The sequence below is a fragment of the Lepisma saccharinum genome, unplaced genomic scaffold, assembly GCF_977018435.1.
Source record: "Lepisma saccharinum unplaced genomic scaffold, izLepSacc3.1 HAP1_SCAFFOLD_142, whole genome shotgun sequence".
NCBI classification, from domain to species: Eukaryota; Metazoa; Arthropoda; class Insecta; order Zygentoma; family Lepismatidae; genus Lepisma; species Lepisma saccharinum.
In genome coordinates this window covers 585,575-729,753 of record NW_028142953.1, presented here as the reverse complement: position 1 = coordinate 729,753, position 144,179 = coordinate 585,575, and the positions used below count along the sequence as shown (strand labels likewise).

Sequence of the window (144,179 nt, the reverse complement as noted above, 5' to 3'; positions counted from 1 at the left end):
AAGTTACATGGAGTTAAGTTTGTAATGGTGGTTTCGAATATTGCAAAGTTAGTGGTTAAATTTGTTATATCTGATACCCGTACTTTCTGTTCAAAGAAGACAAACATTTTAGATACAAAGCAGTGAGGAATTAACCATCATTATGAGGTTTTGAATTTTTGTTTGTCACTGACTATATAAATACTTATTAGTAGTTTCTTATCGAATCGGCCTCCGTCGCAATAACCATTTACTTATGTTAATTGGCGATTTACTATTATTTTTAGACGCATGGTAAGATGGTGGTGAGGGGATTGACAACAGTCATTAAGAAGGAACGGACATAAAATTACAAATCTTAGCAATTTAAACTCATTAAACGCTCTCCTTCGTTACAGTATTGCACTACATCACTACTTAATATCGAAATTAAATAATCAATATTTTAGGTGTCAGTGAAAAACAAACAATACATAACTTAAATAAAATTACATTTTGCTTCCTGAATACATATATGTGATGTGTGAATTAATCATGATGTGTGTGTTAACACAACATATGAACAATAACTAAAATATAAAAGTTTTAACTTTAAATCCTGGAAATCTCCAACTTCTAAGGGGAAATATGTTCAGAAGGGACGTCCCTCAAGTGTGCATCGAATTCATTTTTTAAATATTCTAATATCAACGGTATCTGTTCAGCAAACAAAAAAAAGAAAAAAAGAGGAGAGGGAGGGATTTGAACCCGCTACCTTTCACGCTTGATGAAAAATAAGAATAGCAGCGCCTAACCAACTGCTCTACGTTAACTTAATGACGTTACATCCTTAAAAACATGTTGACGTTTATGAAGACTCCCATCTTCCTGTGTTTCAAGCTCATTTTCTCGACAAGTCGTGAAAAATATATGTTTTTGAGAACTGTTCGATATTATGCAAGATATTGTAAATAAAATGTCGCATAAACTCCTCACAAATTTGCTTCTTTCTGCACAAACGTGATGGCAATTTCCTCCAGGTGGAGAAAAGCTCTATTCAGTGTTTCAACCCCCCAAATTTCAAGTCGAGCAAGCAGAATCGTAAATATCCTTGAAGGTTCTTTTTCCAATTTATTATTTCTGTTTGATTGCGTATTATAATAGCGGTTTATAGTTTCTAAGTTCATGGAAAGTGTTAAATTGAAAACCTATCACTGCAGCGTTTTTCGTATAGTGGAAGGACTTACTCAAAGTTGGCTACTCTCACCTGGAGCTGAAGTGCAATGTTGCTAAGTTTACGATTTTGGGATTTAGAATTCTTTCGGGGCGGTCAAATAAGATGTTGCGAAGTGTACACTTCAGTTCGTCAAGGTTTCATACTGCTCTTTGCCTCACGCAACCCACTACCCAACCATAACCGTGACGAACATCAGTGACGAGCCTAAAATAAGAGGAGTGGAGTTGGTTGATTTCACTCACCCCGAAACTCGCGAGACTGCCTATGCCGAAGATGCCACTCAAATTATCGACATAGAAATAGGGGACAAGCTGTACATAGAAAACCCTGCATTGTCTGCGGCCAGAAATCCCATCCAAGCTATATACTTATTCTCGCATCATTCTAGGCAAGCTATTGTGAACGAGCTGTACAAACCTGCACGACGAAACTACAAACGCTTACCGTTGGTCATCAAAGGCATAGACGAATTGTGGCAGGCTGACCTTGTGGAAATGAGCAGTGGCAATTTGAAAAATTTACATAAAATCAACAAGGGATACAAGTATCTTCTCACCGTCATAGAAACATTTTCAAAATTTGCGTGGGCTTTACCCCTCAAAACAAAAACAGGAACCTGTGTAGTGGAAGCATTCAAATCTATTAGCAATGCAAATGCAGGCAACCTCGGTTTCTTCAAACATATAACGGGAAAGAATTCTACAACTCTGTCTTTCAGCAGTTCATTCAAAAACGAAATATTCAACATTACTCAACCTATAGTCACATGAAAGCCAGCATAGTGGAACGTTTCAACCGAACTCTCAAAACACGCATGTGGAAGTAATTCACGCTTCAGGGAAACTACAAGTGGATCAACATTCTACCGGAACTTGTAAGCGATAATAATCACAGCGTGCATCGCACGATACGCATGAAACCAGTTGACGTTAACAAATCTGACGAGCAGCGTTTAATTTCTACAGTTTATTGTCCAAAGTATAAATTTACGAGCAAGAAACCGAAATACAAATTAGGAGACCAGGTGAGGATCAGCAAATTCAAGCGTACGTTCGAGAAGGGCTTCACCAAGAATTGGAGCACGGAACTTTTCACTGTGGTTCGAGTCATGCCGGGGGCGAGGTACACGTATCTAATAAAGGATGCACGCTACGAAATTTTGAAAGGACGATTCTACGAAGAGGAACTTTCTAAAACAAGACACCGGAACACCTACCTCATCGAGAAAATCCTGCTCAGGAAAGGTAAAAAACTATTAGTTAAATGGCTGGGACTCGAGGACACAAGCTGGATCGACGCGGACGAAGTGATTGTGTGACAGGTGTGTTGGATGTGGTGAGACGACTGCCAGATACATCCGTGAAGCTCTCTAAGAAAGACGGCGAGCTTCTGCCTGACAATATTCGCTGCCTCGTCGTCGGACCCTCGGGATGCGGGAAAACAACGTTGGTTGTGGACAGTTTCCTGCTTGCACCCGACTGGGTGGACTGGAAGAACAGGCATCTGTATGTTTTCTCCAAAAGTTTGGAGCAATCAAAATACCGCCAGCTGACGAAACTGTACGACGGGCTGGGCCTTGCTACTTTTGCTTCTGAAGTTGTATCGCTGGACCGCTGCCGCGATAACTCGGTGGTGGTCTTCGACGATGAAATCCTGGAAAACCAAAACGAGATTAGCAATTTTTTTACTCAGGGCCGCCACAGGGGCACGGACTGCTTCTACCTTGCACAGACTTTCTCCAAGATCCCCAAGCAGCTCCTTCGGGACAATGCTAATTTTATTTGTTTCGTCAGGATGCCACCAACCTGAAGCACGTTCACGATGACTATGTGGTGACAACCTGAAGCTGCGCGACTTCCTGACGAAACGGTTTAAGGGTTGGAAATCCGAGAATCGTGGAATTTACGAAGAGAAAAAGCAACAGGACCAACCTATCATCGATGCCATCAGCGGACTCGGTAAGGAAGTAAAAAATGTCACCCAGCAAAACAAAGAGCTGATCAACGAGCTCGTGCCACTCACTGCTCGAAATTATACCATACCAACACCGACATTGGTATTCACACTACCCCGTACTAACTTGCGCCGCCACCGAAACGTCAGGCTCTAGGCAGCACCTCTTCGGAAAATGTAGTCGAGCTGGGACCGTTGGCGAGGGATTATCTAAGCACCGGGAAATTCGAGAAAGACAAGGTTTTCGGATTGTACCCGACCATGGAACTCAACCAGGGCGTGGTTTGGAAGATCGGAAAATCTAAAGTCACGTTCCAGGGTGACGACGTGAAAGTCAATTTGGGAGAGAAGGACAGCTGGAACAGGTATCCCGGCACGGTTGGACTGTGGAAACTCATCACCAAAAAGCAGCCAAGAGATTACACAAACGAGGATTACCAAAGTTACAAGGAAATTTTGATCATGACGGATGCCTTGTACCAAAACAACGACGCCACGCAGAATCGCGTCAAATCCAGCAGCGGTGAAAAATACAGGAATCTCATCAAGCCGATATGGAACCAGGTCAAAACAGGCAGCGGCGTCAAACTCTACAACACCCTGCCGAAGGAGTTTGTGTGGATGGACGACGTGAGAAAGGTCGTGGACCGTTTGCTGGTCATTGCAGGCGAAGAGAATGCCGGCAACCGTAATTTCCATAAGGAGAAGGTGGGCATCGTGGACGTGATTAGCTCCAAGCTTGCCACCTTCATCGTGAACGACAACAAAGGCATAGGGTACCTCATCAAGATCATCAACACCTTACCTCCGAAATTTTGGAACGTGGCCGAGGGTCGAGGTCTCATGAACGATATCATCAACAAGCTACCCTTCGAGATGCACCTGCCAGGTTACCAGTACTGCGGTCCGGGTACCAAACTTAATCAGCGACTGGAGAGAGGCGACAAGGGTGTGAATCCCCTGGATGCTGCATGCAAGGATCACGATATTGCTTACAATACTAATACCGATCTCGATGTACGTCATGGTGCTGACAGAAAGTTAGAGCACGCAGCTTTCGGGAGACTCGTCAGCAGAGAACGGGTCGCTGCATTAGGTACGACCATCGCCATGAACACAAAACAAAAATTGGGGTAGGGTCTATAAATAACAACCTACCCTAACTGCTCTGTAAAAATATTCAAGCTCACACAATATATAAATAACATATCGTCAAAATGAAGCTTAAGGGTGTAGTATACCAAATACCTTATTCGAATCTGAAAACTCTGGGTGCCCTCGATGGGTTACTCACCAAGAAACAGCGCGAGAAGAAACATTCTTGCTTGGTCAAAGGACACGGAATGAAATTGCTGCTCAGCATCCCTCAGTTGAAGAGGTTGCAACATTCGCGAAAGCAAGAAAAAAAGACCGGAGGTTTCATATTCACCATCCCGGCCATCCTGGCTGCTCTGGGTGCTGTGGGTAGCTTGGCCGGCGGAAGTACCGCTATCGCCAAAACCGTCAACGATGCAAAGAATAACAAGGCCGAGTTGGAAGAGCAAAAACGCCACAACCTGGCAATCGAAAAGAAGGGGAAAGGCGTGGGCAGGAAGCTCAAAGCTTTGAACAAATTAAAAAAAAGAAGAGCCGCTGTCCTCGATATTGATGCTCTGATCGAGCCGTTGGGAATCAAGCACTTCAGGGGGTGTTTTCATGTCCGATTCTCTACCCACTGTTGTGAAGAAAAAAGAGTGTGGTGTGGTTAACCTGGAGAGTTACGAAAATCCAGGTACACATTGGATTTGCTACTTGAAAACCAGCAACAACAAAGCATTTGTTTTCGATTCATTCGGCGGTGTGCCACCTGCTGGGTTGGCAATGTACCTCGGTGCTTCGAGTCTCTACTACAACGACGAACGCATGCAAGGTTTCGACGAAGTGAACTGCGGTCATCTCTGCATATCAATGCTTGTGTTTCTGTCTCAAATAAATAACCCTACAATCGAGGATTTTCAAAAAGCATTGTGGCACCTGAAGCATTATGGGAGTATTCCATCTCACCAGCGAGACTTCGGTCTTAAAACTCGTGTTGCACGACGACATTATCTATCCTAAATCAATTGCTCTTCGTGCATTCTACAGCATATACCTGATACCCAATGTGACGGTGCATAACAACACAATCAAAGTCGGCAACGATAAAATCAGCATCACCCCTGGTCAGTACAACCTGTCTACCTTGCAGGCTCACTTGCCGAGAGGTGTGCTACTTTCTCAAAATTCAGTCACTCACAGAGTTGAAATTGTGACTGCAACGGAAACCGTGGACCTGGGTACCACCGGAGAGCTCCTGGGATTCGAAAACAATGTCAAGCTCGAACCTGCCATCAAGCACATCGGTGCCAACATCCCTAAATTTCTAGCCATCGAGACTCTGAACGTCCACTGCAACGTAGCGGAAGGCATGATCACCAAATCTTCGGACAGCATCCCGGGTAGCCACAAGCAGACTGGGATCATTGCCACGTTCAAACCAAGTTCGGAGTTCATGGAGCCAATCATCTACACACCATCCTCACCGATATATTTTCCTGTATCTCGTAATCGCATAGACAACATTGAATTAGCAGTGACAAACGAGAAGGGTGAGGTGGTAAATTTTGCAGGAGCCACGACCACTGCTGTCGTGGAGATTAACATATAAATAACCATCATGGAACAAATCGAAAGTTGCGAATTACAGTCCTTCCCTCCCAACCGTCGCACGTTTGCCAACCTCAACGAACCGAACCGAGAGATTGAGTTTGATGTGGACGTCGGGGATGGGTTCATTCACCCTCACAGAGCTGATTTGTACGTCAAGTTTGATGTAGTGAAGAGAGACAACGGCGAAGCATTTCTTGCCAATGCAAATTTAAGACTTGTAGATAATTTTGTGCCGTACCTATTCTCGCAATTGGAAGTTAGAAAGCATGGAATCGTCATCGATAGGGTTGACTACCCCGGGATTACCTCTACAGCTCTGGGAACACTGAAACTCTCCAAGACCGATGCAGCATACTACCAGGCAGGGGGATTCGAAGCAGGTACAAAAATCAAAACTCAAAGTCACACAGTACTGTTTCCCATGCACCTGCTTCCTGGCTTCTTCTCCGACTACACGGAGATCATGTGGAAGGGTGGTTTGCGCGTCACTTTTCGCAGAGCTGCTAACGACAACGACGCACTGATGCGCTACAGCACTTTGGGTCCGGACGGGATTACCTCGCTTCCCAACACACTACCCGACGCTGCCAAGTGTCTTGTAAGGTCCATGGAGCTGCGCGTGCCAGTGGTAGAATACGAATCAAACTATGCTCTCAAGTACAAAGCCGACATCCTGAAGAATCCTCAAGTGTCCATTCAGTTTTACGGCTACCAGTATGTGCAAAAACCTGCTTCCGGCAATCATTTCGAATTTGACGTAAAAACGCAATTCAACAACATTCGGTACGACATGCCCGAATTTGCAGTCGTACTCTTCCAGACAGGAAGGGACAATAACCAAGAAAAAGATTCAATCCAGTTCGACAACTGTAAGATTAAGAACATCTACCTCAAAAATGGTAGGAACGAAGTTTTCCCACGTGAGAACTACAACCTAAACATCGCAGAAGAGGACTACCTGAAACTGTACGAGGCATACACTGCTTACAAACGAGTGACTTCGGGTAACGTGGATGTGTACTAAAATCCAAACGAGTTTATAGCCCGCAGAAGCATGTTCGTCATCAACACATCTAAAAGAAAGCAGGTAGTTGTTAACGATCGCACCAACATGAAGATTGTGTGCGAGTTCCACGATGCTCTGCCTGCGGACACACTGTGCAGCGTCATCCTTATTGCAGAGAAAACTTTTGTGTATGATGTCAGGAACGAGCGAGTGACAGATAAGTTTTAAATATGCATAGAAAATAACAAGAAATAATAATAAAAAAAGCCATGCTTGAGCGCGCAAAGGAACTTCCCCTTTGGCCCTGCACATGCCCCAAAATGTTCGTCCCGTAGGACACGGCGGTAGTTAGTTCCGTTAAAAAAATATACATACTATATATTTGCAGACATTGTTATTTTTTTGTATTCTTTTGTGTAGGTCAACAAAAAAATATCGTTGATTGAATATATAGTATGTATTACAAAAAAGCCTGTGAAATTAATATTTTGAAAAAAATATCCCACCTCCACCCCTTCGTTTTGCATTCGAGGGCAAAAAAAACACTAGAAAATCAAAATTCTCTTTTTTTTATTTTGGGCACACAGAGCAAGTTTTATATGTTTTCAGGCGATAGTGACTTCACGGCAAGCCATGAATCCCACATTCGAGAACGCATCTCTTGTCGTCTCGTGCATCCAGAGCAATTTTCCTGACGGTGTTGGTTGTAAGTATATGTTTAACACTCTGGATGCGATACTCTTTACGCAGAATCGGCTTTTTGGTTTCGAGGCACTCGACGTAGTCTTCAAACTTGAGTTTTCTCTGAACCACCTGCTTGCCTATGCCTTTAGCTTTTTTGGTCACAGAACTCAGCTTGAAATGCATATGCTTTGGCACGAAGACCAGCAAACTCTAATATAATAACCCCATCTTTTTCATCCTTTAGTTTGCCTGGTACTATTTTGTTTCGAGCCAGGATTTCATATCGATTTGGTTGGGGATAGCTCGACGTGTCGAACAAGTTAACAAGGGCTGGAATCATGGCTATATCTTTATATGCGTTAGCAGTGTGGGCGTGATATACCAGACTGTCCGTATCTGTGTAGAGAAGGTTGATGTTGTTACCATAGTGCAAGCGTAGTATATCATAATATATCTCAAACTTTTGCAGCTTGCTTAACTCTAACACTGTGGCACCAACATAGACTGGTTTGTTGAGCTTTACCTCACCACGATTCATGTGTACCAAAGCAAGCTGTTCGTTGTAGAGTGTTCGAGATTTAAACAGTGGGTTTGCAACAAGTTTGCGACAACGGTCGACGGTAGTAAGCAACCTTATGTCTTCACGATTTCGCGTGTTTTCCATTGTTTTGCCAAATATTATATTATTCATGTCCTTAAAAACTTTGCGATCAAGTTCCGAGGTAGCAGCAGTACTATGTTTGGTATTGAGATCGATGTATGGCTTCAACCAATTTGAATGGTTGAAAGTGAGGACTCGGTGAATTGCTGTAATCGTGACCCCTCGTTGCATCAACCACCGAAGATTTCGGTAGTGCAACCCGTAACGCTTTTTGGGTTCGAAATCCATGATGAGTTTTTTCTGCTTCAACGCAGGTGGACAATTGAATTCCCATGCTGGTGGGAGGTCTCAGAACACATCCTGTAGCTTCTCGGAAAACTCGAGGCCCACCTAGACAAAGAAGCCTGGTTCCGAGTCGTCGAAACCTTCTACGTCGAATTTTGAAGGATCAGCCCAGTCAAATCTACCAAATGGAAGTTTTTGCACCATGGAGTGCCCGTAAAGATTATTAGCATCTGTGTACATGATGTAGCTGGATGGTTGAGAAGGGTCGTACCCGGTCGACATGTGTTGGTTGTTGGCGCGAGCGTACCGTTGTGACACCTGGACCATGCCACCCCGAACAAGCTTTTCCACAAAAAGCATCATGTCCACATTGGAAATAAGCTCGAGCTTGACTTTTGTTAGAAGGAGCATGGCCTACCATGCCAGCCCGGGGAGACCGTAGAAGTATGCTGGGTCCAGCTTGTAGATTTGCATTGCATTTGCGCGAAACGCTTGAAAGACGTCTGCGAGGAGTGTTACATCCAGTTTTAAGTAGGCATCGTGGTATTCTCCAAAATTTCGACAACCCAGCTTGAGCCACATGGACTGAGCATGCTGATATTCTTCATCGCTGATGCCCGAACCTCACAGCCGGCTGTGAAACTTTGCCTTGGGAGGCAACAACTCCTCCTCGAACTTGGAAGGGTTGCTGACATACTCGTAGGGGTAGACCCCCTTACACCTGAAGGGACTAGAATCAAAGTTCGGGAAATTGGCTGAGGTAATAATTAGTTGATTGTTGTTGAGCATCCCAGCAAGAGCATCGAGGCCTGCCTGGAGAAACCTCAGAGAATCGAGAAACCGAAGTTCTATGCCTTGCATCCATTTAGAGATGGCAATTTAGTGCTCCTCATTTTGTGGAATAATATTAATGCGCGCATCGTCGTATCCGAGATGCCTGATAAGGTGGTGAAAATCGTACCCGGAGTCGTTATGGAAGAATACGGGGACGAAGCGCGGGTCCTTAGCCTTCAGGTTGCACCCGTTACACCAAGAATCAATATATCTTCCGGTGAAGTGATCGTGGTGTCGAACTTTCTTTTTTTTCCTAATATCAATAAATTTTTCGTTACAAACTGGACAGTATGTAGCCTCTTCGTGTTTACGCTTTTCTTCGGGAGTTAAGTCTCGCATAGCTATAGGATCTAACAATACTTCTCGTATCTCGTTCACTTCTACAATCATCCTCTCCAGAAAATGTTTGGCTGCATCGGGGTCGCGATATACATATGGCTCAGGGGCAAGTATTTGATTTCGTCGCACCACAACATAGGCAAAACTAGAGACCTTGTGAATTTGACAAGGCGTGGTAGAAGAAACTTGTGGGTTGGGTTTACAGGTAAACAGCAGTTCAAGGAAGGCCTCTAAATCTGCAATGATAATAGCAGGGTGCTCTCCCATAGCACTATGTGCCCGAAAGTGCTCCACAGTACCAGGCTAGGGTAAGACTGCAACCCCAGGCCTGTTGTCGTTACAATAGCGCATGTGGTGTGCAAGCTTCTCGGCAGCAATGTCGGAGCCTTGAATGTGTTGGTAATCTTGTGGTTTTTGATTATCGAACGTGGACAAGCACCTGCGACAGACTTCTATGCAACCATTATGCTTGCTTTTTTGATCTGAGACTAACCGTGAGAGAGAGCGAATAAGCGTGCAATGATGATGGCAAGTCTGTTCTTGATAAGTAACAAATTGATTTCTTGTACAGCTTCACCTTCCATGTTGCTCACTCGAATAGGGTATACAATATCTGTGTTCTTAGTAAGGCCGTAAACATTGATAGCTAGTTGCAGGTCTAGTAAGTTGTGTACACGGGTCTCGAATTTTTTTATGTCCGACAACTGAACTGGGTATGTAATCCCAGCCATCGCATTTTCTAATTTTGATTCGTAGGGCATGTAGTGGGTAACACGATGCGGATGATCTTTCCAGTGGATACGATGCAGCGCTGCCAGCACCGACCAAAGAAAACATTTTGAATCGCTATTCTGGATGTTTAGAACAGCCTTCTTGACTGCAATTATTGCCAGCAGTGGAACATAACTAGACCCAGACAGTGGAACAAACTTGTTAAGACTCAATTTAAGTTTATGCGGAGTACCACACAACGAACCACCCGAGCCTTCAGCCTGATGTTTTTCCTGTTTGGCAAGCAGCTCCTCCAAGAATTTGTCGTAGATGCTCTCGAGGCTGGCAACATCTGCCAAGTGCAATATTTTTGCCTTGGTATTATGGTGAAAGCTGTATTCCTCATCAGATGGTTTTTTGTATTGGCATCCCAGCGATGCATAAAATTTAGTAGAGTCTGGAGCCAGTTCATCACTTAAGATAGAAATTATCTTGGGTCGCACACTCTCTAGGAAGCTACGTACATCGCATAAGCTATATGAGGTAAAATCAAAATCCTCTAATATATGATCGAAAGCAAACCGGCTTGCTTTTGTTGCCGACTTGACGCGTTTGGCAGATGGTAATATGCTAAAAAAATCTGCTTCAGCCTTCCTTTTGACCGAGGTCGATGGTTGCAGCACAGGGTCTCCAGTACCCTTGCAATTAGGCATATTATTTTTGACATATGCAATTGTAAAGTGTTTGTTACACTTAGGACACAATTCGGTTTCTGTTAAATGTTTGCCAGGTACACATGTACGACTATGTCGTGCATAATGATCACTGGAAATATTTCTTTTTACATGTAATACAAATCTTCGTAGGACGCATATTTTGGTGGGGGGGTGTTTATTTATATATGTAGATATGCTGATGTATGATTTTTTAGATGCCGAATCCACACGTACTGTTGTACAATTAGGTACAAAATGTTGTACAATTTGGCATAAAGTGCAGTACAATTAGGTACAGAGTATTGTACAATTAGGTAGTGAGTGTTGTACAAATAGATACCCCAAAAAAGCACTACAAGAAAAGTAACTACTCTTCAATCAGTCTCACAAAAACTCAACTACACTGCACTGTGTATACAATTTTTAAAAATCAAACAGAAAATATCAGCATGTAAGGCAAATCTACGAGGAACACTGCGACAGGACGTCCGCACTCTTCAAGCTGCTCTCGCAGACTGTGACTGACTGCTCTGGCCCTCCATATATAACCTCGGTTTATTTATGACGTATTTTTCCTCCAATCAGAAGAGACCACGTTGAGTATGACGTATTTTTCCACCAATCAGAAGAGACCACGTTAGATATGAATCATCATATTACGTCATAATTTGTTGCGCAATCAGAAGATATAAGTCATCACATTACGTAATAACTTGCGCAATCAGAAGATATGAGTCATCACATTACGTATTTTTTTAACTAATCAGAAAACACAATATCAAAAGCATTTGCCTCTAGCGCACGCTAATTACTGCTTATATATTTAAAACTTGCAACCCCTCAGATTAATGTGTAATAACCGATATATACAAGTACATAGATTCTGTTATTATTTTGAGGGGTCCTATATTGGACACACGATGGGGTCCGACATAGGGTCATCAGCTATATATAAAAAACGTCGCCCGTGGCGCTGTTAGGTTGCAGGTGTGGATATTATCAGAACAGGTGGGGGTCCTACATAGGGTTGGGGTCCGACTTAGCTCACTTTTCTCTATAATACTTATTTTCATGAACACAATGTCAAGAGCATCTACCTCTAGCGCAGGTCGCTTGTTGCTGATATAATACAACTTACAGGCTAATAAGAGCTTATGCGAAAGCACCCCTGCTTGTCGAGCTGTAGAAGTCACAATTTTCCCAACCTATTTTTTTTTTATTTGTAAAAATCTGAAATAAAATATATTAAGGAAAATTTTTGCAAAATATCCCTGCCATTTGTCTCAACTTACTAGGACCCCAATATCATAGGCTTGATCCTAGAAGTCACATGCACTGCCATGTAATTCGTAATCGCATATGCTAGTCAGCCTGATATTATCATAGGAGAATCACATTTCGCCCTATGATCCTACCCAAACTGACATTGCACAAGCTAGAAGAAACAAGGGGCGGGATATTTTATGTTAATTACGGCAGCCTGTGTGCAGTTATAAGTTAATTATCAAAAGAGCGCTCTAATATAAGACAATACCACTTACAATATTCCCTAACACACAATCAACATACCAGGTAAGATCCTATTTGTCCTTTTATACCCACCAAAACACCTAGTTTTTTTGTTTCCTCATAGATGGTGCTGACGGCGCAACCCAGCTCGTGATAGTTCCTTTGTTTACTAACAGATGGCGCCCACTGTCCTCCTCCGAAAATTTTCAATAAAAAAACCTAAAATGTCAAATATCTCGAAAACGGTAAGAGATAGAGTGCTAGATACCCCTTGTCGATTTAGGTAATGTAGATTACGTATACCAAGTTTGGTGGTCCTATGTCAAGGGGTGGGCCAACTGCCAAAAATTTCTAGACTTCGCAACTTTCGAACGGATAGACGTGGGGTTTCTTGCGTTAACATCGTCTCGGTGTCCTCTGTCTTCCTCTACCAAAATTGGTAGATCGTATTCACGATTTCGATCAAATTATCTCTGGCCATGTTTGCATTAAGATGCTCAGAATTTTAAATAACATACCAAACATCAAATTAAAAGATTTTCAAAAAGCTGTATTATATATTACATATGGGAATTTTTCATCTCTCCAGCGAGACTTCGGTTTTTAAACTACATCTTCACGATGATATTATCTATCCAAAATCCATAGCTCTAAGAGCATTCTACAGTATTTATCTGATTCCGAATGTAACTACCTACAACAATACTATATTAGTAGGTAATAAAAATAATTTTTCCTCCTGTACAGTATAACTTATATACTTTACAATTTGAACGTCCAAACACTGTCTTGCTTTCTCAAAATTCTGTAACACACAGAGTAGAGATTGTAACTACCAATGAAACAGTGGACTTATCTACCAGAACTTTTAGGATTCGAGAACAATAGCAAATTAGAACCAGGTATTAGGCACATAGGTAAATTTATACAAAAATTCTTAGCTATTGAGACATTGCATATTCACTGTAACATTGCTAAATGTTTGATTATCAAAGCAGAAGAAAATTCGATTGGCAGTCACAAGGAGACAGCTATCATTGCTAAATTTAAACCGAATTCGAAATTTATGGAACCTATCTTCTATTCCCCAATTCCACCAGTCTATTTCCCTGTTTCTATTGATAAAGTTAATTACATAGAAATAGCAATTACAAATGAGAAAAATGAAATAATCGATTTTGCTGGTGCTAATAATACTGCGATAATAGAAATTAATATTTAAAAAATATTAATAAATACCAAGATGGAAAATATTGAGAGTCATGAATTACAGTCCTTCCCTCCAAACAGGAGGACATTTGCAAATTTGAATCAGCCCAACAAAAAGATACAGTATGACATTACGGTGGTGGACGGATTCATTCATCCACATAGATCTGACCTGTATATAAAATTTGATATTGTAAAACAAAGTAATGGTGATGAATATCCCCTCTCCGGGGCTAATATAAAACGTATAGATAAATTTGTTCCATTCTCATTTTCTGAAATTGAAGTCAGAAAGCATGGTACAGTCATTGACAGGATTGATTGCCTTGGAATTACATCCACTACTGTGGGCACATTAAAACTGTCCAAATCAGAGAGTGCATATTATAAAATTGGTGGATTCGAAGCTGGAACAAAATTCAAGCAAGTCACACAGTACTGTTCCCCATGAGATTGCTATTTGGATTTTTCTCTGATTATAAAGAAATTGCGTGGAAAGGGGTTTGAGTGTCATATTTCGCAGAGCACCCAATGATCATAATGCCATCATGAGATACAAAACATTGAATGCAGATGGAACAGCTAATGAGGCTAGTTTACCCGAAGCTGCGAAATGTGTGATCCAGTCTATGGAGTTCCAAATGCCTATAGTTGAATATGAGTCCAACAATTCTCTCAAATACAAAGCCAACATTTTAAAAAATCCTCAAATTCCGATACATATTTTATACTTATAAATGCATTAAGAAGCCTGTGGAGGGTAATTTTTTTTTAATTTGACGTTACTAATCAGTTCCAATCTCTACAATACGATATGCCAGAGATCGTAGCTGTGTTGTTTCAGACAGGGAGAGATGACAATTAGGAAAAAGATAGCAGCCAGTTTGATAATTGTAAAATTAAAAATGTGCATCTGAAGAATTGAAGAAATGAGGTGTTCGCTAATGAAAATTATAATTTATGCATTGCAGAACAAGATTATTTGAACTTATGTGAAGCATTTAGTGCTTTTAAACGAGTTACTGAAAGTAACATAGACATGTATTATAATCCAGATGATTTCATAATTCACAGACCAATGTTTTTAATAAATGCGTCAAAAAGAAAATTGGTAGTTATAAATGATCGAACTAATATAAAATTGATATGTGAATTTCATGAAACTCTACCAGAAAATACTACATGTAGTGCTATATTAATAGTAGAAAAGACATATATATATGATGTAAAGAATGAGACAGTAATAGAACAATTTTAAATAGAATAGAATAGAATATAGAATTTTATTATTTTATTATATACTTCAGAGCCTTAGGCTCGATAAAAATATATGAATAATTATATATAACATTAAAAAATTAAATATAAATATTTTTATAAAGTTTTTAATTTACATGTATTACAATGTTTTGTGTCAACATTTCCATAGTGTCCGTATTCTCTAGTATGGATGTAACAATCTAATATTTCTAATTTATTGTCATGGCCATGGCTATTTTATTTTTTATTGTAGTAAAAACATTATGATTTTTGTAGGTAAAATAATATGAAGACATTAATTTTTTTTCATTTGTATTTTCAAATAAACAATTTTTAAAATCATCCATTGTTAGTTCCTCTATATTTGGTCGTCTTATACCCTTATCTTTTTTTAATTTCTTCTTCTTTTTCATCTATTTTGATACAATACATTTTTGCTCTGACTCCGGCAAATTCTGATATTATAGATCCCGCTACTTCATCTTTCATTCTCCCAGGGATCATCTTGTTATCAACACTGTATAATAAATTATATAATGGACAATCTTTTGGATAGTTACTAAAATCAAAATGTTCCTTCATATCTAGTAAACTTTGTACAAATCCTCTGTTTCTATTTCATATATAAAACTATCAGTATCCATGTATGCTACTTTTATGTTTTCGTATCTAGCTTGCATCACATCATAATGAAATTTATACATTTCTAATTTAGATAATTCAAGAATTGTAACACCCACAGCTATTGGCACATCACTCACTACATCTGTGTTACTTCTTTAAATAAGAGTCATATTTTCAATAATTTCTATAAAACGTTTGTATGTAGGATCAGCAATAAGTTTCAAAAGTTTTTTCCAGTTGGTCACCAAACTACACCTCAATCGATTTTTTTGCTCTAAAAAATTTCCATTCATTATTAATTTATAAAGATCTTTCAAAACTTTAGAATTAGTTTGTATTCGATTGTTTATATTTTTCACAATATATTGAGCTAACCATTTCGTTTGATCAAATTTTAAACCCCTATGGATTTTTGTAAATACTATACCTTGCTTTTCGTTATATTGTAACATTCGATAATGAAGTACATAATTATTTTTGTTTTCGAATGTTAACATTAATTTTGTTTCTTCTGTACCTGGAACCTTTTGAGATAGTGGTGCCAAAGCTAATCCGTGGTGTTTCTCATGACACCATGGTGGGTATAGCATATCAACTTCCAATAGACAACCTTTTGGATGATCTTCAGGCCACTTGAAGAAATCCCTGTCTTTAAGATCTTCCTGGGTCATCCATTCGTAATTACCAATTGGGAGTGATTGAGTCATAACATATCCATATAAATTGTTCATATCAATATAGTCAATATATTTAGATTTTTTATTAGCATCATAATCAGATAAATATTTATTGTTTGCTTTTATATATATCAAAGGACACTGTACTATAACACCACGTATAACAGATTCAACAAATGTAAACTGCTCACTATCTTCGAGAAGACCAATTTCAACTCCAGTATATAAAAGCATAGCTTGCCAAGATAAACCAAGTGTTGTACACATAAAAACAGGATCCAAATTATATTTTTCAAACCATTTTTTCCGAAAAGTATCGAACACATCAGCCAACAAGAGAACATCTAATTTCAAATAATAATCATGATAATCTCCCATTGTTTCGCAACCTAGTATGTCCCAAATTGTGTGTGCAAGTTGATAATCCTTCTCGCTGCATTCTTTATCTTCAAGATGGTTATAAAATGCTTCTCTCGGTTTTAACTATGTCTCTTCAATTTTTCAAAATCATCCATGTATTGATAAGGGTAGACTCCTTTTCTCATTATCAAATTTATATCATATTGCCCAAATTCTTTTTTGGTATAAATAAATTTGTCTTTGATTAATTGTTTGACCAGAGTAGCTAAACGACTGGAAAGAAACGGATATGAATCCAAAAATTTAAGAACAACTGTTCTTCTATTTTCTAATCTGATAGTTTTCTCTACAATAATAAATTTTTCGTTACACTGTGATATAATATTAATATAATCTGCATCATAATCTAATTCTTTAATAAATAAATGTGTATCAATTTTTTTTGAATTGTGAATAATTACTGGAACAAAAAATGTTTTTTGTATTTTCAAGTTACATGAATTACAAATCGTATGGATATATTCTCCATTAAAATGGTTGTGGTGTAGAATTTTTTCATTATCTAAATCAAAATTACTTTTAAAGTACACACATTGTATGTCATTATTATATTCCTGTTGTTGTTCTGGTGTAAGATCCTTCATTGGTTTTTCTGTATGTAAGAATGGAGCAAGAATTTTACCCACTCTCGAAGTGTTTCAATATTTTTTTTCTGCATCTTGACCTCGATATATAAACGGTTCTCTTAAGTTATCTGGTATATGGATCCCATAAGTATTTATTCATTTTAGTCCAAAACTACAAGCTTCGTGCTTAGCTATGTGTCTTGCATGTGATGTACTTGAATCTTGATTAAAGTTGTTTGCTATTAGCTTTTGTATTGTCTCCAAATTCAGCTGAGATTATAAATGGATGTTTTAGCAGTGCCTTAAACATTTAAAATTTTATACTATTCTTTGGAAATTTGTAATTTACATAAGGATGAGTATTACAGTTTCAAATAAGTTGCTCTAATTGTTGTTCGCTTGATATTTTACCCTTTCCATAATATATTTTCAGACATCTATCACATATAGTAATTTTACCATGATGTGGTGTTACTTGACTTTTTGTCAATTTTTGGAGATTCTGTATGAGACAGTAGTGTCTTTTGTTATTTTTTAACATATAATAAATCTATAATGCGTATATCATGTCGTAATGAATGATTCTGCTTGAGTACATAAATATCATCATTTTTTTCATTATAACCATAAACATGAACAGCTATCGATTGATAATTGTGTTCTTTGTATTGTTTTTCAAATTGGTAGATAGCTAAGATGTCTACTTGATATTTTATTCCTTTCATAGCTTTTTAAAATTCTATTGCATATTTTTTATATTGAGAAATACGATATTTATGATCTTTAGCTGGATGAAAATGTACTATGATGCACCAAAGGAAACATTTATTGTCATCATTCAATACACCTTTTTTGTTTCTGATCTGTTCTGGTAATCTAAAATAACTAGATCCACTTCCCCCTCCAAGGGGGTGATATTTTGCTATTTTCAATTCAAGTTTATGGTCTGTATCACAAACTAGCCATCCTGAATTTCTTTTTTCAAAGTTTTCATGTTTTAACTTAAGTTCTTCACAAAAGCTATCATAAATATCATCTAATTGATGTTTGTTACTATAGTGTAGAATTTTTGTAAGAGTATAATGATAAAAAATGTCTTCTTGATTATTAGAAGATTTTCTATAGTTTGATGATAAAATAAAATTTATTTTGAGAGAACATATTGTAAGTTGACTATTTATTTTTCATAATTTGGGGTTTAAGTTTAGTTACAAAATGGGGAATATCTAATTCTTCTTTATATATATCAGTTGTATCATACATAATATGATCTAAAAAATGTTGATTATTCATTTTTTTTATAATTAAGTTTTTGGAATTAGTTTAAATTATACAGTTTTTCTTTTGGTTTCTCTAATTAATTTTAAAAAATTCTAAAGTTTGAGATTGATTTTATATATACAAAAAGCAATTTTTGAAGATGACATATTTTTAATTAAAATAATTAAAAATATATTTTATTTAAAAAAGAAAAATATAAAAATATACTATATACTGTAATAAATATTTGTTTTTTTTATGTTAGTATGCAAAACTATATATTTTTGGTAATTAACAAACCTCTTCTCTGTTTACTTCGATCAAAAATCTGTTTTAAAATTTTAACAACTGGAGAATATGAGAATATGCAAGTACGGTATCTTCGGTTCAGATATAAATGAAGCGATTGTATACTGGGGTATTTTGCAAAAAAAATTAAATTATTTTTTACAGTTAAAAAAGTAATGGATTTCGCTTTAGTTATTTGAAAAAGTGAAATTTAAAAAAATGGGTGTCATGGAAGGAAATTATCTTATAATTTTTATACATAAAATTGGAATTTAAGCTCTTGCGTAAAACAAATTTTTGTTTTTTATACTTGGAAAGCCAGCTAAAATCATGATTTTCAGTCAAATTACACTTAGAGAGCTCACCATGAAATTGTTAGATTTTGTGGCTCGTGCCCCCTCTATCACTACTAATTTTCTCGGGGAAAAATAAAAAACGCACAATCAAGTCAAAATTCAATCTGTGGGAAAAACGACTTGAACCACTTTCAAAATAAAATAATTGTAGCTATTACGATAAAATTTTCAGCTATGTTATTTATACAGAATTTCCGGAGACAACAAGTAACATCTGATCACATCAAAACTCAATCTGATCGATTAGTGTGTATACTTACTCTGTTACTATTTTTGGTTTTGGTATTTATATATAATTTTCTGGGGCTCAAATCAAAAACTATATACTTAATAAAACTATATACTAAAAAAAACAACTGGAAAAACCAACAGGTGTCTGTCAAGTAAACCGGAAGTAGACCGGAAGTAAGCCGGAAGTAAACCGAAAGTAGACCGGAAGTAGACCGGAATTAATGTGTATGGGTGTAAGTGTAGGTGTGGGTGGATGTGGGTGTTACGTACTTTAACTCAAAAGAAATTATGACACTCGTACCAAGTGTGAGGTGAAAAAACAAAGATTTGCAATAGTATAAAATTGACAAAAACATCATCAAAATAGGTTTACCATTGTGGTTAAATTAATAAAAACACTCGTACCAAGTGTTACTTTGAACCGTTAAAATTACCCTACTATCGTCAAAATAGGTTTACCACTGTGCTTATATTAATAAAATTAAAAAGGCCTCGTACCAAGTACTATTTTGAACACCTCCAATCCCTCTACTATTTGAAAAAGTGAAATTTTAAAAAAATGGGTGTCATAGGGGAAATTATCTAAATCTTAGAATTTTTGTACAATAAAATTAAAATTTAAGCTCTTGCGTAAAACAAATTTTCAGTTTTTTACACTTGGAAAATCAGCTAAAATCATGATTTTCAGTTAAATTACTCAAAGAGAGCTCACTATGAAATTGTTAGATTTTGGGGGAGTGTCCGCTCGACCCCCGTTTCTATAATGCATTTTTCGTGCATATGTTATTTGACGGTTAGAATGTGAACTCGGCCTGTTTTATTTAGATTGTTCTTGTCCAACCATGGCGGACTAGTTAGCACAGTGTGCTACGATGCATTCATTGTGTCGTGGGTTCGATTCCCGCAATGGGTATGGGTGGTCTGTGTTATTGCCCTTTTAAACTTTTCATCATATTACTGATCCTCATCGTCGCGATTAGCAAAACGTGATAGATAAATAACTCTAAATAAGGAAATAAAAATGCCCTATTACAAGCATACTTATTTGAGGACTTGTCCTACATTTTAGAATTATGTCTAGCCTAGAAAAGAAGTTTGAAATAAATCACAAATGTCTTGTATTTTGGGAATCACGTAACTTCAAATTAGATGGAGAAATAGAAAATCAAAAGAGGGAGTCTGAGCTAATGTGGTTCCTTGTGGAAGTATGCTTAACAAAGAGTGTGCACGGTTGATACTGGATGTTTTTTTTTTAAAAAATGTACCAATCCCAGCTCAGAAACAACTTCCCGAGAAAAGTCAGGATATATGTATATAAATGTTTACTTTGTAACGATTTATCGGTACCATGTGTCGGTAAGTTGTTCCAAGTAACAAGTTTCGTTCTAGAAATTACATAAACAGTCCTTCTTTGAGAAATGAGGAATACAATTCTGGTTTGTCGCAGTGTATAGAAGTCTTTTAGTTCCAATAACCAAGAACTTCTCTACTTCGTTTAATAATTTGTGAACATTTTCCGTTCCGAAAGCATGGATTGTCCTGACCCCGTATTGGTGAGAAACGTTCCGTCGTGCATACACAAGTTGAAATCACACACGACCGTGCTATTAATTAGCACTTGGGGAATTTTGAACTCAACAGTTCACTTGAACATTAATTTTTGAGCTGCAGATCTGCCTTATTCTCGTTATATGCTGATATGTCCTAGTAACCTGTTATATTTACTACAACATTTTGAGATACATGTACTACTTTTCGCTAAAGAGTGATCTGATGGCCCTATGTATGATGAAAACTGTTTTCACTTAATTTCTAATATCAATTATTCCAGCATGTCATCCAACTTCTTTCTGCTTGTTATTACCTCCAATGCTTACACGACTTTTTCTTCGTGATCGACATTTGTGTTCAGAAATGTTTACAACACCACAATCTCCTACGTGTACATAGCCAGCAACATCACTCTAGAGAAAGAACCATAATGTATACAAACTTGTTCACTACATATTTTACAAAAATATTACAATGTTCGCTTCATATAACTCTGGATTGGAACAATACCATCACGAAACGAAAAAAATACTTGTTGTACAAGAACACTGGAATGAGCGCAATCCTGCTGTGAGTCACTCTGACAGTGAAGGTCACTGACCGAAGGGGTTGGTGCTAGCTACAAGCACGGGCCTTATCTCAGCTGAAGGGAACACGGAAATCTTAGTCACGTTTTTTTTTTCTTCCCCAGACTAATGGCGAACAGTTACAGGAACGTAAGGAGTAGTATCGTATTCTAATGTAATAGGATTTCGTGACGTTTAAAAGATATAACAATATGTAAATATATTTTGTGACCCACAATGAACTTTTGTTAAGGTTTCATTGACATTTTAAAGCGGAACATTAGGGATCCTTCTTCCTTAGGATTTCTGAATAACCGAAGAGTGTGGTGAACGTGAAACTGCTTACAGTTCGCAACAACGATATACTTATATTATTGTAAATACAGATATAGATCGCAGAAGACGTATTTATCAGATATAAATGGTCTCTGACCAAAAAATCTATTACATCACAAGAAGTGAATTTTAAGAGAAATACACCAAGTATCCAACGTAACCAATATTCAGATTAATCCCAAGCTTCCGTTTTGGTAATTTTGCGTCGCACCATAATTTTGCGATTATCACGACGATGAAGGTGATGGGTAATAATCGAATGCAATGCTACATCTAAGCCTCAACAGATTTGTTTCGAACGTGGATCCTCTGGCTTTGTACAGATTTACGGTGATTTTTATTCTTATTTTGATTTGGCGTTTTAGGTCCACTTTATGCACAGTAAGACTACTCGGGACTGCACCTACAGTTTAAACTGGAATCCGAACCACTATGTGCCTCCAGCGCGTACCGAACCATGCACGCCTTGATTACAAGGCGACAACGCCACCGCGCCATTGGAAAGGCTGAGAGAGAGAGAGAGAGAGAGAGAGAGAGAGAGAGAGAGAGAGAGAGAGAGAGAGAGAGAGAGAGAAGAGAGTTACGGTGGCTACGCTAATAAAGAAATGAAAGTAGAAGATTAGAAAGTAGAGTTTGGAATGTCCTGTTGCAACAAAATCGCGACGTATAGTAAATTATGAAGCGAAGTGTAACTTTTTGCTTTGCACCAAAGCATGAAGGCGTGTAGCCGGTGTAGAATTAGGTCCCCACACTATCTTGATCATGGCCGAATGTGGGGATGATGTGATCAGCACCACGCCCCTGGCTGCCTTTACCCCCATACGTTTTCTCCAGTTATCCACTTTATACGACGCTGGGTGAACGCCGGAGACGCTTGAATAGGTGGGCAAAATCCCGATTCTTCTCGTCGGGATCAAACCCAGATCTCTTGCATGCTAATCAAACACCCTAACGACTCAGTACCGTGGCTCATATAGTAAAGCGTTTGTTATTAAGACAAGAATTATTTTAGCGTTTTGTTGAACGTTTTTAGGGGAATTATTTTCGGGCATATAAAGTGCAGTTGTTGTCTGGTTCCATGCGACAAGTCACGTGACTTTCCTACATTGCCTGTGCCTGTTGGCTTTTGCATGAAAGTCGAGTTGCTCTTGAGACAGACAGAATCACTCGATGCTCTAAAGGTGCAATGTATGTAGCCTACCCTCCTGCATTATTTACTGCCATTAAAGTCTTACGGGGAAAACATTTTTTCCACCACTGTACTCCCTGCGAGAAAGTAAATAATTTTGAATGGTTTAGAAGGTTTTACAGTTACGTTGTTTTTTCCTCTCGCGGAAAATGTTGCTGTGAAGGAGTGAGTCATTTTGTGTTCTACTGTTTTTGCTAGGTTAGGACTGTTAATTTTCATGCTCTTACAAGTGTTACTAGTTGTTGTGTGAGTGTTGTAGTTCCATCCGTGAACTTAATACGAGTAACTTTAAAGCTTAGCGTGTGGTGCCTTTTGCACATACATTTTATCAGCACTGAATTATATTTTGGCATAAACATGTTTTAAACTAGTCTATCTTCATGTCATGGTTATAGTTCTTGGATGTCGCCGATGATAATTAATGATATCAATATGGGATGTTTATTACCTTCGATGATTAACCACATCCGAAGAGAACGGAAACCTACGTGATATGCTGGAATTCGTCTCAGAAAATACAATGTATATTTGGCAACTTAATAACATACTGCTTTACTTAAAATAAAATAAAATCACGTTGAATACACTAGCAAATACAATTTAGGTGAATGACATTATTACGGGATGAATAAGGTACAGAAAATACTTACTTTTGTACGTCTGTACGTTCATTTTATAGTGTTTCTTCCGAGTAACAGCGGCCGGCTGACGCCACAGATTTGTCAAGTTGAAGACTCCGGCCTTCCTCGGAATAACGATGACCGTGGCTGAAGGCGGTACTGGGAAATCTTCAAAGCCTTCATTGAAATGACCTGGTAATTTGCGATCGATCCTCCTTCAATATGTTATGAACTTCTCCATCATCGTATCTGTTGTTGATGTGCGAAGCCCCGGCCAAGGAGGATATTTTTAAGGTAGTTTATGCCAAGTTTAAATTCATCTAACCAACGCTTAATCCCTGAATCTTTGCCTAGTATATCCAGTATGTATTCATGGATCTCATTAGTTGAAGTCTCTTCCTGTGGTTAAGTTGCTGAATTACACATCAGTTGTTATTTCTCCTCATTTTGATAAACAGGTTGGAGTTCCCTCTGTTCTATTACATTCAAAATCAAAGGAGAGCCAACTAATGGATGTGGTTTATACTATACTCGTACTAAGGGGAAAAGGTGATATGTGCCAAGCTTAATCTCTCTCATACTTCTCGTTCTGAGTGAGGCTCAAACTATTTCAGTCAGTCTTCGTACATAATGTCTACGGATTTCGTCTGTTATTTGTTAGCTCTATCTCCGAGTTCCATACAAATGAAAACACTGAAAAATTTAGAAACCCTTCGATTCTGATGTGTAAAGATAATAGTGAAATTTGTAATCATTGTCCCATAAAAGATTACAAGATATGTAACTGTTTTTATTTATATGATAACTTCTCATACTTACGGTTGAGTTGCACCATGGATAGAACATGCCCAACGTGAATATACCAAATGTTGTACCTATTGTGGATCCTACTATGGTGCCAGATATCTGAGGAAGAAAATATGTTTATATTAGTCATCTGCACGTATATTGTCTAATATGTTATGTGCAAATTGAATTCTAATATGATAGAAGTGCAAATGCATATAGCCTACTGTTTAACGAGGATTTGCCTGCAGTAACATGAATGGTTTATTCTTGATTACTGGTTTGCTTTATTTTACTTCGCTTTTGTGCTACCTTACGCTAATTTGCAAAGATGGGGATGAGTTATGATATGATGAAATTGATGAATGGACACTCACAAACACCCATGCCAGGCCGGGATTCGATCCCGGTACCCTTGGCATCGAAGCGCGATGTGCTAATCACTCTTATTTTTCATTTTAAATCAAACAATTACAGTAAATCTTTACAATTCTTTCAGATATGTTATTCAAGTATTAAATTTAAAAAGTTGGAATAATGTAATTTTCTATAATCTAAAGACATTTGTTCATATTCTTGTATTAGAGTTAGTCCAAAATCCAAGTCATCATAATTTTTCCCACAGGAAATAAAAACATTAGGTATTGTTGTATTAACCACTGAAATGATTTTTGTTTTGTACTTGCGAACAAATGAAACTCTGGTAAGATAATGTCTTTTGCTGATACCTGGTTTGGTGAAGTACGACAAATTCTACTGAGCATTGTTCTTAATTTTGACCAAGCTGTGGCTGCTTTCTTACATTCTGTTATCTTATGGGTAATCGAATCAGGTACTTTGCAATTATAACAATTTGGAGAATTACTAAAACCATACTTATGACATCTACCTGCCGTTACAATTACTTATTGAATCACTTTGTACCATATAGATAATGCCTTGTTTGTTAGATGTTTCGCCGTTACATTGTTCCATATTTGTTTCCAATTACATTTTGGACTTTCCCTTTCAATTCGAACGGCTATTATATTTGCGTTAAGTTGCTCTCTGTAAATCTGTTTGACAGAAGGACTGTCATAAGTATGTTGCACAGTTCTATAAAATGTATGAATAGCGATCTCGGTATAAAACATTAATTCTCTGGGAATAATTTTTATATCCATTGGTGCTGTTAATGGTAGATCTTTTAACAGTGTAGTTATTATTTCTTGCGTGGTGGAGTCAATTGGAGAATATATCGCTGAAAGACTGCTTTGAATAAATAAAGCTCTTGATTGTATGGCTACACTCTTTAAAGTTCATGCCTCCCCTCTTTTCCTGGAGATATAGCTCGCTCATAGCCACGCGGATCACCTAGTCATTCCAGAGGAATTTGCCAACCTGTTACTTCACCCTAGCTATTTGCTTCGCTGACAAGGTCAATGTCTTGGATAGGTACCAAAGCTTTGATAAAGCGTAGATGTTTACGTATCTCACTTGCGATTTCAAACAAAGAAACCTGAGTTGATTTGCACGTAAAGTATATATATCACTTTTTTGGTCACTAACCGGCTATTCTGTTCAATGGTGCCTCTGATATTTGTATAAAAATGTACACCTAGTATTTTCACTTTCTGTGCTACACGTACACTAGTGTTATTACTAAACAAATTGTTGACTCCCAAGGGTAACAAAAACGATTTGTTTAAATTTAGCTTTGCACTCGAGATATTTTCGAAATATTTTAAATACTTTTGTGCATTCTCCAAATCTCTTTCGCTATTTAACAATAAGGTAATGTCATCCATATAACTACTAACTTGTTTTTGATATGACAAAATGTCTTCATTTATTTCTTGTAATCTTTTAAGTAAGGGAACCAGTGTAAATACATATAACGCACTACTGAGTGGACTTCCTTGTAAAACACCTCGTTTCATTTTAAATGTTTTCGTAAGACACCCATTAAGTTTTAGTTTTAACTGAGTGTCTCCGTACAAAATTTGTATTCATTTTATAAAGGTATCTCCAAAACCAAAAGCCTTTAAAACACTGTACATATATTTATGACTAACTCTATCATAAGCCTGTGAGAAATCCACTGATAAAATTGCTTTGTTGGCTTGCTGGTTCTGTGTTGTAACAATTACATCACGTATAGTTTGTAATAAATGAATAATTGTTTTTTGAGGATTACATGCATATTGTGTGTCCCCTATTAGTTTATGCATGTAAGGAATTAAGCGGATGTTTATGCATCTGCTGATAATCTTAATATCGCTACTTAGAATTGTAATCGGGCGGTAGTCAGTAACCACTTTGGGTTTCGTTTTTTTTTTGGAACAAAAACCACTATTCCTGTTTAACTTGAGGACCCTAATTTCCCATTCTGTAAGACATCATTGACCCATTGCGTGGAAACATCCCCAAACAGATTCCAAAAGGTTTGATAAAAGTCTGAGGGCAGGCTATCGTCTGCCGTTGATTTATTTCTTGCCACTTTGAAAACTGCATTTCTTACTTCGGTGTTCGTAAATGGTTTACTAATTTCCGTTCGCTCTTCTTCAGTTAGTCTTCCTGTTACTTGGTTCGTAAAGTCCCATTCGGATTCTAAGGGATTATGAGCTTGACCCAATAATTTTAAATAATATTGTAAAAATTTACACTCAATTACTCTGGGATTAATTTTAATCTCTCATGTGGCATCTGTTATCTCTGTTATTAGGTGACTTTTGGTTTGTATATGCTATTGTAAATATGATATAAATTTGCCTCTTCATCATTATCCAAAGGTAACTTTTTGCTTTTAATTTTTACGATGATTCTCTTCTTCTGTGTAGAGAGAGTAATTTTGATTTAATCTCGTTAATCTAAGGCATATTTACATTACCTTGTAATGCTAGACTTTGTAAATCGTGTAACACGGCATAATAGAAATTATACATGCTGTTAAGGTGTCTACTTTTTTCTATACTATACATTTTACTAATATAAATATTTTTTTGGTTTTACAATGAATTCCCACCATTCTGTTAGGGTCTTATTGGATGATCTACGTCTAACTAGCTTTAGCCAAGTGTCTTTTATTAGCAGTTCATAATTTTTATCCGCCAATACTGAACAATTTAGCATCCAGTATCCTCTTCCCATACATGATTTGTTTTGTTCTAATTTTATTTTTAAAATTAAGGCACTATGATCACTGAAGCAAACGGGAAACACACTTACACTAGGTACATTTTCTTTATAACCCTTCGCTATATAAAATCGGTCAATGCGTGTAGAACTTTGAATTGTAAAATGTATAAATCGTGGTTGGTATCTATGTTTACAATTCCATGCATCTTGTAACTGTAAACCTTTTGTTAATTCATAGAGTGCCAAAAGAAAAATTATAACCAGGTTGTTGATCTTGCCTATCTATGACGAAAGTGAAGTCACCTGCCACTAACGCATTTAATGTATCCGATGTTAATTCTGAACTTAGGATTGTAGAACAGAATGTTCTCGTTCATGCTTATTGTGACTTCCTAGAGGCGTGTATACATTGCATAAAAACAAAGGACCTAATTCCGCACATATCAGTCTTCGTGATGGCTGGAGGGTAACATTATTTAAATCAATTCTTTGATGCACAGCTAATGCTGTTGCTGTGCCTTGATATGTGGCAGTAAAGTTATTATGTACATTGTACCTTGCCAGAGATGAAAAATTGTCAATGCCTACCTCTTGTCGGAAGGCTATATCAATATCCGACTGTCTCAAAAAATCATTTAACGCCATTAATTTATTCTGACTTTGTAATTTGTTAAAGTTAATCGTTGCTAATGTGAATATGTACTTATACATTATGGATGTAAGGATCCGATTTAACCAATGCATTAATAATTGTTAGTACTTTGCACTTTGCAATTTTTCTACTCTTGACGCTGGGCAGAATAACTCATATCTCTTCGTCACTACCTAAATCAAGAACTGTACGCATTACTGTATCACTTGGTTTGTCTGTCCCTGCCCCTATTAGTTCTAAACTTTTTTCTTCTTTTCCTAAAAAGGGGTCGGTTGAATAGGTTTTTCACTCTTGGATTTAAGCTGTACTTCTGCTGCTGTACTTACCAGGTCATCCTTTTTTTGTTTCTTCTGACGTAAGGTCATATGGTCTGTAGCATTTTTCCTCGCTTTCCTGGTGTTTTTTTTGGGGGGGGGGGGGTAGGTTCTGGAAATTCTGCTTCTGCGAACATCGAACTTGTAGGGATTTGGGGGGTCTTGATTCGGGAATTCGATTAGAGTGATTGGAACTATGGATTCATTCCCACTTACACTTTCACTTGCACTTCCGTGCACACTTTCCATGTTACCATCACTTGCATTTTGTTCTTGCTGATTTAACTATGGGGGTTTGGGAATCGTAGTACTTCCCTTTGATTCGTTGTCTTCAGTGACTACCATCTGCTCCTGTTGTTTCTTGTGGTCCTCTGGAATGGCCTGTCTATATGCCGGTACTGGTAAAATGGTTCTGGTATTCTGGTCTTTAACAGTTGATTTGTGTGAGGGTGTGAAGAACTGGGGAGTGTATTTTCCACGGCTGCATCATATCCTGTAGTACGTGTCGACCTTGCCACCATATGCTGGCACTGATGCTGTAAGTGGTTTTGTGCCCCACATCTAAAACAGAGCTTGGGTTGCCCTTCATACGTAGTCCAATAGCGTTCTTCATTTAACATAATATAAGAATGCACCGGTTTTTGTAGAATGATACGGGCTATCTTCCTGTCTGTTCTGACTGGATAGGGGAGGGAGGTGGAATACACTTCATCTCGTACTGTTTGTACAGTTCCGTATTTAGACATTTCAGTTATTATAGCACTTTCCAGTAATTCCATGGGAACTAGATGAATACGAACGATTCTAAGAGGTTTGTCTGCTCTGTGTACTGGAATTTCATATTCTCCCGTGTCATCTGAGAATACGAAAGTTCCCGTACTGCGTGCTATTACATCCTTGCAAAATTGCTCAGTACTTACTTTAACAAACACTTGGAGTTCTACGAAGTCTACTTCAATACTCCAAACATCCGCAACGCGCAATTTCATTACATCTCTCAGCCATTTGTGAATGGCAAGCGTGGTAACCCTTTGCTGCACTCTTGCAAAGTGTTTAACCTTTTGACCGGCATGTCTAAGAAATTACATACGTTCACTTAACTTCACTGCTACAGAGCTTCTCGCTCTGCTGTTAATATATTCACCTGTCTGTAGAAAGTAAATTCCGCGTATTGATTCTACTCTACTTGACGAATGTTCGGGGAGCGCTCGCTAGACACGTCTGCTCTCTACCTCGCCTCGTCGCGGAATGACCGCCACGGGGGCCAACGCAACACGAATGAGAAGATAGAATATAGATATCGCTAACTATATATTTTATAATTGTAAATATTGCCATGCTTTCTAAAGTACGCACAAAGCTAATTTGACTATATTTACAGATACTTAGCTGGACAAAAGAATTACTGTAGAATTATGGATTTCTAGAAATATTCTAATCAACATCAATAAAAATTCCCTTATCCACATAAAACTAACAATATATTATATGCGAACTCAACATCTTAACTTACCAATATCTCTAACAATCCAGTTAACCACATACTTTCATTTGACTATATTGTGAATGTATTACAATACATTTACAAACTTCTTCAAAGAATATCACGAAGTAGATAATATGTTGCTTAAACTTTACATTGAATAGAACAGCGTTCCGGTTCTTAAATATCTGGAACCCGTTCGTTCCGTGTTCAGTTTCGTGAGAATGACAACGTGCCCTTCCGGTTCGTTAAATTATTTTTAGAAACATCATTACATTTTCCTTTTCAGCTTGAACTAAACTGTTAATACTAGTTAATAGTGCTTATTACAGCATTCATATAACTTTTCCATATGCATGGTGACGTGTAATTGCCGCAAGGGGGTTTAGTAGAGTATGAAGGCGTCTATACTGCCCAAGTTGGAGACAAGTACGGAACGTTGGAACTCCAACCAGACACCATCTGCAGCATCTTCTTCTTTCTAGAATTTCACTTTTACAGTGTTTTCTACGTTCAGTCATCTTTTCCCCTATTAACGCAACCTAAAGTTTCAAGTCATTTAGACAAATAATCCAATCCTTGTTGACACGCAAAATAACAATAATAAAATATATTTCGCTTACCTAAGTTATATTTTTATTAAATATTACTAAGGCAAAGTATTGAAAACATGCACGTATAAATCAAAATGTTTTCCCATTTTGAACAAGCTGAATACCATTCACGATTTCCGTCTTTTTAAATTTTAAAAGTGGGAGAAAATTCCAGTAGACTCTTGTCCAATGTAAATTATATGATTTGATGTTTACGTATCTACATATTTTAATACTTACTATTATTAATTTAATACATCGTATCATTTCTGAAGGCGTTAATCCCGGCGATAGACGAGAAGACACCGTGTTATCGAAAATATAGCGTTCTATTGGGTAATGGCTTGAACAATTTTAAATCTATTACAGTTTCATTTTTGTAACAGTGCAAATATTAGTTCTTTTAAATAGTCGAAATAGGCAAAAATTAAAAGTAAATATAATGTAAATGTAAAGAAGATTTGCATTTTCCTAAAGTTGAATGTGTGTGAAATTCTTACTAGAAATTAGATAAATAATAATCACACACATATGTATATCAGTGACAGTAAAGGAATAACAATGAAATAATTTTCAACGTTGCTATATAGAAAACCGCATGAAGTTAAAGTTACTGATATTACTATGAATCGGTTGAAGAGTAGAGAAAATTTCGACATAATGCCATAAAAAATAAACAAACTTAATCAACACATATTAATCATTGGAAAAATACTGGAAATACAGAAATACACGTGTATAATGGGGTGAATTTGAAAACGTACCTACTTTCTTAAGTCGAGAGTTCCGAAAATTTTGTATTTTTTTAAAAAAATTGCTGACTACTTAAATGACATTTCAGACAGAAATTAACATATTTCAATGTTGGCTTCCTTTCAACCAGGATGTGTTTCCGTTAAACGACTTGGAACATTCAAAGGAACAGACACCGCACAAAAATTTCGAGTAAATAATTTAATCAAGAACCATTACTTACTTACAAGAACCATCCTGATAGAAAAAAAAATGTTGTCTAAATATTTCGATATCAATAAATTAACAAAATTATATTTTTATTACACACATAATTATTTATTCGCAAACTAAAGTAACTTGAATATAAAATTACCTGCACTAGTGCTCCAAGGTTTTCCACTACGAATATAAGACCAAAAGCTATAAGGCCAAATACAGCTGAAAACCATTTTGCAATATTCACTGTCTGCGCATCTGACAACTTCCATTTCAGACCGACGAAATCTTTCACCATGACGGTTGCTAAGGAATTAAGGCCGGTGGAAACTGTGCTACAAAGAAAATTGAATTGAATTGAAAAGTATTTTTATTTACTACAGAGCGAGATTCAGACTTGGGCTGCTCTACCACCTAACTCTGGTGATCAAAAGTCACAATACATATATTTATAATACTGAAATCAAATATATAACATAACATGAATGAATTTGACAAAAATGAAAAATAATAAAATTTTAAAAGAATGCAATGACATACATTAACACACTCACAGACACACACCCAAACACATACACACGTGTACATACACAATTTCCAAATCGATACTAAAATAGCATGCACGCTGGTTGAAATATTCGTTGTCAGATAAATGTTTGCAAAATACATGGTTTTATTTTACTTGATTCTTGTTGCTTAGCCGTACGAGGTAATGTTCAATTGTTGTGTTTGCAATAAAAATAATAGGATTTGTTCTTAGAAGTTTTTGGGCGTTGTAGCAAAAGAATCATAACCGGGAGGAGCATTCAATATCTTTGCAGATCAGAGGGAAATGGAGCCTTTGAAACTGACAGCAGAATGGCGCGGAATATCGATTTTTCGCCGGCCTCTAGTATTGTATGGATGCATGGAATTTCTAAATGTCAGTTTCTCGTGAAGATAGTTAGGTGTTTGCATTTTTAATAACTTATACGTATATTGTAGAACACTAATGCAGACAACGTTGTCTAGACACGTTAAGGATTTTTTACGTGTTGAGGAAGGGTAAAATGCGCTGATTTCTCCTGATCGAGAGAACGTAACGAATGCAAGAATTCTGTATTTTTTGTATTGTGTTCGATTTTTTACGTTGTAAATTCGTGCCGTACACGACATCACAGTAATCAAAAATAGGATATATTATAGTTCCGATGAGATGTAATCTCGTTTCTCTAGTGAAAAAGGCTCTTCTCCTGTAAAGTGATTTCATTATTTTTAGTGCTTTTGTGCACTGCGCTGAAATATGACCTGACCAGGAAAAATTTGGATCGAAAGTAAGGCCAAGATTTTTAACCGTTGATGCATAAATTAGGTTAAGTTTTTAATTTTGATGTTAATTGTGTCAAAATTTACTTTTTCAAGATAATAGTTAGAGCCTAAAATTGTGTATACGCATTTATTCGGGTTAATTGCGAGCCCATTTGCAGTGAGCCACTTGTTAAGGGTATGTAAATCATTGTTTAGATTATCTATCTTCTTTAACAAATCCTTTGGTGATGACGATATCATCAACTGCGTAACATCCGCGTATAATGTATATTACAATGAATGATGGTCTTTGATATTTATAAAAACTCTCTGTCTTCTTTCGTGTAGATATCATTGAAACCAGTTTATTACAGGCTTCAAAAAACTGTAGTATTTCATTTTTCGTAGGATAAGATTAAGATGGAAATCTCTAGAAAGGTATAATGATACTAGTATAGTTAGTTTTTTATCCTTAATCGAACGTAAAATATTGTCCATGACAATAATAATGCCATGGTTGTACTACAAGAAGCACGGAAACCTGATTGATAATCAGGTAAGATTTTATATTTTGTAATGTAATCCTTTAATTGCATAGATAATATCTTTTCTGTGACATTTGAAAATATTGATAGAACACTGATTGGTCTTAAATCACTTCGAGATGTTAACGTCTGCTTTTTGGGGAGCGGAATAACTTTAGCTTCTTTCCATGCATTTGGAAATTGGCCGGTTTTGAGAGAAAAATTTATAGTATGTGTGATTTCCGGAAGTATGAAGGGAATGGCCAGTTTAAGAATTTGCACGTAATGTTGGCCAATCCTGCAGTATTTGATAGAATAATGTACACTGCCATTTCAACCTCAGAATCTCAAACCTGGCGAAAGGATAATTCTTTGGCATCGCTTCGAAAGCAGTTCTCCAAGAAATACTTGCACTCCTTTGCAATAATGGCGTTGTCTCGAGGAACGCTGTCGTAGACATTTGCAAAATGTTGATTAATTTCAGAGGGACTATAATGATGCAATGTATTGATGGTGAAATGTACTTATTCTTTGTAATGATACGATAAGAAATAACATCACATGAAGTGGTAATTTGCTCAGAATATTATATTGAACACAACTGTAACTATCTGATTAAAATGTATTTGGCATGTTTGATTTTGCGCGCCTCGCTTGTAACTCTCTGTTTATTAAACTATGAGGGTACTACTGGAAGTTGTGAGGATTACAGAAATCACACCTTGTGCTTCAAGTTTCAAATTACGCTATTTTCAAAATGCACCAATGTGTTGATATTTGATGCGAAATTGTTCGAAGTGAAACAGCTTTATCCCATTGCATTCTTATGTCCGACAGTACTCGAAAATGCAGAATGCCATTTATTCTCCAATGTCGAACATTGTTTAATCGAATCCCAGTATCGGCATAGGTAAGCTTTACGAGGGCTGTTTTATGCATTGCATCCTCATCGTCACGATTAACCAAGACTTGCAGAGAAACGACGCTAAATAAAATTAATGAAATCAAGTCAAAATCAGATGTCAGCACTTCCATCTGTTGAGCTAAGATAAAAAATACTTGAATTTTTCGCAAATTCGGATAGATGGTGTGAATGTTCCATATATATCCTATACGTTCTTTTTACAGCATATCAGTTGCTCGAATTAGTATTATGGCAGCGTAGAAAACTGCAAGTTTGAATGACAGGGAAATAAGTTATTTCCTTGAAAATTGTTAGGATTCCAGCAGCGAAAATTAATTTAGGGTTGTAGGCATAGACGAAATATTATCTGCTAGACGTGATGTAAGTACTTAACCTAGTGATGAAGCAGGTTCAATTACTGAAAACGATACTGAGGATGAAGGTGATTTTGCCTGTATACTACCCAATGCAGTTGCATCAGTCTTTGTGAACATTTAATTCTTTCTAAAATAATTGATAATTTGCAGTAATATACGAAGCCAGCGTGAGTAAATAATCATATGTATTTTCATGTGGAAAAAGTCAATTTACCTTAAACTTGCGCTGAAAACTCCTGCTACGAAGAGTCCAGAAAATCCTGGAACATCTCCCATCGTATCGAGGATAAACAAGGGCAGCAGCTGGTCGCTTTTAATGATTCTCTGCAGATTAATAAAAGTGAAAATATAATATGATTGGTAATTATATGTTCATTATTTTTAAGGTGTCACTCAAACTTAACGATACTAATAATACTTGTACAGCATATGAATAAGAGTTGGTAGGTTGGAAGCAAAATAATAAAAAAATGGAAATTTAGCATTCTATTTTGTGTGGGTCTACATATTTACATACAGCTAAATTATTTCTGCTATACTCCCAACCAACAAGGTGCGAAAAGTGACCCCGGATCCTCACGATGACAAGAGATGCATCCTCGACTGTGCGATTCATCCATTGCCTTTGGGACACTATTGTTTGAAAGATGACACGAAATGTATCGAATGCCCATAATCAAACAAAAAATCATCCTTTACATCATACAAAAATAAATAAATAACCATGCCTATGAACTTGTTCTGTTTCAGAAAGCAAATCATCATGGAAACTACATCACCTAGCTTCAATAATCTATTGCCTTCAACGTTATCTAAACTCAACGGTCTGTTAATTATTCACCTGAACAGCATTTGGACGAAATACGATGAGGAAGTTGGCAAAAAATTTTACGTCTTCAACAACAAGTTAAATATTTACAAGATTCCGATCGGTGGGAAACTTCAGATAACCGTGAATCCGGAGAATGTGGGTGAAATGAAGGTTCCTCCAGCAATAGCATTTACCGAATCAAGCACGATAAGATGTACGATGCAACAACGTAGGACGTTTCTACCGACGATTGTCTGTACGTTGAGCTTCTGGGATAATACGACAAACTCATTCCTCTCTTCGTGGAATTGAGAATCACGTATCCGATAATAAATAAATAAATAACCATAATACCTAAGAATATTTTTGGACACCGAATAAAGTCGATCATGCCAGCGAGATTCTTATGCTGGATGTTAGGGTTAAAAAGTTAAGAAGCGATCTGGTAGCTTTGCAAAATACACTGAACACCAGTCTACTGTCGGATTTAGCAAGTCTTCAGCCTCAGTGCTTGGATCCCATTCTCAAACTACTAGATTCTGAACTGAAATCTTTGTTAAAAAATTATGTCGATGTACCGTCGGTTGGCAACGTGCAAGATATACAGCTGAGCGTTGGCTCGCTTCAGAACGAACTTGGTCAAATAGCAGCAGATTCAAACGAAATTGAAACTTGAACTTGAAGAGGGAACTTCCAATCTAGAAAAAAAATATCCGAACTTCAAAACTAGATAGGCGACTATAAAGATGATTTCGAAGTCGAACAGTTACATAACGCCATCTCTAACTTATCTGATGAATTTTCCACGATCGAAAGTGATTCTATCAAAGAGAAGCTTCAAACGGAAAAAAATCATAACACTCTCGAAGAAATTAAAAGTAAATTGCAGATTTTGGAAGCCACCATTACAAATTTACTTTCCTCCGACGAATTGCAATTTATCGGTTGGAGCGTAGCGAATATCAAGTTAGAGGCGTACCAAGATTTTTAACACATTCAAACTACAACCTTGGTGACAATGAAGTTCGACCAGAAAAGAATACGTGATTAAATGCACAGAGTCATAGGCGGTGGAATGGGTGACCCGCAGAAGTGACGCATGAGTGTAAGAGGAGGCGTGTGAGCAGGCAAGAATCGTGGTCCCAGCATGTTGCACCCAAGGTCACGTAAAGAACGAAAACGGGAAACTATACGCGTGACATTGAACTTCGACCAGGCACCAGACCCATACGGAAATTCCAGATAGTGGCGCATTCGACGGAAGCATGACGTCACGGACACGGTAAGGGAGACCGCCGTATATAAGCGCGTGCTGTGCACCGAGGAACCGCAGTGCATCATCACCATGGCCAGGGGCAAAGCTATTGACAACACCGTGAGGAGAAGAGTGGTGGAGTTGCAACGAGATGGATCAGTGAACGGGAAATAGGGCGCCAACTGAACTTACCCAAGTCAACCGTCCACTGCATCATCAAACACCACCAAAATACGGGTACTACAGAGCCAGGTAAGGCCCCCGGTCGAAAACGCCTGCTGAGCGTGCGTGACCTGCGGATATTTAGGGGCTATATCCAGACCAACAATCATGTTTGTGTGGCCGAATTACGACTGTGGACTCGAGAACGCTTTCACATTGAAGTGTCAACCAGAACCATTCGCCATTACCTACAGCGATGCGGTTACCGAGTGTACAAGGCGAAACGTAAACCCTTCCTTTCCATGTTGAACAAAGGCAATCGACTACGGTGGGCACGAATGTACCGGGGATGGACATTTCGGCAGTGGAACAGGGTTTTGTGGACGGACGAATCCATTTTCAATGTTGTGTACGGGAAAATACGGAAAACAGTCATTTGTGGGAAGGAGGAACAGAATGAAGCAAAATGTTATGCACGTCGGGTACAGAAACCTGCGTCAGTGATGGTATGGGGATGCATGACGGCATCTGGGGTTGGCCCACTACACGTCTGTGAGGGCATTGTGAATTCACACGCCTATACATGCTACTGGAGCGGCATCTTCCACAGTGCGAAGGCACCTGTTCCACAGGCGGCGTCTCATCTTTCAACACGACAATGCCAGGCCTCATACAGCGCGGTTGACAAGAGAATGCTTGACTCGCCATCACGTGCGAACTCTGCCATGGCCACCATCGAGTCCCTATCTCTCGCCCATTGAGAATGTGTGGCGTGTTCTTAAGCAACGTGTGCAAGAGAGGGGACCCACGACAGTGGCTGCTCTTATCGCCTGCCTGTAGGAGGAATGGCACCGCATCGATGTGGAATACCTTGAACGACTCGTCCGCAGCATGCCCCGACGCATTGCCACAGTTATTCGCCGACGGGGTGGCGTCACACCACGGTAAAAAGGTTCCCTCTAACAGTGGTCGAACTTCAATGTCACGTGTAGATGGACGAAAATATTTTATTTTGTGTGGACACCATTCATTGCTACGTTGCAGCGGAAATTTATGTTTTCCTTTGTTCCATGTTGCCTGCTAAATAAAATATGTTCAGCATATGCATGTGTTCTCCTTCTTTCACAACGCACTCCTATATTTGTGACTGGTCGAACTTCATTATCACTAAGGTTGTACGATTCCTACACTCCAGGCGTCTTTGGAGTTGATTAACGACTAAATTAAAAATATCCACGCTCTCATAAAGAGCTTGCAAAATCAGACGATCAGTATTCAAGACACGTTAACTACGATTCAGCAGAAGATTGATTACTTAGAAAATTTTAACGTTGAATCTAATATCAACCATTTTCATCATGTCTTTAACAACATACAGCATGATCTCGAAATTTGCAGACGAGTGTTCCGTCGAACGAAGATTTACAGAAGTTGAAAACGTTGTCCGAATCTAGTGACATGGAAAGTTTCAAAGCACTCGAAAAGAAGGTAAGTGGTCTTCCCTCATAGCAATAACTTAGCGCCGTTAAAAGCTATGTTGCACGCATATTGAAACAGATAGAAACGGAAGTGACAAATACGGAACAGATTCGGGATGAAATTTCTTTGCTTCGTGACATGGTGTCTACGTTACCAACATCGCAGATTGTGACCGATCTCCATACGTAGTTTACCGAGATTAGAAACATAATAAACGATCTTACTGCGAAAAGTTCCAAATATCATCTATTAGAAAATCTTCAACAAATTGTCGTCAGCTTCAGAGAACAGGTTTGTGGTCTGGAAACCAATGCTGCCTGTCAGGAATCGACGTTAGCCGGTTTCGGATCTAAGTTGCAAGAACTGAACGAAAACTACAAAGAGTTGAATGTTGAAATAAAAATCAAACCGCCATTTTCGTTTATAACGGATTATATCGTTGAGCAATTGTTAGCCAAAGAAAATAGACTGGGACACGTTCACAGTAATCTTGTAACTATCTATACTCAAATTGCCAAATTTATTTTTCTTGCCAGCTATCGAAATCAATAGCATACCGAACCAGCAAAAAACTTCCACGTTCGTTAAGGACAACAAGTTGTACATATAGAGCCCACATAAACCATATTACAGATTTTAATCGACGGTACCATAAAAATACACGAATTTTAATACTGGGTTCATCGAAAACAGATCGCCATTCCTACAATGACATTAATAAGCAAGCCATGAGTCCAGAAGGCAGGAACCCTTTAGCGTACTGGGATGAAACTCATTCTGTATATGAAATACGTAAGGATGAAGAACTTACGTTTTTTTTGTGTGTGGTCGCTGGAGATAAAACTTTTTATTCAAAATACCAGTGAAGTGCCACCTTCGAAACATCCAATTACGTTAGTCATTCTCTTCAAGCGAAATCTCTCACTCAATATCTAGTAAGGATATAACGAACGAGTTGCACAAATCTGTGTGTCGCAACTACAAACGTTTAGCGGTGGTGACAAAAGGCATAGATGATTTGTGGCAATAGGACCTTGTCGAAATGAGTAGCGGTAATTTGAAGAATTTACATACAATCTGCAAAGGCAGCAAGTACGTCCTCACCGTCATAGATACATTTTCAAAATGTGAGTGGGGCTTTACCTCTAAAAACCAAAACGGTAACATGTGTAGTCGAAGCATTCAAAACAATTTTCGATGAAAGTAGCAGACGACCTTGATTCCTTCAAACGGACAACGGCAAGGAATTTTACAACTCCGTATTCCAGCATTTCTTTTGAAAACACAACATTCATCATTATTCAACTTTAAGTCACATAAAAGCCAGCATAGTGGAATGCTTGAACCGAACTTTGAAAACACGCATGTGGAAACGGTTCACGTTTCAGGGTAATTACAAATGGGTCGACATTATACCGGAACTCGCAAACGATTACTATCACACAGTTCACAGCACGATACGAATGAAACCCGTCGACGTTACTAAATCTAAAGAGCGGCGTTAAATTTCTACTGCTTAGTCTCCAAAGCACCGTCCTATGACCAAGAAACCTAAGTACAAATTAGGAGATCAGGTGAGGATCAGCAAATTCAAACGTACGTTCAAGAAAGGATTCAGAAAGAAATTGGAGCACGGAACTTTTACCGTAGTTCGAGTTCTACCCGGAAACCGTCAGACGTATATAATAAAGGTTATTGGCGATGAAATTTTGAAAGGAAGGTTTTACGAAGAGGAGCTCTCTAAAACTAAATAAACCGACACGTATCTCATCGAGTAAGTATCGCGCAGAAAAAATAACTAACTGTTGGCAAAATGGCTGGGACTTCTGGAGAAGAGTTAGATCAATGCAAACGAAGTGATTCTATGAGTACGTGGAACGTGGTGAAGCGTTTGCCAGGTTTTAAATGTCAAACTAAAAAAAAAAGAATGGTGAGTTGCTACCCGATAACATTCGTTGTCTTATCGTTGGTCCTTCTGCTTGTGGAAAAACTACGTTACTGGTGAACAATTTTCTCCTTGCACCGAATTGATTAGATGGGAAGAACAGACACTTGTATGCGTTCTCCAAAAGTTTGGAACAACCGAAATACCAGCAACTCATTAATTTGTACGAGGGTCTAGACATAGCTATCTTCGAATCGGAAATCAAACCACTCGAACGCTGCCACGAAAATTCTGTAGTGGTCCTCGGCGATGTAATTTTAGAAAATCAAAATGAAATTCGCAACTTTTTCACCCAAGGTCGTCACAGGAGAATGGATTGCTTTTACCAAGCTCAAACTTTTTCAATAATTCTAAAACAGTTACTACGCGACAACGCTAATTTTATTTGTTTGTTTCTTAAAGATCACATCAATCTCAAACATTTCTACGATGACTACGTGGGTAGAGATTTAAACTACAATCAATTTTCTAAATTCTGCTCTTCTTGTTGCAACAGTGACGATTTCGGATAAGCTACGATCGACATGACTCGAAAACCCAGCGACTTAAAGTACAGAAACAAAATCAAAAACTTTGTGAATGTTGCAAAGTCACACGACGTTTAAAATAACCTCTCATAAAAAAAAATGACAAAACGAAAAATTGATGACAACTTGAAATTTCGCGCTTACGTTGCAAAACGATTCAAAAGTTGGAAATCCAAGAATCGTGAATTCTACGAAGGTTAACCCATCATAGACGCCATAAGCGGTCTCGGTAAGGAGATTAAAAATGTCACAGAAAAGAACAAGGATCTGATAACGGAACTCGTACCTCTTGCCGCTCGAAATTATGAAGATATTATAATATATACGTGCAAAGATTATATCCTCCAACGCGTCTCAATTTATAAGGTTAATACGAAGTTACAGAATTACTTTATATATAGTGTAATGCGAGAGGTACGGAGATCGTTGCCCCGCATATCCACCATGTAATGTGACAAGGGTGTTAACAAAGTACTTAAGGATGTAGCAGTATAACTATGTTCAACTGGTTTTATATGTTGTGGATATCCCTCTTTTACTCGGTGAAGAGATAGGAAAGGCGGACGAGCAAGGCACACTGCCCTAATCGGACAACGGCCCCTCTGGCGTCTAGGACTCTGGTGACGACCACGACAAGAGCGAGGCAGTCACCTCGGACAGCAGGTGTTTCCTATCAGCACCCGAAAGGTGGCGCTTATAGACAGCCCAACAACGATAACATCTGCATACACCCTATGTTTCCAAAATCCAGGGTGCTTATTCGATTCGGCACGTGCCGTGTTTCTGATGAGCTTGCAAGCTACGGTGCTACTACTTCCCTCTTTCGATCAGGAAGAGCGACCCTGTAGTTGCAAACTGGATTCTGTCTAGCCAGAGGAATTTTGTTATTGTCGCTGCCTTGATTGGGTCAGTGTGCTCGAGTTAGACTTGGTTCTAACTTTGAGCTCTTGATGTCCATTCGCCTTCCAATGACAATGGATATATATTTGTTTTATGTTTAGTTACTGACATTCTCAACTTGCTCCAAAAGGTTTTTTTTACCTCTGATGCCTTGCCGAAAAATAAAATCCTTAATATTGTTATTTGAAATATAAATTACCAAAAAAAAAAAAACAATTTTCATAGAATAGTTAACAATTTTGTTTAATTGAAAGCAAGATAGAATAAAATCTAATTATTATCTTTCTGAGATATCAGTAGGTTTTTATAAATATTTTGTAAATTTGAGTTAGAATAATGTGTAATACGTAGTTCATAACAATGCTAAGTTTTTCAAGCAATATTGAATAATTTTAATATAAAAAATTTTCTACAGACAACATATTGCACACTATATTATTTTTAATATTATTATTGTTAATATTTTTTCTTCTTTTACTTGTAGGCTTATATTCTGGTAACGCACTGATGGAATTTCTGTTTCCCAAAGTATTAGTTATATTAATTATTTAAAGATATTCTTCAGAATGTAAGGCAACTGAAAGTTTCGTAAATACACTATACTTATTTTTAAATTCAGAAATGCAAACCTATATCATTTACTAATAGAAGAAAACATTTGCTTCCTTACCTTCGTAGACAATGGATCGCAATCTTTGTATTTAGCGTATGTAAGCATTCCCGTGTAACATGTCATAGAAAACATAGCACATATGCCAATCATGTTGGCCCAGAGAGACCTGGAAAAAATGGTATAAAAATGTAGTACAAGGTCATTCATACATTATATTTAAGAAGAATATATTCATAACAAATACAGTTTTCTACTAGGACAGGTTAAGAATTACGACTGAGGTATTTGTTGTTCATTTAACACATAAACTGTGGTAAGGTAATATGTATGTGGCCCTGTTCCAGATATGAACCTTATATTATCAAATAGATAGGCCTAATTACCTTATTTGAAGAATTTTTAAATATTATATTGGTAGACGAATTGTTTAATTCTGTGTTTCTATATTTAATTGCCAGAGTACTAACAAATATAAGTTTGAAGTATATTATTCTTTCAATTAATATTAATGGCAATTCTTTTTAAAATTATAAAATGTATCACAGCTATATAACTTATTCCTATCACACCCTATAATGTAAAAGCTTACTTTCTTGCCTGATTAAGACTGCTAGCAGCCATGAACCTTTGCACGTATTGTTGGTTTGTGGCTAACTTTGCCATTTCTCTTATCATTGATCCCACAACTACACTCCAGAATGTGTGACGTATGGTTGGATCAGGATTCATACTGCAAATTAAATTAAAATCTTAGCATTCAATTAATTTGCAGGTAGTATGGAGGGACTATAATTAAAAATTAAATAAAACAGTAAATTTTGAATTGCAATATTATTATTTACTTTCGTTAGAATTAAAGTGAATCTCTTTGAAGTATGAAATTGAAAATCAATATGAAATATATTCAATTCATTCCATGCAAAGAAAGATGTAATAGTGTTATAACAGAAATACTTGAAAAATTCGATTCTCCCAGAACGATCATTGATTTCCCACACTTCAGAAGGACTACCAACTTCTATAGATCCTTTAATTATGATGGCAATTTCGGCAGCAAAGATAATGAAACCCTGCAGAAGGTCTGCCCAAATAACAGCTCTTAGTCCACCCTGAAATAAATATTTATGGTCGTTAGATTTGCAGTTGAAATTGGACAACATTTTCATTAGCAGCGACTCTATATTTATTTTGAATTCAAGGCATGCAATTTCAGGTTCGAAACAAGTTTAACAAACTATTGATAGTTTTTCTAAATTTTGGTCATGAGCTATTTGTGGATACTTGAAATCAGAAAACTGTATCACATGCAAATTATTGGAGTCAAAATTTAAAATGTTACACAGAATCAATTTACAATCAAAAAACTTGAAAAAAGGAAAAACGTAGAGATGTCGAAATGAATGATCAAATACCATAATTTTAAAAAAAAATTGACTGGAGGAATAACGCCTTGAGTTTATAAAAGGTTCCTGCCGAAACTCAAACATCAACATATATTGAAGAAACTGTTACAGGACTCAGTAATGATAGTTGAAACGTGGCATTGAAGGAAGAGAGGAATTAATTTAATTACGTATATCTTGATAATTAATTCACACATCAAATCCAAGATATATAATTGGTAGTAAGAGGATGTACATCATTGAAGAAGATCAATAAAGGTATATAGTTTCAAATTTAAACTTGTAGCTCAAAGCCATTCTCAAAAATTTGTAGACGATTATAACCAAATGTTTGTGCCAATTGGATAGGAAGCCACATTCAGATTTCAAATCGTTAACAAGAATTAAAGTTTTAATGAAACATTTTGAAATACATAATTTATGCCTTGCTACTTAGATGAAGAAATAAACATGACACAACCCTAGGAGCATCATCAACATAGACATGATAAATATGTTTATACTGAAGAAGAGGATACATGCACTAAAACAAGTCGCACGATCATAGATTAACATAATTAAAGTTTGTTTGATTGACAAGGAGTTCAGAAAGGATAAACATATCGCTGATATATTGAAAGAGAAATTGCGGAAGTGTGATTTATTATCCGGTATGTAAAATTCAGATGATCTTTTGACCGAATCTCACAATAATAATTTGAATTCTGCCCAAGAAATTTCAAATTAGTTGAATTGGAAATATTAATGAAGGCTTGGGTGTTCAATTTCATAAAATAACAGTTTTATTTATTATATCTGAGTTCGCTGCCACATAATTTTATCATGGACCAATTAATTCTGTTTTGTAATCTTGTTTATTTGAAACATGAAATGGATTGATTTATATAACATGCATTTTTTAATTTGTAATTTTCGTGTAAATTTTACAATTACGTACATGTGCTTCACCGGCATATAGTATGACTTTTTGTTACTTTGTATCAAGTAACGCACATATGCGTCATGTTTTATTGACATAGATAATTTCTATTTTCACACAGGTTTGATATTTCTCAAAATTATGACTTGCATTATTTTGCATTTTCCTTTTAATAAAACATATATTTGCATTACAATGTAATAGTATTATTATGATGCACATGTGTTATATGCATTCATACATATTCATTATATAACCCAGTATAATGAATTAAAATAGCTATATTGATGCACGGTTGGTTCAAAACTTTGTTACTTATTGATTTAACGTGACAGGAAAACGTATAAAAGCAATGTTACATTGATATGTTTGCTAGTAAAAGTCCAATGATACATTTGATGATATGATAGTTCTCATATATTAATTTCACTTGTGTAAAAGCAGAAGAAAGTTAAATTCAAAGTTCTGGTTTTCCTGGACATTGCAAATAACTAAAAGCAGTGTATTTTGTGCATTGGTACGGGAGATAATAATTGTAATATTTCAGACTAACAATGTTACCAAGGAAAAAGAAAGCAATTTCTTTGCTGGCAAACAATGCCCTGATACATGAATAAGGAATAAGACTAAAGGAACTATAACGTCATTCGATTCAACAATGCTAAGAAAGACGCTAATGTTCATTTCAAACAATCCTTCAGCAATGTGCCATAAAATACTTAAAAGCCTGCTGTGCAGTGCTGTTTATGGGCAAGCATTCAAAGAAGGAAATATGGGAAATATGTATGACCCATATGTGGGTCACAGTCACACAGCTACAACCCCATATGACCAAAAATGCGTCACCGTTAGTGAACGTGTGAGTTTGGATAGTGCCATGAAAGTTAACCACAATTCCAATATATCTTGGTTATTTGAGATATACAGAAGCGTCAGAAAGATTACAAAATTAATACAAAGCCAAAATGCCGTTATAGCATTGTAGAATTACTAAACCAAACATATTAACTAGTTTATCTGTTGTAAGTCAGAAGGTCAGTTTCACTATTAGAACATACTAATGCCGGCCCCTGTAGCGGAGTGGTTAGCACATCGCTCTACGACGCCATGGGTCCCGGGTTCGAATCCTGGCCTTGGCATGGATATTTGTGAGTGTCCATTCATCAATTTCATCATATCATCACTTATCCCCATCTTCGTAAATTAGCCAAAAGTGGCACAAAAGCCGAAGTAAAATAAAGCAAATCAAATAAAAAAAATAAAAAATTACTAAATTCAATTTTTTAAAAAATCTTTGTTATTTACATTGTTTGTTATTTACATTGACCTCAATCACTTAAGTTAAAATGAAAATTTGAAACTTTCCTTTTGATAGGAATATGCAGATGTAGATTCTGCTCGAAATAGTTCAAATATAGAAAATCAAATAGTGGACGTGTGTTTCTGTGTGAGGAATTACCTTAAGTTTAGCTTGTAGAAACGCTTATATGTTCTAGTATCTTGAGCTAAACCTGTACATTGAGCAGTTACAGAAACTTGTAAATAAGTAAAGTAAACACAATTCAGATTGTAAAAAACGAAATGCATGGAATGAGTTGTTATTCCATTATACTATATCAGGAAATCAATGTTCCATGTAGCAAAATGGCAATGAGAAGGCTAGTTCGAGAGATCAATAAATATATGTAAAACTTTAATTTGTATTTTGAAGAATGAATAATAATGAAGAATTATACTTCATAGGATATAATTGCGGACAATTTGACAACGTTGCAAACAAAGTAAAAACGTATATAATTGATGTATTAAAAAAATATTAACGTGTACATTATAGGTTATATTTTTCAATTATTGGGAATTCATGTATTTTCTGATTTATTCAGTGTAATTCTCAAAAGTGTGGTTTTACTGAGCTATTTCAATAATTTGTATATTTTTAGATATTAACGTGGTGGTGGAATTCGAACCAACAGTGTGAGTTAGTTTTTCAATCCTCTTCCAGAATTCATATTATAAGCATTTTTTTCTCTCTCGCGGATGCCTTTCGCATGGATTTTGGAGATTGATTGTGACTTATAATGGAAAAAAAATAAAGATCGATATTGTACTTTTTTAGCTAACAATTTTAATTTCAAATAATGTTAATTAGTCTTCACAGTAGATGAAAATATAATTGAATCATACTTCACTGCCATACTTATTATTCTCGCATTGTCTTTACATAAGTAATATTAAATACAATTACTAAATATCAGGTAAAGTGGTGATGTTAAAAGTAATATACCCACGAATTGTTATTAACGCTAATATCTATAGCAACGTGAGTTTCCAGAAATCGCAAAATCCACATGAAAGTATGAAAGAAAGAATGCCGAGGGTAGGTTTCAGTTGGAACATTATTGACACGTAGTGTAATTTTGCACTTCACAAAATAATTAAATGATTAACACATAGTCTGCAGAACATTTATTAGAGAAAGCGTCTGAACGTTTACTTACCAGTGCGGTATAAAATACGCATACTATGCAAAATATGCCAGCAGCGAAATAGTGGTTCCATCCAGTCACTGAAAAAAATATATTTTTTTTAATCTGCAAACGAAAATGCATTACAAAATAACTATTTTATTTTGTATAATAGCTTTAACAATTCTACATGGGCGTTTTATATATTCTAATACTACATTGTGGCTTACATATGTACGCGTAATCACTCTTTCTCTTAAATGTTAGTTTTTTGAGCATGGTGTATCTATTTCATGTGAAATTTTATTTCCGTTTAAATTTCAAGACAGCAATGATAGTAAAGAGTTAACTTGGGCGCAAGTATCTCTGACGGAACACCTGGAATTAGAGAGTGAAAACCTAACCCTCCCCCTTCATTTCCATCCCTGCATTTAAAGTTCCATATTTTTAACTTGTGCGGAAATGTTCGGCGCTTAACTGTCCCGAACCGCTGCAAATGATTATACTCTCCACAGCAATGGACTCTTAATATTATAACATACTAATTAAATATCGCCAAATTCATAGAAAGAAACGTAGCTACTATTTGATATAACAAAATATATTACTGTAATACCCCCAAGATGTATTCTTTTAAAGCTTACAAATAAAACGTATGCTTTCATATTTTCTTACATTTCATGAAGAACAATTACACAATTTTACAAGACAAAGGGAGGTCAGCATAAGTTACTTTTCTTAAATTTATCTTATGAGCTCTAAAGTTAATTCGGAGAAGTTAATTTTCTACTTCTCATATATCGCCACTACCCTTTTTAGGCTAATCGCAATAATCACAATGAACAATGATTACCTATAAGGAATTTGTAGATATACGATTTCAAACAAATTCTAATACACGATTCGGGTATTCAAATGTGACTATCATAACGCTTTGACATCAATATGTGATGTTAGAAAGGTCGATGATATCAATAGCCTGCTCCCATGTTTTGGATAAATCCGTTAGTTTGAATTTGCTTGGAAAATAATTTCTATTTAATGGTAATAACTAGAGCCCGGAAGTTCAGGCATTTATTTTCGTTAAAATGGGCAGGCAAAAAGGCATTTATAATGTGGAAAATAGGCACTAAAAATGAAAAAGGCAAAATAAACCAAAAAAGGCACACTTGGAAGTCGCTTACTTTCATATATAATTTCTGGCAACATGTTAAAATCTACATTGGGAAGAACATTTCAATTTTTTCCGTCTTGATAACACATAACTACAAGGTGTTTTTTTTTTTTTTTTTTTTTTAAGTTGATAGTCGGGGCCTCCCCGATGGCGCAGTGGTAGCGTCGTCGCCTTGCAATCAAGGGGTCCCGGGTTCGATACCCGGTGGTTCGGATCCCACTTTGAACTGTAGGTCCATTCCCTATTAGCCTTACTGTGCATAAAGTGGACTTAAAACACGAAATCAACAACTCAATTTATTGATAGTCGTCTGTCAGAGAGGATGTTTTTCATAATAGAAAATGATCTTTCTACTTCGACAGAAGTTATTGGAGCATACATAAAACAAGCTAATGTAGCTGGACTCATTCTGTTAACAGCATTTTCACCTTTTAGAATATCACAAATTGTTTTCAATTGTTTCAAGTCCTCATTTGCACTCACTACCCGTTTGCACTTTTCCGCAACAGCTGACCCCTTTTCTCCTAGCACTTCCATCATCTGCTGCATAGATTCCTCGAAGATTTTCATGGATGCTATAAGAGTCTCACCTCTTTTCTCTAGCTTTGAAATTGTCTCTGGCAATGTACCATGATGTGCAAAAATAAACGACAGTTCATTCTTCAGTTCTGAATAGCACAGGAGTTTTTTCACTTCACGAATTGAAGCCGCTTCATTTTCTGGAAGAGCATCGATCACCTCACTGAATTTTTCAAGGTTGTCAGCATAATATATAGCTGCTGATATCCAGGTTCCCCATCTCTTCAAGACTGGTTGCGGAGGTAAACTAAGCTCAGGCGCAACTTCCTGAAATTTTCGGGTTCGAGAGGGAGATTTCAGAAATATCTTCTTTGTGTTCGAAATCAACCTCTCCACTTCAGCAGTAAATCATGCACAAGGAAATGTTAACCGAGAGGCAATATCCGAACTCATCATGAAATACTTTTTTTTTTAAATTTCTCCTTCAGCAATGTTGAAACATGCGTAAGTTCAATATTAGTTAAATAAGGAGAAAATTATTCACATAATAAACGAAGAAAAATGAATGCCAACATATTTTTTTAAAAAATGGTCAAATTTCATTGAAAAAGGCAAAAAAAGGCATTATAATTAAAAAATAGGCAGTGGGGTCCCAAATAGGCAAAATAGGCAAAATGAAGGGGCTTCTAAAACATTCGAAACAACATAAAAAACGTATATCCGGAAAATTTTTATCAATATAAGCAGTAGATAAAAAGAGGCATTTTGCCAAACTTCCGGGCTCTAGTAATAACAATAGTGATAAATTTGGAATGCTTATTCTCATGTATGAACACGAACATGAATTTAATATCAATGTGTATGTGTATGGTTTATCAACAGAGAACTACTGTATGACTATTACACACTTAAAACTCTTCTGGTTAAAAAAGTGATTTGGAGTTGTTGAATGGCAAGTAATCATTTAAAACGTTTCATAAGAAAGTTGCTCTTTCAGCCCACCTTTCAGTTCATCATTAAATGTTAAATGAAAAAGCACCCAGCATTAAACGTTTGTGTTCATTTAGGAAAAATACATTCAGATGATACAGGAAGTGATAAAACAGGCAATTATTTTTGGCCTATTGTACAATACTGGATAAGATAATTTCCCGAAGGGTGTGAATCGTTTGAGAAGGCATTTGGGGAAATAATTTAATTAGTGCGATTTTCCTGTGCAAAAAGTTGTATTTCCTTTATTTTGGTGTTGGAATCATGGATTAGGAATAACACAAAAATTGTCATACTTCAGGTCTGGTAAAATGATGACTTCATTTTAATACTTTTTGAAATCAAACTTTCTATGCATGTGATACATTCATTTACATAACAAAAATATGAAAACAATGAAGTGACCTAAGTGAATATCCTTTAGCAAAAGTAGCTCGAAGTTTTCCAATTTCAAGTTATGCAATTGACGCGTTATAGTAATGTATTGACCAAAAATTGAAATTTCATGTGTTAGAGAAATGTAATGCATCCTGAGACTTGAACTCAATTTTAGACTTGCAATGTAAACTTAAATATTGATAGTGATTCACTTGAATATTGATAGTGATTCCAAATTCATATTATTAAAACTCATATTAGAGAATGAAAAATGCTATGTGTGTAAAAGGAAATTGAAAGTAGTTCAATACTTTGGGTTATAACCAAGGGCGTATTTAATATAGGGGGGTTCCAGGGGTCCAACCTCCTCCTTTAGGTTCAGTAAAATTACCAGATTACCTGTTCTATCAGCTTGTTCTTAAAAATCTCTTCGCACTTATTTTATTTTCCTACATTAGAGACGTTTAGGACGGGATACGGATGGGAAGGAAATTACGTAATTCCACACACCAAGTGGGACTGCAGACCAAATGTCTGTAATTTCCTGATAGTTTCGGAATTTCTGCGATAAGAAACTGCATTGAAACTGTCAAAGCAGTTATATTTTTTTCCCCTCGAGTCTTCTTAAAGACATTTGTTGTTTTTTTTTTTTAAAAAAAACAGTGCCAGAAAACCAGGGAAACACAGTAACATTATCAAGTTGTTTGATACAAGATGGACAGAAAAGTAGCTATAAATTCTAAGTTGCGTGACTTGTGGAATTGTATTCATTAGTTGAATCATTCCACCGAATAACTCTGTATGGCACATTTTGGAATAATCTGAGTTACCAGTGGAATCATGCTGTACCGAACATGACGGACATAAACTGAAAGACTCGTTTCTCCATTGCCCAAGAGTTGGCACGAGTATGCTGGCAAACTGGTCTCTGAGCGGAACCACGCTGTATGTGAAAGCAAGATGGCAGACCGCAGCTAAGTAACGTTATGTACTAGCGACGTGCATCGTATCAATAGAAGCAGAAAACGTAAACTAAACGTTTCTGAATGGAAGAACGTTAAAACGAAGACGTTGAGAGATGAAGGGAAAGCATACACAAGTAGAAAAGGCAAGGAAAGTAAGTGAAATAACGCTGTATGGCCAAATGCAACTATAATACGATTGCAGTAAACGGTAGGGTACATGAAACCTTTGCCTTCTGGCAGCACAGCTTGTACAGCATTCGGAGTTTTGTCATGTATTATGCAATACTGGGTAATATGAATGTCTTATATGTAGAGATCCGGGTTTGAAGTATGCAAAGACAAAAATAATGTTATGTCACATCAGCATGTAGCCATTCTTTACACGCAAGATACACCATCCTAGATTACGCCTTGTACAGTAATAAGATGTGTTTTATACAGCGTATATTGATATTGATACACGTGTAGCTTGAATTGTATCGTCTTCAAATATGCTTTTTAAAGAAACAATGTGCCGGAGTACTTGTTGAGGACAGTGTACATGAAGATGAATATGACTGCTGAACTTCTTGCAAAGAAGTGCCTTCCTCGTCTAACGGTTAGCGTATCTGACTACCACGCTAGGTGTTGAATCCCTGTGCTGCCATTTGCAGATGAGTAAAGTATGTGTTTTTATGTAACCGAACCAACTTTTTTTCTATTGGTTGAACCACTGGCATCAAAGTAACTTGCCAGAGTGAAGTGTGTGTTTTGGTGTAACCGATCCATTTCTATTTTTATTTTGCTTAAAGCACTGGCATCAGAGTAACTTGCCATGTGACATCCAGTTTTTTTTTTTTTTAATACAATTACATTTCGGTACTGTTACCGTACCTACTGGTGTTCAGTTACACCATAGTGCTTCTGCACATACAGCGTTATTATACTGGTGATAATTTTAGTGGTCTGTCATGCGGCTGCAGGCCACAAACTGGCCACTCATAAGGTTGGATCTTGCTTAAACATTGATACTGTGCTTGCATAACGTTTTATTTTTTCCCTTGTATTCTCGTAACATACTACAATTTTTTCCCGTTTTTCTAGCATTCACTGAAATGTGCCATACAGCATACAGGTGGAATGCTTTAATTGTAGAAACTTTAATTTCTCTGAACACGATCAACACATTGCAAAATTGCAACAAATTATTCCAAAAATATGAAATGGCTATCCCTCATTCATTGGGACAGTGTGTCAAAATGTTGGATGTCCTGGTTAATAGACTGGATTTTGAGAGCCTGATCATACCTAGGCGTGCTATACGTCCCGGATTTTCCAGGACAATCCCGGAATGTTATCATTTGTCTTGGTGACCCGAGGAGATTCTTCGAGATGCACAAATGTTCTGGATTGATTGATTTGCTTTATTTTACTTCGCTTTTTGTTCCACTTTTGGCTCATTTACGAAAATGAGGATGAGTGACGATATGATGAAATTGCGGAATGGACACTCGCAAACATCCATGCTCAGGCCAGGATTCGAACCCGGGACCCCTGGCGTTGTAGCTTGATTTGCTAGCTACTCCGCCACGCGGGCTAGCACAAATGTTCTGGAATCGGGTGGCAAAGAAGCAATGATTAAGAATATACTTTCCTGAACTTTATTTATATTTAAATGAGTAATATTAAAATGCTTATTTTACTAAACAATCTAACTGTACCATATCTGCAGAAAATAAATGCTCAGTTGATGGTTGCGTTGCAAGAAAAACTTTAAAGATGAACAAGTTTGAGGTCAAATGTGTGACTGAACACATCATTCCTATCTCAAGTTTTTTTAAAACTAAGATATTATCTTTTCTGTGAGTTGCTTCCCAATAATGTATTCCATGAGGATCTCCATGGGTGGCAGAAGGTAAAAAAATGTTCCGGTCTGGAAAAACAACTACATCTGAAAGAAAATAAGCGAAACGAAATTCGCGTCGCCAGTAGTGAAACAATTCGAAAACGTACATGATAAGTAAATATATACCTACCAATAGGAAGTGTAGGTGAGTGGAGACAGACGTAGCGGCCGAATTGCAGGGTGTTTTAATTGCGTCCTGCTCCCACAAGATCAACGTCCTGGTTTTTCTACATCAAATTCTATACAAAAATTTGTGTCGGGTTTTAAATTTGTGGACGTTTGGGTAGATAAACATTTCGGTAAGAGACATTCATTAGAGACAATTGTGCGTCCGCCTGGATCAGTTCTATGTTACCCCATTACTACTTCAGAAAGTAACTTCGATTTACCTCACACCTATATGCTTTTCGGACCATTGTCGGTGGTAATGGAACTTAACATAGATATTCCCCTAGTGTAACTGAATGCTTCCATTCTATCAGATGACGATTTGAAACGAGTATTCCACAAGCAATGGAGAATTTGGGACGCGCAACGCACGCGACATAGTGACATCATTCGTTGGTGGGACGAGTTTCTAAAACCGGCAGTCATACGATTCTGTTTATGATACGGTAAAGAGCGGTTCCGTGACTGGAGTAATAAATAACATTTTTTCGCGTCTTGCGGGAACTAATAGAAGAAGCATCGGCAGAGCAACAGTCCACACAGAAATTAAACATATACAAGCCATCGTTGTACGCATGACAGCTCACAAACGTGAGTAGAAGTAGACTTCCCCATTTTGACCCCGAAGAATCTGTCTCGATCAGTCACATTCTACAATACCGACAAAATTACCAACTGCAAATCATCACTAAACTAAAAGATGAGTCTGGTAATAAAATCATAACGCCCAAGGACATACAAAGTAAAATATATGATCACTAGGGGCGATCGTTTTGCGTAACCAATCTGATACCTCAAATTCCGAACAGTTTTGGAAGCAGTCTCCGAAGTACTCTCAGACGCTGATCGAACCAAGCTGGATGTGGATTTCACCTTAGAAAGTGTATAAAGCTGTGAAAGCGGGAAGCCGTCCTCCGTTCCTGGAGTAGATGGGCTTCCTACCAGTTTCTTTCAAACCTCTTGGGAGTTAAACCAGGCAACAGATGTGCGTTTAGCCACTTTAAAATAATATCTCCATTCATTTCATTGTGATAATCTCCCGTTGTGGACTTCGCTTTAAAAATAAGAAGAGCACCTGGGATAAAACCACTTGCCCCTGCAAGTACTATAATAAACCTTTGCCCAACACTTCTACTTGAGTAAACCCTACCCTCACCTTCCACCTGCCAACATTTACCAACAAGATATGCAGGGTGAATGTACGTTTAATCAAAATAAACAACTGGTATTTTCTCATTCATGTAATTTTTCCTCAAGTTTCGCAAAAAATTTTCCACGTTTAGCAACAATATCGTTTCTCTCTATCAACAAGTGTCTTCTGTTTTTGCATTTTGCAAAACGAAAGCCAATCTCTTTCAAAAACTTTCTAAGCGTCTCTCTTCCCCCTATAAAATCCACTTCACGTTTGGCAAACAACAGCACTTTCGTTAAAGTAGGCCGAGTCTTTTTTATTGTGTAAAATTCCAGGATCTTTCAGGCAATGAATAATATAAGCAGTTCTTACTTTCTTCCTACAGCTTTATATTTCAGCTCCCGGGATATTAATAAATATAATTTTCTTTAATATTTTATTATATCAATATTATAATTTGCTGACGTATCTCTGAAGATTTTGTATCGAGTCACTTTGAGATTTGAAATTTAAAAACAAGTTGGGGACTCGTATTCTCATCTCGCCCAGGACCTCGCGATATATTGCTACGCCACTGGGTATATGGGTTGTCATTGTTCTTCTATTTTATTTAAAAAACAATCAACTCATATTTTACCTCACAGAGTGTGCCTTAAAGGGTTAAGAGTTTCGCCAATATCTCTCTGTCCACCCTATTTCCTCCTGTTATAAGTAATTTAGCATTGGAGAAACTCACGATTGATTGATTTAGTTTATTTTACTTCGCGTTTTGTGCCTCTTGGCTAATTTGATGGATGAGTGATGAGATGATGAAATTGATGAATGGACATTTACAAACAACCAAGCCCGAGCGGGATTCGAACCCGGGACCCTTGGCGTTGCAGCGCGATGTGCTAACCACTCGGCCACAGGGTCCGGCGAGAAACTACACGAAAAACACATCCTAAGTTGCATCGACGAGTAATTAGATTTATCGTATTTTGCTTCTTATAAAGTGAACAATACACTAATTCTACGTAATAAATAAGATAATTACCTCTAAAAGAGATTCGAACCTGCGATCTTCAGACAACAGGACCAGGCCTTTACTACTTTACCACTCCAACAAACTAACTTCAAATTTTGTCTTAAGAATCGTCAGCAATCTTGCAAACTTTGTTAACTTAAACTAGTTTATTTTTACAAGCTGGAATGGACTTAAAGTCTGCAACTCAGAACTAGACTTCTGTGGCAACTTATTGTCTCCCGTCTATATTACTGTGACAAAATTCAGGTATTGTAAATGTGAAGGGGCATTGTTACAGGTTGCAAATAATTTGTCATACCATCGTTAGTTCCAGATTTGGCCACAGCCACCGAGCATTTAGTTTCTGGACATATAGTACATCGAACCGCTCCCTCTCGATAATACAAGATTTATCCCGTTACAAGAAGATGCTGCAAAGATATTTAACTTCACGATAGCGCTACCGTCTGCTAACAGCACTGAATTTCAGTTTCAAATCTCTTCCATTGCATAGTAAGTCATTTACTGTAAACAATCAGTGTTTGGGTGTCCGCACTGTTCAGTCCGCAGTTCTCAAATAAAGTTTCGACATTCTGAGATAGCATCTTAGTTCATTATGATACCGAAAAGAAATTGCAAAGATAATGATAGAAGATCTCTGGTTTTTTTCTTTAGATGTGTAAAGCATAGGTTAAGATATGCACATACACACCTTTGTGGGTCCAGCATTCCCCACCCCCGGCTCTCTGAGAAGCTTCCTGTCAGCAGTGTCCCGGATTTTTCCTTATGAAATATAGCACAACCCTCATCATACCAAAAGGTGAACTCCCCCCTTACGTGAACTATATATACGCTCATGGTTATAACTGTTTCCTTAAGTTGTTGCCTTCTACAATTATAACATTGATTCATTCTAATGAATAATCTACACCAGAAAACATTAAGCTACTTTCATAAATACTTATACAGTATTAGAGAGTAATACAACAACTAACAAATATACTTAAAAAAGCCAAAAATTACTGAATCAAAATAATTTATATTTATTCGATAATATTATTCGAATAATTTAGTCAGGAGATTTTAATGAATGCGGTATTTGGCAAGCATAAGAAATGAAAAAAGAGATTTTACCATATTCTTCATGAGAATCCTGAAGGTAAGAAATCTGTACAATGAAGGAAGGACATGTAGTTGATGTGGACGTGAAGGGATTTTCTGTTCATATTGGCTGGAAATGGGCATTGGAACATAATGATAAGGCTGCTGTGTCTGCCCAATAAACCAATGGACTTAGGAATTGATTTGATTTTTGTTACTTAGCGTCATTTCTTGCATTTTTGGATAAACGCGAAAATGAGCGTGAATGATATGTTGAAAAGGAACACTCTCAAAGAATACCCATGCCAAGGTCGAGATTCGAACGCGGAACCTCTGCCGTGGTACGCTCTGTGCTAACTATTCCATCACGGAGGTCGGCACTTGTCTTCGGATGCCAGTGATTGATTTATTGTTCGCTCGCTCACCTTGATTCAAAGCCAAGGCTGGTCCATACAAGGATGTTGCCATGTAAAGAATCTGAAATGATAATGAGATAATTTATATATGCATATACATACATACATATATATATATATATATATATATATATATATATATATATAAATAATATTAATCAAATTATTTAACGTTTTTTTTAAAAAATTACCCATATTGTTAAGATACATATTACACAGCCCTGGTTCTAATAGGCACCTCCTCTCGACATGCTTCCTTGCTTGGATTGTGTGATTGAAAATATCTTTAAACGCTAAACCATGAACAATGTAATGGAACACATCCATAGTTGTTCATATTTATATAACAGCATTCAGGGACTCACATTGTCATAAATTTGGACAGATCTAGATATATCAATTTGGTTTTTATTTGCACATATTTCAGTTCGTCCTTTTTTCCCCTTCCAAAACACGTACAACACTGCAGTGGTCTTGCTGATCACAATAGTTATCCACTCTGTATTAATGAACTTTGGCAACATTCTTCACCTTGGATCACAGTGTGCCTTCCTGGAACAGTCTGTTCGTTCAGCCGTTATTTGAAATACTTTACACTACTTTATTGTTGACTTGTAGGTAAAATATTAGAAGGTGTACTTGAAAATGAAACATTACAGAGACAGGATGTTCTCGTCGGTTTGGAATGCAGACATTACAAATTCCATTACTTGCCTCGTTCGTGGAAAGGTACCAGCCTGACAGACGGATATGAATCGACAAGCATTGGAATTTGTATAGCGAAGCAACCGAACCGATCTGAGAAGATCGGAAGGGAATTTCGGGTTCAGTATTGGATTTGGTTTTGGTGTGTGAACATCGAGGAAGTCAGCGCAGGTATGTACCTGGAGGACGGAGGCGTCACTCCGAACATAGAATGGTTTGAGCCTTGTTACTGAACCTCTCGCTAGTACCTTTTCTTACTTACACCCCGGTAATAAAATAATGAAATAAGGGAAGGAGCGAACATTATTGCTGAGTACCTACTCTACTAGAATATGGTATTCAGCATTTCCTTGCTATCACTACGCTTCTTATGAAAATTCTAGCACTTCTGGTGTTTGCACTATTCCATTTTATGTGATGATAACTGACAATAAATCTACTAATTCATACGTCAATATTGGAAGAAGTATCTTTCCATCTCAATGTACCATATCGGCATTAATGTCTGTGTCACGAAACACTTTAGGGCGTTTCCAAGAATGTTCTTTAACAACAGCGACAGATCTGCTAATATTTAAATAATTTAATTCTTGATTTAGTTCTTCAGCAGCAGGAGTTAAATTACAGACTGCATCCCCGTCACATTGCATTTATTTCAATGCTGCAATGCAACAATGTGGGACTAGTTGAATCTTGAGGAACTATTTTTTTTTCTTTGGACTATGTGGACCACTTGATCCAGGTTGGAAGTTCGAGATGACGTTTGGTTCGTCGTCACTTCTACCTGAAGACCATAGTTAAATTGTCTGAAAATTAATTACCTTGTGATATTCGTCTCGCTGCTATCTATCCTATACTTGCTCTTTTCAGGGTGTTTCTTTTTCATTTTTAATAAAACTACATTTCCCTCTCATGCACTCTGGTCGTACTCCCATTCTTCGATTTAAGACAAAAGCTCTTTGTTCGCCTCGCTGGTGATTCTTTCTAAAACTGAACAATGCTCGATGTCAAATGATCATCCAGTTTTCAATAAATGTTCTTTCGTTCTGCAATTGCAATTCAGTTGTTACTCACTTTTGGTATTTTTATTCGCAGAATAGAAAGTTTCTAACCTCTGTACTTTTCATGTAATGGATTTTAATACCGAATTTTATATCATTAAATATAAATACGTATTCATATCTCCCTTGCTCCTTTGAAAAGAGGTGTAAAAATATAATGTTTCCAATCGCTCCGAGCCTCCCCTTTCCATTGTTGGATTGTTTATTTGTTTTACAGTTTATTTGTTTCATGAATTTCACCAGATAAGGAGGTGTGCTGAGAAAAAATTGTAAGTTTTAAAATAAGTGGCATTAGCACACAATGCTAGATGGACATTATATATTTTCTAGTGCTTTAACTATACTTATTATAACACTTAGTTCCAAGAGAGGACTTTTCTTTAGAACGTCGAGAGTGCTCTCTCCAAACGCAGTGTTAGAAGAAAGTATAGTTAAATCAACACTAATGTAGAACCAGATTCAGAGAATTAATACAAGAGTTAATTAAGCTTATGAATTAGGCTACAACTTCCATTCGAAACAATTTCCTGTCATTTAATTTCTTCCAAATTTAGAAAAGATAAAATTTAAAATGTACTTAAAAACTTTCACTTTTTGAAGATTAATTTTTTTTAATTACGGCACAACTACTTACACTATTATAAATAAACAGGTCCTGTCTTCTTGCTTATCTAATGAGGATTAAGACAAAAAAAAGCAACAAAATCTGCATGCGACCATTGTTTAGGGAGATACAGGTCATGAACTAAGAGTCTACGAAATCGATGTTGGGGGAGCTGGGGTTGAAGCACCGCGGGGAGGGGCTAGGAGTTTTGAGATTTTGCACTGCTAGTAGTATTCTGGGAAGTGGACAAAATTCAAATTTCACAGAACTATTCCCGACATGAGACCATTATTAACTGGGCTTCGTGCAGTGATCAAAATACATTTATTGTGCAGATTGCAACTATTTTCTTTACCTTTGGCTGATATTAACGCTGCCTTCATGTGTATTTTCACTGAGAATATGTTGGATCGCTTCTTAAATTTCGTCTGATTGTGTCTTTTGGAAATTGCCATGGCATTCAAAGTTGATCCGTTCAATTGCAGAACTTCAATCATTCGCGTCGAGTAAACTTTACAGTAACATGCAGTACGTATTGGACATTTGTCTAGCGATTCAAACTACAATTATTCTAACACTGCGTTTCGAGAGAACAGCTCTCCTCTCGTCTTAAGGCGAACACATTGATTTTGTGTTTCTAATCTACTCCACGGTTAGAGCAGCGGATCTGTAGTAAAATCACAGATCTGTCGTGAGATCGATTCCCAACAATGTATTCAATTGAAGGCGACAGATAGGTGCTATCTAGAAACGTAGTGTTAGAGTAAGTATAGTTTAAAGCACTAGACAATGGATAATGTCCAAATAACACTACATGCAAATTTAGCATCATTGTCCCTAAAATGCAGAAAACTATTAAATTTTACAGCTCGATAACTTAACCTTCGATCGGCCCAATGTAAAAAGTAACCATAATAAAACCATTTTTTTATATTTTTCAAATCAATCTTTCATCGAATTACAACATTTTTAGCTCTATCTCTTAAAACTCAAAATGCAAAGTTTAGTATTATTTTCTTCCTTTTGTTAACAACAAATTTTGAGGGCAACTGCCTTTATGTTGTTTTCAATGTACGAACATTGGACCATTTCTTTCTGTTTAAATTCCTCGACAAGATCTAGGTTACTAAACCATTTGGTATTTCTTATGTTACGACCAAAGTAGTGTAAACTTATTGCTTCTAAGTAGTACTTTGTAGGTATGCATTTGTAGCCTCTTTTTTTTATCAATTGAATATCAGTTTTTGACATATTTTGATAATTTATTGTCGATGTTTTAGCGTTTAGCGATGTTTTAGTAAAATTTCCCTGTTTTCCCACTCGTACTTGGTAGGTATATCACGATCTTACGTGATATAACTTAACCTATTCATTTTATTACGAGCTAAACTACACGAGAGCCTCTACGTGCTTTGACCTACTTTAGAGTAGTGGTGAATAGACAATTCACCAATCTTAAGTGAGCCACAGTGTTATAACCGATGTGTCAATTACAAATCTCCATCGGTCTTTCCCACAAGATCTTATTTTCTGCTCTCTGAGAAGAAACCCAGCTGCTTCGAGAAACCAGCGTTCGTTCCCATGAAGCCTCCCATATATCACCGCCCCTACTTCAAGGTGAAGGAAACAGTGTGTCCGGCAATAAACTCCCATATCTGTCCCGTACAAATTCATCTAAACTCTGGCTCACGTCAAGATAATTTCAGCCCAGATGGAGCCTATCAAGATAATTTCGGCCGGGAAGGAGCTAATCACCTGGAACTTCAGGCATTTAAAATTTAAAAACCTTCTTCCCCGTTTTAAAACAAGGAACCTCTGTTCTTGTGAGACTTTGCAGGTGGCCAGGCTCGGATTCTAGACAATCGCCCTACACATGGTGTTCTCCACGAGACGCATAACTTCCACGATCGCCGCCAGCCCGTCTGGCTCACTGACGTCGAATTGACAAGAGTGAATAACAGAGAATTTTGAACTTCAACCCCGCCAGAACATTTCTCTTCGTATCTCCTCGCGTCGATGGGATTTCGACAGCAAAGGAAGGAATAACTTTACCGAAGTGTCGGAGTTGTGTGCGATAAAATTTGAGCTGAGAGCCATTAAAATTAATTAGAACAGATGCTTTTCATTCCTCGAGATCAGCTCTCAAACAAGGTGCTATTGTGTTTTCATGCGATGCGATTATCGCCTCTCAGTAAGCAATTCTCACCCTTATCACCCCCGTGTGTAGCGATTCTCACCCCTACATGCAGAAGTGACCACGTGTGGGCGGAGCTAAAAGTTCAACGACCAATAGAGTGAAGGACAATTCTTGGGAGAACGGAAAGAAAAGAGGAAGTAAGGACTTAGCAGAGGCAGAGGAAAGTCGCGGTAAAAAGTAGCAAGTAAAGAGTTGTAGTGAAAGGTTGCAGTGGAAAGTTAGAGTGGATATAGACAGTTCGATAGACACAGTTCGATATAGACCTTCGATTTAGCAGTTCGACTTCACATCTTAGAGAGACAGTTTTAGAACATTCATTCACAGTTAAAAGTTTCAGATAGAAACTTTGTTTTCAGCACCGTTGTAGGTCAGAGAGAAACTGTTTTCTCTCTCTAGACCATGATTAAATTCCTAGCTTTGGGTGCCCGAATGTAGTGTTTACGTATAAAATCGACCATCAGCGGTCTGCGTTGCTCACTCGTTTAGACCCGGTGCATTGTGGGTCAGTGACAATGTGTTTTTTTTATGGTGCCTCAGTAGGCGAGCGGAATTGTAAGTATGTATACAGTGGTGTATTAAATATTATGAGTAATTCCGTGTAGCATTTAAGTTGGTACATTCTAAATCACATTACATGAACGAACACCCACGCCTTAAATTAGCTGAAAACCAAGGTTCGAACCCCAAATGCCCCCCATTTATTTTAGTAATTTAATTTTTAATCCTTGTTATAAATGGCTTTTCCCGAACAGGGACTTGTCTACAAGCCATACTTAATGTACCATTTCTAAAATTGTTCTAAATTTTCTAAATTTGCCCTCAATTTTATAAATTTCATAAAGAAATCGGGACACTCCAATAGTTTATTTTTGCATGCCACGCGAGTGCACTAACCTCCGCTAAAACTAACAACAAACACTTGTTTGATTTTTTTTCTCTCTCCCTTTCTCTCTAGTAAATTTTGAATGCCAATAACCCGAAAAATGGCAATGACAATTGAGGAATCAAACAAATCCGTGCTAGAAGCAATAGGGCTATTAAGAGCAGAATTAAATGAAAGTAAAGCAAGTTTGAGCCAAAGAATAGACTCCTTAAGTAAGGAAGTGAAAGCAACCAGGGAGGAATTGAATTCTAAATTTAAAGCGCAGGTAAAGAAATGTGAAATAACTAGAGGGAAGGTAGACCAGTTAGAGAAAAAAGTAGAGAAGTCAGAGGGAGAAAATAGAGAGTTGATTGTTAGAGAGGTACAACAGGCAGAGGGTAGACTTAACAGGGAGGCTGTTAGCTACATGAACTCATTAAGGGATGCCAGGGAACATGAGTTCAATACCTATAAGATTAGTTTTGAAGCTAGGAGTAAAAACGAGCTCAAAGTGATTAGACGCAGAGTAACTGGGATTGAAGAGCTTAATAAGGAAGAGACTGATCACGTGAATGCTAGGTTAGGCGAGTTAGAAAAGGGAAATGCTAAGATTCTGAATAAATTACAGAGCAGATTAGATAGAATTGAGAACTTATCTAAAAATGTAAAGGGAAAGAAGGACCATAGTGGGGAAATTGTCAAATTAGAGAAGGCTATCGAAGAGCTAGAAAAAAAGTATGAGAGCAACCAGGGGGAGTTTAACAAGCCAGTTAAAGGTAAAAAAGGAAAAACAGGCGGTTAAGCCTAAGGTTCAGTCCCAAAGCACCCCTTATGCTTCCTCGGACTCGGATAGTGACTCCGGGTTAGAGCGTAAGCCAAGGAGAAGGACTACCGTCAGGTTTGGGGACCTAGATAAACTCCCCAAATTCAGTGCTGCAAGACCTGAGTACCTAGCTTCTCAGTTCTTGGCAGACATTGAAGAGTCGTTTTGCTTGCTGGGTGTGCAGGAGGAGGATATCTTATCCTACCTGCCGAAGTTACTAACTGGTGTAGCCAAAAACTGGTACCTCCAAGTAAAGGGGAATTTTGATACCTAATCGGGGTTCAAGGCATTGTTTCTGTCCACGTATCAATCAGATACGTGGAAGTCAACGTACCTAGCCAAGGTAATGAATAGTAGGTATACTGACCATAGCAAAGGCTCCATGCTTTCCTATTTTTGGCAACAGGTCAACTTACTAAATAACATACAAACGGGCATGACGGACCAGCAAAAGACGGTCATCATAGCCAACCAGCTCCCCAACAAGGTTAAGGAGGCACTCTTAATCCACCCCTACATTAGCCTAGAGATGGCAGCCGAGATTGTAGCCAGGTTAGACATAGTGTCCCAATCCAGTCAAAGGGAGGACCAAAGATGGTTCCAACCCCGGTACCCCCAAAATAGACAAGAAAACTTTCAGGCTAGGCAGGTCAGGGTACGAAGACCTAGGTTCGAACCCAGCCCCCACGAAGACCTGAAAATAACTTCCGTCGGGATAGCACTTGGGATAGCAACCCGCGACGCAACAACGCATACCGGGGCAGATCTAACACATACTCCGATAATCGTAACAGGGGAGGAAATAGTTTCAACTACCGTAACGGGAGAGGAAACTCCCCGGTACATAGAAACAACAACCAGGCTAACCAGGGTCGGGGTCCCACTTATGCACAAGTGGTGGCTGCGGATCGAACCCGAGCACCAGAACAAGGCCCCACCTTAAATCCTAACAGCCCTCCATTTAGAACTGGTAACCAGCCTACCAGATCTTTAAATGCTTAGGCTCCCCTCTTACAGAAGTTAGGCAAGGAGGAAGCTCCATTGATACCGATGACAGGGAAACACAAATAAAGCAACTGGTGAATGATGACAATAAATATGAAATCTGTAGGGTTGATTTGAATTTTTATGAAGATTTTGAAGATAATGAGGAATATTATAGTGCTAAAAACCTTTCATTGCCAGTAAATATCAGGAACAAAGTAAAATGTAGTTCATTTGTTAATGTAAGTTTCAAAAATAAAGAATATAAGGCACTTGTAGACTCGGGAGCAGAAATTTCTGTAATGGCTGAGAGTGTTTGGAGAGAAATAACAAGTGATATTTCAAGACCTACCTTGCTTAATACTGATAATATAATGCTGATAGATTACAGTGGGAAAAAGAGACAAAAGTCACTAGGGAAATTTATTACAGATGTGAATATTGGAGGTAAAGTAGTAACCGTACAATTTTTAATAGTCAGAGAACTACCAGCAAGAATTTTGATTGGGTTGGATTTACTTTTTGCACTAGAGGCTAAGCTAGACCTGAAGGAAAGAGAGTTGTTATTAAACACTGAACAAGGAAGTAAAGTAGTACCATTGTTACCCCTACCACTTGCTGAAGGCACTCAGGATTTAGATAATCCTTGTAACCGGGTACACCGGCAACCTAGGTATACAGTACCAGTTGGGAATACTCATTGTAATACACAGGCCACATCCCAAGAACTTTTTCAAAAAGCACAAGATGCAGAAATTCTAAATCATACAGAAAAGGATATACTTTTAGATACATTATTAGAATTTAATGATCTTTTTGATGATAAGCCTGGGTGTTGCAATAAGTATGTGCATAAAATAGAGGTAGATACCGCAGAACCTTTGGTAGCGAAGACTTATCCCATACCGTATAACTATAAATCTCAAGTCAGGGAACACTTACAGAAACTTTTAGAGTGGGATATAATAGAATTTAGTGAATCTTGTCACCTCAACCCCCTGGTGGTAATACCGAAATCTGATGGGTCGCTACGCATTTGCACTGACATGCGTAATGTCAACTTGCACCAGAAATTGATTCAAACAAAGCCTATTAGGATAGATGAGGCTTTGCAAGGTTTTCAAGGCAAGAAATACATAACCACCATAGACATGTTTTCAGGTTTTTACCAGATTTTGATTACCGAAGAGTCTAAACCACTTACAGCGTTCAGTTTCGATGGTAAACTATACCAGTATAAAAGGTTAGTTTTTGGTTCTTCGAACGGAGTGCAAGCTTTTACTGAAGCTATGAATAGAACACTGGGGGATACACTTTCAGATAGAGTAATGATCTATGTAGATGACTTATGTATTAGGACAGAGACTTTCGAAGAGCACATAGAGCTCTTAAAAGAAGTATTTTCGAAGATTAGGGCTGCTAACATGACCATCAAACTGAAGAAAAGTTTCTTTTGCAAAGAGAAAATAAACTATTTAGGCCATACAATTGATCAGAAAGGGATTCACATAAATCAGGACAGGATACAGTCAATAGTTGAACTTCCTAGACCTAGAACTAGGAAACAACTACAGAAAATTTTAGGTGCTTTTGGCTGGTTGAGAAAATTCATTCCCAGTTATTCAGAAATCTGTAAACCACTAACTGACTTGCTTAAGAAAGACAAAAAGTGGGAGTGGGGTAGAAAAGAAGAAAATAATTTCTTATCTATGAAAGATGCCATAGCCAGGGATGCTACATTACATCACCCTGACATGCAAAAGGAATTTTTCATACAGACAGATGCGAGTGGAATTGGCATAGGGGGATATTTATTTCAAATTGATAACGGGGAGCCTCGTGTCATCTATTATGTAAGTAGAACATTGAGACCATATGAGGAAAAGTACACCATCACTGAACTAGAGTGTTTGAGTATAATCTTTTGCATTTCTAAATTTAGACAATATGTAGCTGGTACTAAATTAACAGTCATTTGTGACCACCATGCTTTGCAGTGGCTAAACAGCTCAAAGAACTGGAATGCTAGGCTGACCAGGTGGTCTTTACAGTTGCAAGCCTACCAGTTTCAAGTACATTACTGCAAGGGCAAAGAAAATGGTCTAGCAGACCTGTTAAGCAGGACTTTTGAAAGTAAAGGAAACGAAGACTTACATATAAATGCCATAAGTGAACCGTTCCATAACGAGATACTTGACTTTTCCGTTGACTTCGTAGCTGCGGAGCAACGAAAAGACCCCATACTTCTTCCTATCATACAGTTTTTGGATGGTACACACACAGAAAATTCAACCAGGTCGAGAAATTGGTTTAAGTTTTACAAAATTTTGCCAAATAACTTATTAGTTATGAGGGATTATCATTTTTTGAATGAATGGAAGCTCTGCATACCAGAATCGTTTGTACCAGTAGTTCTTAGAGCTTACCATGACAATTTAGGACATTTTGGGGTAGATAAAATGATGAGAAGGATTTTAAAACTGTATAATTGGAGAAATATGAGGAAAGATGTCAGATCTTATGTTGCAGACTGCATTACATGTCAAAGTACTAAAGATAACACCCACCCACCTAGACAAACGCTATTAATGCACAGTATGAAAGGTAGAGATATTGTTTTGTTCATAGATATTCAGGGCCCATTACCAAGGGGTAAGAGAGGTGAAAGGTTCTTACTAACTATTCAAAATGCAAAAACTAGGTTTCTAACCGCATACACCTTACGTAACAGTACTACCGACAGCATACTACGGAAGCTAATTGATATCTATTTCTTACATTTCGGGATCCCAAATTTAATAGTAAGTGACAACGGAGTCCAGTTCAAGGCAAATAAATATTTACAGTCATTAGCCTCTCTAGGCATAAAGGTTGCTTACACCCCGGTATACAAACCGAGCAGTAACCTAGTAGAGAGGATACACAAGGATTTGAACCGGCTTATGCGAGTAGTCTGTGAAGGCGCGCATAATGCTTGGCCTGAGCATGTCACCAAAGTTGTTAACTTGTTGAATGGAAGTGTCAACCATTCCACTGGTTTTGCACCCATAGAGCTTCAGCTAAATTATCCCATCGACAACGCAGTAAAAACACACTTTGACTTGCCAGCTGGTGAAGAAATGAACTGGGAACATTGAAAAGGGAGACCAACTTCTTCGTTTTATATATCTCCCTAGGGTTAATTTCTTGCTATAGAGAACCTCAAAGATCAAAATTTCTATTCTCAAAGGAGACTAGAACCCAAAATTTATTTTTGCCACCATTTTGGAATACTTTCGGTATACCCCGGGTAACTTGGAAAGATTTTTTGGTGTGGAAGTTAAGGAGTTAGGAAGAGGAAGACTGGAGCACACCGGGTGTCACCTGTCCTCCCAACAGCTCATAAGGCGCTATGGCAGCGTGAGCTAAATATGATTTTAAATATGGATTTGACTTAATCATTGCGGAATTCGACAGTTTTCATGCGCGGAGCATATTTTATTTTACACTTTGCCTTCTTTAGTCTTTAAGGGATTTTTTTTATCAACATATTATCTTGCTGTCGGATTCAAGGGGGGGACTCTTTTATATATACATGCGAGTTGGGTTTGGACGTGTTCGGTTCCTGGATTCTATCAGCCACGTGACAGGTCGACATCTGGCTGCTAGAAGTTAGGGCCTAACTACGTAGTCCTCATAAAATTGCCCTTTGCGGCTGAAACATTGCAACAATTGCTTAAGAGTAAGTAAGACAACAATTACACTCGACCAAAAAAAAAAAAGCAAAAATTTCATACACATGCATACACTTGTAATATAGTTGTATTTTAATCTTTTGATTTTTATGATGTAACTAACAGAAGGTGGTGTTAGGTCTTCTGTTTGTAATAATCTCATGCATTTGCTCATATTAACTTTTTCATTATATCTAAACAATAATATTCTCCTAATATTTTTGATGTGTTTAAATTTTATGTTTTTATCATTTTGTAATCCTAATTTTTGTAAACTTGTGTAATCAGGTGCAACACTATAAATGCACACACGTGACTCAGTAAGTCACCTTATCATTTTATTAATGTCTAGTTAGTGATGAAACTTATAATCTTGTTTATTAAAGATAATTAGCACAGTCCTAGTGCCATGTAATCTTTTTATTTACTTAGAAGAAGTAGTTTTCTTTGTTTTCTTTTTTATTTGTTTGTCAATATTTACAGAAAATATTAATATCAATTGATTATTGTTTGATCTATTTCTATGTTTTATCTAAAGGTGTATTTTGATTTATTATAGTTAATATTTGATAGGCTAGACACACCAGACCAACCTAGGCATGGAACGGCCAGAGATGTATGATGAAGAAAATAAGTTGGGTCTGTATAGTAAAATAAGGATTATGTTTTTATAATAACTAGTTTCATGCACCATTTAGCTTTGACCAAGAGAAAATGGAGACTAGATCTCCATAATAATTATTCACTGTTTGCTTTTTATGTTGATAAGGAGAAAATATAAATTTTTGCATCTTAAGTGGCTCAAGTTGCATATTTCAACTTAATGTGAGGTATAAGACACAGAATAAATACACTTGCCAACAACACATAACAAGGATGCTATTGTTATAAGAGTTGTGTTAATTTTAATTTGCCCAAGGAGGCCTATGCTTTACATAGCATAATGACGGTGCCTATGATGCACACATAGAGCAGAAGGTTTGCCCATAGTGGCCATTATAGTTTTAAGTATGCACATGTAAGGGGCTGAATGCCCGTGCGGTAAATACTGTCTAACCTATGAAGTGTGTTAGTGGAATAGACTTGTGTTAGTAAAGCCTTGAGCCCAGTAATGAAATATGAAATAAGCTAAAAACAATGAGATAAATTGAAGAGAAGGGTGCAGGAAGAATATAAAATAAAGGGAATTTTCTTATTTTAATATGTGTATCGGTAATTTTTCAATATTTAATTTCAAAACTAGCCAACAAATTTTTATATAATATTTTATTAAATCCTGTATTGATTTTCATACTATCTTTGTAGAAGCTACAAATTTTTGTGTAATTTTCATTATTCATAAAAATGTAATCAAGAGACATAGTGGCCAAGTGCACAAAGACAAGGAACTTAAAGTGGTAAAGAGACTTGAAGTTGTGACATGTGAAGAAGGTGCATGAAGATAAATTAAGACTTTCAACTAAGCATATTCTAATGCCTTTAAAAACTTTCACAGAATAAGATACTACAGCCAATCCAGGCAGGAGAAGATGCACCAAGGAGACTCCGGACACATTTCTCCAGCCGATACGAGAGCTCCAGCCAGGCAGACCAGATGGCAGAAGAAGAGGCCAGGACAGGCTACTACTCCAAGATGACTATGCAATGAGGGCAGCCCACCGTTATTAACAACCGTATTCCTGAGCCACTCGACGCCCGAGTTAGCAGTCGGAAGAGACAAGACGATGCCATGAACACCAGATGAAGCAACGAGGACACGACTCACTTGCCCAGAGCCAATCCAGGCAGGAGGAGAAGCAGGAGAAGGGAACTACAGCCATGGGAGAAGGAGAGAGGCAGGCAGACTTGCCCATAAGAGGCAGATGTGACCCGAACACTTAAGTCTACGGGTGCTAGGGTTACATTCTGACCTAAGTTAACATCGGTAGGCAAGACACATCAGAAGTCCTACAGGAGGCAACGCAACAGCTAGCTGAGAAAATTTGCTTCCCTACAGTTCAGCAAATTTTATTCGGGAGCAGGGGGATGTATAACCGATGTGTCAATTACAAATCTCCATCGGTCTTTCCCACAAGATCTTATTTTCTGCTCTCTGAGAAGAAACCCAGCTGCCTCGAGAAACCAGCGTTCGTTCCCATGAAGCCTCCCATATATCACCGCCCCTACTTCAAGGTGAAGGAAACAGTGTGTCCGGCAATAAACTCCCATATCTGTCCCGTACAAATTCATCTAAACTCTGGCTCACGTCAAGATAATTTCAGCCCAGATGGAGCCTATCAAGATAATTTCGGCCGGGAAGGAGCTAATCACCTGGAACTTCAGGCATTTAAAATTTAAAAACCTTCTTCCCCGTTTTAAAACAAGGAACCTCTGTTCTTGTGAGACTTTGCAGGTGGCCAGGCTCAGATTCTAGACAATCGCCCTACACATGGTGTTCTCCACGAGACGCATAACTTCCACGATCGCCGCCAGCCCGTCTGGCTCACTGACGTCGAATTGACAAGAGTGAATAACAGAGAATTTTGAACTTCAACCCCGCCAGAACATTTCTCTTCGTATCTCCTCGCGTCGATGGGATTTCGACAGCAAAGGAAGGAATAACTTTACCGAAGTGTCGGAGTTGTGTGCGATAAAATTTGAGCTGAGACCCATTAAAATTAATTAGAACAGATGCTTTTCATTCCTCGAGATCAGCTCTCAAACAAGGTGCTATTGTGTTTTCATGCGATGCGATTATCGCCTCTCTGTAAGCAATTCTCACCCTTATCACCCCCGTGTGTAGCGATTCTCACCCCTACATGCAGTAGTGACCACGTGTGGGCGGAGCTAAAAGTTCAACGACCAATAGAGTGAAGGACAATTCTTGGGAGAACGGAAAGAAAAGAGGAAGTAAGGACTTAGCAGAGGCAGTGGAAAGTCGCGGTAAAAAGTAGCAAGTAAAGAGTTGTAGTGAAAGGTTGCAGTGGAAAGTTAGAGTGGATATAGACAGTTCGATAGACACAGTTCGATATAGACCTTCGATTTAGCAGTTCGACTTCACATCTTAGAGAGACAGTTTTAGAACATTCATTCACAGTTAAAAGTTTCAGATAGAAACTTTGTTTTCAGCACCGTTGTAGGTCAGAGAGAAACTGTTTTCTCTCTCTAGACCATGATTAAATTCCTAGCTTTGGGTGCCCGAATGTAGTGTTTACGTATAAAATCGACCATCAGCGGTCTGCGTTGCTCACTCGTTTAGACCCGGTGCATTGTGGGTCAGTGACAGTGTGTTTTTTTTTTATGGTGCCTCAGTAGGCGAGCGGAATTGTAAGTATGTATACAGTGGTGTATTAAATATTATGTCATAACTTATATCAGTGTCCAGTGTTCTGATCGTCTTTCTCCGTTGGCCGAACTTCGGACCGTTCACACGATGAGTAATTCCGTGTAGCATTTAAGTTGGTACATTCTAAATCACATTACATGAACGAACACCCACGCCTTAAATTAGCTGTAAACCCTGGCTCGAACCCCAAATGCCCCCTAATTTTTTTTTGTAAATAAATTTTTAATCCTAGTTATAGTGTTGCCAACCCACTATGATTGGCTGTACTATAAACTCAAGAAAGGAAGGGCCCCTATCATGCAGATTTGCCACACTTAAAACTTGCTCAACATGTCCATATGAGCTTTTTGCTTAAGTGTAGCACCCTGCCTAACCCAAGGATTTTGGAAAAATGCCCCTCGGGAATTTTTCAGAAAAGAAGAGCTCTTCTCATGCAGATTTGGCTACACTTAAAACTTGCTCAACATGTCTATATCAGCTTTTTGCTCAAGTGTGGAACCCTGTCTAATCCAAGGATTTTGTAAAAATGCTCTTTGGAAAGTATGAACCCCCCCTCAGATTGATTTGCCCAACACTTACAAAAGTTGCATCAGCTAGATTTTTGTCCATAAGCTTGTTAAAAATTGATATTGTTTTGGATTTATTTCAAATTAGGCCAAAAACCCACATACATAAACATATACACCCCCCCCTCTCCCCTCTCACACACACACACACATACACCCACATGCACACACACGTGCAATGCAATAGCTCTTGCATCATGCTGTGCAACAAATTATGATGCAAGAGCTATTGCATCATGCTGTGCAACAAATTATTATATAAAGAGGCTGTATCAGCTGCATTGCATCAGCCAGTATTGTGAGAGTGGTTGAGGAGTGCAGATGTGCTGTTATATTGCTTCTCATACTTACTGTTTTATTCTGGTATATTGAACAATATTTTGCCTGTTATTTGTCACATCCAGCTTGTTTTGTTGCAATCCATACATATTTAGGGTCAGGCTTATATCTCTCCCAGTCTGTTATACAAAAATCAATACATAACAAGGCTATTGCTAGACGCGCATGTCTGTGCAGGTATTTGCGGACGGCCAGTGTGAATCAATATTTATTCTTTTTTCGCACTTGTGGGCTATTGGCTTTACAACCTGTCATAAGATAGGCATAGAGTTTTGATTTAAAAACCCAAAAAATTATATAATAAAACCGAGGATAAAAATTAATAATAATATTAATATTATTAATATTAAGTATATACACTAAATATACAAATCACACAGCTGAACCTAACTGTTAAGTATAAAGTTTTGAATTGAAGCCCAGATAATCTTATATAATAAACAACAAGAAAAATGCCAAAACAAAAATATTGTGACCAATGCAATAAAAATATATTTAGCTCTAATTTGGCCAGACACCAAAAGATTTGTAACCCAGACAAATGCAGAACTCCCACAATAACATGCCCCAAATGCCATAAAAAATATAACATGCAATACTTCACATATACACATAAAGATACTTGCTCTGCACAGTCATCAACACAACCATCCACATCTGGTCTGAAAAGGAAGCATGAAGTACCTGTTAATGCTGGACCAGCAAAGCAGCCACGCTATGCACCCATCCATAGCAGTTTTGCTGGGCAACTTAGGGATTATTACTTTGTATCAGAGCCAAGATGTGGCATTGAGAATTTTTTGAACAGTGTAAATCCTGATCTGCAGGCAATTCTTAATGCACAAAATGGCTCTTATAAACTGTCCCTCAAATTGTATACACAATATAAGAAACCAAATGGCACAAAATTTAGACAGCCCCACATAACAGAAACTGTACCTGTATACTCAAATGCAAATTCGGACAGAATAATAAGCAGGTTGATAGAACAATTGAATATTAAACACTCTGAATTTGCTGGAAAAGAGTCTGGATGGAGCCTATGCGGTTCATCGCACAAGTTATATGTTAATATTTCTGAATTCAGCCCATTACAAGGATCTACATATCTGCCATTACCTGCCAATATCAAAAACAAAAGAGCCGTGGTTAATATAGAAAATACCGACCAGAAATGCTTTTTGTGGTGTATTTTAGCTGCTTTGTATCCAGTTTCAAGGAATCCTGAGAGAATAAGTTATTACAAGCAACATGAACATGATTTTGATGAGGCAATGGAGGGTTTAGAATATCCAATGTCTGTTCAGAATATTGATAAATTTAAAAAAAAGGCCAGGCATATCAATGGCAAACAATTATCTATTAATGTATTTATTTGTTCCACTGGTAATTGCTTGATAGCACCTCTCAGAATCAGTACATTTGATGATGATTCTGCTGTTCCGATTGATCTGCTCTTAATTGAAGGGGATGGCACATATCATTATACTCTGATAAAAAATCTTGAAGCTTTAGTGAGAACACAACTAGACAAAACTCATACAATATACAAGTTGTGCAGAAGATGTTTAACTGTATTTGATGGCAGGAAAATGGTGAAGGGGGTTCGGGAAGAGAGTGCAGAAATTGCCAAAAACAAGTTAATTGAGCATCTGAAATACTGTGGCAATCATAAACCTGTTCATATGGTGATGCCTAATCCAAGTGAAAAAGCAAAATTCAATACGTTTGAAGCCTTGTTGGAACACCCAGCATATATTGTCTGTGATTTTGAATCTAACGTCAAACCTCTTGCATTCTGCAATCCAGATCCTGACGAATCTGCAATTACACCATACCAGCTACATGAACCATCCAGTTTTTGTTATGTGGTTGTACAGGATGGTGTAGCTAGTGAGCCATTTTCATACTTGGGACCAGATGCCATCAAAATATTTGCACATAGAATAGAAAATGAGTGCCGTGACATAGCATCTAATATCTTATTAAAATCAAAGCCTATGTTGCCTTTAACAGAGAAACAGATTGAAGATTTCAACAATGCAGAAAAATGCCCGGTATGTGATTGTGAATTTTCAGATACAAATATCAAGGTGCATCACCATTCTCATACAGATGGTAAATTCTTAATGGCCCTGTGTAAAAGCTGTAATATTAAGATCAAGAGACCAAGATTTGTCCCCATATTTTGCCATGGAGCATCCAATTATGATTTCCATCATCTGATCAGGTACGAGGGGTTTGACAAGCAGAATTTAAATATTTTAGCTGAAAATGATGAGAAATATATTGCTATTAGCAAGATAATTAAAGTTAATGGTGTTCCTATTCAAATAAGATTTCTTGATTCTTACAGATTTTTATCTGCTAGCCTGGCTACACTGGCCACTCAATTATCTGATGATCAATTCAAAATCACACGTGCCTTGTTTCCAAATCAGGACCTGAAATTAATTAGGCGGAAGGGTGTATATCCATATGACTATGTTACAGATTTTTCTAAATTTGATGAGTGTGCTCTGCCACCACAACAAGAGTTTTACAGCAAAATCAGAGGATCTGGAATCACTGATGATGATTATCACCATGCCCAATTGATGTGGAACAATTTAAAATGCCAGACATTTGGTGATTATCACATGGCATATTTGAAACTTGATGTCACCCTCTTAGCTGATATAATACAGGCATTCAGAAAATCTTCTATGCAAAATTATGGACTGGTTCCAATATATTTTTTCAGTGCCCCGGGCCTAGCATGGGCCGCAATGTTTTTCAACACTAAAATGCCATTGGATCTGATCCAAGATCAAGATACGTATCTGTTTATTGAGCAATGTATAAGAGGGGGGATGGTGCAATGTTCCCAGAGATATGCCAGAGCAAATAACAAATATATGCCTGATTATGATCCAGCACGGCCATCAAATTATATAGTGTATGTAGATGCAAACAGCCTGTATGGTTATGCCATGATGCAAAAACTGCCATATGCAGGGCTTGAATGGGTTGAAGATTTCAATATTGAGGATCTTCAGGACTTTGATGACAGTGACTATGGCCTCTTCTTAGAGGTTGATCTGAAAATTCCTGATGATTTGCACAATAAATTGTCTGATCTGCCCCCAATTCCCGAGGTTCAGTGCTCACCTGGCTCTAAACAGAAGAAGCTCATGATGACTCTGGAGCCGAAACAAGGCTATGTCATATATTACAAAAACCTCCAGTTCCTGATGCATCATGGTGTTCAAGTGACCAAAGTTGGAAAAATTTTGAGGTTCAGGCACTCAGAATGGTTGAAACCATACATTGATACAAACACAGAGCTTCGAACATCTGCAAAGAGTCAATTTGATAAGGGCTTGTTTAAATTGATGGTTAATTCTGTATATGGCAAAACAATTGAAAATGTCAGAAAACATACCGATGTTAAAATAATTACTGACCCCAGCCTGAGCAAAAAATTGGTTGCAAAGCCTAATTTCAATTACAGAAGAATTTATGATGAGCACATGGCACTTTTCAACATGAAAAAAACAAAGATTAAGTTTGATAAGCCTATTTATGTAGGGGCTGTGATATTGGAATTGGCCAAATTACATATGTTAATATTGTATTATGATGTGTTGAAACCTTTTTATGGTGATCGTGTAAAACTGATGTACATGGACACGGATAGTTTTATTCTTGATATTAAAACAGAAGATGTTTATCAAGATATGTCACAGCCTGAATTGCTTCAATATTTTGATACCAGTGAACATACAAGAATTCAACCCCACAACAAAAAGGTGCCTGGCAAGTTAAAAGATGAGACACTTGGTGATGTTATTGTGGAATTTGCTGGGTTAAGTGCCAAGGTGTATAGTTTTAAAACATGTAGTGGTGTTGCTGCCAAAAAGGCCAAGGGCATTGGCAGAGTAACTGTAGACCAAGAGCTTGAATTTGAAGATTATGAAAATTGCATCAAATCCCAGAGTACAATCAAAACATCAGAATCCAGAATTCAGAGTGTGGATCACTTATTGACCAGCAATATTGTAAGAAAAGTGGCACTGGACCCACATGATGATAAGAGATGCATTTTATCATGTGGCATACATACTCTACCATGGGGTCATTGTGATTTGAAAAATGGGAATCAATGCCCAATCACAGAGCATGATTTGAAATAAATAAACATGCATATGAACTTATTTGGGTTCAAAAAACAAGGTATTATGGACCTGCCAACACCACAACCCTCTCCTGATATGCTGTCTAAACTGAGTGGCTTGTTAATTATTCATCTGAACAGCATACTTACAGATATTGATGATAAAACAGGCAAAACATTGTACATATTTAACAATAATTTAAATCATTACCAATTACCTGTATGTGGGCAATTGCAATTTATTACAACCCTTGAGGGTGATGTTAAAATTTCAGTAGGGAGAAATATTTACAGAATTAAGCACTCAAACATGATTTCTGGCACTGTATATACTGTTTCTGCTGGTGACTGCTTATATATTGAAGTCCCTGGAACTTATGACAAGCTTATACCTTTTTTTATAGAATTAAGAATCAGATACTCTATAATAAATAACCACTAAACAAAATGCCTAATGATATTTTTGGCCATACAAGACATGAAGATCACAGTGATGAGATTCTGATGCTTGATGTCAGAGTCAAGAAATTAAGAAGTGATTTACAAGCTTTACAAACCACACTGAATGCCAGTCTTCAACTAGAAATTACAAATTTACAATCACAATGCATGGACCCTCTTCTTAAAATTGATTCTGAACTCAAATTGCTGCTTCAGAAATATACTGATTTGGCCACATTAGATAATTTTCAAAGTTTGGAAGAAGCTGTAGCAGCTCTTCAAGCCAAATTTAAGACCCAGGCCACCAATTCTGAGCAATTGAAACAGCAATTGGAAGAGCAGATAAATAATGTCCAGACACAGCTCCAAACAATTGTCAAAAGCATAAAATCACAAGAAGATTTTGATCTAGTCATTTCCACTCTAAAGGAACAGATTCAGTCACTCCAAATACCTAATCTGGACCCCTTGAACAATGCCATAGCCGAGGTTAAAGAAAAAATTGAGACACTTGAAAATTTTATGAACAGTTTGCCATCTTCTGATGCTTTGAATGCAATAACTCGGAGTGTGGCAAATATTAAGCTGCAACTTGAAACATATGAAGATTTTGGAAAAATTCAAAGTTCCATAACTCATCTTGAAGGTACAATAGCAGCAGTGCAAAATGATTTGGCAAATGTACTAGAATCCCGATTGCCTGGGATTGTAGATACACTTGTCAGTGTCCAGCAACAAATCACAAAGCTTGAAAGCCTCAACACTGAATCTGAACTGTCTCATTTTCATCATTTGATCGATGATATTCAAACAAAACTTGAAATTTTACAACAATCAACACCCTCTCAGGCAGATATAGCCCTGCTCCAAAATGCTATGCAAAATGTGGCTGATGCTTCTGAATTAAACAATGTAAAATTGGCACTTGAATTTTTGCAAAATACAGTATCAAATCTGCCCACATCGCAGGAACTTAAAAATATTAAGAGGGCAGTGAATCGCATATTGAAATCAGAAGATATCAAGAATATCCAGGCAGAGATCAAACATCTCACACAGACAGTGGCCACTCTAGCAACCAATCAACATATTAATGAACTCCATGCCCTGTTTGAGGATATCAGAAGACAGGTCCATGATCTTACTGCTCAAAATTCAAAATTGGCAATTGTTGAAAATTTACAGCAAATTGTAGCTAATATCAAGCAACAGCTAGGGACCATGGAATCCAATCAAGCAAATGCTCTGTCTGTTTTTGCCACCCAGCTACAAGAAATTGTGCAACAATACAAGAAACTTGCTATTGACATAAGAATCAAGCCGGGGCACGAAGAGATTGTTAGGACCATCAATGAGCATCTTGAATCTGTAACAAGCAGATTGCTCACAGCAGAAAAGGAAATAACAGGCATAATCGAGAATCCGAAACATTCAGTAATTCTTGAATTGTACAGCATCCCCAACAAAGAATATGATTCACCATTTACACCAGGTGGCAAAATATATATGCTGTCCCCTGCACAATTTTATTACCAGTTTTTTGTTGGGGGCACATTGAGACAAATCAAGATCAAATATTGGCTACAACCACAGGCTCACCACTACCCCACCTTATCAATAACAAATGCTGAGAACAAAGTGAAAATCACCAGTGTAGAGTTAGAGGATTTTACAGATCCCAATACATTACAAACAGCCTATGCTGAAGATGATGGCTCTTTGGAATTTAAAATACAAATAGGGGACAAATTATATTTAGAAAATCCTGCAGTCTCAGCTGCTGAACACCCTATAGTTGCAATATTCTTGTTTACATATTATGTCTAGACAAATTATTGTTGATGAATTACACAGACAGGCCAGACATAATTATAAGAGACTCCCAGTAGTCACAAAGGGCATAGATGATTTATGGCAAAGCGACTTGATTGAAATAGCAAGTGGACAGTTGAAAAACTTAGACAAAATCAACAAGGGCTACAAGTATCTACTCACTGTGATAGACACATTTTCAAAATTTGCCTGGGCTCTGCCACTCAAATCCAAGACTGGAAAATGTGTTACAGAAGCTCTCAGGACAATTATCAATCAGAGTGGAAGATCCCCGCGCTATTTGCAAACAGATAATGGCAAAGAATTTTATAATTCAGTGTTTCAACAATTTATTAAAAGCCAGGCAATAAAACATTACTCGAGTTACAGTGACCTCAAAGCCTCAATTGTAGAGAGATTCAACAGAACCTTAAAAAATCTTATGTATAAACAATTTACACTTCAAGGTAATTATAAATGGATTAATATTCTTCCAGAACTTCTACATAAATATAACAACTCTGTCCATTCCACAATCAACATGAAACCCGCTGAAGTAACTTCATCTGATGAGCAAAAATTGATCAGAACTGTTTATTATCCTAGATACCAGCCAACAATAAGAAAGGCCAAATACAGGGTGGGGGATCAAGTAAGAATCAGCAAATATAAGCACTTATTCAAAAGAGGTTTTACAAGAAACTGGAGCACTGAATTATTTACAGTGGTTCAAGTTAAACCTGGGACCCTTAACACATATATAATAAAGGATCACAGAGGAGAAATTCTCAAAGGCCGGTTCTATGAACAAGAGCTCACCAAAACTAAACAGCCTGACACATATCTCATAGAAAAAATCATCCGCAGAAAAGGCAACAAGTTACTTGTCAAATGGCTAGGTCATCCGGAAAACAGCTGGATCGATGCAAACAAAATAATAATATGAGCACCTGGGATGTTATAAAGAGGCTGCCAGAACCTGAACAGCAGAATAAGAGAAATGGAAAATTGCTACCTGAAAATATTAGGTGTCTTATTGTTGGGCCATCTGCTTGTGGTAAAACTACACTAATGGATGATAATTTTTTATTGGCACCCAACTGGTTAGACTGGAAAAACAGGCACTTCTCTAAGAGCTTGGAACAATTAAAATATCAGCAGTTGATGAAGCTATATGATGGATTGGATATTGCCACTTTTGAACCAGATGTTAAGCCACTTCATGAATGTTTCGATAATTCTGTTGTTGTATTTGATGACATTATACTGGATAATCAAAACAAGGTTAGAAATTTCTTTACACAGGGCCGGCACAAAAACATTGATTGCTTCTACCTGGCACAGACTTTTTCAAAAATACCCAAGCAACTGATCCGAGACAACAGCAATTTTATATGTGTGTTTCATCAAGATCATACCAACCTCAAACACATACATGATGAATATGTAGGTGGGGACTTGAGCTACAATGATTTTTCCAAGATTTGCAGCAGGGGCTGGAATCAGGACAGTTATGGGTTTGTCACAATTGATATGACAAGAACACCTAATACTGGCAAATACAGAAATAATATCAACAATTTTCTAGACATTGAAACATATATAAATAAACATGAAAAGGCCAATAATTGGTGATCTTAAATTAAGAGATTATCTTGTAAAAAGATTTAAGGGATGGAAATCAGAGAACCGAGGAATTTATGAAAAACACAAACAAGCAGAACAGCCCATAATTGACGCTATTGGTGAATTAGGTAAGAATATCAAAACTGTTACAGAGCAAAATCAAAGTTTGATCACAGAGCTTGTACCTGTAGCTGCAAGGAACATATTAGATTATCCATTCACTCCACTTTCCAGTATTCATACACCTAGTCCTATTGCTCCTAGAAGAATTGAAGCTAGTCAGGATCCTATTGAATTGGGTCTTCTTGCTCAAAAATATTTAACCACACCTAAAGACAACAAAGATGAGGTGTTTGGCTTATATGCTGACACAGAGCGTGATGGTAGTATTATTCATAGAATTAGCAATTTCAGGGTAACATTTATGGGGGATGATCTGATTGTTTATTCAGAATCTCGTCTCGGAGAAAAAGGTGCTTTTGTTAAGTACCCCGGAACACCTGGATTGTGGGAACTGATGACTAGGAAGAGACCTGGCAGCTATACAGATCAAGATTATGATTATTACAAAGAAATATTAATAAAATCAGATGCTCTATACCAGAACAATGATCCCACACAAAAAAGAGTCAAGTCTAGCAGTGGGGCAAAATACAATAATTTAATCAAGCCCATATGGTCACAAATCAAGACTGGCAGTGGAATCAAACAATACAACACCCTGCCTAAAGAATTTGTGTGGGTTGATGATGTCAGGAAACTTGTAGATAGGTTATTGGTGATAGCTGGGGAGGAAAATGCTGGGAACTACAATTTTTACAATGAAAAGGTTGGAATTATGGACATGATAAGCACCAAATTGTCTAATTTTATAGTGAATGACACTAAGGGGATTGGATATCTCATAAAAATTATTAATACTCTACCCCCTAAATTTTGGAATATTTCTGAGGGTCGGGGCCTTGTTAATGACATTATAAACAAGCTGCCATTTGAACTACACATTCCAGGCTATCAGTATTGTGGTCCAGGCACAAAATTGGACCATAGATTAAACAGAGGTGATCCTGGTGTTAATCCTTTAGATGCTGCTTGTAGAGACCATGACATAGCATACAACACACATTCTGATCTTGACAAGAGACATGTTGCAGACAAGAAATTAGAAGAGGCTGCATTTGGTAGATTTGTAAGCAAAGATGCATCTTTGAGTGAAAGAATATCAGCATTGGGGACCACCATAGCTATGAGCACCAAACAAAAACTGGGGTGGGGATTGTGAATATATATATAATAAACCTACAATGAAGGCCAAGGGTGTTATGTATCAGGTACCTTATGCAGGTCTCAAATCTCTTAAAACTATTGACAGCCTTTTGACCAAAAAGCAGCGCAAGAAAAAAAATTCTTGTATTGCCAAGGGGCATGGTATGAAATTGTTGCTTAGTACCCCCAATTAAAAAAATTACAACAATCTAGAAAAAAATCACATGTGGGTGGATTTATATTTACCATCCCTGCCATCTTAGCTGCTCTCGGGGCTGTGGGGAGCTTGGCCGGCGGATCAGCCGCCATAGCAAAAACAGTAATAGATGCCAAGAAAAATAGGGCAGAATTAGATGAGCAGAGGCGCCATAACCTGGCCATTGAGAAACAAGGCAAAGGTGTTAAGAGAGCCATGAATAAGTTTAAAAAAAACAAGTGCCGCTTACAAACCAAGATATTGAAGCTTTAATCAAGCCACTGGGCATCAAACATTTTAGAGGTGTGTACATGTCTGATTCTTTACCAGAACAACCACTCTACAGAGAGTGTGGCATTGTTAATTTGGATGAGTACAAAAATCAGGGCACTCACTGGATCTGTTATCTTAAATATTTAAAAGATGAGGCATTTGTGTTTGATTCATTTGGAGGTGTTCCACCTGAAAATTTAGTAAAATATCTAAATTCATCTAATCTTTATTACAATAATGCCCGTGTTCAAAACTTCAAAGATGTTAATTGTGGACATTTGTGTTTATCAGTTCTTAGATATATGTCTCAAATAAATAAACCATCAATTGAAAATTTTCAAAAAGCCTTGTGGTATCTAAAACATCATGGGGGTATTCCATCTCACCAGCCAAAATTCAATATTGAAACTCAAATTGCATGATGACATAGTGTATCCCAAAACAATAGCCCTCAGAGCATTTTACGGCATGTACTTGATCCCTAATATTACACACCACAACAACACAATTGCAGTAGGGGATGAAAAAATTGTCATCACTCCAGGGCAATATAATCTATCCACTCTAAATGCTCAATTACCCAGAGGTATAGTATTAAGTCAAAATTCTGTCACTCACAGAGTAGAGATTGTATCTGCCACAGAAACAGTGGATCTGGGTACTATAGGAGAGCTGTTAGGATTTGAGAACAACACAAAACTTGAAGCAGGCATCAAACACACTGCTATGAATATACCTAAATTCTTAGCCATAGAGACTCTGAATATTCACTGTAATGTGGCTGAGGGTATGATCACCAAATCAAATGGCATAGGCACTCACAAACAAACTGGGATCATTGCAACATTCAAACCTAATTCTGAATTTATGGAGCCCATCATCTACAATCCATCCCCAACATTATATTTTCCTGTGTGCCATAATAGAATAGATTACATTGAATTGATGGTCACTAATGAAAAAGAAGAATTAGTTGATTTTGCTGGAGCCACAACAACTGCAATCATAGAGATTAATATTTAAATAAAAATACATACAATGGAAAATATTGAGAGTTATGAGCTACAGTCATTCCCCCCAAACAGGAGGACATTTGCAAATTTAAATCAACCCAACACAGAGATTGAGGTTGATCTTGATGTAGGGGATGGCTTCATACACCCTCACAGAGCAGATCTATACATCAAATTTGATGTTGTAAAGCTCGATGGTACAGATTACCCGGCAAATTCAAATATAAGATTGGTAGATAATTTTGTGCCGCATCTATTCTCTGAAATTGAGATCAGAAAACATGGCGTTGTTATAAACAGAGTGGATTATCCCGGCATTACCTCCACAGCTTTGGCCACACTAAAATTATCCAAAACCGAGCCTTCTTACTACAAAATAGGTGGATTTGAGGCTGGTGAGAAAATATTATCTAAAAATCACACAGTGCTGTTCCCCATGCGCCTATTGCCAGGATTCTTCTCGGATTACAAAGAAATTATGTGGAAGGGGGGTTTAAGAATTACATTTAGAAGAGCTGCAAATGATAATAATGCATTGATGAGGTACAGCACATTAAACTCTACAGGGGAAGCTCTGCCTAATACCCTACCAGATGCAGGCAAATGCATTATTCAGACTATGGAGTTAAGAATCCCTGTTGTTGAATATGAGGCCAGTTATGCTCTTAAACACAAAGCAGATATAATAAAAAATCCACAAATTTCTCTGCAATTTTATACATATCAATGCGTACAGAAGCCCGCCACTGGTACTTATTATGAGTTTGATGCTACAAATTCATTCTCCAGTATTCAATATGACATGCCTGATTTTGTAGTGGTACTGTTTCAGACTGGGAGACACAACAATCAGGAAAAAAATTCAAGTAAATTTGATAACTGCAACATCAAGAACATATATCTTAAAAATGGCAGAAATGAGGTCTTTCCTAGAGAAAATTACAATTTAGACATGTCCAAGGATGATTTCCTCAAATTATATGAGGCTTTTTCGGCATTCAAAAGGGTCACTACTGGCAATACTGACATGTATTACACACCAGATGAATTCAGAGCACAGAGACCCATGTTTGTAATTAACACTTCAAAAAGAAAACAAGTTGTGGTGAATGACAGGACAAATATTAAAATTATCTGTGAATTCCATGAGGCATTACCTGATGACACCATATGTAGTGTTATTCTCATAGAAAAATCATATGTTTATGATGTAAGAAATGAGAGAGTCACAGAGCAATTCTAGTAGGCCGATTCAAATATAGAGCCCTTTGAATAATAATACCAACATTTTGCCGTCAGTTACCTACCTATATCACCTCTGCTCGTGGCAGAAAAGCTTTTACCTACCCCCAAATTTAACAACACATCTGCCAAAAGCTTAAATACAGGAAATATGCAATGTTTTGCAAGTTCTGCGACAATTCAGTTTGTACGACAAATATCCAGAAGGAATTTCCTCAATATGATGGATGGTAAGTAATTTTCCATGACAGTATAGATAAGAGTTCTATGACAAATGACATATAATTTCCCTCGGAAAAGACACAGAACAGGTTATGTCAACAGATATGATGATGAATAATATGTTATTTCTCTATGAAGATTAGATCTGCTAACAAACAACTCTCCGGCATACAATAATTTATTGCTGGCCGAAACATGGGACTGATCAAAAGATTATAAAAACATGAAAGCATGTTTGTTTCGCTCCTTTCCCATTGTATTGGTCGGGGAGTTGTTTACGCACAACTCGGGAAGCAAAAATCAATACATAACAAGGTCATTGCTAGACTAGAGGGGCTCTGCATATAGATAAAAAAATTGAACCTGGTATCCAATTGAACTTAAACCTGAAGTAAATATGTATAGGTGGGTATGGATACCAGCTTATGGACAAAAATCTAGCTGATGCAACTTTTGTAAGTGTTGGGCAAATCAATCTGAAAGTTCATACTTTCCAAAGAGCATTTTTACAAAATCCTTGGATTAGACAGGGTTCCACACTTGAGCAAAAAGCTGATATAGACATGTTGAGCAAGTTTTAAGTGTGGCCAAAACTGCATGAGAAGAGCTCTTCTTTTCTGAAAAATTCCCGAGGGGCATTTTTCCAAAATCCTTGGGTTAGGCAGGGTGCTACACTTAAGCAAAAAGCTCATATGGACATGTTGAGCAAGTTTTAAGTGTGGCAAATCTGCATGATAGGGGCTCTTCTTTTCTTGAGTTTATAGTACAGCCAATCATACTACTCACGAAAATTTCACCATGGTGATATTTTACAGGCGAAGCTAACCTACCAATAGGAGTTGGCAACACTGACTAGTTGCTTCACAAACACCTCTTGTTTTTTTAAACATATGATATTTCACAGGCGAGGCTAACCTACAAGTTACAAGTTGACTGCGTAACCTTCTATAAGATGATAACTATGCAGTAAGATGAAGAAGACGCCAGCTGGCAATAGCGGTGTTAATGCTTCCTCCTCTCTAACCCCCACGCCCTTGCCGGGCCTCCCCTATGGCGCAGTGGTAGCCTTGTATTCAATAATACAATAATAATACTAATTGGTTTTTTTTTGTTTTTTTTTAGGATTCCTAGCCCCTATAACCAAGCCAGGGTGCGTGGTGCCCAACCAAAAAAGGTTCTAACGGCTGCGGTTAGATAACCACACCTCTGTAGAGTTTCACGTGTTTTTTTTCTCAAAGATCCTATGGGACACCTCTGTTTGTCAAAAATTCGAGATATTTGCAATTTAACGCTGTGGACTTTTTTGTGGAAAATTTTCGATTGATGAAAAAAATTGGTTCCATGACGACCTATGTTTATTTTGGTATGGGAGGACAGAGGACACCGAGACTCGACCAAAGCACTAAACCTGACCTTTCTACGACTATTCGTTCAAAAGTTACGAGTGATCAAAATTTTGGAGGGTGGGTGGATTAACTTCGTACCTCTTGACCACAGGACCACCAAAATTTGGTACACGTATTCTACACCTCCAAAATCGACAGGGGGGAGGTAATGATACCGGATGGGGGTGTTTTTCGATATATTTTTTCGATAACTCTTACTATTTTCGAGATACTTTCTATTTAAGATTTTTTTTACGCTGAACTTAGAAAATTTTTGATTGATGAAAAATTGGTTCTATGACGACCTATGTTTATTTTGGTATGAGTGGACAGAGGACACCGAAACTCGACCGACACACTAAACCCGACCTCTCTACGCGTAATCTACGTCACCAAAAAAAAATCGACAAGGGGGAGATTTTTCGAAAACTCTCTCACTGTTTCCAAGGTACTTAGGTTTTTGATAGACGACAACGACGGAGTCATCAATGAGTAAACATCTGTCAACTCGGTGAACACAAGTCAACTTTTTTCAGTACGTCAATATTTTTTTTCTTATTTCTTAGTGAATGGGTTAGGTGACTTGCAACGACGAAGGCCTTCTAGCAACACGTACTTAGCTTATACCGGCGTAATTCGCTAAAATATGTCTTTAACTATTGTCATTTAGGAACCGCCTCAGTCCTGTTGTTAATTTGGAAAAGGTAATTGATCCAAAAATAACAATGGGGGGGGCAATTAAAGGTTCCAAATGACAATAGTTAGAGTTTCTCCAATCTAGTAAAGTGTGGATTGGTCGAAATCTCCAAGGCGTATTTTGCATTTTTTTTCAAATATGAACACGTTAAAACTGAACTGTCTCGGATTTTTTGAGTTTTGTATTCGCCCTGAGAAAATTCTATATAAAATAACATACCTGAAAATTATATTCACAGTAGATTGATTTTTTTGAGTTTTGTAATCACCTCAAGAAATTCTATATAAAATAACATACCTGAAAATTGTATTCACAGTAGATTGAATTCTTGAGTTTTTGTATTCGCACACAAGAAATTCTATATAAATAACATACCTGAAATTCTATTTACAGTAGATTGAATTTTTGAGTTTTGTAATCACCCCAAGAAATTCTATATAAAATAACATACCTGAAACTTGTATCGCTATATACTAGATTTTTTGATTTCTGTGATTTTGGAGAAAGCAATGGCATCCACCACCAGTTCACAATCGTAAAAATGATAAAACTGAATGTGTTACTTGTGGGAAGCTAATCTCAAGGAACAATTTATCGGTACACAGGGCAAGATGTAGCGAAACAGGTTCGAGAATTAATCGTTCGTCACCTTCTAAGTCTTGTGCTCGATGCGGAAAGATGATTAGAATTACAAATTTAAGTAAACACCTGAAAATTTGCAAACCATCGACCGAACAAGGAACATTGAAAAGAAAAATCGATGATCCAGGAACCGAAGCTTCCACTTCCAAACAAGTTAAATTATCCGATGAACGAAAAGCAATTAGATCTGCATTCAACCGTCATATTCAGGATTTCTCTTTTACTTCGGAACCAGGCTGTAACATTCTCAGTTTCTTGCGTGAAACGAAAACATCCGTGATAAATATTCTAAAAAATAAATTGGAAAATAATTCCATAAAAGTATACGTTGATCTATTTTCCGAATACGAAAAAGTCGATGGTACAACAAGAGTTTTTTATCATCGAACAAAAAACCAGGCTCTTCATTTGGCGGACGTCGATAATTGGGACGAATTTTATTCTGATTTTTCAAATGAACTGGTTAAGAAACATGACGATTTCGAGGCTACAGGGTCGGGATGGTCTCTGTGTGGTAGTCCTCACACGTTAATCGTTTACGTAAACCAATTCTCGCCTCTTCGCGCTTCCAGCTACGTTCCTCTTCCAGTGGATATTAAAAATAAAAAAGCCGTGCTGAACATTCAAAATATAGATGATAAATGTTTTCTTCGGTGTGTGTTGGCGAAACTCACCCGATGATTCATTGGTCAAATCATCCAGAACAGGTTTATCATTACAAGCAGCATGAACCTGAACTGGAAAACGCAATGGCTGGCATCGAATACCCGGTGACCATTTCTCATATATCAAAATTCGAAACACGAGCACGAGATGCAGAAGGAAAACGCTTAATCAACAACGTGTATTCCTATACGTTGGATAAACATGTCGTGCATCCCGTCAGGATAAGCGATGTCGACGATGATGATGCTCGTGTAATAAATCTTCTTCTAATTTCAAACGACAGTGTTCACCATTACTGTCTCATTCGTTCACTATCACGCTTAGTCAGAAGTCAAACTACCAAGTATGCAAACAACATCGAAGTTTGCCCGAGATGTCTAACCACAATCAACGATATAAAACAAGTCGATTATCGAAAATACACCGGACGTCAGATTGCTATCGATAAACTTGTTCAACATAAAATATATTGCGGCAACAACAGACCGGTTCGAATGTTGATGCCCGAAAAGAACGAAGTGGAAGAATTTAGGATGCACAAGGCATTGTTGGAACATCCCGCAATCATCGTTGCTGATTTCGAGGCCTTCCTCAAACCACTCTCATACTGCGATCCGGATCTCGAAGTTTCTTCCAACACACCTTACCAGCTTCACGAACCAAACAGTTTCGGTTACGTTGTCGTGCGACAGGATAAAATAGATGAACCGTACGTATACCGAGGACCCGATGCAATCGAACGCTTCTTCGAAAAGGTGGTCGAGGAGGTTGGGAAAATTGGATGCATGCTGCGAACATCGAAACCGATGCTTCCGTTATCTGCTATCGAACTTCAAAATTACTATGACACTGTCAAGTGTCCTGTGTGTGATAACCACTTCACAGACGACAATCCTAAAGTGTTTCACCATTCGCATACGGACGGTCGCTTCATAAGCGGAATCTGTAATGCATGCAACCTCAAAATCCAAAAACCAAAATTCGTCCCCATATTCTTTCACAATGGTTCTAATTACGACTTTCATCCCTTAATTAGGAAACTCGGATACGACACTCAAAAAGTAGATATTCTTGCTCAAAACGAGGAACGATACATCTCTATAAGTAAGAAAGTTATGATTCCTGAGACTAAAAATACCATCGAGATGAGGTTTCTGGATTCATAGAGATTTCTCTCTGCCAGCATGGACGCTCTTGCCAGCAAACGTTTAGACGAACAATTCAAAATTACAAAAGCTAGTTTTCCCAACGTAGACATAGAACTCGTTAGACGTAAAGGGATTTATCCTTACGAATACGTTAGTGATAATTCTAAATTTAATGACGACGCTCTCCCACTTCCAAGAGAATTTTACAGCAGACTCACAGAGAAAGGAATCACGGACGTAGAATACCAACACGCGCAACTCATGTGGGAGAAATTAGAATGTAGGACACTCGGAGACTACCACGATGCCTACTTAAAATTAGACGTAACGATACTCGCGGATGTTTTTCAAGCGTTCAGGAAAACGGCAACGAATATTTATAAATTAGATCCAGCGTATTTCTACAGCCTACCGGGATTAGCGTGGTCGGCAATGTTATTACAGACAAAAGTCAAGCTGGAACTGATATCGGACGTGGACATGTTACTTTTCATCGAGAGGGGGATTCGGGGCGGGATGGTACAATGTGTACAGAGATATGCAAAAGCCAACAACGTGCACATGAAAGAAGATTATGATTCAAATCGAGCATCAAATTACATCTTCTACGCCGACGTTAATAATCTCTACGGACATGCCATGGTACAGAAACTTCCTTACGGGGGATTCGAATGGGCATCAATAGATATAGAAAATTTCGGTAATAGTGAGTATGGCTTCTTCGCAGAGGTGGATATCGAATTCCCCGACCATTTACACGATCTGTTCAGCGATTTACCACCGGCATCCGAGTTCAAATCTTCGCCTCATTCTAATCAATGCAAGCTTTTATTGACTCTAGAGGGGAAAAAGAGATACGTTGTTCATTACTCGAATCTCCGATTCTTGATCGGGAAGGGTGCTAAGGTAGCGAATATTAGAAGAGTCCTCAGGTTTAAACATTCCGAGTGGCTCAAACCGTACATTGAAACAAACACGCAACATAGGACAGTTGCCACTTCCGATTTAGACAATGATTTTTTTAAATTGATGAATAACGCGGTGTATGGCAAGACGATGGAAAACGTGCGGAATCATGTAAACGTGAAATTGGTTTCAGATAAAAATAAATGCATGAAGTGGGTGGCCGATCCTTGATTCAAGTCGAGAAAAATTTACAATGAGAATTTGGCACTTTTCAATCTAGATATAAAATTGATGAAATTCAGAAAACCAATTTACGTTGGCACAACGGTTCTCGACTTGTCGAAACTTTACATGTTCGAATTTCATTACGACGTGATGAAACCCTTCTTCAATGATAAGATATCACTTTTGTACACGGACACCGACAGCTTCATTTACAGCATACAAACACCTAACCTCTATGAAGACATAAAAAATCCTTCCATGCTTGAGTATTTCGATACTTCTGCATATCCTCAACCCAACAGATTTGGGATTCCTTCCCTCAACAAAAAAGTCCTAGGTAAACTGAAAGATGAATGTAAAGGTGATATTATTGTCGACTTCGCGGGTTTGCGTTCGAAAATGTATGCCATGAGAACAGAAAGTAGCGTCACGAAGAAAGCAAAAAGTGTGTGCAAGAATACGGTGGAGAACAAACTCACCTTCCACGATTACATCGATTGCCTTTACTCACAATCGACGATACTAAGTATAGAACAAAGAATCCAAAGTGTAGACCACGTGATTACAACAAACAATGTTAGGAAATTAGCATTAGATCCGCATGACGATAAAAGATGTATTTTGTCTTGTGGAATCCACGCGTTGCCTTGGGGGCACTATCGTTTAGAAATTAGTAAAAATTGTAGGCAATGCAATTGAAAAAAAAACTTAAATAACTAACTATAAATAAAATAAAAAAAACTTTAACTGTCTCAAATTATCACATACACAATAAATAACTAGCAAGGACAATGAATCTCTTTGGTTTCCGAAAGCAAACAATGGAGACTGTACACCGCACGGCAGATCATGAATTTCTACCTTCCATGTTATCTAAACTCAACGGCCTGTTGATCAATCAATTTTCGGAACGCTGCTCTTCTTGCTGGAACAGTGACGATTTCGGATTCGCGACGATCGACATGACGAGGAAACCCAACGACGGAAAATACAGAAACAAAATCAACGACTTTCTAAACGTTGCAACGTTGTGAGAAACACAACACACACCAAAGAAAACATTTATCATCTATATTTTGAATGTTCAGCACGGCTTTTTTATTTTTAATATCCACTGGAAGAGGAACGTAGCTGGAAGCGCGAAGAGGCGAGAATTGGTTTACGTAAACGATTAACGTGTGAGGACTACCACACAGAGACCATCCCGACCCTGTAGCCTCGAAATCGTCATGTTTCTTAACCAGTTTATTTGAAAAATCAGAATAAAATTCATCCAAATTATCGACGTCCGCCAAATGAAGAGCCTGGTTTTTTGTTCGATGATAAAAAACTCTTGTTGTACCATCGACTTTTTCGTATTCGGAAAATAGATCAACGTATACTTTTATGGAATTATTTTCCAATTTATTTTTTAGAATATTTATCACGAATGTTTTCGTTTCACGCAAGAAACTGAGAATGTTACAGCCTGGTTCCGAAGTAAAAGAGAAATCCTGAATATGACGGTTGAATGCAGATCTAATTGGTTTTCGTTCATCGGATAATTTAACTTGTTTGGAAGTGGAAGCTTCGGTTCCTGGATCATCGATTTTTCTTTTCAATGTTCCTTGTTCGGTCGATGGTTTGCAAATTTTCAGGTGTTTACTTAAATTTGTAATGCTAATCATCTTTCCGCATCGAGAACAAGACTTAGAAGGTGACGAACGATTAATTCTCGAACCTGTTTCGCTACATCTTGCCCTGTGTACCGATAAATTGTTCCTTGAGATTAGCTTCCCACAAGTAACACATTCAGTTTTATCATTTTTACGATTGTAAACTGGTGGTGGATGCCATTGCTTTCTCCAAAATCACAGAAATCAAAAAATCTAGTATATAGCGATACAAGTTTCAGGTATGTTATTTTATATAGAATTTCTTGGGGTGATTACAAAACTCAAAAATTCAATCTACTGTAAATAGAATTTCAGGTATGTTATTTATATAGAATTTCTTGTGTGCGAATACAAAAACTCAAGAATTCAATCTACTGTGAATACAATTTTCAGGTATGTTATTTTATATAGAATTTCTTGAGGTGATTACAAAACTCAAAAAAATCAATCTACTGTGAATATAATTTTCAGGTATGTTATTTTATATAGAATTTTCTCAGGGCGAATACAAAACTCAAAAAATCCGAGACAGTTCAGTTTTAACGTGTTCATATTTGAAAAAAAAAATGCAAAATACGCCTTGGAGATTTCGACCAACCCACACTTTACTAGATTGGAGAAACTCTAACTATTGTCATTTGGAACCTTTAATTCCCCCCCCCCATTGTTATTTTTGGATCAATTACCTTTTCCAAATTAACAACAGGACTGAGGCGGTTCCTAAATGACAATAGTTAAAGACATATTTTAGCGAATTACGCCGGTATAAGCTAAGTACGTGTTGCTAGAAGGCCTTCGTCGTTGCAAGTCACCTAACCCATTCACTAAGAAATAAAAAAAAAAATATTGACGTACTGAAAAAAGTTGACTTGTGTTCACCGAGTTCACAGATGTTTACTCATTGATGACTTCGTCGTTGTCGTCTATCAAAAACCTAAGTACCTTGGAAACAGTGAGAGAGTTATCGAAAAATCTCCCCCTTGTCGATTTTTTTTTGGTGACGTATATTACGCGTAGAGAGGTCGGGTTTAGTGTGTCGGTCGAGTTTCGGTATCCTCTGTCCACTCATACCAAAATAAACATAGGTCGTCATAGAACCAATTTTTCATCAATCAAAAATTTTCTAAGTTCAGCGTTAAAAAAATCTTAAATTGCAAATATCTCGAAAATAGTAAGAGTTATCGAAAAAATATATCGAAAAACACTCCCCACCTGTCGATTTTGGAGGTGTAGAATACGTGTACCAAGTTTTGGTGGTCCTGTGGTCAAGAGGTAAGAAGTTAACCCACCCACCCTCCAAAACTTTCTTACCACTATGTAGGTTTTTAAAAACTTTAATTGACTACAATGTATACAAAGACAATTTAGCAGCAGAATAAGCTCAACAATGGCCAACAATGGTAACAAAGTGTATACGCAACCACAATGACATACACGTTAAGCTGCATTATTGTGCAATAAAATTTGTTTGTTTCAACAACAAAAGCAAATAAGTCATTATTGCCACTCACTGATTGTGTCTTCTTTCTTTGCATGTGAAGGGGTAAGGAGGTAAGGAGGAGGTAAGATGTCATTAAGTACGGAGGACGCTGTCAAAGCAGTTGCATTGGTAGAGGATGGGCGCAGTTTGCGTTATGTTGCTCAAGTGTTGCGTACCACACCGTCCACAATTTCGCGTACTATCCAGAGATACAGATAGCTTGGTACATATTCTAGACGGCTCGGTTCTGGACGGCGGACGTCAACATCTGCAAGAGATGACCAGTTTTTGCGCCTTTCGGTTGTCCTTAATCGCCACATGATTGCAGTTGAAGTCAGAAATCAGCTTGAACAAGTGAGAGGTGTGAATGTCATCAAGTGGACTGTGAGAAGAAGGTTGCATGATGCGAAACTCTTATCCAGGAGACCTGCTACTGGCCCAGAACTGACAAGAAAACATCGAAAGGATCGCTTGCGTTTTGCAAGACACCATAGTGACTGGAATGACGAGCAGTGAGGAGCAGTTCTCTTCTCTGATGAGTCTCGATTTAGCCTTAGATCTCCAGATGGAAGAGAAAAGGTTTGGAGAAGGACAGGAGAAAGGTATTTACCGTGCACATTTTCGTCAAGGACAGCATTAAACGGTAGCTCTGTGATGGTTTGGGCAGGGATATGCTTGACTGCACGAACAGACCTGGTTCTTGTGGATGGTGGATCACTCACGGCACACCGCTACATTGAAGAAATCCTTGGAGATCATGTTATTCCCATTGCTCACTACATTGGTGAGAATTTCATGCTCATGCATGACAATGCACGTCCTCATGTAGCACAATGTGTCAATTGTTACCTGAATGATGTTGGAAGTGAAGTTATGCTTTGGCCAGCACGTAGACCAGATCTCAACCCTATCGAGCAGGTTTGGGACATTTTAGGGAGAACTGTTCGCCATCGTGCCCCAGAGACCCTGCAAGAGCTGCGAGAAATACTCAGACAGGAATGGGAGCGAATCAACCAGCAGGACATCGCTACCATCATAAGGAGCATGCCTCACAGGATGCATGCTGTAATTGATGCCAGAGGGAACAACACACGTTATTGAATATGATCGGAATAGTAAAAAAATATCTCGTGAAGTGCTACAGGGAGTCAGAAGGATATGCCTGAGATCAAAGTGGAAGAAAAATTTCACAAAATCATGGGAAATTTTCAGTGTACACAATGACTGTACAGTTTACTTTAGGTTACATTACGTTATTCATGGTGACTTGGTTAAAGAAATTACTCTTTCTGTGTTAGAAATATTGTAGCATGAAGAAAATACACAATTTTCTGCAAAACTTATAATTACAAGCATGTCATAAAGAGTTTGGATTAAATATATCACCTTGTCTGTAAAATTTTCAAGTGTTGCGTTTTTTTTGCACCTCAGTATATCTCGAATTTTTGACAAACAGAGGTGTCCCATAGGATCTTTGAGAAACAAAAACACGTGAAACTCTACAGAGGTGTGGTTATCTAACCGCAGCCGTTAGAACCTTTTTTGGTTGGGCACCACGCACCTTGGCGGGATTATAGGGGCCAGGAATCCTAAAAAAAAAAAAAACAATTATTATTATTGTTTTTTTTTTTTGCTTGAAAAAAACACGTCACAATACGGAAATAATGAGAGGCACGCGTTGAATACAAGGCTAACACTGCGCCATAGGAGAGGCCCGGCAAGGGGGTGGGGGTTAGAGAGGAGGAAGCATTAACACCGCTATTGCCAGCTGGCGTCTTCTTCATCTTACTGCATAGTTATCATCTTATAAAAGGTTACGCCGTCAACTTGTAACTTGTAGGTTAGCCTCGCCTGTGAAATATCATATGTTTAAAAAAACAAGAGGTGTTTGTGAAGCAACTAGTCAGTGTTGCCAACTCCTATTGGTAGGTTAGCTTCGCCTGTAAAATATCACCGTGGTGAAATTTTCGTGGGTTGGGTTGTCAACACTGTGGCTCACTTAAGGTTGGTGAATTGTCTATTCACCACTACTCTAAAGTAGGTCAAAGCACGTAGAGGCTCTCGTGTAGTTTAGCACGTAATAAAATGAATACGTTAAGTTATATCACGTAAGATCGTGATATACCTACCAAGTACGAGTGGGAAAAAAGGGAAATTTTACTAAAACATCGCTAAACGCTAAAACATCGACAATAAATTATCAAAATATGTCAAAAACTGATATTCAATTGATAAAAAAAAGAGGCTACAAATGCATACCTACAAAGTACTACTTAGAAACAATAAGTTTACACTACTGACCAATGCCAAATAAGGGCTCAGATAATCTTTTAGACACAGCAGGTGGCTTATTATTTTTTAAAGTACGTCTATTCAGGTTGCTTGCCAGGATTCATTTCTAAATTATGGAAATAAAACAGTACCCAGGCTAGGGTTACACATGTGTTCTTATGATTTGGTTGGTTGATTTGGTTGATTTGGTGTTTTAAGTCCACTTTATGGACAGTAAGGCTATTCGGGACTGGACCTACAGTTTAAAGTGGAATCCGAACCACTATGTGCCTCCACCGGGTATCGAACCCCGAACCCCTTGATTACAAGGCGACGACGCTACCAATGCACCATCGGGGAGGCCCACATGTGTTCTTATGAATACTGATATATGCTGACATAATTTATATGATAAATAAATAAATTAATTGAATTTATAGAATTGTTTTATAAACTAATTACACTTAAACGTTTGCAAAATCGGTTACAATGCGCCTGAGAGATCACGTTTGTCAGTACATTCACTCAAGAGGATTTGAAGCAAACTAACTGATACGTACGTATTCAAATATGATTACATTAGAGACTCAATTGTACAGCCACTTCAAAGTGAAATGCTGCGTCTAATCTGATAATGCTGTGCTACCGAATGCAGTCCTGGCTATTAAGAAAACATGTCCGAGGCTTCCCTTCCACCCACACCTACCACCTGCTTACCTCTTGAACACGATGCAAGAAGACCTTGAATCTTTACAATGAACACAACCAAAAGGAGGAGGGGGAGGGAATGTTGATTACCTGATATTCATTGAGAAGCATAGACTTCCCTTCGATAGCCGAATGCATTGCGTAGTCGATTTCCGATCTTGCCACCAAAGTTTCCGGGTTTGATTCACGGCCTGCGCATGGATGTGTTTTGTGAATGTCCCTTCGTCAATTTCATACATGTAATTATTATTATTATCCATCCTGATAGTCACGTTAAACAGAAATGGTAGAAAAGTGACTCTATATAACAAAAAATATAATGTTGGTTATATAGTTACTTTGGATATAATTTTTGGTTAGGCTTATATGATATTTGCTCGTAATTTGAGCATCGGCTTGCAAATCTTAGGAGATTCTCACTAATTACACGTTGATCTACAGACGGAAGTCATTTGCCTAATCAAATTAATACAAATGTATATTTTCTTACATTTCGATGAACACGTGCGTGTTCCTCTGTCCCCCTTCCCCACCCCCCTCGCACACACACAACACATCAGACTCAAGCATTCACACACCTGATGATTTCATATCACGGCGTGGGCATCGGTATCACTCTCAAGTAAAGCAAGCGTATTGACTTGCTCCTTATTGCAGTTCATCGAATGTAAGGATAAATAAATAAATAAAAACCTCCTTTTAATTTGTTCTCGATATCCAGGAGTGTTCGCCTTAAGGACGTGCACCTTACAGTAGTACGATAAGGAAGTGTATGTTGCTCAACTCAGGGTTGGCTCTCTTGAGACCTTAACCAGCATTTTTCCTTTAGCTGAAGCTCGGTTCCAGTGTGGGAGGATAAAGAAGTACTTCATGAGTCCAGTGTAAGAAAGGTACTGCAGTACTGTAAATGTATTGTTTCTACGCAATCCGTGTAGGTATGCCTTGTATTTAACCTCAGTTGTGACATATTTTGATGATTTTTTTTATGGATTTTATTGCGTTCGACGATGTTCTAGCCCTATTTTTTGCTCAATCTTATTTTGGGGCCTTATTTTTGTAGGTGGGGCCCTCAACGTAAACGTCTACGATGTATTTGGGGGCCGCATTTTTTTTGTAGGTGGGGTCTTCAGCGTAAACGGCTACGATGTGATGTATTTTTTATGATGTGTGAGCCCCTTTCCACGATGTATGTCGTGGCCTTTTTACAATGGGATCAATGCTCCACTACTTTTGGAGGCCACAGTGGGAACTCGCAGTTATAGAAGTCGTCGAGCAATAGCAGATAAAGCAAGAATCGTTTTCCTACAGCCCATAGTTTAAGAATTAAAAAAACATCTTAGAAATTACATCTTGAAATTTTAATCTAAAATAACTCGGAACCAGCAAGCACTAATCATCATCTGTCTAATAGGTTGTAATTTTTTATCGAATGCTATTAAAATTTTTCGAATTAGGGTCAAAACTAAGCCAGCAAATAAAATTTCTTAAAAAATAAAAAATGTATATATTTCCGAAACTTGAGGGGATGGAATTAATTTAGTTTGCTAGTCGAGAAGTTTTCGTCAAACTCTATCCAACAAACCTATAATTATCATCCTAGCTCAATTAGGAGCCAAGAAAATTAATGTCTTAGAAAACGTCTTAAGATATTTGTCTTAAGAAAATTTTCTTGACAGACCGTAAGTAACAGCTTGACAAACCGGAAGTCGACTTTCTTAAAGATTAAGATATTTGTCTTGAGACATTTTATAAGACGTTGAGTATCTCGACTCCTATGGGAGCTAGAACCATGTAACTTTGGTCTATGTATATACTAGTGCTTTTCCAACATGTTCACCCACCTTAGAACCTTCACAGATAAAGAAGTAAAGTTTCCCCTGTGCACATGTATAAATTTAAACTCCAACCCACCAACATTCCAGTTATCATACTGATTTTTTTACCTTCCCAACGCTTTTTTAGCACTCCATTCACACACCTCCACTGTAGAACTCATGGTAAGTGAATTGGGCAATACAATTCAGTCAGTTATTTCATTGGCACATAGCTGTTTTTTTTTGCTTATTTTTATCTGTTTCTAGAGATATTCGATATTTCAAGTGACCAAAAAAAAAATAACAGAGCTATCTATTTGCAAATGTTCGAAATCGATGAACGCTTGAGGGGGATAAGTCATTTCTTTCAGTACGTCAACATTTTTAACTCTTTTTGCCAGTGAATGGCTTAGGTGACTTGCAACGACGAAGGCCTTCTAGCAATATGAACTTAGCTTATGCCGGAGTAATTCGCTAAAATATCTTTAAATTTCATATTTCTCATACCGCCGTATCTTGTTCTACTAGACCTCTTCAAGAAAATTGCCAATTAGTGAAAATTAATTGAGCAACAACAGCAAAAGAGTTGGTAATATAGGCAAGCATACAGTGATATGAGAATTTACGAATTGTCGGTTTCTTCGATTCAGACAGATGGATCGAATTGAAACAGGGATATTTTGCATTTTTTATATGATAGCTACAAAAAGAGAGATTTTGATTGGCTAATAATTTATACGTGGTGTTTTCTGATTGGTTTAAGTAAGCAAGATTTATATTGGCTCTATAAATCTATATAAGTCAGAGCACAGTGCAGATTTCTCACCTTTGCTGGATCGGCAGAGGAACCCACATCGCGGGGGATAAAACCTGAACGGGCTCTACCAAAGTATAGGAGACTAGAAACATATAATTTGGCGGAAAAACCCAAGTAAGGTCATAGAGTTTTAATAGCGAATAGTATTATCAGGTTGAATTTTAAGTTGGTGTTAAAATTTAAAATTTTATATAAATAACATGTCTGAAATTTCTATCGTTTGTTTGCTCATATTTTAAAGCATATAAAAAAATGGAATCACCTACCTGTTTTACTCGAAAGAATCATAAGATCGAATCTGTCACTTGTGGGAAACTAATTTCAAAGAAAAAATTATCGATACATAAGACAAGGTGTAACGGGCTGTACGTGGAGCTCTTGGACGACTACGAAAAACTCATCCCTCTTTTTATAGAAATGAAAATCACCTACCCTATAATAAATAAGCATAGCAACAATGCCTACTGACATTTTTGGTCACACCAAGCGCGATGATCACAGACCGAGACGTATCTTATTGAAAAGGTAATTACGTAGAAAAGGTGACAAACTGTTGGTGAAATGGCTGGGAATCGAGGAAAAAAGTATGATAGACGCAAACGAGTTGATTGGTGTAACGGGTGCTTGGGATGTGGTACGGCTACTACCAGATTTTCCATCGGAACGTCAGGATAGGAAAAATGGCGAGCTTCTACCCGACAACATTCGCTGCCTCATTGTTAGACCTTCTGGATGTGGAAAAACAACGTTACTTATTGATAATTTTCTTCTTGCACCCAACTGATTATACTGGAAGAATAGGAACCTGTATGTTTTCTCCAAAGGTTTGGAGCAATCGAAGTATCGCCAGCTGTCGAAACTGTACGAGGGACTAGGCATAGCTATATTTGCTTCTGAAGTAATACCACTAGACTGCTGTCTCGAAAATTCGGTGATGTCTTTTGACGATATGATCTTGGAGAACCAGAACAAAATTCGCAATTGTTTTACTCAGGGTAGGCACAGAGGCATGGACTGCTTCTACCTTGCTCAGACTTTTTCCAAAATCCCCAAGCAACTACTCCGAGACAATGCTAAACAAGATGGCGGATCGTACTCGGAGCATGTTTTTCCTCTCCGCAAACTGTGTCATTGTTCTTCTGGTGTTATGTTATATTTGTGTGCTTCAACATCGTATTTGTGGAGAATATCTTCCTAGTGTGTCAGTGTTGAATATTGACTCTAAGTTTGATGGATGGAACCTGGGAAATAGGAGCTTTTTATTTCCTGCAGCTGGATGCGTACCTGGACTCTCGGCAGCCATGTCGCGATCACCGACCCAAGGGGAGCAAGCACGAGGTAAGCAAACCGTCGCCCGGCACTTTCACCTGCTGTGCCTCGCTCTCATGTGCGGTGAGATCCACCTTAACCCCGGCCCCTCAAATCAAAATGAAACTGCTTTTTCTGTATATTATCAGAATATACAAAGCATAAAAACAAGCTCTCTGATTGTGTTATAAACCTCAGTGAATTAATACAATATGACTGTTTAGTTTTTACCAAGACCTGGCTGAATGATACTGTGAGTGACGCTGAACTTCCGTTCACCAAGAACTTTAATATTTTTAGAAATGACCGCCTAAATCAACGTGGGGGTGGTGTCATGATTTGTTTAAACACGAAATGGAACTGTAAACTAAGTGGTGATCTAAATCGAGCCTGTGAAATAATTTGGGTGGAAGTTAATATTCTGAAAGGTAAAAAACTTCTTCTTGGTGCCTACTACCGCCCTCACAAAAACTCTCCCCTGCATATTCTCGAAGCTTGCAGGGATTCGGTGTTGGCAGCCATGAAGTGTGGAAATGTCCTATTGTGTGGCGACTTCAATCTTTCAATTGGCTGGGACACTCCAACCACCGGAAGTGCAAATTACTCAAATGACAAATGGTTTATCGACACTTTCATACACGGCATTGGTTTGAAGCAACATAACATGAACAAAACACGATGTGAAAGTAATTTGGACTATGTGCTGGCAACACAGTGCGAAATGGAGATAACTCCTCAAAGGAACTTGCTACCCTCAGACCATGCCTCTCTAGATGTCGATGTGCACCTCCTGTCAGCTGAGAAGGTCAAGAACCTCCAACCTCAGAATGGACCGCGCCGCCTGTGGCGAAAAGCCCCCTGGAATGAAATTCGCACAGCACTAGATGCCTACCCCTGGTTTCTGCTGGAACAGGAAGAGATCAACGACGCCGTGGATATGTTTGTGGAAGTTCTGCATGCTGCAATAAATGACATTGTTCCCACTAAGAAAGCGCGCTCTGCGAAATACCCGGTTTGGTTTGATAGTGAACTAATTAATATATTGAAAAACAAGAAACAAGCTTGGAGCTTGTGGAAACAATGCCCTAATGAACACACTTATAAAACATTCTGTGATATTCGGAGGCACTCAAAAATTCTATTAAAAAATATGTATATTGATTATGTAAATAACTTAACATCAGAGTGTATGACTGATCCAAAGAAGTTATTTTCGTTAGTTAATTCAAGAAAGCAGAACCCGCGCGTGCCGATGGAAATTGTGCATAATTCTACCACCGCTGTAGGAGATGAGAGAGCGCAACTTTTTAATGTGTTTTTTCATGAAAATTTCTCCTCAGAGACAATTTCTGAACCTCTTCCTAATTTCAAGTCTGTAAGTTCACACACTCTCTTTTCGATTAAAACCTCCCCTGAAGAAGTAAAATCTCTCCTCTCCTCTTTGCCGTTGCGCCGGTCCTTAGCCCCTGATGGAATTCCGACAATTTGTTTTCGTAAAACTGCCGACTCCTTGGCTCACCCTCTGTGCCTCTTACTTAATAACTGTTTTTCTACAGGTGTGTTTCCCGGCTTGTTCAAACGTGCCAATATTGTACCTATCTACAAATCTGGAGACAAAAATTCCACAAATTCGTACAGACCGATCTCTCTTTTGTCACCTCTCTCCATTGTCTGTGAGAAAATAATTAAATACAGGTTGCTAAAGTTTACATCTCCCCTTATAAATACTGCTCAGCATGGTTTCCTTCCAGGCAGCTCTTGCTTGACCAATCTATCGGTATTACTTTCACATGCTACTCAGTCTATCTCAAATAATTCCCAGCTTGACATTATATATTTGGACTTTTCAAAAGCCTTCGATAAAATAAATCATGATCTCCTTCTTCATAAATTGCAATCCAGATTTAACATCCATGGGAAATTTCTATCCTTACTAGAAGACTATCTGAGTGCACGAGAGCAGCGTGTTATCCTTCCTGGCACTTCTTCCAGCTTTCTTCCTGTTTTGTCTGGAGTTCCCCAAGGGAGCGTCTTAGGCCCACTCTTGTTTCTTCTTTACATGGATGATCTCCCCGAGAGACTGTCCTCTCTCCCTATAAATATACTTCTGTTTGCCGATGACTGTAAACTCTTCACAGAAATCTCATCAGAACACGATGCTTTAATCTTACAGCAAGCTCTTACAGAACTACTTGTGTGGTGTAGCCAGTGGAAACTTCAATTGAATCCTAAAAAATGCTCCTGCCTCACCATTTCCCTAAGAAGGAACAAACTCGATTCTGCTTACTATCTTGAAAACAATCCCATCAAAAAAGTTTCCTCTCAAAAAGATCTCAGAGTTATCATCGACGAAAAACTAAACTTTAACGAGCACATTACGAACACTACTAAAAGAGCAATGCGTCTTCTCGGTCTTCTGTACAGGTTCACTGAAATCCAAAACCAATCATCAATCAGCATATTTTACAAATCCCTTATCTCCCCCATTCTTGAATACTGCTCTCCTATCTGGACCATGGCTTCAAAAACAAATCTTTCCCGGATTGATTCCGTTCTCAACTTTTTCCTCGCCATTGCTCGCCACAGAATATCTTCTCTGAGGCACCTTCAGAAAACAGATATTATGCCTGTCTTCAATATCCAACCACCACACACTCGTCGCGAATTAGCAGATATGAAATTCTTGCACAAAATCATGAATGGCAAAATTAAATCCGAATTTCTGCTCAACAAATTTCATCTACGCGTCCCCGCACGGCCAACCCGCAACGTCAAGCTATTTCACAATCCCACCACAAGGCTCTCCCTCCTACAAATGTGGACATATTCTTGCCAGAACAAAGTTTTAGAAAATTGTTAACGATATATGTATAATTTTGATTTGTTTTCAGTGCCATCTTGTACTCTATTTTGTTGTTGTTGTTATTGTTATTTTCCTGCTTTTACTGTTTCAGTGTAAAATGGTCATTCAGTACTGTATCTGAAACTTTAGGTAAAATAAATAAATAAATAAATAAATTTGTTTGTTTTGTCAAGGCTACACCAATTTAAAACACGATTACGATGATTATGTAAGTGGGGGCATCAACTACAATCAGTTTTCCAAATTTTGCTCTTCATGTTGGAACCAAGATGATTTCGGATTTGTCACAATAGACATGACGAGGAAACCCAATAACGGAAAATACAGAAACAAAATTAATAATTTTCTAAACGTTGCAACGTTACAAGAAACGTCTTGAGCTATTATAAATAACTACGTACAAAAAAAAAAATGAAACGCAAACTTGCAGACGACAACCTGAAGCTGCGTAGCTACCTGGCAAAGAGGTTTAAGGGTTGGAAATCCGAGAATCGTGGGATTTACGAAGAGAAAAAGCGTTAGGATAAACCTATCATCGATGCCATCAGTGGACTCGGTAAAGAAATCAAAGATGCTACCGTGCAAAACAAAGAGTTAATCAACGAGCTTGTGCCACTTACTGCTCGAAATTATACCATACCTACACCCATATCCAGCATTCACACTACTCCATTCGAACTTCCTCCGGCTCCGAGATGTCAGGCCCTAGGCAGTACCTCGTCGGACAAGCTAGTCGAGCTGGGTCCATTGGCGAGGGATTACCTAAGCACCGGGAAATTCGAAAAAGACGAGTTATTCGGATTGTACCCGACCATGGAACATAACGAGGGTGTGGTTTGGAAGATTGGAAAGTCAAAAGTCACGTTCGAGGGCGACGATGTAAAAGTTAATTTGGGCTAGAAGAACAGCTGCTCCAGGTATCCTGGCACGCTGGGACTGTGGGAACTTATCACTAAGAAGCAGCCTAAAGAATATACACACGAGGATTACCAAAGTTGCACAGAAATTTTGATCATGACTGACGCACTGTACCAAAACAACGATACAACACAGAATCGCGTGAAATCTAGCAGTGGAGAAAAGTACAGGAACCTCATCAAGCCAATATAGACCCAGCTCAAAACTGGCAGCGGTGTCAAACTCTAAAACACCTTGCCCAAAAAGTTTGTTTGGGTAGACGACGTAAGGAAGCTTGTACCTCGATTGCTGGTTATCGCAGGCGAAGAAAATGCAGGCAATCGCAACTTCCACAACGATCATGGACATGATTAGCACCAAGCTTGCCAACTTCATTGTCAACGACAATAAAGGTATAGGTTACCTTATCAAAATCATCAACATCCTGCCTCCCGAATTCTGGAATGTAGCCGAGGGTCGAGGTGTGGTGAACGATATTATCAACAAGCTACCCTTCGAAATGCACCTGCCAGGTTACCAGTACTGCGGTCCGGGTACGAAACTCCAACAAGACAAGGGAGTTAACCCACTGGACGCAGCATGCAAGGACCACGACATTGCCTACAATTCTCACAGCGATTATGACGCACGTTATGATGCAGACAGAAAGTTGGAGCATGTGCATTTCGGGAGAATCGTTAGCAGAGATGCCTCGCTAGGTGAATGGGTTGCCGCATTGGGTACGACCATCGCCATGAACACAAAACGAAAGTTAGGGTGGGGATTGTAACTAAATAACCCTTGTGAAAGACAAGCAACTTGTATAACCGACCTACCATCACTTCATTTCATTAGGCAAAGCAGAGTTTTTCTTACCCTCTCACGATATATAAATAACATATTAGCACTATGAAGCCAAAACTTGTTGCTTACCAAATACCCTACGCAAACCTCAAGTCTCTCGGAACATTAGATAGAATGCTCACCAAAAAGCAGCGCGAGAAGAAACATTCCTGCTTGGCAAAAGGTCATGGAATGAAATTGCTGCTCAGCATTCCTCAGTTGAGGAGGTTACAAGGTTCGCGAAAGCAGCAGAAGACTGGAAGTTTCATTTACAGCATCCCGGCTATCTTGGCAGCTGTAGGCAGCTTGGCAGGAGGCAATGCCGCCATTGCCAAGACCGTCATCGATGCAAAAAAGAGCAAGGCCGAGTTAGAAGAGCAGAAACGCCACAACCTGGTTATGGAGAAGAAGGGGAAAGGTTTGACCAAAAAGCGAAAGAACAACCTCGAAGCTTTAAAAAGTTTAAAAAAAAAGAAGAGCCCCTGTTCAACTTCGATCTTGAATCTTTGATCGAATCTTTGGGGATTATGCACTTCAGGGGCGTTTTCATGTCTGATTCTCTACCTTCTGTTGTGAAGAAAAAAAGTGTGCGGCGTGGTTAACCTAGACAGTTACGAAAATCCAGGTACACATTGGATATGCTACCTCAAAGCCAACAACAAGAAAGCATTTGTTTTCGATTCATTCGGAGGCATGCCACCTGCTGGGTTGGTAAAGTATCTCAGTGTTGTCAACCTCTACTACAGGGTTTCAGCGATGTGAACTGTGGCCTTCTCTGCGTTTCCATGCTTGTCTTCATCTCGCAATTAAATAACCCAACAATCGAGGATTTTCAGAAAGCATTGTGGCACCTCAAGCACTATGGGAGTATTCCATCTTACAAGCGAGACTTCGCTTCTGAAACTGGCATTGCATGACGCTATCATCTATCCTAAATATATTGCTCTTCGTGCATTCTACAACATGTACCTGATACCTAATGTGACGGTACACAACAATACCATCAAAATTGGCAGGAAAAAAATGATCATCACCCATGGCCAGTACAATCTGTATATTTTGCAGGCTCAATTGCCAAGAAGTGTACTGCTGTCGCAAAATTCTGTAACTCACAGGGTGGAACTGGTGTCTGCCACGGAAACCTTAGACCTGGGTACCATCGGAGAGCTTTTGGGATTCGAGAACAACACAAAGTTCGAACTTGGCACCAAGCACATCGGTGCTAATATTCCTAAATTTCTAGCCATCGAGACTCTGAACATACATTGCAATGTTGCAGAAGGTATGATCACCAAATCCTTGGACGGCATCCCAGGGAGTCACAAGCAGACAGGTATTATCGCTACGTTCAAACCAAACTCTGAGTTCATGGAGCCAATTATCTACACACCCTCCCCACCGATATACTTTCCTGTATCTCGTAATCGCATAGACAACATAGAATTGGAAATTACCAACGAGAAGGGAGAGGTGGTTGATTTTGCAGGAGCCACGACCGCTGCCGTCGTGGAGATTAACATATAATAAATAACCATTATGGAGTAAATCGAAAGTTACGAGTTGCAGTGCTTCGCACCCAATCGTCGTACGTTTGCCAACCTCAATGAAGCGAATAGAGAGATAGAATACGAAGTGGAAGTCGGGAACGGGTTTATTCACCCTCACAGAGCTGATTTTGTATATCAAGTTTGATGTTGTGAAGAGAGACAACGGCGAAGCATTTCTTGCCAATGCAAATTTAAGACTTGTAGATACTTTGTGCCGTACCTGTTCTCGCAGGTGGAAGTTAGAAAGCATGGCACCGTCATCGATAGGGTTGACTACCCCGGGATTACCTCTACAGCTGTGGGAACACTGAAACTCTCCAAGACCGATGCAGCATACTACCAGGCAGAGGGATTCGAAGCAGGTACAAAAATCAAAACTGAAAGTCACACAGTACTGTTTCCCATGCGCCTGCTTCTTGGCTTCTTCTCCGACTACTCAGAGATTATGTGGAAGGGTGGTTTGCGCGTCACTTTTCGCAGAAGCGCCAACGACAACGATGCGCTGATGCGTTACAACACCTTGAGTGCAGACGGTTCAGCACTTCCCAACACACTACCCGATCCTGCCAAGTGCATCATCCAGTCCATGGAGCTGCGCATGCCCGTAGTGGAATACGAAACTAATACGCTCTCAAGTACAAAGCAGACATTTTGAAGAATCCCCAAGTACCCATCCAATTTTACGTTTACCAGTGCGTGCAGATACCTGCTTCCGGCAACCATTTTGAATTTGACGTTACCACACAGTTTAACAGCAGCCGGTACGATATTCCAGAGTTTGTGGCTGTACTCTTCCAGACAGGGAAGGACAACAACCAAGAAAAAGATTTGAGCCAGTTCGACAACTGCAAGATTAAGAATATCTACCTCAAAAATGGTAGGAACGAAGTTTTCCCTCGTGAGAACTACAACCTAACATTGCAAACAACGACTTCCTGAAACTGTACGAGGCATACACAGCTTACAAGAGAGTGACCTCCAGCAATGTGGACATGTACTACAACCCCAATGAGTTCATAGCTCGCATACCCATGTTCGTCATTAACACATCTAAGAGGAAGCAGGTGGTTGTTAACGATCGTACCAACATCAAAATTGTGTGCGAGTTCCATGACGCCTTGCCTGTCGATACTCTATGCAGCGTCATTCTTATTGTAGAGAAAACTTTTGTGTATGATGTCAAGAATGAAAGAGTGACTGAACAGTTTTAGATACAAGAAAAAAAATTGGATAATTCTATAAAAATTACACTGACCTTAGATACAAACATTCTTCACACAAACAAAAATCACTATACTATAGAAATTTATGGCAATACTGAGTAGTGCCAACTTCTATTTGTAGGCTAGCCCCGCCTGTGAAATATCATATGGTGAAATTTTTGTGGAGTAAGTTGGCAACACTGCGAGCCCCCACTGTGGCCTCCAAAAGTAGTGGGGCATTGAACCCATTGTTAAAACGCCACGACATACATCGTGAAAAGGGGCTCACACATCATAAAAAATACATCACATCGCAACTACAAAAAAAAATGAGGCCCCCAAATACATCGTACACGTTTACGTTGAGGGTCCCACCTACAAAAATAAGGCCCCAAAATAAGATTGAGCAAAAAATAGGGCTAGAACATCGTCAAATGCTATAAAATCAACAAAAAATACATCATAGCCGTTTACGCTGAGAGCCCACCTACAAGGATAACATAGAAACAACCATTTTACACTTTGTAGGTTATAATAACCCGTAAAAGGCTGTAAAAGAATGAATAGGTTAAGTTATATCACGTAAGATCATGTCATACCTACAAAGATGAGGCTCCAAAAATAAGATTGAGCAAAAAATAGGGCTACAACATCGTCGAACGCAATAAAATCCATAAAAAAATCATCAAAATATGTCACAACTGAGGTTAAATACTAGGCATACTAGGCATACTAGGCATACCTACGAGGATTGCGTAGAAACAATACATTTACACTGCTTGCTGCCTTATAGGAAGGAAAAGGGGAGATAAAGTGTGAGAATTGTGCCTTTAGACCAGTTCCGTCCGACCGAAGGTTAAATGTAATGAAGAGCCTTTTCCCGCTACATTGATTAGTGTGAATTGTACATTGAATATCTAACTTTATGTACACTACTACAACGTTAACATGTTGCAGAAGAAGCTGCTCAAATAATCGTTCTCCGTTTTTCGCTTTTCTTAGTCTGGCAGAAACTGAGGCTTCCTTCGTGTCCTTTTGACAATGGTAGTTTTTTTTTTATTTAGCTCAAGAATAGAACTACTTTCACCTTTGATGTATAATTGAACCAAGTTTTTTTCTTATCTCTAACAGAACCAGATGTGTCTACCTGTCCCCCACTCCCCCGGAACAGTTAGGTAATTCAGACTTACTCTTCCTTCACTGCATCGGTAGTATTATTTGTGCCTGAATCCTCCAACAAAGAAGATTAAGGCTTGCAATATTATTGTACCTTGTAATGCTTTCACGTTATAATAAAATTATTGTATTTAATGTATGAAGTTATTTCGTATCATTATATTGTCTTACTCTATTACATAAATATATTCTACTGTATTTATTGAAACTTGCAATAATGTTCCAAACAAAAAAAATGAGAAATGTATCACCACATATTAAAAAAAATATATCTACAAAGGTAACTTTGAAAGTTATCTAATATAATACAGATAAAATAAAAATATTGTTATGGGATATGAAAGATAAAAATATAAACAAGACATCTACTCACTGATTGTAGCATAAATACTCCAGATGCAAGGATGCGAACATATATATTGAACCTCAGGGTACAATACTGTAAAAAAGATATTAAAAGTCTTTATCGATGGATTGTCAACTACAATGAGCACATGTGAGCATAGCACATGCACCATAAGGAAATATTTTGATTACACATCACATAAGTCCTTTCTAAGACACAATAATGAACATTTTCCATTTAATTCTTGCTCTGCATTTAGCTTTTCTACCCTACATATAATTTACTCCGAGAGTTTAATGTACAGAATACATACATACGCATATATATTATGTCGAGATCATAATAGAAACTCAGAATAATTACCGTCAGTATGTATTATGAATGTATGTATTATATTAAATTCCATAATTGATGGACGTCGGGTTCTGAAATTGTTGAAGATTCCGCCGCTGAACAGTAATCCATTGATTGACTGATTGATTTGGTGTTTTAAGTCCACTTTATGCACAGTAAGGCTAATCGGGACTGGACCTACAGTTTAAAGTGGGATCCGAACCACTTGTGCCTCCACCGGGTATCGAACCCGGGAGAACAGTAATCCGGAATGAAATAATGAAATGAAAAAAAAATCGACAAAAATCAAGAGCTCGTTATTTAACCCCTAAATCAATACAAATGCGTAGGATTACAATATTTTAAGGAATAATCAACAGAACTTTTGTCCACAGAATTCATATGAGATTCATTATTTTCATTTTTATACAAAAAGTATAATAATACTTTATTATACACACTTCAGATCACAGAAAAACTAAAAATTACACACAATACACTTGGAATACTGAATACATTCCCAGAACGTAGATTAAATAATAATAAAAATAATTATAATAAGGACAATAAAATAATATAATAATAATTGCAAAAAGTAAGGTTATAATGAATTTATGCTCAATAAATGTTTAATGCCACGAAATCACTTTCAAAATAAATTTATCTGTTTTAAGACACTAAATAATATTCATTCACAAGTTCCGATTTCTTTATTTCTCTCCTTTAATTGTACTTTGATGGTGAATGAGGATTCCTTAGACGCAATATCCCGGCGAAGTTCTTCACTTTATCGCTTCTTATTTCCGTCGCTACTTTCTTCAAAACTGATAATATGCCCTTGAGAGTGCATAGATTGAAGAAAATGCAACTAGAAACACCCCTTTTTTTAATGCCAACTGAAAATATTTTCAAGAAAACTATCTTCTATTCGGCAACAATTTTCATATCCTTAAAATACTTTGCTGCAGCACCCCGACACAGCACCTCAACACTAATCTTTTTAACACAATCTTCATCGATATTGTCAATATTTATAGGATCTAACACGAATGAAACAAATGTATAATTTGATCATTCGTATCTTCATCAGATTCTTTATGAAGAATGGTTTGGGGATTTCTATGACGCACAACCGCCATTAATCCGCAAGGACAAGTGAATGGGTAAAAATGACCAAAGCGATTGTGAAATATTTTTTTCATCTTGACCAATGAGCGCCTTTGGCGACCTTTCTGAGTATCTTTCCAGTGAATCCTTCCGAATGTCATGACCTTGAATCAACTGTGAGGCTTCGTTAGGTCCCCTCGCAGAGCTGTAGAAACACTGCCTGTGTAAATTTCACCCACACGTGCGCTCCTGCGTTTCAGTTTGGCATTTAAACATGTTCTCTTTCTTTATGAATTGTGAAACACAATAAAGATGTTCAAAATTAATACAATTACTTTAAAGGTATTGTAATTCAAATGCTTTAATGTAACTATAATTTGGACTTACGAACTAATTTTGCTTCTGGGTAATATTTAATTGTACAAAGTGCGACCCTTAGGCTAAAACTTTAGGGAGGGTGATAATGAAAGTTTTTGGGGGTGTGATGGGGTTTCTGCGGTCGTTTTAATAACTAACTGTTGCACTGCACTACTGCTATATGTACTAAGCATCAGCTGATAGGGAAATCGAAGACCTGTCATTCCCCAGCACGCGTACACGTGACCACGTTTGATTCAGGGTTGCCAGCTGACCCATTAACAGCAGAGCACATGTTCTCAAATAAACAAATTTTGTCAAAAGTAGCAAAAAGTAACAAAACTTTTCTCCCGTACCGTTCTCACAGTACTTTAGAAAGTATCCTTTGCTTTAGAAATCGTCGGGGGAAATAGCGGCGAGAGCTATGTTAACTCAAGGTAACTTCTTCATTTTTAAGTCGAAAATGAAAACGTTATAATAATACTTAAATTGAGATTTGTGTTCTTTTCCTGTATATTACGCGGAAGTTGTGAGTCTACCTAGCACAATGTTATTATCCGACGAAGAAATATTGATACAACAAGTCTTAAAAATTAGTACAAAATATAATCTGTAAATTCCATTTTAACGGATCGCAATTTGAGGTCCGAAAACAAGAACAAATAATCAGTTTGGAGAAAGAAATCTGTTTCAGTTCCGTGCCCTATTTAGTTGTTTAGAGAAATCTTCATGTTTAATACCCCTACCGAAAGTCAAAATTTCTATTTTTTTCCATGTTTTCGGACATTCTGGATCACTGTGCGTTGTTACCCTGCCCTCGTGTCAGGGCAAGAGTGTTTTTTTCCTTACTTAATTATTTTATTAATATGTTAATTAATTAGGTAATTACGTGTATAAAAATATGTATATGTGATAAGTGTATATCAATTTATTATGCATTTTTAGGTTCGTATATATTCCATGTATAAAAACCATGTAGCTCTGTTATTTCTTCGTGTTTCGAACGTTCAAGGTAATGGCGGGCAATTTAGCTGTTAAAGAATAAAAAATTTGAAAACTTTTGGCAACAGACGCCAACCAAACATATATAAACTCCCAGATGAGAGTGGGGGAGGTCGGCTGTTGGAACTGAGACTTGGAAGGGAGAGGCTGTTTTTGCTTCGGTCAGCTAGGACCGGAGGACAGGTCTCCTGAAATGGATTGCCGGGCAAGCTAGTGCCTGCGTGTCCAGTTTAGAGATAAAAAGGTAGTTTGTACTGGATGTTATTTTGAGGTACTTACGGTGCACCGGGCAGCCTAATGCCTTGTCGCCGTGGAGGTTGAGAAATATACACGTCGGGCGACCTCGCGCCTGTTAAGACGTTTCTTGGAGTAACGCGAGTCTACCTTGTGACAAGCGTACTCCCGATGTAATTCATGAAAGGTAAAGCATCCAGGTACAAGCAATAGATATTCCAACATCAAAATTAGAGTTTTGGCCCGATAACACTGTCCAACAAAATTGAGGTTTTTGTCTGTTAAAAGAAAAGTTGTGGGTGATTCTAATTGAATTTGATGTGCTGATTTCAAATCTAATTACAGAATTTTTCCATCACCCATGAAATTTGAGTAACAGGGTACATGCAAAATATCAGGTACATACAAATCTTATATAGCTTTATAGTGATACGATGCAATATTTTTTACAAAAATGGCATATCTAGAATGACTTCGAACTTGATTTTCGGCTGTATTGCCTGAGGAACATCACTTTTAGTGTCCAGCAATAATCGGCCAACATATTTGGAGTCCATTTTCCCTGGTAGTGCCTTTCCATTTTAACAATTTCCTGGTGGAAACATTCTCCATGTTCCACGCTCATTGTCCAAAGGTTTTGCGGGAAGAAATCGAGGTGGGAGTCTTGAAAAGTGTATCTTCAGAGACATATTACTCTCCAGAGCATGAAAGTTCTGAATCAAATTACTGACAAGTTCTCTGTAATTTTCTGACTTGTAGTTTCGGAGGAAATTTATGCTTACTTCCTTCAAAGATTGCCAAGCAGCCAATTCCAGCTCATTTAGGCTCTTTTCAAAACCATTATCTTTCACTAGTTTCCTGATTTGAGAGCCAACAAATGTTCCCTCTTTTAGTTTCGCATCGGTAATTCGCGGAAACTTCTCTTTGAGGAACATAAATCCACTACCCTCATGGTCCATTCCTTTTACAAAATTCTTAATCGGACCAAGCTTTATGTGGAGAGGAGGCAGTAAGATTTTGTCTGAACTTACAAGTGGTGGATGAACAACATTCTCCTGTCGTGCGATAAGTGACTCTCTCTTCGGGCAGTTCTTTTTAACATAATGATTTTTCTATCTCTGCTGTCCTATTTACACAGGAAACAGCAAAATTTGGTGTAACCTAGTTGCAATCCTAAGAGTATAGCAATAACTTTTAAATCTCCACATATCTGCCAAGAGTATTTACAGTACTGGATATTTGTTAAGTTTCATGTTTTCATAACTTTCCTGCATGCCCCAGGAATATGCTACGGGAATGCTTGGATATTTATTTCCATTGTACAGTACAACTCCTTTCAAACTTGTTTTCCAAGAGTCTAAAAACAAACTCCATTATTCACTTTTATGGACAATATCTAGTCACTCTAATAGACCATCGATGTTACAACAGAAAACAAGGTCCTTATCTTCAGCATACATATCTACAAAGTATTTTTGGCGTTGCCGGAAAAAGTAACTCTAGTGTCACTCTCCAATAAATGCCATCCTTTTAATCGCGATGCAAGCAGTTCTGCTATACCCTTACTTAACTCTAGATCTCAAACTAAATCGTTAAGATCCTCTTCAGTTATTAAGTGAGGTTCAGTTGTTGAAACACTCCCCACAAAATCAGAATCATTATGCAATTCACTACATTCATGCAGACATCAATGGCCTAAAGTTACTAGTGCATTGTTGGAGCAAAGGCATAAAAATATTTTAATTATTGCCTTCCAATCAGCTTATTATGGACTGCATGCTGCAATAATAATGCAGAATTATATTTTTATTGTTACAATAAAATGGTGGGTGATTGACAATTTCTGACTTCATTTTCGGAATCAGCAGGTGGCAAAACATAAAGAACCGTTGAAATTTTACTTTTAACAAAACCATTGTTGGACAGTGTAATTAGAGAAATGAACATTCGGATGCGACTTCTATATACTTCAAATTTTACGTTAATTAAACTATAGAAAATATCCAAAATTTCAGTTTTTAATTTTACAGATGCTGGACAAGGTAATTTATCCCCGTATAGCAATAAGGTTTCGCAAAGGTTATCCGTTGTCTCTTGTAGTTAATTATATAATTATGTTGACTTGTAGCAACCCACGTGCATTGTCGTACAAAGAAAGATACCCCTACACAAATCTGAGCCGAGTACGAAGTGCACCGAACCTCGAGTGCGGACGTAAAGTGTGGGGGGTCAGACTAGTAACAGGGAGACTGCTGGGAGACTTTTCCACATCAGCGATGAAAGCCCCAGATTTCTACAAAATGCTTGGACTTATGTATTCACGTTACATGAGATACTGTTTTTTCTGCGACGCGACTTCGCTTGGGCTGACGAGGAATCTTGACAAGAAATATCATTCCACTGGAATTGGAACTACTCGAATTCATTAATGCAACCTTTAAAACGTTAATTGAAGAATAGTTTTATCGTATTATGACGTCAGTTACGATGAAATTTTATATAGTGATTGTTGCCAGATTTTAAGTTCTTTTAGGCTACTAGGAGATAGCAGTTGTTTAGCGAGATGATGATTTCAAGCTGCTTCAAATGTATTGATTTTGTAGTGTGTTTGAGGAAAGGTTTTCGAGATTAATATTATTATTTCCCGATTCCATGTTTTCTTTACAAGTGTAAATTATATGGAACATATCACAAGTGCAAGTTGTTATTTAGTGACAGGTTGTGTAAATGTTTACACATCTGAGGGTGCCTCAGAGCAGGCTGGTACGTCTTGTTGTTTTCCACGAAAGGAAAAGTGGTAAGTTTCTTAAGTGACAAAAACCGGGCAACGTAGCAAACTGCAATAAGATGAACCATTAGATCTAAGTGAAAACGACGCTACTGACTGTGACCGATGCCTGCAAGAAATTTGAAAATATGTACTAAGCATTGCCTGAAATAATATGTGGAGGACTTTCACAAAAGTAGTATGCTATGCTAGTTAATTCTTCATTACTTTAGAAACTCAATTACTTTATAGAACTCCGCATGTACTGGACAGGGTTCATATGATAATGGGGTGTGTATATAAAAATCAGAAACACACAAATTATCAATATTTATGCTGAAGTATTTATAGCTATCGTTTTTAATAATTCGAAAACAAAGTTAGTTTGCAAATTAAGAAGAAATGTCAGTTATGCTTACTGATATATTTATGTATAAATATATTAAGTTACCTCGTACGTTGATGTCAAATGTAGTTTCCTATAAACTGGCATGAAGAAATATATTATAAATGGCGTAGTTAAAGCATAAGCGACTCCTGCTAGAGCAATTTGAGATCCATACACGTAGACTTCTGCAGGGTTCCCCAACAGCGAGATTGCAGATATCGTGCTGAAGAAAAAGAAAAAGATCAGGTGTTTGAATACATAACAAGAAAGATTCACTTATGTTCATCCTTGGGTTTTCAAAATTTTGAAAAAATGTATATGCTGTTGCGTTCAGAAAAATGTAACGCTAGCTTACTCATGCCGTACAAGAACTTACTTACTACAGGGGGACATGGTCTCTGAGGACCACACATTTTATCATAACTAAAATTCAAGAAACCGTTTTATTTTTTAATCACTGTCCCCTTTGTTGTTTATGTGAGTATAATTATATCATAAATACAAACGTAACTATCATTACTAACAAATAAAAATCAATTGTTGTCAATACGTACCACACACATACTTCATCATTCACTAAACTTTCAGCACTTAAACATGTTTAAACATTGTTTAAGGAGTACACATGTTTTGTTTACAAACGTGCAGTTATACAGTAATTATAATAATTAATAAAATTACCATCAGTCCAAACTAATTGCACTGTTACAAAGCAGGAGTAGCATGTCGCAACACACGTCCCAACGAGGGTGGACAGCCGCAGCCAATGGTGCCTACAGGGGGGGGAAGGGATTTGTTTCCTTTCAAACATAAAATTCAACATTTATATATTTTCTAAACATGTTAATGCAAATACACCTTAAATTCACCCTATTTAATCCATTCGATGAACATAAGACATTAGGGGCAGGGGTGCCTACGGGTGAATTTGTGGACGCACGTTGAGGAGGGGCGGATATCCAACTATTGAATGTCAGCGTTGAGTGTGGCGGGTATTTTAGTTAGCGGGATTGATCAGTAAATTGAGGGTCAAGTATCAAATGTTTGTATTACTATCTTAGACTGTTGCGGAAATCCTGGTGTGGGGACTGAGATTTTTTTTGAGGACGTGATATCCATTCTACCGTTTAAACAGTAAATCTAAAATTCTCATGGTAATTTTGGTGGGAGGATTGATTATTCAATGTAAGGGAGAAGATAATGAAGCTCTTGATAAAGTGTTAAATCTTAGATTGTCAAGGGATTCCTGTAGTAGGGGACGAGTAATTTTTTTTCGGACTATATTTAGATATGTGGTATATACATGTCTTCGGTGCCAAACATGCGAAAAAAGAAGCTCGAAAAGAGTAAATATCGCGGGATCTTAACAAAGTATTGACACCCCATTAAATTAATATTTTTTTAAAGTCTGCAAGGAAATGCGTGTAAAAACTTTCTTGCTCGCTTCTCTCGCGATTCTGTGTTACGAGAATGTGTTTTTTTGGGTTCTACTGAGGTGAATGCAGTGGCGTAGCGGCCGGCCCTCAAACCAAGCAATGCAGTAGGGCCCCGAGGTGTAGGAGCCCCGCAGTGTTCTCTCTCTGTGTTCCTGAAATTTTGTATAATCCCAGGAAGTTAACAGATAGTGTGGCTTATTTAAAAAATGGATTTACGAAACAGAAATCTGGTTCTCAGTAACATGTCATATGACGACGTCTGCGATAATAAGCAGTGGCATATTGTCTCAGCCATAGGGGACCGGGCAAATTGACGTATGGGTCTCCTCCAAATTGTAGAATTAACTAACTTGCTCACAGATGGCAATCGATACGAAAATCCTCTCGTTTCATACCATTATAGCTACGCAGATTGTAAATGTACATTAGTGTAGTAGCTACAGTTATGAATCCAGGAGAACGATTCAGTTGCTCAACCAGACTTACCCTTATCGTTACACAATACCTAAACAAATTTGATAATTAATTCATGACCTTCTTTTTACCAGTATTATTAGTTTTACATGTGATATTTAAAATGTGACTTCCCACCAAATATTTTCAAACGGACCCCAAGCCCCCAAGCCTCAATATGAAATTGAAATATGATCTGAGATAAATTTTCCACATTGTGTACACCTATTACGTTTTACATCAAAGGGGCAAAAAACTCAGTAGGAGGTGGAGCCCAGGATCAATTGTCCCTTTGCCCTCAGGGCTAGTACTCAATATTGTGTCATGTAGTGTGTACAGCGTATACAATTCTCGAAGCGAAAATTCCTATCTAGGTATTTGCTTCTTCGAGTTATGGGATAGATGGAAGGATCCTTATGTGGGTCAATGTGAAGACAATGCAGTAGGTGGACGAGGGTGCTTTTGCAAATTATCCTAGCTGGATGAATTTTTTCTTAGCTAAGGGCATAGCGTCACTTACCTTCCCTTACACACACTCTTAGAGCACTGATCTATTAAGAAAATGGTTCTTGTTTCATGAGAAAGTCTTTAAGCCTATCGAAAAGAAATGGCATCGTTAAAATTATGAATAATAATATTGAGGTCCACTAACACCAAAATTAAACCCGTGTCTGTACGGCAACAACCTTTTTGGGAGTTGGGGGGTGGGGGGAAGGTCCTTCCCATCGGAATTTCACTGAGTGACACATTTTCAGTGAACGAAGTCCCTTCGCCGCTTTATTATCTATCTCTCAAGACTGGAGTCCTCTGCTGTTTCTTCACAGCACACTGCAATTGATCTTATAATATTAGGACACCATCGACAAACTAGAGGTCCAGTTCAACCCCCATAACTGAAATGATAAGTTTGCTTGAGTATATAACTCACTATTCGTATTGGAAGGCTATGGGAGCGGCTCTTACGTTGAGTCTTTGGGGCTGAGGGGGCATCAATCTCAAAGTCCAAAGAAGGAGTATTTACTATCATCTAAACAATTTCCCCAAACAGTATTTTATTATAATATGTGTATTATATGTAATCTAATATAAAAGAAATGTTTCGAAAAATAATACAAAAGATCATGAACAATATATTTGGCTGTACAGTATGAAGCTTTCCTCCTCTTACAAAAAGAATCATGGCTGTGCCACTGCTTTGAATAATTAAAATATATTTCTAATTTCTTCTTCAAGTTATTTATCAGAGATTCATACCACCCTGATTTAGTTTCGAGAAACTACTACACTGATATATAGCCTAAGTCGAGGACAAAAATGGGATATTTGCGTTACTCGATATTTTCTTTTTCACTGGGGGGGGGGGCTAATATTTTACTTGGTTGGGGGCCCCAGAGAACTGCGCTACGCCACTGGGTGAATGTAAAGTTTTGTATACTACAGCTGCATTACAAGATTAGAGCGATATTCTTTATCTTTATTAATAACATCACTTTTTTAAATATAATGTTTAGTGTTGGTAGACTGTTTAATTTAAAGTAGGTGCATCATTTGGATGATCTACTCCTATTAGCAATGTTATCGTAATATGGATGTCCTGTATGCTGTAATGGTTGTACTAAGTGTACTTCACACGTTATCCAATAAAACCGAAAAATAAATAATATCAAATTCGCATTTCTAACTTCTTGTCGCAGGTCAATTTTACTTTCACAAATGAAATTTGCACTGATGATAAAATCCACGTAGTAATTATTGCTATGGATTACTAAAATAATTATATTTATCCTAAGCAGAGGGAGTGAGTTCTTTGAAAGAGGAACCTTATTTCTAGAGACAGGATTTTTAAAGGGAATTCCTTCTTCTTTCCAACACGGATCATGGAATAAATAACAACAGGTTGATAATTATCTTTCACCAACAAAATTACATGGTGTTGAGTTATTTTTCAGACTACATTCCATTTATTTATTTAATTATTTATTTATTAAACATTACAGGCAAATGCCCAATTAAAGTATTTTGAGGTTAACTGAGTTCAGTTCACATACATATTGACAAAACAAGTAATTAAGAATTGGAAAGAGAAAACAAAGACAATGAGAAAAGAACTACGTATAAGACGAAACAGAATAATCATTACATAACAACAATATATAATACAACCTTAGTGACAATGAAGTTCGACCAGTCACAAATATAGGAGTGCGTTGTGAAAGAAAGAGAACACATGCATATGCTGAACATATTTTATTCAGCAGGCTACATGGAACAAAGGAAAACATAAATTTCCGCTGCAACGCAGCAATGTATGGTGTCCACACAAAATAAAACATTTTCGTCCATCTACACGTGACATTGAAGTTCGACCACTGTTAGAGGGGATCCTGTTTACCATGGTGTGACGCCGCCCCGTCGGCGAATAACTGTGGCAATGCGTCGGGGCATGCTGCGGACGAGTCGTTCAAGGTATTCCACATCGATGCGGTGCCATTCCTCCTGCAGGCAGGCGATAAGAGCAGCCACTGTCGTGGGTCCCCTCTTTTGCACACGTCGCTTAAGAACACGCCACACATTCTCAATGGGCGAGAGGTCGGGACTCGATGGTGGCCATGGCAGAGTTCGCACGTGATGGCGAGTCAACCATTCTCTTGTCAGCCGCGCTGTATGAGGCCTGGTATTGTCGTGTTGAAAGATGAGACGCCGCCTGTGGAACAGGTGCCTTCGCACCGTAGGAAGATGCCGCTCCAGTATGCGTGTATAGGCGTGTGCATTCACAATGCCCTCACAGACGTGTAGTGGGCCAACCCAAGATGCCGTCATGCATCCCCATACCATCACTGACGCAGGTTTCTGTACCCGACGTGCATAACATTTTGCTTCATTCTGTTCCTCCTTCCCACAAATGACTGTTTTCCGTATTTTCCCGTACACAACATTGAAAATGGATTCGTCCGTCCACAAAACCCTGTTCCACTGCCGAAATGTCCATCCCCGGTACATTCGTGCCCACCGTAGTCGATTGCCTTTGTTCAACATGGAAAGGAAGGGTTTACGTTTCGCCTTGAACACTCGGTAACCGCATCGCTGTATGTAATGGCGAATGGTTCTGGTTGACACTTCAATGTGAAAGCGTTCTCGAGTCCACAGTCGTAATTCGGCCACACAAACATGATTGTTGGTCTGGATATAGCGCCTAAATATCCGTAGGTCACGCACGCTCTGCAGGCGTTTTCGACCGGGGGCCTTACCTGGCTCTGCAGTACCCGTATTTTGTTGGTGTTTGATGATGCAGCGGACGGTTGACTTGGGTAAGTTCAGTTGGCGCCCTATTTCCCGTTCACTGAGTCCATCCCGTTGCAACTCCACCACTCTTCTCCTCACGGTGTTGTCAATACGTTTGGCCCTGACCATGGTGATGATGCACTGCGGTTCCTCGGTGCACAGCACGCGCTTATATACGGCGGTCTCCCTTATCGTGTCCGTGACGTCATGCTTCCGTCGAATGCGCCACTATCTGGAATTTCCGTATGGGTCTGGTGCCTGGTCGAAGTTCAATGTCACGCGTATAATTCCCCGTTTTCGTTCTTTACGTGACCTTGGGTGCAACATTCTGGGATCACGATTCTTGCCTGCTCACACGCCTCCTCTTACACACATGCGTCACTTCTGCGGGTCACCCATTCCACCGCCTATGCCTCTGTGCATTTAATCACGTATTCCTTTCTGGTCGAACTTCATTGTCACCAAGGTTGTACAAGGGTGGTATGTCATAAAGTATACAACATATTTGCTTACAATGTTATGATATGCAGGGTTCACATAATATGTTTGCTTTTAGGTCTAAATAGATCAATGTCAGGGGTATTATTGGAGACTATATTGTACAACACGCACATCCTCCTCATGGGATCCGTTTCAGCCATCCTGGTTCTACATCGTGAAATTTGGAAGAGGTCATTTCTGGGTCTTAATTTTGAGTATGGAACATGAAAGTTTATTTTTGCGAGAAGTGCGGAGGAGTCTATTTTTCCATTGACAAGTTTGGAAAGGAATGTTTACTGGTGCATCTGTCTTCTTTTTTCAAGGGACGGGGCATTCAGCATGTTGCGTAAGATATCATCATAAGTGAATTTTGGATAAATGTCATCTAATTTATATACTAAATACCTTAAGAATTTATTTTGGAGTTTCTCTATTTTTTCGATTTCCTTTATAAATAATGGGTTCCAAACGACTGAGGCATATTCAAGTTTTGATCTGACAAGTGTATAGTAAATTTGCAAAAAGGTTCTTTTTTCTTAAACTGGCTACCCATTTTCATCACAAATCCTAGGCTCCTGTGTGGTTCACTGAGGATGCGCGCAGTGTGTGTCTGGAAATGTAAAGCTTTGTAAAATATGACTCCAAGGTCAGTTACAGTATTCTCTCTCATAATTCCTACGTCGGAAATGTTATACGAGTATTCGATGGGAAGTTTGTTACGTGTGAATGATACTACTTTGCATTTCTTGAGATTGAGATTAACCTTCTTGTTCTTGCACCAATCAAGTACTTCGTTAAGTTCGTTTTGTAATATCGTGCAGTCGTGATCGCTTTTAATTTGTTTGAAAATTTTGACATCGTCAGCAAAGATTAATTTTTCGGAGTATTTTTTAGTGCATCTGGTAAATCGTTAATGAAAATCAAGCACAGCAGGGGTCTAGGTTAGAACCTTGGGGGACGCCGGAGTGGATAGGAGGACCTTAGTCCTTGCATGACATATTGTCGTCTATTCTGTAAATATGAAGCAAGTAGTTTTATAAGTTGCGGGGAGAGGAAGATGTAGGCTAGTTTCTGAATTAAAGTTTCGTGGTGTACCGTGTCGAAGGCCTTTGAGAAGTCCGTGTATATTACATCGACTTGTCCTTTATCGTCAATAGTTGATGCAACGTAATTTGTTAATTCGACGAGATTAGTCACAGTTGAACGGTTTTGTACAAATCCATGCTGGTGTGGAGAAAGGATAGGTTTGACATGAGAGTAAATATGATTATAAATTATTTGCTCAAAGAGTTTAGCTGGAGCTGACAATTGCTCTGTAGTTACTTATGTCTGTCTTATCTGTTGCTTTGGGGATTGGACAAATCTCCGTCGTTTTCCAACTTGCGGGGAATTTTTGTGCTTTCAAGATGAAATTAAAGAGGGTGTGGAGAGGGAACTTCAGCGCCTCTGAGCAACCTTTAATAACGTAGGGGGGATGAGGTCCGATCCAGCTGCTCTTTTCGGTTTGAGTTTCTTGGTGGCTTTTTCGATTTCTTTTAGGGAGATTTCTGGGATGCTTAAGAGACTAATTTGAGATTTCGGGAGTGCGTTTGTATGTGTGGTTTCATAAGAGGATGGTTCCGCGGAAAAGAGATTCGAAATATGTAGGATAAAGATTCTGGATATTATTGTTACTAATAAGTTCACCATTGAGTTTGGTTGGTTGGGCTGGTGGATTCTTCCTTTTATCCTTCACTAAAGACCAAAGTAGATTTGGGTCGCGAGTCAGATTAGCTTCGCAGCTGTTAAGGTAGTTTTTGTAAGCTTGGTTTATTTCCGCTTTTAATTTCGTTCTTAGGGATTTAAAGTTAGCTTAATGATACCCTACATTCCCTTGTTTTTGTTTCCATTTTTTATGATGGTGTGACTTGATCTGTATACCTTTTATAATATCTAGCGTGAACCAACAAGGGTACTGATTAGAATAAGTTGAGCGGGAGAATGTGACGCATTCATCAAATATACACTTAATTATTTCATAAAATTTGTCCACTGCAAGATCGATATTGTTGTATTTATGAAATTGTTCCCAGTTAGCTGATTTAAATTTGTGATACATACTGACGAAATCAGCTTTCTTAAAATTGTATCGCATAATACTCGACTTTGAAGTTTTACGCTTAGGTTTGGGGCATGGTATATTTATTCCTAGGGGTGGGTGATGAGTATCTTCCGGCACCAGTGCATCCTGCCGGAGTATCGTTACATTCTATATATTTGTTAGGACTAAATCTAGGGTTTTACCGTTGGCATTTTGTATAGTATTTAAGTTTTTTTAGATCATTAAAATAAATAAAGTACTTCAATTCACGACAGTGGGAACTTAACGTGAGGAGGTCGTTAGTAGGATGAGTTATGTCAGGGATGTTAAAGTCATCAGCGACGAGCAATGGGGCCCCTAGAGGACAATGTGCGGTTATGTGGGAGAACAAAGTTTCATATACCGGTAGGGGTGATGACGGCTGGATGTATATTGCAAAAATATAGATGGTATGTGCATGTTTCGGTTTTAATTTTATAATTACACAATCTGTGGTTTGTTCAGTTAACGGTAAATCCACCAATTCAGGGTTATGTTCTTTCTTTACACCAATAAGAACACCACCGCCTAGGGTTTTCCCATTTTCTCGTGGGTTGCGGTCCGATCTAAAAACACAGACTGTATTGTTCTGAAAATATTTCCGAGTTGGATACTGAGGTGTTGAACCAAGTTTCAGCGAACAAGACCACATCATAGTTATTCGCCAAAATGCTGAGAAGAAACTGATTCGTTTTCGTGGGTATACCTCTTAGGTTTTGATAAATAATGCTCATGGGGACTCATTTGTTTGATTCTCATGAACTGTTTTGACTGAATAAACATTCTCTGGCGAGTTATCAGAAACGGAGTGTGCACTAGTTACATTTGTACTCGTTCCGCTAGGTTCGAGATTGTCAGCTGTTTTCACTAATACACCAGTGGGTCCTGAGGGGATGTCCTTCTTACCTGTCAGGTTTCAATGGGTGTGGCTACTTCGACATTTTCAGAGAGCCCGGAGGCTATTTCCGCGGGACCATTTGCTTCGCCGACCGTACTGCATTCCTGAACTTCCCGGGTGGATAGGGGCTTTGTCTCCCTCTTTAAAATATTTACTTTTCTGGTCCCCTTATTGACAAGTTTTTCAGTTTTTCAGCCTACATTAGCTTTTCTCTTTTTAAAAAAATAATCCTTTGCCCCTTGCATTGACAAGATATCAAAAATGTTGTACGATATATCTTCCCTTAATAAAACATTCAACAATTGTCAATTTGGTGCATTTTAGAGGAAATAAAGAACAATGTTGGAAGTAGATTACAGCGATTCTTGCAACAGTGCGATCTAGGCTTAAGCAGTAACAAACGCATTGTAAGTGGCACACCTGTTGAGTTGAAAGTGGACATACTGCTAGATTTAGAATTTTATTGTGAAGTTTCTTAGAACAGTTTTAACTTAACCCTTATAGGAGCAAGATATGTTCCAATTGGAAAAAAATATGACACTTTACAATCAGACTACTTGAAAGTCAAATATGACAGAAAGTTTTCAAAAATGTGTAACTTCCTGTTGCAACGTTGCCAAATATGTTGTATTCTGAGAGATAAAATGTTCCTCTGTGGAAATTTTTGACAACATAGCGCAATGTATCTTTTAGGATACAAAAACAAACATGTATTTTTTATTTATTAACAAAATGAAAATTTGGAAATTATTTTATTATTATATGCTATTGTTATAGAAAATATAGCCACGGTAGCTCAGCATGAGTCTCATTCGGGACGCGGTAGCGAGCAGATGTGTGCGTGACTACTTCCGCTGCGAGTTCCGTGAGTCAGCCTTCCTTACGAGACTAGTGTTCGTCTTGGTGAACATAAGTGAGTAAAATGGTTCTGAAATGAGTGAATACGTTGAAATTGAACTTTTAAACAGTAACAGGGAAAAAACTACATTGGATATTCACCGATGGATCAGCGAGACTTTACAAGTTACTCCAGAGTAGGTACTAAGTATTGAAATCGACATGTATCATAAGTGTGTATATTTAAAACTGTTATCGAAAGTACTTTGTGAGCAATTGTTATTCAAGTCTGGTGGTGTCTACAAATATACTGATGTTGACGGTGATTACAAAATAGAAGTGACTTAAGCAGATCGCGATTATGTGACGGTGAGAATACATGTTGTGCTAATCGAACTAAGTGAAGACCAAATACGACTAGTGTTAGCAAAATTCGGGACCATAATGTCACCACTGGTAGACGAGAGGTATTCCGATCAGCATATACAGGGTGACTGGTAATTAGATGTATTCCCTGAAAGGGGTTAAAGTAGAGACAATTTGCAATAAATTTGACCATATGATACCCTGTCCGAAAATTAGTAGTTTTCGAGATATTCGAATTTCTTTTGTTTCTTTAAAAAATGACAATTTTCCACATAAAAAGATGAATTGAGAAAAATCTGCTCATTGTATGGAACTTATTTCAGCATTTTCTGATAGCTAACAAATAAGTGGTTTGTTGAAGAAAAAAAAGTTTTTCCCAAATAACAATGACATCTAACAAACGGGTGGGTCTAAACTTACAAGTGATGATAAAAAAATGCACTCTTAGTTTACTTGGCAACGTATTAATAACAAAAATGGTATCACACAAAGCGTACAAATTACTTAAATTACTTCCTTGTGACATCTGCTATCCAACAAGGTACAAATGTTGCTAACATTCACATTTGTGTACAAGTTATAAAGTTCATTCATCTTCATGTGAATGGAATCAATGAACAATACAATTAAAGAACATTACACGTCTTGTTCAAAGTGGGCACCTCCGTTACGAATGCAGGCACGCAGGTTTTTATGGACATTTGGTCTCTTAACTCGTGATGTGATGGTGGCCTTGACGTGTTGACCAGCTATTAAGATCTTCTCCCTGAGCAATTCTTGCGAGTTTATCGGTGTCTTGTCATGTGGCTCCAAATGTAGAAGTCGAAAGGAGTCAAATCGATCGGGGGATCGAGCTGGACAGTCATCATGCTGATAAATCATGTCACGTCTTGTAGCTAGAGGCACATCCTCCAACAACATTGCCATCCCGTTCCTCAAAAAATGTTCATAAGTGATGCCATTTAAGATTTGGGGCAGGAAAAATGGCTCGATCAAATGATTGTTGATAACGCCCATCCATACTTCTGCCTGGGCGTGCGACAGTGGCTGGATGAAAATTACCCAAAGAAATGGATTGGCCAAGGCCAATTCCAAAACCAATTCCCTGGTCGGCTCGATCTCCCGATTTGCGCCTTGCGACTTTTACATTTGGAGCCACATGACAAGACACCGGTAAACTCGCAAGAAGAGCTCAGGGAGAAGATCTTAACAGCTGGTCAACACGTCAAGGCCACCATCACATCACGAGTTAAGAGACCAAATGTCCGTAAAAACCTGCGTGCCTGCATTCGTAACGGAGGTGCCCACTTTGATCAAGACGTGTAATGTTCTTTAAATGTATTGTTCATTGATTCCATTTACATGAAGATAAATGAAGTATTATTTCTTGTACACAAATGTGAATGTTAGCAACATTTGTGCCTTGTTGGATAGCAGATGTCACAAGGAAGTAATTTAAGTAATTTGCACGCTTCGTGTGATACCATTTTTGTTATTAATACGTTGCCAAGTAAACTAAGAGTGCATTTTTTTATCATCACTTGTAAGTTTAGACCCACCCGTTTGTTAGATGTCATTGTTATTTGGGAAAATCTTTTTTTTCTTCAACAAACCACTTATTTGTTAGCTATCAGAAAATGCTGAAATAAGTTCCATACAATGAGCAGATTTTTCTCAATTCATCTTTTTATGTGGAAAATTGTCATTTTTTAAAGAAACAAAAGAAATTCGATTATCTCGAAAACTACTAATTTTCGGACAGGGTATCATATGGTCAAATTTATTACAAATTGTCTCTACTTTAACCCCTTTCAGGGAATACATCTAATTACCAGTCACCCTGTATATCAAATCCGGACAGGTAGAAAACTTGCGAAGATGACATTGACAAAGGCCATCCCGTCATACATTACGATAAGTGGATCACGTTATTGGGTTACTTATAATGGACAGGTAAAAACGTGCGCCATTTGCGGTTCCCCATCACACTACGCTAATAGCTGTAACGAGCGTTGCCCTAGGGACCCCAGAGCAACCGCGGCGGTATTCAGTCTCGTGACATCCCAAATGGCGAATCTGGTCAGTACCAGTTAGTGATCGAGAACCGAAGTATCAACCCTCTGTCCTCTTACTCCCCAGCGCCGAGAATAGTGACACCAACGAAACCCCCCCGACAAAGTCGCTCCAGTCCGCCAATGAGTGAAATGTAAAAGATGACTTTGTGCAACCAGATCTGCAGTGTTCTAGAGGAACAAAGAAAGGAATAGACAATGAAGATACGCAATCTACATCCCCAACACGTATTGAACAACCTTTGGAGGTTTCCCCCATTTTGACAGGCACGATGTTCGTCAAGAGTGAATTTCCATCAGTCAACACACGACGATCCCGGTCCAGATCGACAACGAGAGGAGGCAACACCCCATCCGACCATATGACACTGAGACCAAAAAAGAAGAAAAAGGGTGAAATGGTAAGTAGATCAACAGTTATAAGCAATGATTCCTCAGGTGCCAATAATATTTGAAATACTTCTACTTCTGGCATAGCTACCCAAAACCCAGCAATTATACAGTCGGCCCGCGATAACAAGCGGTGTGCAATCAGAACGCAGAAAAGCAGAACGTGACCAAATTATGTCTCTTCGTTGGCTGCCATGTGGCTGGTGATTTTCTGCGTTGCCACGTTCGCACAAACAGGCAGACAGGTTAATCAGCTGTTGGCAAGTTCGGGGAAAAATAAAACGTCACGCGAAAATAAGCACGTACGTATCAGTATGCTAATATATGTTATTTCCGTCGTTAACTGATAAATTAACGAATCTAGAAGTTTGAATCTGAAGATTCTTGTAGGTTAACCTTAACTTCCCGTGTGAATTTTACTTTCTGGCAAGAATAAAACATTTTCTCTTCCTGCTCGACACAGCAACCAAAAAACCTTCACTGAAAGAACCTTTGTTGTGTTTTAATTATGGCACATTGCAAGCATGAGCTACCGGCATCTTATTACTTGTGTTGTATCGTATCACAATTACCTACAAAAGAAAATGCGTCTTGTGTTTGAACAACTGTGGCAAATCGTTCTCCTTTGATTTCATGCCGCCTGTCTTTGCCTTTGTCACATCGCGACGTTCGTCTTTTTCGCAACTTGATACCGACCGCAGCTATGCCAGCATATTGTTTTTGTATATGAAACTCACCCTTTGATATGTAACGACATGGTATTTATTCTTCTGTGACATTGTTGAAGCTTCAGAACGCATGTATTTCTTGGAAATTACGTATAAACAAAATACGTACAAGTAGTGTAAACTTATTGTTTCTACGTCGTACTTGGTACGAGCCCTTTTTTATCCTCTTTTTTTATCAATTGAATATCAGTTTTTGACATATTTTGACAATTTTTTGTCGATGTTTTAGCGTTTAGCAATATTTTAGTACAGTTTTCAATTTTTCCCACTCGTAATTGGTACGAATGACACGATCTTACGTGATATAACTTAACCTATTCATTTTTTTTTATTACGTGCTCAACTACACGAGAGCCTCTACGTGCTTTGACCTACTTTAGAGTAGTAGGTGGAATGCTTCGTTCTGGCGACGCCCTTTGACCTACTTTTTATTTGACGACGTTTTACGGACTAAACTAACCTACAATGAGAGAAAAATGGAGAGAAGAAGCTCTGGCATCAGTTTTTAAGCTATTGTTTACCTCCTCCAATTTTGCTCTTATGCTACCTCGCCCTTTGACCTACTTTTGAAATGACTTACGACATTTTCCTATAAGTCTGCTGTCTCCTCTTACTGTAAGGTCCCTCAGTGTAATCTACTACGACCTGCTCTCAGCGTAATCTGCCACGACCTAATACGATGTTTTTTTTAAAAAAACGCATGTGTGATCTTCTACAATGTGTGCCCCCTGCTACGACCTAACGGGACCTCTCCTACGATGTTTTTTTGCCCCCTGCTACGATGTTTTTCTCCTCATGTTGCAAAAATGGTATTGTAGCAGTATTTGAAATCGACTGTGTTGCGTGAAGGGGGAAAAATCTTCATGTTCACTGAACAAATAGGAGAGCTGGAAGAGTACTTCCTGGCTTTTCATCGAAAACGGGGGATGATGTTCAGTTCAGACAATTGGAATGGGGACTAATTTTCGGATATGGATTACGCCACATCGCATCCCTTATAATCCGAAGCTCTCTGCCGTGGAAACTTCCATATCATCTAGAGCGACTGTTCTGAACACGATATTTAAAACTGCTCTGTGACCCTCTCGTTCTTCACGTCGTACGCGAAAGACTTCTCTCCGACCAGGATGACGCTGCACACGGTATCCTCGGGCAATGGACTGTTGAACTCGCAGACGACCTTGATGTTGGTGCGATCGTTGACCACGACCTGCTTCCGCTTCGTCGTGTTGATGACGAACATCGGCCTGTGGATTTTGAATTCGCTGGGTGTGTAGTACATGTCGACGTTTCCCTCGGTCACGCGCTTGTAAGCAGAGTACGCTTCGTAAAGTTTTAGATAATCATCTTTGGTCATGTCGAGGTTGTAATTCTCGCGCGGGAACACTTCGTTCCTGCCATTCTTGAGATAAACATTTTTGATCTTGGAGTCGTCGAATTTGCTGGAATCCTTTTCCTGGTTGTTATCGCGTCCGGTCTGAAAGAGTACAATGACGAAATCTGGCATGTCGAACTGTATATTGTTGAACTGCGTCGTCACGTCGAATTCCAGATGACTTCCGGACGCTATTTTCTGCACGCACTGGTAACCGTGAAAGTGAATGGGCACCTGTGGACTTTTCAAGATCTCCGCTTTGTTTTTGAGGGCGTAGTTCGTTTCGTATTCCACCACCGGCATTCTCAACTCCATGCTCCGGATGACGCATTTGGCTGCTTCGGGTAATGTGTTGGGCAGTGGCGTGATAACGTCTGCGTTCAAGTTACTGTATCGCATCAGTGCGTCGTTATCGTTGGCCGCTCTTCGAAATGTGATTCTCAGTACTCCCTTCCACATGATCTCCTTGTAGTCCGAGAAGAATCCCGGAAGTAGACGCATGGGAAAGAGCACCGTGTGACTTCTCGTCGATATTTTGGTTCCCGCTTCGAAACCCCCCGCTTGATAGTATGCTGCGTCCGTTTTGGATAATTTCAATGTTCCCACTGCCGCTGAAGTGATGCCTGGATAATCGATTCTGTCGATGACGGTGTTGTGTTTCCTCACCTCCACCTGCGAGAACAGGTGAGGCACGAAGTTGTCCACGAGTTTCAAATTTACTGCTGCGGGGAACGCGTCTCCGCTTTCTTTCTTCACCTCGTCGAATTGAAGGTAAAGGTCCGCTCTGTGAGGATGAACGAACCCATCGCCTACGTCCACGTCATATTCGATCTCCCGGCCCGCTCCGTTCAAATTTGCTTGTTTTAATGCTTGGAGGTCACTTATTTTTTCAGTCATATCGAAGAAATATTCAGGGTGTGTGTTATAGAATTTTAATTTTTCACAATGTGTGTTATTTATATACCGAAGAATTTTTTTTGATCTCGTACATTTTTTTTCACGATGTGTGTTATTTATATATCAAGTTTTTTTTGACTTGTACATTTTTTTTGGCACGTACATTTTTTTTGACACGTATATTTTTTTGACACGTATATTTTTTTTGACACGTACATTTTTGTTTGTCTCGTACATTTTTTTGACAGTGTGTTAGAGGAAGAAAGTTCGTGCTTTGGAAAACGCGATGATGTGCGTGATGATATCTTCGGTGGTCTCCTGTTTAGACTTGAACCAATCATCCGTGTATCGTCTTCTCCCCTGCCTCGCCTCGTGAAGTTCGTCCATCCTATCGTTTAATTTTTTCCCTCCAGCTGAAAGAAGAGTGTCGAGATTATCGCACCTCATTCCACTGATCTCCCGAAGATAATCCTTGACAACCAATTCACAAGGGATACGAAATTCCGGCGTTGTTCTTGCTATGTTTAAAAGTTTCCCTACATCCCCACAATCTCCGTTTAAAGCGTGTTTGAATATGATGCATAGCAGTTCGGGCGGTAAGTCGGTTATACAAGACATGTTGTTATTATATTTTTACTGTATGTTCTTTATTTATATACCCCATCCAAATTTTTGTTTCGTGTTCATGGCGATGGTGGTGCCCAGTGCTGCAACTTTTTCTCCCAAAGAAGCGTCTCTGCTGACGAATCTTTCGAAAGCGGCATGTTCCAATTTCTTGTCTGCTTCGTGACGTGCATCCAAATTCGTGTGCGTGTTGTAAGCAATATCGTGATCTTTGCATGCAGCGTCCAACGGATTCACTCCCTTGTCTCCTCTCTCCAATCTTTTCTCGAGTTTGGTACCGGGACCGCAGTACTGGTAGCCAGGTAAATGCATCTCGAAAGGTAACTTGTTGATGTTGTCGTTCACGAGTCCCTTTCCTTCGGCCACGTTCCAGAATCTCGGAGGCAGCGTGTTGATAATTTTGATCAGGTAGCCGATACCTTTGTCGTCGTTCACGATGAAGTTGGAAAGTTTGGTGCTGATCATCTCCACAATGCCAACCTTCTCGTTGTAGAAATTACGATTGCCTGCATTCTCTTCACCGGCTATTACTAACAATCGGTCGATGAGTTTCCTCACGTCGTCCACCCAAACGAATTCTTTGGGTAACGTGTTGTAGCGTTTGACGCCGCTTCCACTTTTCACCTCGTTCCAAATCGGTTTGATGAGATTCCTGTACTTCTCACCACTGCTCGATTTCACCCTATTCTGCGAGGCATCGTTGTTCTGGTACATGGCATCCGTCATGATTAAAATTTCCCTGTAACTCTGATAATCTTCGTCGGTGTAATCTTTCGGATATTTTTTGGCAACGAGATCCCACAGTCCCACCGTACCCGGATACCTGGTCCAACTATTTTTATCGCCTAAATTAACTTTAATGTCGTTGCCTTCGAAGGTGACTTTCGATTTCCCAATCTTCCACACGACGCCTTCGTTGGTTTCCATGCTCGGATACAATCCGAACACTTCATCCTTGTCGAATTTCCCCGTGCTCAGGAAGTCTCGTGCCAAAGGTCCCAACTCGATCTTATCCGAAGAAGACGTGCTACCTATGGCTCGACGTCGTGCCGGTACTTCCTTCAGTTCGAACGGCGTCGAAGGAATGCTTGAAATTGGCGTGGGTACAGTGTAACTTTTAGCTGCAAGTGGTACGAGTTCGTTGATCAAATTTTTATTTTGTTCCGTGACACCTTTAATTTCTTTACCTAGACCGCTGATGGCATCGATCACAGGTTGATCTTGACGTTTCTGAAACGTCGAATTCTCAGCCCATATGTTCGGTTCTCGTAGTTTTCTTGCCGTCACCCGCTTGAGACTATCAACTTTTCTAACACTCACTTTTTTTGTTATAATGGTTATTTTATATATACGCTTGAGACGTTTGAAAAAAAAAGAACGTTTTTTTTCAATTTTTTTTTTTGACTGTTTAGGTTCTCGACCGTTGATTTTTTTTTCTTCTCGTTGCAAATCTGAGATTGTCCTCTTCTTAGCCTCAGGGTGATTATTATACTCTGAGACGTCTAGATAAACGTTTATTTTATTCCTATACTTTCCATGGTTTGCTTTTCGAGTCATGTCAATGGTCACGAATCCGAAATCACCTTGGTTCCAACAGTGGGAGCAGAATTTTGAAAATAGATTGTAATTTATGTCAGCCCCTACGTAATCATCATGTGCGTGTTTTAAATTGGTGTGGTCTTGTCGAAACAAGCAAATAAAATTAGCATTTTCACGTAGTAGTTGTTTCGGAACCTTTGAAAAAGTTTGTGCCAGGTAGAAACAATCTAATCCTTTGTGACGACCTCGAGTGAAAAAAATTACGAATCTCGTTTTGATTTTCCAAGATCATGTCGTCGAACACCACAACGGAATTCTCGAGACAATCGTCCAGTGGAATGATTTCAGATGCGAAAGTTGCAATGTCCAGTCCCTCGTACAGTTTCATAAGTTGCTGGAAATTCGGTTGTTCGAGACTTTTCGAAAATACGTAGAGGTGTCTGTTTTCCCAGTCTAACCAATTGTGTGCGAGGATAAAATTATCAATGAGCAGTGTCGTCTTTCCGCACCCTGAAGGTCCTACAATCAGACACCGTATGCTATCGGGGAGCAATTCGCCGTTCCTTTTTTCGTTTGACTTTCCGAATCAGGTAAACGTTTCACAATATTCCACGTACTCACAGAATCACTTCGTTCGAGTCGATCCAACTTGTTCCCGGAAGTCCCAGCCATTTCACCAAAAGTTTGTCACCTCTCTTACGCAAAACGTTTTCGATCAGGTACGTGACGGTGTTTTTAGTTTTAGAGAGTTCCTCCTCGTAGAAGCGCCCCAATAAAATTTCACAGCCACTGTCCTTTATTATATACGTGTGACGGTTCCCGGGTAAAACGCGAACTACGGTAAAAAGTTCCGTGCTCCAGTTTTTGGTGAAACCCTTGTCGAACGTTCGCTTGAATTTACTGATCCTCACCTGGTCTCCAATTTTGTATTTAGGTCTTTTTGTCGTGGGTGTGTACTTTGGGCAGTAAACGGTAGAAATTAAACGCTGCTCGTCGGACTTCGTAATGTCAGCTGGCTTCATGAATATCGTTCTGTGCAATGTGCGATTATAGTCGTTAACGAGTTCCGGAAGAATGGTGACCCACTTGTAGCTTCCCTGAAGCGCAAAGCGTGACCACATGCGCGATTTCAGAGTCCGATTGAATCTTTTCACGATGCTGGCTTTGACGTCACTGAAGGTCGAGTAATGTTGAACGTCGTGTTTCCGAATAAACTGTCTGAACGTGGCATTGTAGAATTCCTTCCCGTTGTCCGTGTGCAGAAACCGAGGTCGTCTGCCGCTTTCGCAAAAAATTAATTTGAATTCTTCCGTGACGCATGTTCCCGTTTTGGCTTTCAAAGGTAGAGCCCATGCGAATTTCGAAAATGTGTCTATGACGGTGAGGAGGTACTTGTTGCCCTTGTTCAATTTATGTACATTTTTCAAATTGCCGCTGTTCATCTCGACGAGGTCACTTTGCCAGAGTTCATCGATGCCCTTTGTTACCACCGCCAAACGTTCGTAGTTGCGGCGTGCAGGTTTATGTAATTATTCGACGATGGCTTGCCTAGACATTTTTAGAGATTACGTTTGAAGAGAAGCACCAGCGTGATGGGATTCAAAGAGGGTGGCACCTCACTTGTGTTTTGAATGATCAGCTTATCACCGGCACTCACGTCGAAAACAGTAAGATCGTCGTCTTCGTGTATTTCATATATGTTGCGCGTTTCGTTCCAACGTGCCAGAGGAATGTTTCCTGCTTTCTGGACACCACGATTCGATATCAACGTCATGGTGGGAACGCTAGCTTTTCTGCCGTGAGACCAGTACGAAAATTCGTTTATCTGAATCGTGCCATCGAGGAGAAACTTGTAATACGGATGATAAGGATGTAACAGGTACAGTTTGTTACCTTCGACGAACGTGGAGATACTTTGTTGATTGGGTACGCTGTTGATTTCGATGGCTTGCAAGGTGAACAATTTGGCGATTTTAGTATCGACGCTGAGCAAATTACTGTGAAGCTGACCCAGTGTGTTTTCTAAAGGTTCGAGTTGTTCTGCAACGTGATCCGTTATGGCAGAAAATGACGGTTTGATTTTCACTTCCATGTTCAACTGCTTGTAGTTTTCGTTCAGTTCTTGCAACTTGGCACCGAAAGAGGCCAGCGTCGATTCCTGCGTGGATTCCAGCACTCCAACTTGATCTCTGATATTGACGACAATGTTCTGAAGGTTCTCAACTTGATTCAATTTCGAACTTTTCTCGGTAAGATCCTTCACGATGCTTCGCATCTCTGTAAACTGCGTGTTGAAGAACCGTGACGCTCTGCGAAGTGGGCAACGTCGACACCAGCGAAGTAATTTCATCTCGAATCTGTTCCACGTTTGCCGTTTCCGTTTCTAGTCGTTTCAGCATTCGAGATATGTTCCTTTTCAAAGCGTGTAATTCTTTGGAGGTGGGGAGATTGGCCACCGTACTTTCGAGATCGCTCAATGAACTTTTGATGTCACTCGATTCGGATAATGCCGTCACTGCCGTTTTCAATTTTTCCAAATCTTCCTTCAAAGGCACACTCGTCTGTAACGATTCCAAGTCACCCTGTATGTTGTCCAGTACGTGATGGAAATGAGCAAGGTTCGATTCCACGTTCAAATTTTCTAAATATTCGATCTTCTGCTGAACCGTGCTTAACGTGTCTTGAATACTCGTCAACGCGCTTGCCTGAGCGTGAATATTTTTAATTTCTTCGTTGATCAACTCCAAGGACGCCTGAAGCGTAGCGATGGTGGTTTGAATGTGTTCGAAATCTTGATAAGAATCCAATTGAATTTTTATGTTCGCAACGCGTTTACTGATGACCTGCAGTTCGTCTGACGATGGTAGGTTTGTCATTGTATCTTCCAAAGTCTGTAACTTGGATTTAATTTCTTCCAACGTGCTGTTGAATTCTTCTTGTAATTTAGAAACGACTACATGCAAGCGTTCTACATCGATATCATTCACAACAGTTTGAAGTTCAGAGAAATTCTTTTCAATTGTGGAAGTTCGTTCTTCGATTTCGAGTTTCAATTTTTCCAAATCTTTCGATTGAAATTGCTGTAATTTGGCCAAATCATTTTGAAGCGAATCCACGCTCAACCGTATATTTTGAACGTTGTCGTAAGAAGGTACATCAACATAATTTTTTATGACTCTAAACTTTTGTTTAAGGTCTCCTGCAAAGCAATCAAATCGCTCCTCAACTTTTTAACTCCAACGTCGAGCATAAGAATCTCTTCTGCGTGGTCTACACGCTTGGTGTGGCCGAAAATGTCGTTAGGCATTTTTTTGTTAACGGTTATTTATAATAGGATAGGCGATTCGTAATTCTACGAAGAGAGGAATGAGTTTGTCGTAATTTCCTAGGAGTTGAACGTAAAGATAATCTCCTGCAGACACATCGTACGCCATGTTAGAAAGCATCTTCTCGTGCTTCATTCGAAAAATGTTTTTGCCGTTAGAAATTTTGATTTCGCCTGCGTTCTCTGGATTCACGGTGATCCGAAGTTTCCCATCGATCGGAATTTCGTAAAAATGTAAATTGTTGTTGAAGACGTAAAAAATCTTGCCGACGTCCTCGTCGAATTTCGTCCAAATGCTGTTGAGGTGAATGATCAACAGGCCGTTTAGTTTAGTTAACACGGAAGGTAGAAATTCATGATCTGTCGTGCGGTGTACAGTCTCCATTGTTTGCTTTCGGAAACCAAAGAGATTCATTGCCCTTGCTAGTTATTTATTGTGTATGTGATAATTTGAGACAGTTAAAGTTTTTTTTTATTTTAGTTATAATTATTTAAGTTTATTTTTTTTAATTTGCATTACCTACAATTTTTACTAATTTCTAAACGATAGTGTCCCCAAGGCAACGTGTGGATTCCACAAGACAAAATACATCTTTTATCGTCATGCGGATCTAATGCTACTTTCCTAACTTTGTCTGTTGTAATCACATGGTCTACACTTTGGATTCTTTGTTCTATACTTAGTATCGTCGATTGTGAGTAAAGGCAATCGATGTAATCGTGGAAGGTAAGTTTGTTCTCCACCGTATTCTTGCACACACCTTTTGCTTTCTTCGTGACGCTACTTTCTGTTCTCATGGCATACATTTTCGAACGCAAACCCGCGAACTCGACAATAATATCACCGTTACATTCATCTTTCAGTTTACCTAGGACTTTTTTGTTGAGGGAATGAATCCCAAATCTGTTGGGTTGAGGATATGCAGAAGTATCGAAATACTCAAGCATGGAAGGATTTTTTATGTCTTCATAGAGGTTAGGTGTTTGTATGCTGTAAATGAAGTTGTCGGTGTCCGTGTACAAAAGTGATATCTTATCATTGAAGAAGGGTTTCATCACGTCATAATGAAATTCGAACATGTAAAGTTTCGGCAAGTCGAGAACCGTTGCGCCAACGTAAATTGGTTTTCTGAATTTCATCAATTTTATATCTAGATTGAAAAGTGCCAAATTCTCATTGTAAATTTTTCTCGACTTGAATCTAGGATCGGCCACCCACTTCATGCATTTATTTTTATCTGAAACCAATTTCACGTTTACATGATTCCGCACGTTTTCCATCGTCTTGCCATACACTACGTTATTCATCAATTTAAAAAAATCTTTGTCTAAATCGGAAGTGGCAACTGTCCTATGTTGCGTGTTTGTTTCAATGTACGGTTTCAGCCACTCGGAATGTTTAAACCTGAGGACTCTTCTAATCTTCGCTACCTTAACACCCTTCCCGATCAAGAATCGGAGATTCGAGTAATGAACAACGTATCTCTTTTTCCCCCTCTAGAGTCAATAAAAGCTTGCATTGATTAGAATGAGGCGAAGATTTGAACTCGGATGCCGGAGGTAAATCGCTGAACAGATCGTGTAAATGGTCGGGGAATTCGATATCCACCTCTGCGAAGAAGCCATACTCACTATCATCGAAATTTTCTATATCTATTGATGCGGAATCTTCCCATTCGAATCCCCCGTAATTAAGTTTCTGTACCATGGCATGTCAGTAGAGATTATTAACGTCGGCGTAGAAGATGTAATTCGCTGCTCGATTTGAATCATAATATTCTTTCATGTGCACGTTGTTGGCTTTTGCATATCTCTGTACACATTGTACCATCCCGCCCCGAATCCCCCTCTCGATGAAAAGAAACATGTCCACGTCCGATATCAGTTCCAGCTTGACCTTTGTCTGGAATAACATTGCCGACCACGCTAATCCTGGTAGGCTGTAGAAATACGCTGCATCTAATTTATAAATATTTGTTGCCGTTTTCCTGAACGCTTGAAAAACATCCGCGAGTATCGTTACGTCTAATTTTAAGTAGGCATCGTTGTAGTCTCCGAGTGTCCTACATTCTAATTTCTCCCACATGAGTTGCGCGTGTTGGTATTCTTCGTTCGTAATTCCTTTCTCTCTGAGTCTGCTGTAAAATTCTCTTGGAAGTGGGAGAGCGCCGTCATTAAATTTAGAATTATCACTAACATATTCGAAAGGATAAATCCCTTTACGTCTAACGAGTTCTATGTCTACGTTGGGAAAACTAGCTTTTGTAATTTTGAATTGTTCGTCTAAAAGTTTGCTGGCAAGAGCGTCCAGGTTGGCAGAGGGAAATCTGTATGAATCCAGAAACCTCATCTCGATGGTATTTTTAGTCTCAGGAATCATAACTATCTTACTTATAGAGATGTATCGTTCTTCGTTTTGAGCAAGAATATCTATTTTTTGAGTGTCGTATCCGAGTTTCCATATTAAGGGATGAAAGTCGTAATTAGAACCATTGTGAAAGAATATGGGGACGAATTTTGGTTTTTGGATTTTGAGGTTGCATGCATTACAGATTCCGCTTATGAAGCGACCGTCCGTGTGCGAATGGTGAAACACTTTACGATTGTCGTCTGTGAAGTTGTTATCACACACAGGATACTTGACAGTGTCATAGTAATTTTGAAGTTTGATAGCAGATAACGGAAGCATCGGTTTCGATATTTGCAGCATGCATACAATTTTCCCAACCTCCTCGACCATCTTTTCGAAGAAGCGTTCGATTGCATCGGGTCCTCGGTATACGTACGGTTCATCTATTTTATCCTGTCGCACGACAACGTAACCGAAACTGTTTGGTTCGTGAAACTGGTAAGGTGTGGTGGAAGAAACTTCGGGATCCGGATCGCAGTATGAGAGTGGTTTGAGGAACGTCTCGAAATCAGCAACGATGATGGCCGGATGTTCCAACAATGCCTTGTGCATTTTGAATTCTTCCACTTCGTTCTTTTCGGGCATCAACTTTCGAACCGGTCTGTTGTTGCCGCAATATATTTTATGTTGAACAAGTTTATCGATAGCAATTTGACGTCCGGTGTAATTTCGATAATCGACTTGTTTTTATCGTTGAATGTGGTTAGGCATCTAGGGCAAACTTCGATGTGGTTTGCATACTTGGTAGTTTGACTTCTGACTAAGCGTGATAGTGAACGAATGAGACAGTAATGGTGAACACTGTCGTTTGAAATTAGAAGAAGATTAATCACACGAGCATCATCATCGTCGACATCGCTTATCCTGACGGGATGCACGACATGTTTATCCAACGTATAGGAATACACGTTGATGATTAAGCGTTTTCCTTCTGCATCTCGTGCTCGTGTTTCGAATTTTGATATATCAGAAATGGTCATCGGGTATTCGATGCCAGCCTAACATTTTCCAGTTCAGGTTCATGCTGCTTGTAATGATAAACCCGTTCTGGATTATTTGACCAATGAATCGGGTGAAGTTCCGCCAACACACACCAAAGAGAACATTTATCATCTATATTTTGAATGTTCAGCATGGCTTTTTTATTTTTAATATCCACTGGAAGAGGAACGTAGCTGGAAACGCGAAGAGGCGAGAATTGGTTCACGTAAACAGTTAACGTGTGAGGACTTCCACACAGAGACCATCCCGACCCTTTAGCCTCGAAATCGTCGTGTTTCTTAACCAGTTCATTTGAAAGATCAGAATAAAATTCGTCCAAATTATCGACGTCCGCCAAATGAAGAGTCTGGTTTTTTGTTCGATGATAAAAGACACTTGTTGTACCATCGACTTTTTCGTATTCGGAAAATAGATCAACGTATACTTTTATGGAATTATTTTCCAATTTATTTTTTAGAATATTTATCACGGATGTTTTCGTTTTACGCAAGAAACTAAGAATGTCGCAGCCTGGTTCCGAAGTAAAAGAGAAATCCTGAATATGACGGTTAAATGCAGATCTAATTGGTTTTCGTTCATCGGATAATTTAACTTGTTTGGAAGTAGAAGCTTCGGTTCCTGGATCATCGATTTTTCTTTTCAATGTTCCTTGTTCGGTCGATGGTTTGCAAATTTTCAGGTGTTTACTTAAATTTGTAATGCTGATCATCTTTCCGCATCGAGCACAAGGCTTAGAAGGTAACGAACGATTAATTTTCGAACCTGTTTCGTTACATCTTGCCCTGTGCTTGCTAATATTAGTTTTAGATATTAATTTTTCGCAAGTAACACATTCGATCAAACTGGTGGATTCCATTATGCTTTCTCCAAAATCACAGAAAACAAAAAGTCTAGTATATAGCGATACAATTTTCAGGTATGTTATTTATAACCAAAAATTCAATGATATTCTATTTACTAGGAAAAGTACGTCCTCAACGCGATACTCGAAGCTTCCGTGCAACAAAAATACATATCGATCTGCATGGGTTCGGCTGTTTCGAACCTTCTACGCTTGGATAGCAGGTACGAAGGCAATCCGCCCATCATCGAATTGGTGAATTCGATTTTGGCTCCTCTCACGGACGAGAAGAACATGCTTCACATGTTCATCGCGTTGCTGGAGATTGTACTCGAATGTTTCGTTTTTTCGATCTTGTACGGGCTTCACCATCTTGCGCTCTCGGCCAGCATCAACTTCGATCGTCCCAGGGTGGGAACCACCTCCTCCTGCACTTGCGAGGCGCTGAAAGGCGTCGCTCTCGGATGCATCAACCATTTGGACATGGGAGTCCTGCTCGAATTGTACGAAAAGAATATAGCTTACGTTTCGAATCACGAACACATCAAGCGACTCGTGCAGAAATTGACCGACACGTTCTTGATAGCCGACGAGAAGACGCGGACGGCCAGGTTGCAGCAGATCATGGCCGAAACCGTAACCAAAGAACTTTTTATCATTTCGATGGGTTGGGCCGGAATGTGTACCCTCTTTCAAAAATTAAATGCAGATCTACTCCTGATGTTCGTGTTCAGGTTTCAAGATAAGAATGTGGAAAAATTATCTTTGGATAGAAGATACACTGTTTTCAAGAATTCTGCGACTTCGAACCTGAAATCGTTCAAACTTTTGTTCCTACGTCAACTCTCCGAACAGTACAATAAAAAGGGTAGGAAAGACAGAGGAAACAACGAACCAATTTTAACTTTGCTGAGAGAACGCGTTACGACTTTTTCCGAGGCGTGCCTGAAAGAGGCCAAGATCGAAATTCCGAAAAAGCCGGAGGATGTGAAAAATCGAGACACGACAACGACTCTGTTGAATTTCGCGACCACGTTCATAAAATCTATCGGGGATCAGACGTACGCGCTCGTGAAGGACCACGAAAAGCCAGGAAGTACTCTTCCAGCTCTCCTATTTGTTCAGTGAACATGAAGATTTTTTTCCCCCTTCACGCAGCACAGTCGATTTCAAATACCGCTACAATACCATTTTTGCATCATGAGGAGAAAGACATCGTAGCAGGGGGCCCAAAATCATCGTAGGAGAGGTCCCGTTAGGTCGTAGCAGGGGGCCACACATTGTAGAAGATCACACATGCGTTTTTTTAAAAAAAACATCGTATTAGGTCGTGGCAGATTACGCTGAGAGCAGGTTGTAGTAGATTACACTGAGGGACCTTACAGTAAGAGGAGACAGCGGACTTATAGGAAAATGTCGTAAGTCATTTCAAAAGTAGGTCAAAGGGCGAGGTAGCATAAGAGCAAAATTGGAGGAGGTAAACAATAGCTTAAAAACTGATGCCAGAGCTTCTTCTCTCCATTTTTTCTCATTGTAGGTTAGTTTAGTCCGTAAAACGTCGTAAAATAAAAAGTAGGTCAAAGGGCGTCGCCAGAACGAAGCATTCCACCTACTACTCTAAAGTAGGTCAAAGCACGTAGAGGCTCTCGTGTAGTTTAGCACGTAATAAAAAAATGAATAGGTTAAGTTATATCACGTAAGATCGTGGCATTCGTACCAAGTACGAGTGGGAAAAATTGAAAATTGTACTAAAACATCGCTAAACGCTAAAACATCGACAAAAAATTGTCAGAATAAGTCAGAAACTGATATTCAATTGATAAAAAAGAGGATAAAAAAGGGCTCGTACCAAGTACGACGTAGAAACAATAAGTTTACACTACTCGTACAACTTGGTTTTGTTAACACGTTTTTAAATTATATTTTGCGGAATCTACAAAAATTTACCTCTGAAACAGAATTTCAGAGAAGTGAGTTACTGTATTATTGAGAAGAATTTATCAAGAACAAATCAATTGTGTGTGAATTGATTGATTGATTGAGTTGGTGTTCTAAAGTTCACTTTATGCACACTACGGCTAATCTGGGATGGACCTACAGTTTCTCCAAACAACAAACACACACACGAACGCCCGCTCACGCACAAAAGTATTCAATACAGAAATCGGACTGAATATTAAGAAAAACTCACTTCACTCAGCCAAAAGCTCTCTGCATATTAACGTTGTACCTTCAAATATGAACATAGTCGGAATGAGAACAATGGAAGTGTCCCGTTGTTGGCTGTTTAACCAGGCGTTTAATCCTAAACGTTTTTCTATGGGCTCGGGAAAATTCTAAAGGAGGTCAATCCGGTAATAGCGCGTCGCTACCAGAGTGGGTGGTTCCACGCCGGTTGCTAGCGCGTCCCGACTATAGGGGCAGTAATGGAAGAACAAAGTAACATAGAGGTGACCCCCGACCCAGCTCGTGACTGAGAAAGTGATTATCTCCACTAGGGTAGCAAGGGGAATAAAGTATGGAATATGAAACGATTTTCAGAGTGAATATACATCATGTTAACGATAGTGTACATCTGTTTTTCCCCCTTATGATAGATATAGTTATGAACACAACTGTTAGAGTAGCGATTGTCAACAAAAATAAGTTAAGCTCCACAACGAAACAACACGCTTTATGGGATTTTCTAGTACGATCCTCAGTGGATGTTGCCCTTCTGCAGGAAGTGTGTGTGACTCAGCTTGAATTACCAGCGCAGTATGTATATGCTATATCTAAAGCCAACGTGTCAATCACAAGGAACGTCCTTAGTTGTCAAACAAAGCCTGCCGATTTCACAAGTTATTCAGCATCCATCTGACCGTATTATAGGTACAAATTTAGCAAATATTTGGTAATTCAACATATATGCTCCGTCTGGGAATACAAACCGTCAATTGCAAAATGAGTTTTTTGGTACTGATGTAGCAGCAGAATTACAAGGGGGAAAAGAGCATATGGTATGTGCAGGTGACTTTAATTGTGCTTTATATCCACAGGGTCAACGGCCTGGTTTCTCCACGTCTAATATGTTAAAAAAATTAGTACACGGTTTTAATTTTGTGGATGTTTGGATCGTTAAGCATAATCGAAAATCAGGGTATACATATTTCCGAGACAACTGTACATCACGTCTAGATCGTTCATGTCACCCCCCAAATAAGTCAAAATGTGACATCAATACAACTCCCTCCCACATGTTTTTCTGACCGTTTAGCTGTAATTATGGGGATAAATTTGGATATCCCTCAGGTTCCGAAAGAGTACAGATATTGGAAATTATATACTTCTATACTCAAATAGCCAAATTTTAAGAATGCTTTTCATGAACACTGGAAAAAATTGGAATTTGATCCAGAGAAAAAGACAGATATTATATGTTGGTGGATTTTTTTTAAAAACCTGGCATTAAAAAATATTGTATTCAATTTTGCCAAAAACGATCCAAAGATTGGAATCTCAAATATAACTTCTATTACACTGTGCTGCGTCAGCATACTAAAGATGCAACGAATGGTAAACCAGTGCAAACTCATATAAAGCTAATTCAAGCCACATTATTCCGTATGGATTCTCCCATTTAGATCGCCATGAAACTGTATCCCTCGCTCATGTTATACAAGAGAGAAAAAACGCGAAGACACAACAAATTGGTAAGTAGTATAAAAGTAGCAATTCCATGCCATACTTAGTAGGTATCCCCTATTTCTAAGCATTTAGCCTCAGTCGTATCATATAATGACGTTTTTTGTGGATATTATGGCATTCGACGACGTTCCAGAGTAGTAGGAAACGGGGGTCGAGCGATCACCCTCCCAAAATCTAACAATTTCATATTGAGCTCTCTTAGTGTAATTTAATTTAATGAAAATCGTGATTTTAGATGATTTTCCAAGTGTAAAAAACTGAAAATTTGTTTTACGCAAGAGCTTAAATTTTAATTTTATTGTATAAAAATGATAAGATTTAGATAATTTCCCC

At 38.3% G+C, this 144,179-nt stretch overlaps 1 protein-coding gene across 1 annotated transcript; it reads right to left on the bottom strand.

Moving 5' to 3' along the window:
- Window positions 1-28,828: 28,828 nt before the first annotated feature.
- On the bottom strand, window positions 28,829-117,964 carry LOC145982348 (putative sodium-dependent multivitamin transporter). Its single transcript, XM_083115905.1, has 11 exons — window positions 117,903-117,964; window positions 115,149-115,308; window positions 108,925-108,990; window positions 56,885-56,936; window positions 47,175-47,242; window positions 43,309-43,463; window positions 42,944-43,084; window positions 42,412-42,520; window positions 34,877-34,986; window positions 31,728-31,905; window positions 28,829-28,963 (listed from the first exon to the last, which is right to left on the bottom strand). The coding sequence occupies exons 1-11, from the start codon at window positions 117,962-117,964 to the stop codon at window positions 28,829-28,831; spliced, it is 1,236 nt and encodes a 411-aa protein (XP_082972031.1).
- Between the last annotated feature and the right edge of the window lie 26,215 nt (window positions 117,965-144,179).

What these genes read in the sequence shown, in the direction of transcription:
- LOC145982348 (XM_083115905.1), bottom strand. Translation starts at nt 117,964, where the DNA reads ATGCCCCCTCAGCCCCAAAGACTCAACGTAAGAGCCGCTCCCATAGCC. An exon ending in ATTTGACATCAACGTACGAG is followed by an intron (nt 108,991 to 115,148) that starts GTAACTTAATAT and finishes TCTTTTTTACAG; the next exon opens with TATTGTACCCTGAGGTTCAA. An exon ending in AGTCTTAATCAGGCAAGAAA is followed by an intron (nt 42,521 to 42,943) that starts GTAAGCTTTTAC and finishes CATTTTTTCCAG; the next exon opens with GTCTCTCTGGGCCAACATGA.